General features: G+C 32.8%; 10 protein-coding genes and 1 long non-coding RNA gene across 17 annotated transcripts; 8 read left to right on the plus strand and 3 right to left on the minus strand.

The window, feature by feature from the left end:
* Window positions 1-5008: 5008 nt before the first annotated feature.
* Window positions 5009-5515, plus strand: LOC123881631 (zinc finger protein ZAT11-like). Its single transcript, XM_045930352.1, has one exon. The coding sequence runs from the start codon at window positions 5009-5011 to the stop codon at window positions 5513-5515; it is 507 nt and encodes a 168-aa protein (XP_045786308.1).
* A 9864-nt stretch (window positions 5516-15379) lies between these two features.
* LOC123881632 (dof zinc finger protein DOF3.4-like) lies at window positions 15380-16844 on the plus strand. Its single transcript, XM_045930353.1, has one exon. The coding sequence runs from the start codon at window positions 15909-15911 to the stop codon at window positions 16623-16625; it is 717 nt and encodes a 238-aa protein (XP_045786309.1). The 5' UTR covers window positions 15380-15908; the 3' UTR covers window positions 16626-16844.
* A 6207-nt stretch (window positions 16845-23051) lies between these two features.
* Window positions 23052-24578, plus strand: LOC123881633 (dof zinc finger protein DOF3.4-like). Its single transcript, XM_045930354.1, has one exon. The coding sequence runs from the start codon at window positions 23600-23602 to the stop codon at window positions 24344-24346; it is 747 nt and encodes a 248-aa protein (XP_045786310.1). The 5' UTR covers window positions 23052-23599; the 3' UTR covers window positions 24347-24578.
* A 1434-nt stretch (window positions 24579-26012) lies between these two features.
* LOC123881634 (GDSL esterase/lipase At2g23540) lies at window positions 26013-28591 on the minus strand. Its single transcript, XM_045930355.1, has 5 exons — window positions 28273-28591; window positions 27669-27799; window positions 27308-27556; window positions 26918-27173; window positions 26013-26456 (listed from the first exon to the last, which is right to left on the minus strand). Exons 1-5 carry the CDS (start codon window positions 28538-28540, stop codon window positions 26233-26235), a joined length of 1128 nt encoding a protein of 375 aa, XP_045786311.1. The 5' UTR covers window positions 28541-28591; the 3' UTR covers window positions 26013-26232.
* A 16866-nt stretch (window positions 28592-45457) lies between these two features.
* Window positions 45458-51534, minus strand: LOC123881635 (protease 2). The gene is made up of 11 exons (XM_045930357.1): window positions 51089-51534; window positions 50345-50523; window positions 50021-50243; window positions 49552-49693; window positions 49273-49473; window positions 48938-49069; window positions 48705-48833; window positions 47367-47779; window positions 46999-47215; window positions 46705-46895; window positions 45458-46055 (listed from the first exon to the last, which is right to left on the minus strand). Exons 1-11 carry the CDS (start codon window positions 51439-51441, stop codon window positions 45878-45880), a joined length of 2358 nt encoding a protein of 785 aa, XP_045786313.1. The 5' UTR covers window positions 51442-51534; the 3' UTR covers window positions 45458-45877.
* A 10658-nt stretch (window positions 51535-62192) lies between these two features.
* LOC123881636 lies at window positions 62193-66331 on the plus strand. Of its 2 annotated transcripts, XM_045930358.1 has the most exons (3): window positions 62193-62720; window positions 62892-62961; window positions 63076-66331. In XM_045930358.1, the coding sequence occupies exon 3, from the start codon at window positions 63166-63168 to the stop codon at window positions 65977-65979; it is 2814 nt and encodes a 937-aa protein (XP_045786314.1). In that variant the 5' UTR covers window positions 62193-62720; window positions 62892-62961; window positions 63076-63165; the 3' UTR covers window positions 65980-66331. The 2 variants fall into 2 exon arrangements, with proteins under 2 accessions (XP_045786314.1, XP_045786315.1); XM_045930359.1 differs by lacking the exon at window positions 62892-62961 and having other exon boundaries at window positions 62283-62720.
* Window positions 66332-67834: 1503 nt separating this feature from the next.
* Window positions 67835-75139, minus strand: LOC123881637 (extra-large guanine nucleotide-binding protein 1-like). Its single transcript, XM_045930360.1, has 8 exons — window positions 72838-75139; window positions 72272-72409; window positions 72045-72149; window positions 71762-71953; window positions 70988-71162; window positions 70304-70545; window positions 69734-69897; window positions 67835-68737 (listed from the first exon to the last, which is right to left on the minus strand). Exons 1-8 carry the CDS (start codon window positions 73777-73779, stop codon window positions 68143-68145), a joined length of 2553 nt encoding a protein of 850 aa, XP_045786316.1. The 5' UTR covers window positions 73780-75139; the 3' UTR covers window positions 67835-68142.
* A 3523-nt stretch (window positions 75140-78662) lies between these two features.
* On the plus strand, window positions 78663-104274 carry LOC123881638. Its single transcript, XM_045930361.1, is given in 37 exon segments — window positions 78663-79190; window positions 79303-79399; window positions 79817-82017; window positions 83606-83720; window positions 84500-85375; window positions 85540-85813; window positions 85885-86321; window positions 87072-87195; window positions 87280-87404; window positions 87925-88571; window positions 88667-88784; window positions 88873-88989; window positions 89215-89306; window positions 89758-89912; window positions 90375-90430; window positions 90727-90940; window positions 92902-93321; window positions 93397-93674; window positions 93798-93883; window positions 93971-94057; window positions 94193-94454; window positions 94537-94935; window positions 95020-95116; window positions 95955-96274; window positions 96726-96842; window positions 96968-97135; window positions 97269-97391; window positions 98600-98689; window positions 98792-98898; window positions 98969-99117; window positions 100294-100376; window positions 100471-100566; window positions 100678-100800; window positions 102341-102424; window positions 103007-103150; window positions 103626-103830; window positions 103833-104274. Coding segments are annotated over 37 exon segments (9408 nt in total). The 5' UTR covers window positions 78663-78909; the 3' UTR covers window positions 103874-104274.
* A 1876-nt stretch (window positions 104275-106150) lies between these two features.
* On the plus strand, window positions 106151-106630 carry LOC123881639. The gene has a single exon (XM_045930362.1). It carries the CDS (start codon window positions 106157-106159, stop codon window positions 106478-106480), a length of 324 nt encoding a protein of 107 aa, XP_045786318.1. The 5' UTR covers window positions 106151-106156; the 3' UTR covers window positions 106481-106630.
* A 12074-nt stretch (window positions 106631-118704) lies between these two features.
* LOC123881640 lies at window positions 118705-121436 on the plus strand. 6 transcript variants are annotated; one of them, XR_006799550.1, is made up of 5 exons: window positions 118705-119070; window positions 119636-119750; window positions 119860-119884; window positions 120184-121020; window positions 121190-121436. It is a non-coding gene; the product is annotated as an uncharacterized LOC123881640 (long non-coding RNA). The 6 variants fall into 6 exon arrangements; XR_006799547.1 differs by having other exon boundaries at window positions 119860-121020; XR_006799551.1 differs by lacking the exon at window positions 119860-119884.
* Window positions 121437-124460: 3024 nt separating this feature from the next.
* On the plus strand, window positions 124461-129924 carry LOC123881641 (wall-associated receptor kinase-like 14). The gene is made up of 4 exons (XM_045930364.1): window positions 124461-124673; window positions 124992-125754; window positions 128163-128237; window positions 128408-129924. The coding sequence occupies exons 2-4, from the start codon at window positions 124995-124997 to the stop codon at window positions 129667-129669; spliced, it is 2097 nt and encodes a 698-aa protein (XP_045786320.1). The 5' UTR covers window positions 124461-124673; window positions 124992-124994; the 3' UTR covers window positions 129670-129924.
* The last annotated feature ends 14255 nt before the right edge of the window (window positions 129925-144179 follow it).

Raw genomic sequence — 144179 nt, forward strand, 5'->3', positions numbered from 1 at the left:
TATCAGTATATAAAAAATGGTCCTGAACAATAATTATTTCTATTTTTGTTAAATTACACATTTAGTCCCTAAATTATTTTGTGATTTCACTTTAGGCTTATAAATAATTTTTTTTCCTTTTCTGCAACATTTTTTTGGTACTAATTAGGGGCCAAACGCTCAAGAAGAGGAAAAAAGAAAACTAGAAAAATCAAAAATCAACTATTAGGATAGAGATAATCCTAGAAAAATCAGAAACTAATAACAATTTTTTTTTTTTTTAATAAAACTGTGCATAGGCATCACATTCACATGATAACTATCACATCTCAACTATGTTAGTACCTCATAATCATCACATATCATTTGTAGCACCCTAATCTATTCTATTACTTTACTAATATATTAAAATCGATCACCACAAAAGTTACTAATTTATCTTATTACTTTTAACCATGTTGTAAGTTTTATATCCTTCATTGTAATTTCACTTAAAAAATATATAGAAAGAATATAAGATAAATACACAAAAAATAGAATAGTATAAGATAAATAAATAAAAAAAGATGATATGCTTAAAAATAGAAATAAAACGAATTATAGATTGGAACAAAACGGAACAAACTATTAATAATAATAAAATAAAGTTATTATAAAAAATATATAATAAAGTTAATTAAGGAGCTTCTATGGTACATCTATCAAATTTCAATGTACTGGTACATTAGATCAAATAACTACTAAATTAACGATTATTTTATGTATCAAAATACTATTTGTCGATTATTGTATTTCATAAATGATGATTTCATAAGAAAAAAACACGAGTTCATTGTTTTATAAGCATTATGCTAACATTTTTACATTTTTCCATAAAATAATTCAATAATAACTATTATGAGTGATAAAAAATTCAAAAAATATAAAATTTTAGGTTTTTACAATTTTGATAAATAGTATTTAGTTATTATAATATTTTAAATAATAGAAAAATGATTTCTTTCGAAAAAATATTCATTTATCTAGTAATTTAGTGATCTATTGTACCGGTACATTGAAATTTGATAGGTGTATCATAGAATTTCCCTAAAAGTATATACGGGACCATTATTTTATGACTAATAAATAAAAGATAGATAAGTAATTGTCATTGATAATTATAGTCAAATTTATTCATTTAATAAAGTTTTTACAAGTAATAACATGATAATTTCACCTATATTTTAACGAGAGTGAGATCCGTTGACACCAGGTGTCAAACTTTTGATTGACACCAAATCTTAACCGTTCAAATCAATTGATCCGACGATTTAAAATATTTCAAGGGTTATGCTAACCGGTGCCCCCGGGGCGCTGGTTAAGGAAACCAAAAAATGAAATTTTTAAATTAAAAATAATACTTTTTAGACTTTCGAGACATTGACTGCACAAAGTTCAATGTTATATTACTATATTTACTTCCTTAAACGGTGCTCGGGGGCACGGGCACTATTTAACATTTTTCATATTTCAAATATCAAATTATAATTAATTAAAACATATCACGTGACTCTTATTTTGGATTTGGCACACTTTACATCTCTCTAATGGAAGCAGCACGCCGTCAATTGGTGTTGAATGCTGGACAAGATTGCAACACAGCATCATCCTCGTGAGAGCACTGCTTCCTCTTACTATGAAAATCAGAGATTGTTTCTTAATGTAAACGTTTAAAGCAATGTGAGATGATTAAGTGTCTAAATCCCTAAAGAATGAGTTTATATAAGATCTCAAATTGCAATCAAGTTCCTGAATCAATTGATTTAATTTATTCTACAAACTCCAATGCTAAATTACTATTTTTGCATCCTTAAACAGTGTCCCGGGGGCACTGTTTAGCATTTTCCTTATTTGGGTCATGCTAACCGGTGCCCCCGGGGCACCGGTTAAGGAAACCATAAAAAGAAAGTTTTGAAAAGAAAAGAATACTTTTTAAATTTTTGAGGAGTTGACTGCACAAACTCCAATGCTAAATTACTATTTTTGCATCCTTAAACAGTGTCCCGGGAGCACTGTTTAGCATTTTCCTTATTTTTCATAAAATTTTAGTCTTATTTTAAAATAGACGCTTGACCACAAATTGATAGGAGTAAAAGTTAACAAATTTCAAAGCATATGTGAGGAATTCTAGTATAGGCACAAGCTCAAATGAAAAATATTTGGGTACACACACATGATTAAAAAATTTTAAATATAAAATAAATTTGTCACATCATCTAACATCATTTCATTGTCATTTCTATTAATTTTTTAAAAAAATTGTGTGTGCTTAAATATAAAATATTTAGGCTTGTGTCAATTGAAGAATACCTCAGCATATGTTGTGTCTAACTAATGGCATAATGAAAGAAGGCTGGTGCCTAACGGAGAAGAAAAGAGGAAAGAAGAAACAAAGAAGATACGACTTGGGAGTATATGATCATGTATATGAAAGTATATGATCATGTATATGAAAGTATATGATCACGTATATGAAAGAAGACTCGTCCGTATCAGTAAATCAAAACGTCGAATCTAAGCTCTTCTCATGTCTCCTCTTCACACTTTCAAACTCATGGTAACTGAAACAATCATGAAATATTTTGAAACACAAAACTTGATCATTATTCATTTTGTTTGTCTAACTTCGTTGAAATCAAAGGTTATATTTTTAATTTTATTTGAGATTTTAATTTTTTTTCTTACTTTTTATGTCGATTTAGGGTTTCTAAGGTTTTCCTTTTGTGTTTGTTTCGTGATTCTCTCATCTCTGGTTGCATATTTTATGGGTCTAAACTCCAAATTTTTGGTTTGTTAGTGTTTATTAATTTTTTTTTATGTCTAGCCATAAATGATGTTTTGTGTTTGATCCAATACATCACACACTCCTAATAATTTATTAAAGGAAAATGTTAAACCTTGTTTTCGGTGACTAATATATGGATTTTGATCCTCTTCAATTTTCTCTTATGTTTTTTCTCATTTTTCTTAATTTAATGGTTGGTAAATTTACGGAGGATCCAAATCCCTTGATTTATTTTGTTTGTATTGGTAGTGTTATTACATGTGCATGATAAAACGATACATTTTTCAAGAGATGAGTTGAATTATATTGTTCTAATAAAAGGAAAAACAAAGATTGAACTTCGATACATGGATAATCCAATCTAGTGACCAAACACCATATGGAAAGACAGGAGAACCCAATATAAGTACGGGACCTCGATTGGGTGCAGCCAGCACCCTTGACTGCATGTGCAGTCAGTGAATTTAAAACTGTTGGATCCTAATCGGACGGCTTGTAATTAAAGATCAAAATTATTATATTTAAATTACATTTAAATCTGAACCGTTTAATTTCAATCAGACGACTGTGATGCACTAAGTGCATCACAGATTCACAGTAACTGCACTATATCCCAAGTCCATAAGTATGCCTATGGGATGTAGAGCTAATTGTATCTCAGTTAATTAAACTAATTTTACTTGTCGGGTAGTTATGCATAATTATCTCAAAGGTAAATGCATGCAATCTATCTGGCTATGAAATGCAGCCAAGCACTACAAAACAAAACCAGATTATCCCCTGACTATTTGGAAAACTTAAAAAAATAGTAAAATAAGAAAAATGTTAAATAGTATCCGCAATAATGATTAGAAAACAAGTATAGACATAATAGTAATATAATTTTGAAAGTCGCGTGTTGGTTCATTGGCTCACACGGATTGGGCATGGCTCATTAATGAAAAACTGAATAATGATTGGGCCAGACTAGTCAGACCCATAATAATCTGGCTCATTGGATTGGGTCGAGCCGGCCCATTTGACAACTCTAGGTACGAAATTTTCTCATCCCACCCACTCACTTTCTCCTCTACCCACCTAGCAATTCGGAAAACGTTTTCCGAATTTTTTATAGTGTAAATTTTACACTAGGAAAACAGTTCGGAACGTATTTTCCGAATTTTTTTGCGCACTAAGGAAGTAGGCGAGAAAGTGAGTGGGTGGGATAAGAAAATTTCTCTAGATACACTGCTGATGTGGATAATTATGATAGGTGCACAAATAATATTCTATATACAAAAACTAACAAACACTATTTATGATCAATCTATCATAATTGTTTGTTCAACAATGTACGGCACAAATCTAAATCATAATTGTTATCATAGACTATTTATGGTTAAAATACATGTTTTATTTATTGAATCTAAAAATTGATTTCTCACTTTACTAAAAATAATTAGGAGTAGATCAAGACATTGATCTCAAATGATTAACAAGTTTAAGCTAAGATAAATTATTCAAGAGAACCCAAATTCAATTCTATATGATAACAATTTTTAACTAAACACAAAAGGTTAAAGTATCAGAATGTGTGTGAGATTTATTTCCAACTTACACAAATAATATATCAAAATAAATCTCTTAAAAATGAACTCCATTAAGGCATTAACATTTTACATTTGAATTTGAAAATAATTTTAAAATATTGATAATGTGACACATTCCTACAAATTATATGATCAAAGTGGATATTAATTTAATCTGCTAGTATTCTTTAAATATTAGCTAGCTAGTATTATCCAACATGCAATTAACAAAGTCTGCTAGTATTCATTATTATATAAACATACTCGTCAGAGAGATATATAGTTCAACAAGTTACAACCCGTTATAACCATTGCTTTCCGAGTTTCCACATATTAGTTTGACACATTCATGAATAATAAGAAGAAAAAAAAAGCCTCCAACAATTGGTTTATTTTTGTGTAAAAAAAGACAATTGGTTTATTTAAATAACTAAAGTCAAAGTCCATGAGTTTATCCCTAATGGCCTATAAATACCCATCTCTATATCCTAATGTTAACTACTTACTTACCAATAACATCTTAATCACAATATACTTTTGAGTATTTCACTTCGTTCCATTATTACATTGTAATATTAATATATTAATTCTTTTTTCCTTTTGCACAAAGAATATATTATTTCTTAATTTCGTAGCCATGAAAAGACAGAGAGATGAAAGAGTAGGGAACATAGATTTGGCAAATTGTGTAATTCTACTCTCTCATCCCAAAGAAGCCAAACATAAGAAACATTTTGGTCCTGTTGATTTTGAGTGCACCACATGCAACCGCAAGTTCTCTTCGTTTCAAGCACTTGGTGGTCATAGGGCTAGTCACAAGAAACCCAAACTAGAAAGCACAAAACTCAAATTACAGTCCCAAACTTTGGGTTTGATGAATAAGCCTAAAATTCATGGGTGCTACATTTGTGGTAAACAATTTTCAATTGGTCAAGCTTTGGGAGGACATATGAGAAGGCATAGAATTGCCATCAATAAAGGGTATTGTTTGGTGAAGAAAAATAAGGTTGTTGGAAAAGTCCCAATATTAAAAAGATCGAATAGTAAGAGGATTATGTGTTTGGACTTGAACTTAACACCTTTGCAAAATGACTTGAAGTTATTGTTTGGAAATATGGCACCTAAAGTTGATTCGTTTGTCTGAATGACAACGACATTTATACTGTATTTAGTATCATGGTGATTAGTTGGATAAAATGACAACGACATTTGCATAAACTATATATTAAATTTGGTTTTTATAAAATTATGAAAGTTCATTGTGATTTTGCAAAACTTAAGCACTAATAATTTAGTCACATTTAATATCTATTTGTAATCATTTACAAGTCATTGATTAGATTAATTCTACTAATTTGTTTTGTAGTTTGAATGTGTATTCTTTCAATTCATTAATGTAAAATTGATGTACTTATTATTTTTGTAAATTTATCTATATGGACAAAAGATTTATTTAATGTTCTGAATAATAGCTAACACACTCATTGTCTATACATTGGTTAATGATGTACTAGAGAGGGATTCTGATCTTCTTTGGGCAGACTTAAATGATTTTGATGGCGAGGTTTGAGACGGTTACGGTGGATGTAAAGATTATATACATTGAATCATGGTGGGGAGAAGTACTTGCAAGACATGTTAGTACTCCAACGCTCAAATCAGTATGTGATCAAGAGAGAGTGAAGTGGAAAGTGATTGAAATGTGTACCTTGGCGCCAATGATTACTTATATATAGAGACAGTATGTGCTAGCTGACAACAACTAGCATTGGAGAGGATGACGGCTTTCGAAATGGATCTAACTGTCCTTGAAGCATGTGGTGTGCGTTTCAGCTGCAAGTGGCGTACACTAACTACTATGTTTGTTACCATTGGTGTGTAGGAGAAGCCTCCGATAAGGAATGTTACTAGACTGGATCTGGAGTATTTGGGTTGCGTGCTTTGGGTCTTGCCAAAGTTCGAAACAGTTTTCCCCATTAAAAGCAATTAAAATTTCCCTAAACTATACTCACATCCATCAATTCAGTCCCTTAATTAACTTTTCTGTTAAATCACTTATTTCCTAAAACCCTAAAAATAAAACTACCTTTTCTCCTTCCATTCAACCTTCGACGAAAACTTCCAAGGACTCACCGCCAACAAACTTGCTCGCCACCAACCACTATACTCTCCGGCAATGGCCGTTTTGCTTGCAACTAAAATCTCTCATCACCGCTTATGAATTAATGAATTATGGTTTAAATTGTGGTTAAGTTGGTTTTTTGTTTGTTTAAGTTGAATGCACTAGTTTAAGTAGTTTTATGCTTTTTCTACTGGTTTTAAGCTTTGTTTTTTTGTGATGGGTTTGTTTTTGCTCTGTCCTGTTTGTTTTGTGGTGTTAGGTTTATAGGTGTAACATACAAGTGGTGTTGGATTGTGTTTTTTGTTTGTAAGATTTTTTTCATTTTCCTGTTATTCAATTCGGTGGTACTACTATACTGCTAGACTAGAGGCGTTTTTCTTCTTTGTGACCGGTGCACTGATTGTAGTTTTTTTTTCCATGGATAGAATAAAATTGATACCCAAAAAAAAAAATTAAATTTCAGTTTGTCATAGCATATTTTAATTTTGATTAAACCTTGAAATTGAATGAAAAATTTCTTATTACTATGCTTCCAAAATTTAATTGATTATATATTGTAGGACTTTAATTTCATCCTAAGCTCTTACCAAAAAAAAAACTCTAAGCTTGACTCGTACCCATTTTTTTAGACTTATGAATGATATATACAACTTGACTAAAAAGTAGGGGCAAAAAATCATAACATGAAATTACTCAATATTTTTTAGTGTTATATATCTCATTTTACATGCGCACACGCGCCTGTACACGCATGCGCACACACTCACACAATATTTTTTAGAGTTTTATTGATTTCTTTTTTTGATTACTACTAATTACTCTTATTTCCATATGCTATGGATGCTATGGAGTCACAGTTCCATTCAACCAAAATCAAAAGGGTTAAATATGTTTTTGATCCCTATAGTTTTCCAGAATTTTCATTTTAGCACCTGAATATTTTTTTCACACTTTTTAGTCCCTGAAATTTTTCCCATCAAGGTTTTTTGTCCCTACTTTTAATCTAACTATTGTATACTTTCATATTTTTGAATGATTTTTTATATTCATATTTATAATATTATAAGAACATCTCCGATAAAAACTTTAGATTTTTTTAGCATAAGATGAATTATTTATGCGCAAAAAACTAAAAAATTCATATTTAATTCATCTCTTGTTAAAAAAAATTAAACTTTTGTAAAAGAGATTCATATAATGTACTAAACATGAGCGCAGAAAAAAAAATTTAAAATTTCGAATGATATGCACGAGTTGAATGAAAAGTAGGGACTAAAAACCTTGACGAGAGAAACTTTAGGGACTAAAAAGTGTGAAAAAATCTTCAGGGACTAAAACGAAAATTCTGAAAAACTATAGGGACCAAAAACATATTTAACCCAAATCAAAATATACCCATATATTAATTGGGTATACATGGCTATATTTCCATATTCCATATTTTATGGCATATTCTATCGATAATTAGGTATACCGGTACAAATGAACCCTTAGTACACACCTTGTGGTTGGTTTCTACCCATGACTTCATGCTCGTGATGTCGAACCCTTGAATCCTTGTGGCTCTGTTTATGATTATTGCATAACCATGCATTCATGAAATTTCTTTACTTTGGTTTTTAAGGAACTTACGATTCTCTTTGCAAATGTCATAGGTTTTGTGATCATGGATATTGGAAGGAGAAACACTAAGAAGTATAGTTTCAAATTTCTCGATCTAAAAGAGTTGAAAGAGCTCACATCTCTAGTGGTTGGTCCTATAAAGTTCAAAGACCGCTATGGAAAGATTTTGACTATTCTCAAAACCACGATTGAAGATGAGCTTCTCAATACCTTGGTCCGGTTTTATGACCCTGTCTACTGATGTTTCATGTTTCCTAACTATCAACTCATGCCAACCTTGGAAGAATATGCATATCTTGTGGGTATTCCAATATCAGACAATGTTCCTTTTAGTGGTTTCGAGGAGATTCCTAACTCACAAGTCATTGCAACATTGATTCACTTGAAGAAATCTGATGTGGATGCTAACCTGGTTGTAAATGGGGGTATTCAAGCAATGACCGCAGAATTTCTGATTAAAAAAGCATCTTCTTTTGCAAAATTGGGTAGCATGGATGCCTTTGAGGCAATCTTGGCCTTACTCGTCTATGGATTGGTCTTATTTCCTAACATTGAACAACTTTGTTGATGTTAATGCCATTAGGATCTTCTTGATTGGAAACCCTGCGCCCACTTTGTGGGGTGACACTTATTTCTCTATCCATCGTAGAACTTCAAAGGGTGATGGGACTATTGTCTGTTGTATACCTTTATTGTACAAGTGGTTTATTTCGCACTTTCCACAGTCTCATATCTTCAAGGAAAACAAGGGGTGTCTGAAATGGTCTCGAAGGATTGTGTCTCTCTCTCAAGCAGATTTAACTTGGTATAATTCAGCTTACGATATTGGAGTGATCATCGACAGTTGTGGATAATTCTCTAATGTGCCTCTCATTGGTACACAAGGAGCAATCAACTACAATCCGACGATTATATACAACTTGACTCATACCCACTTTTTTGGACTTGTGAATGATATATACAACTTGACTGAAAAGCATGGACAAAAATTCATAACAGAAAATCACTCAATATTTTTTAATGATATATATCTCCTTTTACACACGCACGCACGTGCGCATGCACGCGCGCACGCAGTCACTCATACACACTGTGACATTTAGAGTCTTATTGATTTATTTTTTTTAATTACTACTAAATCTTACTCTTATTTCCATATTCTATGGAGTGACGGCTGCATTGAACCAAAACCAACAATTACATTTATAACTTACCAAAAAAACAACTACATTTATAAATATCCAACATCTAAACAATAATTTGGAGTGCATAACATTAACATCCATTATACCAATTAAATAATTTAATAAAAAAAAGTTAAATATGTTTTTGGTCTTATAGTTTTCCAAAATTTTCATTTTAGTTTCTGGAGATTTTTTTCACACTTTTTAGTTCCTGGAGTTTTTTTGGTCAATTATTTTAGTCCATACTTTTCATTCAACTCGTACCTACCATTTTAAAAAAAATTTATGCGGGCATGTTAGTACATTATATGAATCTCTGTTACAAAAGTTTAAATTTTTTTAACAAAAAATGAATTAAATATGAATTTTTTAGTTTTTTGCACATAAAAATTCATTAATAATTCATCTTATGTTAAAAAATTCTAAATGTTTATCGGGGATATTCTTATAATATTATAAACATGAATACAAAAAATCATTCAAAAATGTGAAAGTATACACGAGTTGAATGAAAAGTAGAGACTAAAAACATTGACCGGAAAAACTTCAGGGACTAAAAAGTGTGAAAAAAATCTTCAGGGACTAAAATGAAAATTCTAAAAAACTACAGGGACCAAAAACATATTTAACCCTAAAAAAAATAGTTGAAGGATTTTTTTTTATCTTTTTAAAAATTAATTTGATACTAAGACAACTCTTCTTTTTCTAGAGATATGCATTGAATGATGAGAACCCCACATACCCAATTCTAAGCACAACCATAAAAAGTGTCTAACTCAAGAGTATTTCGATAAAATGACGTGGATTTTTTTTAATTTAATCAAAGTGTACAACAAATTAATGACTTTTTTTTTGGTACAATGGGGAAAAAAAGAAAAAAACAAAAAGGAAAGAAACAACTATCTATAAAAACAAGTCCCACTTGCATCAGCAAGAAGGAGTAAATTTAATCCAACAGGTGGACTGGCTATGATGGACAAGACTTCGTTGTTACGAGCTTCAAGCTTAGCTAGGTAGTCTGCACAAGCATTACCCTCTCTCAAAGTGTGGGAAATTCTGACTCTCCAATCTCTGGCTATGATGTCCTTGATAGTAAGGATAATAGCTGCATAGTGATGCCACTTGTCAACAGGTTCGGTAATCAATTTGATAGCAGTCGCGAAGTCGGAATAACACCGCAAGTCTTTGATGTTTAGCTCCCAAGCTAGGAGTACACCATGGTAAAGAGCCATGAGTTCGGCATGCAAGATGTTAGAAAAACCAATGTTCCCCGAGAAGCCATGGACCCAAGCTCCATCTGAGTTACGAATTAAACCCCCAAATCCGGAGGCACCCGGGTTGCCGATGCTGCTCTCATCTACATTCAAGATCATGTCGGTGCTGCCAAGAGCATTCCACTTCACTAACGTTGTTGTTGTCACCATCTGTTGAGTAAGGAAACAAACTCTAAGCAAAATGGCGAAATTCTCAATTTGCAATCTAAGGGAGAATTGCGAAACATTTGACTTGTTCACTACTATTTAGCACGCCACATTTTCACACTGTATTATTATTCTCCGACTAATGATAGTCAGCCCCCACAAGGTCAAATCTTTTTATTTAATTATTAACACTTTTTTATAGCACAATTTTTTAATTAATAAACCATAAAATTGCCAACGAATCTCTTCTGCTAATAATAATTTTTTGGGGAAAATAAAATAATAATATTTTGAGAGTAATAAGATTTGTTGTCACTCATTTAGGGTGCGTTTGGCCAGACTTATTTACGGTTTAAAAGTTGCTTTTGGAATAATGTTAAAAATAAAGTTAAAGTCGTTTGGTAATTTTATTTTATTTTGCATCTTAAAGCTATTTTTAAGTTAAAAGTTGTTTGGTAAAATATTTTTATAAAACTTTGATTTTATTTTTTTTTTATACAAAAGGGGCATAAGCCCAAGGGAAGAAACTAAGCAGAGATGACTCTAGGCGTAGTAACCCCCATTACATCCATAAGCAACAAACTACTCAAATTAGCCGGACATTATTCATAAACTAAAACTTTGATTTTATTATGAAGGATTTTATATATATATATGAGTCAGGATCCGTTGACACCAACTAGTTTGACACCAAATGTTACACCTCTCAATAACGTTTTAACCGATATAAATTTTATAAAATCCACCGTTGGATTGAAAGTTTACATCATATAGATCATTTGTGTAAAATTTCAGACAAATCCAAAATCATTTGATATGCTATTGAGACACATAAAGATTAACGGCATTTAAAAAAATACAAAAACCGTTAATTTTGATGTATCTCAATAACATATCAAATGATTTTGGATTTATTTGAAATTTTACACAAATGATTTATATGATGTAAACTTTCAATCCAACGGTGGATTTTATAAAATTTATATCGGTTAAAACGTTATTGAGAGGTGTAACATTTTGTGTCAAACTAGTTGGTGTCAACGGATCCTGACTCTATATATATATATATATATATATCAAATTTTGTCAAAAAAAAAAATAAAATAAATATGTCAAATTTTATTTTTGATCGATCTATTTAAAAAATTTCAGAAAGTCTTGGTCTCCAAATGTCTTATGTCATGTGAGAAAATAATTTTGTGGAAGAAATTCTTATCAACATGGATATAAAAATTCTTTTAAAAATGTAAAGACAACACATAAATTAATTTAAAAACAGAGACCAAAAGTTATGATAGAAAATATTTGGAACCAAATATAAATAATAAATATGCTAAAACATAAATAAATTCTTTTTCTTAAATAATAAACTCGTAAAATCAATATTCACTATTAATAAATTTATTATTACAAACAACTTAATTTCTGTGATTTACTCAACAAAGTCATATATTTAGACATGGAGGTAGTGTTTTCATTTTTATCTTGGAGATACAATGGAGTATCATGATAAAAAAAATTAAAAGATAAAAGATAAGAAGTCTAAAATTATTTAAGGACCTGTGTCAAAAAAAAATTATTTAACGACCACCACTTCAAGTTTAATTTATAAAGTGATGCAAACTAAAAAAATAAAAAATAAAGTGATGTACAAAAATGGTAGAAATTGGTTGAGCAGTGGAAGAAAGCAGGAGAAATGAAGAAAAAATAATGTGAACTCGATGATACTGTAGTTGAAGTATAAAAAAATACTGAAATAATATAAAAGATATGAAAAAAATGTTGTCTGCGAGGTTCGATGAGGCCAATATGAAAATTAAGTTCCGTGAAGTAGTTTTAAAGTAACTTTCAACTCCTTTTGTCTAAAGCTCCTTCTATTCAGTTTTTTTTTCATTTCAAAATAAGTTTTTTTTTAATTAAGTACTTAGTTTATATTGCGTTTGTTCTACCTTCTACTTAAAAATATAAAAAAGTAGAAAAAAAGTCCGGCCAAACGATACCGTAATGAGGGTTACTACCCCTACTATAATGTCACTAAGATAGTATTATGTGATAATGTGTAATTAGATCTAATTTATGGAAAATTCTATGGTGCGATCCTTATTTGGACCGTTAAGATGGAGTTCTAATCTGACCAATGAAGATGCACTGTTGTTGACTCACTTTGAATTATATGGAAACCACTTATATGGTACTTGCCATGTACTTTTATATCTATTAATATTTCAACCAAATCCCTACCATATTAAAAGGGTGGATTCTAGGGTGAGGGCTCAATTAAGTCCCTCACTGGTGTACCACTCTAAATAGCAAATTATAACCGTTGGATTAAATAAATTCACATATTTGAGTATACAACACATTGCACTGAATCTTTTTTCCTTCTTTTATCTTCTCTACTTATTCTTAGTTTCATCCCACTAGGCCACTACGACAACAACATTAACTCCCAGGGAGAAACATCAGGACGGTTCTAATTGTTCCATGGCAGCACTAAGATATGTTCTCCAAAGAATTCAAGTATCACAACTCTTCATTCCCTTTTTGACCTATCACACGTCTAACCATGATACATTTGGACATTGAGAAAATGTATTTTAATTTCAAAATCAAACACATCTAGAAAAGTTTATTTGAGAAAACCACAATAACTACTATATAACTGGAAAATTCTAAGTTATTATAATAAATAGGAGTGAATTTTTTTTTCCTCTCACAATAATAATATGGGTATTTCAAAAAAACTTGCAATGTAGTAGAGTACTTTTCCATTCTAATACTTGAATGGTGATATGCTTTTGGGGCCTTGCAAATCGCCATGGAATTGAAACATGACATTAAATGCAAGATTACTTGGTTTCTAGGCGACAGATGAACATGGTGAAAAGGCAACGGTTTAAAATCTGAATATTTACATTATCAAAAAAAAAAAAATCTGAATATTTTGAGAAATAATTTGTATCCAATGTGCCAATGTAAAATGAAATAATATAGGCTTCTTTAATCCAATGGTTAAGATGAGTGGTATACCGGTGAGGGACTTAATTGAGCCCTCACCCTAGAATTCACCAAAATTACTCAAATGTTTAAATTGTTTTAAATTTTAATTGTGATTATAAATCAATTAAAACAAAATTACAACTAAAATTAAAACAAAACAACAAAGTCACAAAATCAAAACTTACCTGCATACATCACACCAGAAGCTCAACACAAATCAAATCAATAGGAAATTAAATCAAACACTTAAATTCACAAATCATCTTACCCTTAAATCCGATAGGAAATTAAATCAATAGGAAATTAAATCAAAGCTTCTACTGAATCTGATTCAGTAAACATCTTACCCTCTGGCTCATTCACACGAATAATGTATATTTTTGAACCGGTTGTTTCGGTAGTAGGACACAATTTGCTTCTAAATCAATTAATAGGAAATCATTAGTGACCGGTGTGATGGTTAAATCAATTAGAAGCTTTGATTTAATAACACAATGTCAACATATAAATTCACAAATCAAATAAAACCCTAAATATTCAATTGAATGAATCTTACTTAACTATCTTCCAATCCAAATCAAATTCTATTGATTAACTAATTTCAAAAACCTAAATACCAATTTATGAAACCAAATCATGAAAAAATTGGATGAATCTTCAAGTTCAACGAATCTGAATGTTAAAGGTTGAACGAAGCTTGAGATATTGAAGACAGATTTAGACTATAATCTTTCAGGTAAGCTATAATCTTTGCATTCCTCTTTGATTCCATTTTATTACCAATTTCTTGCTGTTTCACATTTGAATTTTCTCCTTTTCAACTATATTGATGAAGAAATTAGGGTTCATCTTTGATCTGCATCAGTTTATGTTTCTTTGTTTTGCTGGTGTGGTTAAGTTGATTTTGATATTTTTTTTTTTTGTTTACAATGAGCTGGAGATCGAATTCAGAACCTCTAACATACTACACAAATCCCTCACCACTAGACCAAATCTAGTGGCTAAATCTAGTGGCTTTGATGGTGTTTTGGTTATAACAAGTGTGTGCTTTGGCATTGATGTGTAACTATCTAACATTATCCACCTTTAAAATTAAATGTAAATTTACAAAAAAAAAAAAAAAAAATTTAAAATGTAAATATTAATTAAAACAAAAATTCAAATAATAAATTTATACTATGAAATTTACATGTATAAATTTGAAATTGAATAGTACAAACATTATATATATTCCCTCCGACCTTAATTATAAGCAAATATTATTTTTTAGATATATTGAATAACTAATGTATTGAATAACTAATGTATTTAGTCTAGACCAGATACATTAGTTATTCAATGTATCCAAAAAGTGACATTTACTTACTATTAAGGCCGAACGAAATATATCATAGTTTAATCTTGAAATTGAACTGTATCAAAAAAAAACACACAATGAATGTATCCAAAAAAAAAAACACAAAAAGAAGGTATTAGTACGGTAGTTATTAGAGTGAATACCAAATTTAAGAAAAAATAAATCTCCTTTCATCCTAAAATATAAGCAAAAATGAGTCAAACAAAATTAATGTATTTGATTCAAACATTCATTTTTGTTGACCAATTTTTACTTATATTTTGAGGCGGGGAGTAGAGTAGTGGTATTAAGAACATGATTACTACTCCTAGTACTAATTTATGGAGGTTGGAGACCCTAGTGAGAATAAAAAATTGATTGGAAGAGAGAATTGAGGTCCTGTGCAGAAGGCGCAGCCCTATAAGGCGACTGAAAGTGAAATGTCGTGCTTAACAGAACCACTGTACTGTAGCCTGAGCCTGTACTAAAGCTGAACGAATCCACTCTGTCTAATATAAGACTCAGAATATGTCTCTATTTTCACCATACATGATACAATATTCTCTCTCTGTCTCGTCTTGTCTCTTTCAAATTCATTCATTTCCCACACACTCTTTCACTTCTTCCCCATAAAATAAAACCCACCACACTCATAACATATATTCCCACACATCACTCATTACACTTCTTATTCCATAACAATTCATTCTACCTTTTAGTGACGCAGCTTCTTGTCCGTCCGTCTGCTTAGTAGTTATTTTAATTATAATTTGTGTGGTAATTTATTCATTCTTCAACAAAAACTTGTTTGTTTTCAAACTCTCAGCAACTAACTTCTTCAAAACTAAACAATGCCATCTTCAGACTCCGGTGAGAGCCGCCGATCAACCAAACCACAAAACCGTCCAGGTCCAGGAGCACCTGCACCTGAGCAAGAGAATCTACCATGTCCTCGTTGTGATTCAACCAACACTAAATTCTGTTACTACAACAACTACAACTACTCTCAGCCACGCTATTTCTGTAAAGGTTGTCGCCGCTACTGGACTCAAGGAGGTACTCTCCGTGACATCCCCGTCGGCGGAGGTAACCGCAAAAACGCCAAGCGCTCCAGAACTCAGCACATTGCGGTGACTTCCTCTTCTTCTTCGTCAGCCGTAACTTCTGCACCGGAGCACCGCCACTATCAATCAATGACACCCATCTCCGCCGTACAAGGAGGTTCTTTTCCGTACGGTGGAAATGTTGACGATGAAGGAAAACAGAACACGAGTGTTTCTGGGAGCTTCACTTCATTGCTGAACAACAGCAACACTCAAGGGAACTTTCTTGCTTTAGGTGGATTTGGATTTGGGCTTGGACAAGGGCTTGAAGAAATGAGCTTTGGAATTGGGAGATCCGGTTGGGGTTTTCCAGGAATGGTGGCTGGATCAAACATTGGTGGTGTGCCAGTTGTGCCTTCAAACTCATGGCAGTTAGAAGGTGGTGAAGGTGGTTTTGTTGGTGGTGATTACTATTTCTCTTGGCCTGGACTTGCAATTTCAACACCAGTAAATGGACTCAAATGAAACTCTAATTTTTCTTGGATCTTTAATTTTTATGTTTTAGTTTAAGTTTAGGCATTTTTTTCTTTCTGATATGGCGTGTAACTGAATTTGGGTATAATTAATCATCATATAGTAGTACTGCTAAGACTTCTTATTTTGTTTTGTTGGGGTCTCTTGAAATCCTCTAACTCCTCTTGTCATGTGTATGTTTACTGGTTTAATTAATTAATGGTGTTTTATGACTAATTAAGATGTGTGATTGATTTCTATTTGGTGTCTTTGGCTTACATTACATTTTACCTGTGTTGCGCGTTAGTCTTTCTAGTTAACCACACTTGAAAGTTGAAACTGGATTAGGATCTCCCAGTACAGTAAAGATAGTTAAACCACGAAAATCAAAGATAAAATAAAGAAGGGGAAAAAATAGTTAAACCACACCTATCAAAGGAAATAAGTACTTTTTCTTGTCTTAAATATAAATTGGGTTTTGCTAACGAATACTCCGGAACAGGGATGGATCCACATTATGGTGAATTGTGGCCATGGCCAAGGTTTTAAATTGCGGACCGCATCACCTGATGCGGCCGCAATATTGCGGATGCAGTAGGCACTGCAACCGCATCGGACCGCAATTGCGGTGTGAACTCAAATCACACGTGATGCCGCAACGCAACCGCAACGCAACAGCATTTCACCGCAACACAACGGAGTTTTGACTGCAACGGCCGCAACGGTTCAATCCGATATTCCTTTTCGTAAAAATTCAGAGAATCTCACCTTTATTTTTTCCTTTATGTCCTTTCATTTTAGAGTTTCTGTCTTCTTATGTCTCGATGACTTAAAAATGAATTAAAATTTATATAGAATTATAAGTAAAAGATATATAAGGAATTACAATAATTATAGTATTTTTTCTGTGTTTGTGCGGATAAAAAATTATTTCACGTCGCAACGGCCGCAATTACATCGCAGTGTCCGCATTAGCCGCAATCGCAATACCTGCAACCGCAACCGCATCCACGACCGCAACCGCAATTTAAAACCTTGGCCATGGCCACACCAAAATTTCCATTACTTAGATTTTTCTTACTTGTATGTAGGCAAAATTACATCAAGGATCCTTTATCTTATTTATTTGTAACACTTTGGTCCTTTATCTTTTATTTGTAACATATAGGTCCTTTATTTTGTATATTTGTAACATTTCGGTCCTTTTTTTCATTTTTTATTAAAAAAAATACTGATGTGGCTTGCCACATCAGATAATTCTATTTATTTTTTTGACAAAAAGATAATTCTATGTTTTCAAAATCTATTTTTATTAAAAAAAATTAAGAAATTAAAAAAAAATATATGAAGATCTTCATCATCTTCATCATGTTCTTTTGAATCTTCATCTCTAATTTTCAAAGTATTTCCTTTCCTCTCCATTTAATATAGATCTATGTGTTATGTTCTTCTAAACTAAAAAATCTCCAAATTATCATTAAACCTATAAATGATTTGTCAACAAATTTGGGATTTTTAAGAAAAAAAATTCTGGAAATTAATTCCATAAATTTTCAAAAGAAAACAGAGCAACCCTTGCTCAATCATCTTGCTTCTACATGTATATCATAGCACTTCCAGATCTAAATGCCCTAAAAAATACTAATGTTTGAAGTCAATTTCCAATCTTAACAATTTTTAGGGTTAATGATATATTTAGGGATTTTTGAGTTTAGAAGAACATAATATATAGATCTATATTATATGGAGGTGTATTGAGATTCTTATTTTTTTATATAAGGAAGAATATGAAGATTTGAAGATATGAAGAAATTGATGAAAATGATGAAGATCTTCATCTTTTTCTGAAATTTTTTTATTTTTTTAATAGAAATATTTTTTTAAAATAAAAATATCTGATGTGGCAAGCCACGTCAACATTTTTTTAATAAAAAATGAGGAAAAATGACCGAAATGTTACAAATATACAAGATAAAGGACTTATATGTTACAAATAAAAGATAAAGAACCAAAGTGTTACAAATAAATAAGATAAAGGACTACCGGTGTAATTTTGCCTTGTATGTATATTTGTAATACATTGTGGCAGAATGTGGCCATGGCCACACCTGGTTTATACTATTACTTCTATTGTAATACAGTAAAACTTAGATTTTTCTTTTCCTTTAAATTTTTCACGCCTATTGATTTTTCACAAATATTTTGTTTGAATTTTGGAATTCCAAATGTGATTTTGGTTGTCCAAGTTCTAAAATCCGAACTAAGAGATTGTCGGGTGTTCATAATCACAGCCCCTTGGTCAGTGACCTTTTTTTATTGGTCTCAAAGAAGGTATTGCCTCTTATCCGGTAAATCACTTGTGTTGCTCTAAATCTATAAATATTCTCCTTCATTTTTACTTTTTATCATTCATTCTCCTCTACTCTCTTCTCCAAACTATCTGTCCTTTTCTCCCAACTAACTTTTTGTCAATTCTTTTCTCTCGACTATCTACTCTTGTCAACGAGAGATTGTTGAGACATGATGATTGAAAATGTTAAGATTGATCCAACGAAACCTCATGAATTTCCTTACAACTATAACACAAATGAGGTTTTCTCTGTGGTGGGTGATTATTCCGCCACATTTATGGTTGGTTGTGAACAAGAGGGTTTGAATTGCTCTTGTTTGCACCCAAAAATGGAAAGTTGGATTGCCTCATAGTTTATTCCTAGAAAGAGATGTCAGCGGCAGACTCTAGACAATCTTGTTTCGCCATAATTTTATGTAAATTATATTTTATTAATTTTCATGTAATTTTTTCGTCTAATGTTTGATGTAATTTTACAATTTTATATAGCTGACTAAATGATTTTTTTTAAAAAAATATATAATGTAATTGTTGGCTACTTAAGGCGCCAATAAATTTATAGTAGATATGAAGTTGTTGGCGGTTTAAGTCGCCATGAAGTTTAGACAGATTTTATCACCATTTGTGGGCGATTTTAGCTGTCAGAAAATGCAAAACTGAGTCAGAAACTTGTTGGTGACTTTAGCCGCCAAAAAGTGGTCGTCCGTTCTATTTCATACTTGTTGGCAGTTTTGACCGCCTAGAAACTTACCAACGAAATTTTTTTTTGACGGATTTTGGCCGTCAGCTGCCAGCCAATAAGTTATACAGTTGTTGACCGCTTTTGGTTGTTCTTGATGGCTTTTAACCCCAAAAATTTGATGTTTTCTTGTTGTGCTTATCCACCGACAGCTCTAATGGTAAATGTAACTGAGATACTCAACTTTTTTATGGTGAATAATAAATTCATGGCGAGGAATACATTCTTGGTATTTAGCAATGTTGATGCAAGCTGCTATGAAATTGAAATCGTGTTGGTCTTAAAATGTCAATGGTAATTCACATTTAAGATAATTTGGAGATCTTGTTCTAAATTTTAAAAAATTAGACACAATATTGCTACTCTTTGGAAGCAGATTATAGTAGAGAATTTGCAGTTTGACTCATGACAATATATTTTTATGTTCTCACGATGCGTTTAGAGTGTGTCTATGTATAGAAAAACTCATGTTATTATCTTTGGTAAAAGAAATAACTTTCACAATGTATCAAAGATGTTGTACTGGTCTGGTGGCTGAACTCTTTCAAATGCATTTATGTGTGTTCAAATAGGTTTCAAACCTAGTACCCTTGTTTAACACAAAATAATACAAATGCTAGATTAAAAAGAACATTATGACAAATTTTTATCATTACAATATTATATCCCATTTAATTAACTTTCCAATTTTTCTTTTATATTAGAATTTGAGAGTTGAGGTTTGCACTATACTTATAAAGGCTATCTATGTCATATCTCTAGCCAATGTGGGACTTCTAACACACCCCCTCACGTCCAGAACTGAATAAGCTGAAACGTGAAATCAACAACAACGGGTGGCCCAAATATGAGAGGTCTCCACAACAAACAACAAATGGATCTAGGATAGGCCCTGATACCATATTAGAATTTGTGAGGCTTATACTCAACCACAAAAGTTAGCTTGAGAGTTGATGTTTGCACTACACTTATAAAGGCTATCTATGTCATATCTCTAGCCAATGTGAAACTTCTAACACTTGAGCTCTGAAATTTGAGGTTTTTTCTAAACGGCAAAATATATTATATATTCAGAAATAGTAAGGAGTATAATGAGAGGTACTAGTCCAATACAAAGGAGAAAGTACAAGTACCTAGTACTCTAAACTAGATACATACAAATACAATCATTTAAGAATACAATCTAAGAGTCCTTTAACCATTCATAAAATAAGTAAGGAATCACATTTTTCTATGCAAAATCCACTCCCAAGACTTCTTTGAATTACCTCCATTAATGCCTCAAAATTTTGGTTTCTATGCAAAATTTGAGGCCTTATATTATAGTTGAACTTAAGTACCGTCTTATAATGAATGATTCAGTTAAATATTTTACGCATTTCAATACATAATTTAAATTATTACTCCCTTCGGTCCTTATTATAAGGAACACTTTGAAAAAATCACACAGACCAATAAAGCACATTTAACATAGTTATTTTCATTTAATACTCTTATAAATTTTAATTTATTCCATGTATACCCTTATTTAATTACTCTTTATTCAACTAATTTACTTATTTTTAAATTCTCTCTCATAATAAATAAGGGCATAAGTGTAATTGAACATTTAAAACATTTGAAAATTGGTCAAAGTTTCTTATAAAAAGGACCAAATTTTTTACCCTAAGTGTTTCTTATAAAAAGGACCGGAGGGAGTATTATTTTTAATTATATATTAGTAAAAATTATACAAAATACCACCATAGTATATGTTAATTGAAATAGATAAAAGGATGCAGCCAGCCAGCCACAACAAAATGTGTTGATGACAGATACAGTTTGGAAAATAAAAAGGAAACATGTGCAATGCAATTAATTGTGTAACAGTGTAAGATAAATTAAGGAAGTATATAAACAACAAAAACAAAAATACAAAGTAATTAAAGATTCCAAAGTTGTCTAAGAATCACAGTTGATATGTATCTCTTGTCTCAATCAAGTAGCTGCTTGGGGATGATTATGTTAGCAGCTTCAGTTGGATGGATATATATGGATCCCAAAACTAAACACATGCTTGTACTTATCATTGCATATATTTGAAGTTGGCCCTACATGGAATTATCCCAGCAAATTGCGCCCCATTTCCATAGCATGCTCCGAAATTAGAGGGGTGACCCAACTCATTATTCTGTCCCCCCTGCCCCCACTTACTCCCCATGCTAATCCTCTGCAATTACAAATTGAATTGAAAATCACACCGGAGAGGATTCTTCTTTTCTTACTTTGCATTGCATTTGTAGCCCCCACTCGATCAATCTAACTATAACAATCACAGTTCTAATTGATGATATGTGCTCTGTATTTGAAATATAATCTAACTATAAACTTTGAACCACGACATTGGGTGTGAAATATAATGCATAACAATCACACTCGATGTCGTCGCTCACCCTGCACGGCTGCACTACTATAGGGGCCGGACCTATTAATGACATGAGGTCTCGATAAAAATCTGTGCAGTATTAAAACTATTTTAAGATCTAAATTACTGTAACGTAGATTCCCACAAACACATAATAAAAATACTAGCGGCCAGGCAAGCGCGTTATGCGCCTGCCTGTGTCTAACTTATGTCGAAAAAAAAAATATGTCTTATGTTATTGTGAGTTTGTTAATAAAAGATTTTTGTTGCTACTAAAAAAATCAAGGGTGTTGTTAGTATTATTGTTAAGTGTTATTTCAAATGATAGTGAAAGGCAAAATGAATCAAATAAAAAGTCAGCCCAAACTTCCATATCCCTTTATATATTGTTATAGATAATAAAAACTGTAATTATTGTAATTTCTTATGTATATTTTCTTCAAAATGTTCATCTAGATTCTAATTTTCTATCTGGTGCGATCTATTGCAGCCAAAACGTTGTTGCATTGCAGAAAAATACTATTACGTTATGGTTTCATTGCGACATCACGTGTGATTTAAGTTCGCACCGCAATTATGGTTCTATGCGGTTGCAATTAATCAATTTTCCTATTTTGTATTGTTTCCGTTGTTGGTTTGTCTTGGTTCATTGGTATGTACTACGTATAATTCAATTGAATTAGTTATTCAAAGTTAGGTTTGGAATACTTGGTGGTACAGTAACTAAACAATGACATTTCATATGATTTTTTTTTGTTTGTATTATTAGTAGTGTATTCTTACATGTGCATAAAACGATACATTTTTCAAGAGATAAGTTTGAATTATGTTGGTCTAATTAGAGAAAAAAAAATAGAGTAAGGTGAGAAAAGACTAGAATGTGACATTATGCATCCATAGTTGTTTAGAATAAAAACAAAGATCGAACTTCAATGTATGTGTATGGATAATAATCTGATTAGCCAAAAACCCTACGGTCTATAACCTCCCTCTGTTAAAGCAGATTGTATGAAGATAAGACAGGAGAATCGAATATATGCATAAAAAATGAAATTGATTGGTAGAGAGATTTGTGAGGTGTTGTGCAGATAGCGCAGCCCTATGAGCCGACTAAAATACAGTATCGTGCTTAACAACAGAACACAGAACACATACTACTGACACTGTGCTGTAGTCTAGTCTGTACTAAAGCTGAAGGAACCCACTCTGTCTGTCTGATATAAGACTCAGAATATGTCTCTATTTTCACCATACATGATACAATATTCTCTCTGACTCTCTCTCTCTCTCTCTCTTTGTCTCGTCTCATTCATATCCCACACATTACTCTTTCACTTGTGTGTTTCCCATAAAACCCACCCACCACACTTAAAACTATAGTCCTATACACAACACTCATCACACTTCATAACTTAACATTTTTCTTCAACAAAAAACTTGTTTGTTTTCTCATTTCTCTTAGTAGTAACTAATAACTTGTTCAAAACTAAACAATGCCATCTTCGGATTCCGGTGAGAGCCGTCGATCAACCCAACCACAAAACCGTCCAGGTCCGGGAGCACCTGGACCTGAGAAAGAGAATCTACCATGTCCTCGTTGTGATTCAACCAACACTAAGTTCTGTTACTATAACAACTATAACTACTCTCAGCCACGCCATTTCTGTAAGGGTTGTCGCCGCTACTGGACTCAGGGAGGTACTCTCCGTGACATTCCAGTCGGCGGAGGTACCCGGAAAAATGCCAAGCGCTCCCGAACTCAGCACAATGCGGTGACCTCCTCTTCTTCCTGCTCTGTGGTTAGTTCAGCACCGGAGCACCACCACCAGTATCAATCAATGACACCCATCTCCGCCGTACACGGTGGCACTATGCCATTCTGTGGTAGTAGTGTTGTTGAGGGTGATGGAAAACAGAACATGAGTGTTTCTGGGAGCTTCACTTCATTGCTGAACAACAGCAATACTCAACAAGGGAACTCTGGAGGATTGCTTGCTTTAGGTGGATTTGGGCTTGGGCTTGGACAGGGGCTTGATGAAATGGGCTTTGGGATTGGTGGGGGGAGGACTGGTTGGGGTTTTCCAGGAATGGTGGATGGATCAAACATTGGTGGTGTGCCTGTTGTGTCTTCAAACTTATGGCAGTTAGAAGGTGGTGAAGGTGGTTTTGTTGGTGGTGGTGATCATTATTTCTCATGGCCTGGACTTGCAATTTCAACACCAGTAAATGGACTCAAATGAAACTCATTCTAATTTTTTGTTTTTGTTTCAATGGAAGGTGCTGTTAGTTTAAAAGTTTAGTCTTTTTTTCTTCTTCTTTCTGGTATGGCGTGCAATGGAATTTGGGTATAATCATAGTAGTACAACTAAGACTTTTTTTGTTTTGTTTTGTTTTGTTTGAGTCTCTTGAAATCCTCTTGTCATGTGTATGTTTACTGGATGGATTAATTAATTAATGGTGTTTTATGACTGATTAAGCTGTGTGATTGATTCTATATAGCACACGTGTTCTGGTATCGGACACCAAGACAAATAACGCTTATAATTACATTGAATTATGTTTTTTTTTTTATAATTATTATCGATGTTATGTGTCAGTATTTGTGTTTTGTGTTTTGTTCGATGTTTGTGTTTAATTTTGTGTATGTATCTGTGTTTTATATATATATAACTTCACTTGAAATTGGATTAGGATCCCAGTAAAGATGATGCAGTTATATATGGTTAAACTAATCCTATTAGAGGTTGAATAAAATGGCTCAATATATTTTGTTGTTTGTAAGCTAAAATTTCAAATTAAAGTTTAGTGAGTGCTGTTTGTCTCATGCTCTAAAATACTAATTTCTATTTTTGGTGGCACTTTTCTTTGATTGTCAAAGAGAGTAATGATAATGTGATCTTGTGGGATACTTCCTCATTACAGCAAGTTGTATATGTTCCAACCAACTTTGTGCAAAGTTTTCTTTTTTGACTGGCCTTTGTAATAGTAATAGTTAGGTAACCAAATATTTGTTGTGGGCCTGGAAGAACGTTGATGACTTAGAAGCTGTACTAGTATAATAATAGCTCACATTTATATTATTTTCCTCGTGACATGCATTAGACATTTAGACCACATGATTTGTTTTTGAGAGGTACTACTATTAATGTGTGCCCAATGTTCGCATTGGATGATGAATTCATTTTACATGCCTTTAGATGTATGTAACTTGAGAGATATAGATGTGATCAGAAATGAGAAATATAGATAAAACAAAGTATTTGATCTAAAATATGAAGTTCAAATATCATGATTGTTTAGATACAAAATTGAATGTTTTTTGGGAGAAGTTTTGTGGACTAAGCTATACTAAAAAAAACTTAGTATAGGTTAGTTCCGTCGGAGTTCAACGTTCTCAATTATCCACTCTTAGATTCTAAACATGACATTGAAATCCTGCGGAATTAAGCTATACTAAGCTTTATTTCATTGACAATTTAACTACTTATATAAGTTAAGTATGAAAAACTGCATTGTTTTACAAAATAGAGAAATGGTATAATCAAAAATAGTTTCTAGATTTTCCTTTGCACAGTGTTGTTTTCCTTTGGATAAGGGAAGCTCATCTGGGGTTGAGCTGTGGAATGGCTCTGCCTCTTATGCATTGTTATTTGGTGTGGTGGAAATTGGGCCATTTTAGTCCGTAACAAATACTAGTTGGATAGAGAACAAACAGTTCAAATTTTAATGTCAGATTTTATAGTTTTTAAGGAACAAACCAAAATACATTTCACTCTATACTCGTTAGTTAGTTTAGTGGTGATTGGCGCTGAACTTGGTAGGGAGGATTGCGGTTCGATCCTCCACAACTTGGTTTGATGCCAGAATTGACCCCGAACCAAATTCAAATAGTGGTGAAAAAAAAACCAAAAATAAAATAAAATGGAAAACTTACATATGTATAATTTGTTAATTAAAGTAAATAAAAGGATGTAGCTACAACAAAAGGTGTTGATGCACATACACACTTTAGTATACAATACAATTAAGTAACAAAATAAAATAGAAGGAAATCGTATGCATGCAATTGTGTAAAACAAATTGAGGAAGTATATAGAAACAAAACAAAAATAAATTGAAAGATTAATTAAAGATCCCTCAGTTGTCTAAGATTGACAGGAGATATGTATCTCTTGTCTCCATCAAGTAGCTGCTTGGCTATGATTATGTTAGAAGCCTCACTTGGATGGTATGGATCCCAAAACACATGCTTGTATCTATCATTGCATATACTTGAAGTTGGTCCACATGGAATTATCCCAGCAAATTGCCCTCCATTTCCACAGCATGCTTTACTTGATGTTGTGAATCCTACAAAAATATTTAATAGATTATATAAATGATTATGTATAAGTTATTTTTATAAATAAAGATAAAATCAAATTGTTTTTATATAATTAGTTATAAGCTGATTTCATAAGCTATTCTAGAGAACTTATGAAAATAAGTTGAAAACAGTTGTAGATATGTTATTAGATGTTTCTAAACAATCTTACAAAAACTCATGTCATTAGGTAAAATCAAATAAGTCGGTCTAAAACAGATACAAACCAAAATTCAATTGTGCAGTTAATCTAACGACTAAGAATATTATTCTCTTTAGCCATTGAACCCAGCGACGTCCAATATTTGGCTGGATTAGTGGCTTGAAGAATATTTTCAACAGATTAATCCGACCACATATTTGAATCATAATTTAAATGAAGATAATATATAGCATAGATCATGCAAAAAAAAAAAAAAGGAAATGAAATGAAATATTTGGTATTTACCATATTTATCATAATTTTTAATGAGTTCCATGACTAAATCATAGACATTTGCAAGGACAAATGTGGCTCCAGGGAGATTATCATTTAGCTCAGCAAGCATATCCTTCAATCGACCATTGTATTGAATTGCAAGTTTATTAGCTAAATCCACACATTCATCTTCATTCAATTGATTGATAGTCTTTTGGTAAGGTATACATCCTATTGGACCAACATTGCCTATCACAAACTTTCTAGCATCCAATTTGTAAAGTCTCTATCATTCAAACATAAAATAAAATATGGTCATTAATTGTTTTGGTCGGGGTCTCAACTCGGATTCAAACATTTTTATGTTCAATCAGAGTCAAATTTAAATTAAGAATGAGATAAGATAATTAAGATGTATACCGTGAGTTGGGCCCTGAAATGATTAATCATATCGTCTACGAAAGCATCTGGGCTCTGAGAAATTCTTGCTCCAACGGAAAGAACCGGGAGAAGATAATTGTTGAGAAAATCATTGGCTCCAACAGTGATGGAGAAAATTGATTCCTTCATTATGAAATCTCTTGCTTTGGATGCACCAAGAAGTTTGTCAATTTGTTTTCTTGTTATGGTGAAGTAATCTATTTGAACATCCATTCCTATCCTATTCACCTGAGAAATTATAATAATTAGGTTTAAGTATATGACATGAAACAATTATATTTTTTTTAATATACATAATTAATGATTAAGAAATAGTAATAGGGGAGTTTGAAATACTAACAAATATTCTTCCAGTTGCATTAAGAATTCCTCCTCCTCCTGAAGCATAATTAACTCCATAGAGTATTGATTTTCCAGTTGCATTTGGAGCTAAAAATGGGACAGCATAGTTTGGTTGTCCCAATTCCTCTCCTGAAAAGTTAAAAAATAAATAAAAAACCAATATATTAAGAAAAATAGGGAAAAAAAAAGTTTAGTACTCATACATTACATCATTCTTCTTCTTTTGTTGGGAAAAGAAGAAAATATATAGAGTTTAGTCTTTATAATATTTTACATCATTCCTTCTTTTTCTTCCGTTAATCCAACCAAATCTTGAGGATTAGGGTTCGATGCAGTCAAAATATATTGACTGCAGTGCAGTCGGTCACATGTAAACCGTCTGATCAAGATCATAAAGTTCAAATTTTAAGATCAGATTTTATAAATTCTGATCTTAATTAATCTAAATCGTCTAATCTTTAATTAGACGGTCCAGATTCCGCACATAATCCAAATCTTGGTTATTAGACGAATAGATTGATGTAACATTTGATCGCGGATAGAAGGAAAACAAAAATACAAAATTATTTGTACCCAAAAGAAGAAAAAGAAAACAAAATTACCTACTAGATCACCAATGGTTCTTCCATTGGTGTAACGGCCAGTAGGGTTTCCTCCGGAAGCTTTAAAATCGATTCCATTAGGAGGAATGTTTGCCTTAGAAAGAGTTGAAAGATAGTTATTGTTTCCTGCATCCACCAAAGAGTCTCCAAAGATGAAAGAAGCTCCTAAGCCATTTTTTTGAGCTACAATATTTCCATAAAAGCTCATATTCACAAGCAAAAATAGAAGGACCAACATGTTATAACACTTCAATGCCATAGTTTTCATGCTCCACAAAACATCACCTAATGAAGCACTTAAGTAATATTTAGTACAAGGTGTTTATAAATTATTTTTTCCTTTCCTTCACAAGAGAAAACTTGTAATAATGTTTTAATTAAGTTAGATTTGGTTTGACCGGTTTTATAATAAAAAATTATAATTATGGGTGTACAAGTTGAACACGAATTTTCATATGGTAGGTTATCAACATTGTTCAGATTTCTCACCGTGCTATGGCATTGGTAAGCTATTTGAGACATTGCTTTTACAGTAAGCTAATTATGTGATTCAACGTAATATGTGGCTTAGTTTTACTCCTGCATATATTATTAAATTTCACACTTGAATTGTGCGCCATTTTTTAAAGAAATAATAACTGGGTTAATTCTAATTTTATAATGGTAAAATAATTGGGTTAATTTTAATGGTAAAATTGTTAAGCAACGTTAAAAGATTTTAGTCCACTTAAGCATGTTGTCAGATGTTCGATTTTTATCTAGTGCGTGTGGAGAAAATTTAGCTAGTGTGCCACACAAGTTTCTCGATGGAAATTAGTCACCGCTATTGCATTTTTGATCCCCCACTTTATTAAACTCACGAAGATAGTCCCTCTATTTTAAAATCGAACTTTTTGGTCCTCAATTTTTTTGTCATTCTATTTTTACATTTGTTGCAATTTTGGTCTTAAGCTCTTTCTTTCTACCCTAAAAGTGGTGACTTTGGATGCCAGAAAATGTGAATTTTTGTCTCAAATGTAATATTTTATTTTTTGATTCAATGTTTGAGACAATAAATCACCTTTTAAGAGCCAAAAATCACAATTTTTAGAGAAAAAAACATGGGTTGAAACCAAAATTGCAACAAATATAAAAATAGAGGAACCAAAAAGTTTGATTTTAAAATATGAAAACTACTTTTGTGAGTTTGATAAAATAGAAAACTAAAAGTGCAATTAAGGGAAAAAAAATTTAACTCAAGACATTAGCTAGCTAAACATATTAATAAAAAAAAATTATCTTAAAATTTGTCCGTTCATTACTTTAACAATATATAAAAAGTTGGCTTCTTCAAAAGAAAAAACAGTATAAAAAGTTACATTTACAATATTAATTTTATCTTTATGTTATGAATAATATGTAATGAATGTCCATTATTGTGTAGGTTTTCTTGTTCCCTAATTGTGTCCTATAAATAGGACCCCTTTGTTACTATGTAATACACACCTTAAATAGAACAATACAATAGTCTATTCTCTCTTCTCTTTCTCTCCTTCATCTCTTCTTCTCTATTATTGTTATTCTCTAGGAATAGTTCATAACACGTTATCAGCACGATAGTCTCTCCCCTTTCAAGAAAGGTATAGCAACAAAGGGAAGTGACAATTTTATTTTATGTATGATTTTTTTTATTCTATTTTTTCAGATAATTTTGTCTTCTTGTTTTTTATATTGATTCACAAACCTTCGATCCAGAAGTATCGTGGTGAAATTTTTGAAATATGAATCCTGAAGATTCATAGTGTGATAAAATTTTAAAATATGAATCCTGAAGATTCATATTATGATGAAATTTTAAAATATGAATCCTGAAGATTCATGGTGTGATAAATTTTAAAATATGAATCCTGAAGATTCATAGTATGATGAAATTTTAAAATATGAATCCTGAAGATTCATAGATATAAGTAAAATGAACATCAATCCCTGAAGGATTGGATAAATAACTGATTGAATATATATTTGATCCGTTATACAGTTCTTAAACAATTTTAAAATCAATTTGTATTACCCACGAATTCCTGAAGAATTCATTACGGATACATCTTTGAAGGATTGTGCAATTAGATATATTATAATATAACGAAGAATATGGATTATTCTTATGAGGATTGCATAAAGGATTATTCTTACATTATAACAATATTATATAGTTCCTGAAGAACTTAAAAGAAAAATCAAATTATTTCCTAAGAATTCGAGAAGAATTCAATATACATATCCATGGGATAGCTTTATCGATTTTTATAAAAATTTTGCAATCTACAAATTTCATTGGATTTATTTATTTATTGTTATATTGTACAAAACATAAAAATAAAAAAAAATTAAAAAAAAAATGCATATCATACGCAAATTTTGCATGTATCATATTGAAAAGTATAAACAAATTATTTTTCATACTTTACCTATTCTATGCATATGCCAATTTTTTTTTCAATAACTTACTAATTAATATACGTTACATTATAATTATTATTATAGGTTACATTATAATTATTATTAATTTCATTATGTTACTATTTAATTTGCATTATAAAATTTTATGTTACATTATATTAATATTAATAAAGATAATTGGAATTTTTTATTTGACTGTGTTTATTATGTTTATCTAATTATTTGCTTAATTTTATTTGATGATAGTATCAATGAGAAATGAATGAAAAATCATTCCCAGAAGTGAATGAAGTCCGACCCACTGATGTTATTCCATTCACAGAAGTGAATGTAGCAACACACGATTATCATGGACAAAATTGTGGTTATGGTCGTGGTAATAGTCATGGCCCCGGAAAAAAGTGGAAAAATTAGCAAAACTATTGAAAATATATGTGACATTAGCTAGTTCCCAAAGAACAAGAAAAGAAAAAGGGAAAACCTTAATATTGAAGCATCTTTGAATGATTGCTCAAAGAATAAAATTTTCTTGAAGAAATTATGAAGATTATTGTGATCATTATATGAAGATCACTTGTGATATAGTTCTTGAAAAACTAAAGCTTTAATATTAGAGCATCTTTGATGGATTGCTCAAAGAATGTGCATTTTCTTAACCAATATTATGAATATTATTGGTATAATTTTTTAAGAACAAATAATTTAACCATTCATGAAAGATTGTAAAATTGTGAATTTCTCTAGCCATTATGAATAGAGATTTGTTGTTGAGTTCCTGAAGAACTAATTTTTTTTTACAACATGATTAAAGTCCACATGATCTATTTGATCTTAGTATAAATTGGACCAAAATTAAAAGAACGATTATGTATGTCTCTTGAATATGCTCCTGAAGTAGCAAACTTATGAAAATAATTTCAAAAATATTTGGTTAATCATATTTTAGATTGGTACAATTTCAATAATTATCAATTGAAATGTGAAAGTTTTTACATGATAATTCGACTTTATTTCTCGATGCACAACTTAGTAAGATCTCTATCTATCTATTTTATATTTTACTATGAGGTAGACGATTATTATTCCCTATGAAATATATGCCTAAGAAAAAAGTTACATTTAGCTTTTTATACATTAAACTTTGAATTTATTTTATGGTGATTATGTTTTCTTAAGCTTTGAATACAATTATTTTCTTAATTACTTATAATTATAATTCGGTTACAGTTTGTAAATATAAACTGGTTTTTAATTATTCTGTTACTTATTTAAATCAATTTATTGATTTTAAATTATTAGATAAAAAAAATATATATAAAAATAAAAAAAATTAACTGTTACTGTTTTATAATTCTGCTGAAATCCACATAAACATAATTGTTAGCATGAAAATATTCATTGATATTACTATTTATGAAAAATTAAATTTTATATATATATTTTTTTTTTGGAAGGAATTAACTTCTATATTTAGTAGTACAAAAATTATTGAAGGTTCCAGAAGAGCCAATGCATTGTTATATCGAGAAATAAAGTTACGCTTTGCCAATATATTGTATATTTTTAAGTCTTAAAGATTTTTTTATGTTTGAAGGATATTCGCATAAATGAATATCCTATTGAAACAAGAAATGGATGAGATCTTGTATCTCTATACATTACGAGACATATTATCAACATTTGCCTCTAGTTTGGGGTATATTTATATATATTTGTGCAATTGAAGCACATGTTCTTGTAAACCAGAAGTTTACAAATCATAATAAGTTTGTAATTGGCAAGATCAGTTGGGTCATCTCTGATCTATTATGATGCGAAAAGTTTCTATGGATATGTATTGAATGGCCAGAAGTTCATTCAATCTAATATTTTTTGTGTATTACTAGCTCGCAAAGAAAATTGATAAATTAAGAAAACGAGCGTCTCTTATTTTTTAGAATATATATAAGGTGATATTTGTAAATCAATACACCGATCATGTGGACCGATTAGATTTCTAAAATTTGAATTGATGCATCAACCAAATGGTCACATGTATGTTTGTTATAAACTCACAACCAGAAGTTTGTGAGATTATTTTTAAGAGATCATTTTATATATATTATTCTAGAAAGTATTTGATAAATATCATATGTTAATTGAAATTTATACCAAACATCTTATGAAATATGTTCATACAAACAAAAAAATAATTGACCTGAAGATCCATTCTAAGTTATAGTTTGGAACATTCAAACATGTATGTTGAGATATTGAATAGCATCATGCCAACAAATTATTATATACATAAGCTCTCCCCTAATTTATTTGAATTTTAGTTTATAAACATATTTTCCCATATAAACATTTTTGGATGTGTTGGGTACGTTTCAATTGCTCCAATATAATGCATTTAAATGGGTAGTAAAAGGATATTGGGAAAATAATTTTTATATGAATCTCCAAAGTGAGCCAATAATTGGAGATTTTTTTACAGCTTTATGGGCTGATTATCAATTGGTGAATTAGTTTTCCCAATATTAGGGGGAGATAATAAGCAGCTAAAAATATGAACTAGAAGTTCAATTGAAATGTTTTGAAATAAATTAATAATTGTTATTTTGATCCTCTTAGAAATCAATATGAACCAGAAGTTCAAAAGATAACTCATTTGCAAAGTTTATGAAATCAATCAACAGCTGCTAATGCTCCAATAAAAATGAATGTCCCTGTTGGACAATCTAATATTGCAAATGATTCCTAACCACGTGTGAAGCATGGTAAGCAAATCAGTTCCAAAGATAAAAATCCTCAAATAAGAAAAGGAGCTAAAAACAAAGATGACCCGAGTGAGGATATGAAAATAGTATTTGACATAATTAATTTTCCAGTTCCAGAAGAACTTACCAGGTACCTGTAATTTACGAAAATATAGAGATCTCGACAAACTATGTCATGAATGGAATACGATGGAACCGAGATGAAGTCAACGTTGACAATATTTTTGCACATAATAAAGCGCTATATATGTGATAAATGACAATGAGGATCATAAATCAAAGTCTATTAAGGATTATAGACAATGAAATGATTGACTAAATAAGATAGACGCAATTGATACAAAATTAAACTAGCTTTGCAAAGCGAAATGTTTTTGGACCAGTAGTCCATTTCATCTGCAGATGGAGATAAATCGATATGAATAAGTTTTCAAGAGAAAAATAATAAAAACAAAATGTTTAGAGTTTGAATTGTTTATCAAGTATATTGATAAATGTCAATCATTAATTTTCAAGAAGCATATTCACCTGAAGTGAATTCAAAAAATTAATTAAGTTGAGTAGCATCTGAAATACTCAATTCATGTGAAATATGTGTTTTAACGTATTTTACTGGCTCACTTGATAATGATGATCCCTGAAGGATTTAGTTATATTTGACAATAAATTATTTATATCCGAGGCTTATATTAATGATAAAATATCATCTAGACTCCCGAAAAGCTTATGAGATATATTCTCATTTAAATTTATAATTTAAATAAGATTATATAGCAAAAGTATTAAAACAGTTTGACATTGACAAATCTAATTTGTTGTATACTAAAAATGGTTGCAATGTCATTTGATGTGTCATGCCTCAAGAAAATGATGAACAATTTGAATTGGTCCTGAAGTACCATATCTTAATTCAATTAAGCTCACTAATATATTTGCTATAATTTCGTAGTATTTTATTTTTGCCTATTCATCCAACCCAAATATATTGAAGTAAAGCAAAACATAGAATTATTTATACTTTAAAGAAACAACAATATCATCCAATCATGTGAAGATTTTAGCACTACATCAAGCAAACTGAGAAGATGTTTTTGTTGAGGATTGTAATTCAACACATACAAGAAATTCGTTGTTTTATTACAAAATGATGGTTCCTGCAACAACTCAACATGAAGATAATATCAGACGCAATGCTAATTTAGAGAAGAGTATAATAAAGAAGATATGACAGAATTTTCTACAGAGTCAACTTTTAGTAAAACTTTGGAGCAGCTAGTACAGAAGATTATTTGATTTTTCATCTCATGTATAATAATTGTCTTTATGAGGGGGAGATATAAATATGTTCTGCACTCTTTTTCCCTTCACCGTGGTTTTGTCCCACTGGGTTTTCCTGGTAAGGTTTTTAATGAGGCAGTTCACACACAAATGATGATGTACTCTTTTTCCTTCACTAGAGTTTTTTTTTAGAGAAAGAATATCCTTCATGGACATTCAAGGGGGAGTATTATGAATAATATGTAATGAATGTCCATTATTGTGTAGGTTTTCTTGTCCCCTAATTGTGTCCTATAAATAGGACCCCTTTGTTACTATGTAATACACACCTTGAATAGAACAATACAATAGTCTATTCTCTCTTCTCTTTCTCTCCTTCATCTCTTCTTCTCTATTCTTGTTATTCTCTAGGAATAGTTCATAACACTTTAATTATTTTTTTAGTATATTTGACAAGTTTCTAAGAATACTGTAGCATACTCAAATTTTAAATGTGTTTTTTATGGAAAAAAAAATTACGATAACATACTCGACCGACCGGTAATAAAAAAAATTGGGAAGTTGGATCTTGCTAAGAACACATGTTAAGAATCAAAAAACAAAAATATTTCTTTAAAGTTTGTGCAATTAGGAGTATATCTTAAGGCATTTGTTAGTTTTTCTCATTCAATAATAATGTGTTATGAAATTTATTAGACTTGTTACATGAAGTTATAGAACAGTTCATCTGTTTTCAACAACTCGGAAGAAATGCTTGTATATTTTCTGTACCCGTTTAGTCAAAAGGGGCTTCAACTAATTTTTTTATTTTATTTTTTTATGTTTGTAAGGAACTTTATTTTGGTATCCTTTTGTTTTCTAGTAGTTTAAAGTGTAGAAGTATCTTATATATTTAACAAATTTTTTAAAACTAGTACATGATGAACTAATATTTAAAAAATATTTAAACTTTTAACGACGAGATATATTATTTTTCAGAAGGACTCTCTCCGTCCTAATTCTTAAATTATATGGAAAGAAAAATCAATTTATTTATTTCAAATTATAAGAGAGAAAAATCAACATTTTTTATTTCAAAAAGTATTTTTATATATTCTTGTCAAATTAAATATAAATTGCATCATATCAACGTTGAGAACCCTAAACTTCTAGTCAACGGTGATAATGTTCATCATCGTCTTCAAAATTTTAAACAATTTTTAAGCACTGATCGTTTTATCGTAAACCACATGTGATATTTCCCCAGCCAAGCAATTTACATAGTTTTCCTGCGAACAAATTGATAACAACAGTTTCATGGGGTAGGTTGTGCACCCCACTCAAATCAGCAATGAAAAGTTTGTTTGACTGGGCTCATATACGTACCCACCCTTAATGATTAGTCCAAACTGTAGTAGCAAAGCAACTTGCGAGGCCCAAAAAAAAGCATAAACAGGAGGGATGGCTTCTCTTCCCCTCCCCCCAAATTCCATTTTTACTCTTGAATAAAAAATTTGGAATCGTTTTCAGAAATTTTTCTAATTCAAATTTGGGGAATATTCGAAAAACACATTCCGGAATTTTTATTTAAGGCAAAAAAAAAAATCAAAAAATGCATTTCAAAGTTTTTCGCAAGGGCAAAAAAGGAAATTTCGGGGGAGAAATGATATGTGAAAATGGTGCTTCTGGGCTACTAAAGGAAGGACAACAAGCGGTACTTTTACCTCTCCTTCCTCCACTATCTGTAAGAAAGTTGACTGGAAATCAGGGTCGGCCCAAGGGTAAGGCTACTAAAGCCCTAGCTTTAGGCCTCCAACAAAAAGGCTCTATATACATACAAAATGCTTCAAATACACACAAAAAAAGGCCTCATACAGTAAAATTTGGTTTAGGCCTCACTTAATTTTGAAGATTATTGGGCCGACCCTTCTGAAAACTAAGCTGGTTAAGATTCAGTAGTCTTGTACTTGTTGTTGCCGTAGCAAGTTGGTGTTTTTGTTTTTGTGTTGACGGTCAGATTCATTAGTTGTGTCTTATGAGATAGATTGGTTCGCTTTTAGTCTGTCTCTAGTTTGTCCAGTTGTGTTTTGTATACCACTTTTATGTAAGATGATTAAGATTGTACTACCCTTTCGAGATTGTCATTACACTTTTGTGTGGTTGCTGGTTAAGTTTTTGCCCCCCACACCCATATTGTTATACCTTTTTTTTATTTAATGTATTGTTGTTTGCTTAAAAAATAGAAGTTTTCTTTTCCGATCCCCTGCCTTTCTTTTATACCCCCAAAAATCTCATTTTGTCCCTTGCAGTTTGAAAAAATTTTGCCAACAAACTTCGGTTTTTACGAACCGAAATTTTTAAACATGGAAAAAAAATCGGTTTATATAAACCAAACTTTATGTGGAAAAAAAAATTTACCCCCCAAAAAGAAGAAAGATTTATGTGAAAATTCGTATAGAGCTAACTGTGGTAAATTTAGTATATCTCTCTGAATATAAGTCGTATATTAAGACAAAATTTTTAATATCCGGCAAGAAGAATTCACTTTATGATGGCCCAATGTGGTGAACGAATAAAAGAATACCATAAAATTTATATGCAATAAAACAAACAAATAGACGATCACGTTTGTGTCTATCAATTTGTTATAAATAAATTAAAGGTGGTTAACTTCACATAACGTCGTAAACAAAACACTATCACTGATTGATTGTAAACTAAGCACATGCAACATCATCTTTGAAATTTTGTAATTTTTTCTTTGTTTTGATCGATCCTCCGTTTGCAAGGGTTGACCAAAATGTAGTTGAAGCAATACATTAAATAATAATAATAATAATAATATAGTTTTATAAAAAATCCATAATAGAGCAAGATTACAATCCACTTGACAATTCTTTTTTTAGTTATGTGGACTACATTTCGTTTATCACATCCAAAATGTGAATAAAAAAACAAAATTATTGATATGGCTTAATAAACAAATTCCTCAAGCACAAGATGCTGACACACGTACAGTGATGTTTGCTAATTTAATGATATGATTTTTTTTTATTGCGAAATTTAGTGGGGTATATTCTTAGGTTGAGAATTGAGATATATAGTGTTATAGGAAGAATGTGTTAGGATGATCACTTGTATTGTTGTAGAGTTCAATTGTTATGTGTAATTGTGTTTTAGTTGATAGCTTGGGCCTCAAGCAAGGCTGGCCTGCAGCTTGGCCTGCAGCAGCTTGCCTGCGCGCTCGCGTGCTTAGCCTGACTATGGGCTTACCTTGCCTAAGCCAAAAGCTGTTTTGTGTGTTTGGGACTTTGCCTATATATAGCCTTGTATTGTTGTTAGTGATCAATGAGAAGTACAATTTTACTTCAACAATTGGTATCAGTATACCTTTTGAATCGATCCAAACCTCCTCTTTGTGCAATAACCGTAGTTAGTTACACAAAGACCAAAAGAACAAAAGTCAGTTAGTCAGTTACAACAAACTTTTCCATTCTCCTTTTCAAGAAAGCTTCGATTCTAGCTTCCATGGCTGATTCAAGCAACTATATGCAACCTTCTATACCAAGATTTGATGGCTTCTATGATCATTGGGCCATGCTTATGGAAAATTTGTTACGTTCTAAAGAATATTGGGATTTGATCGAGAATGGTGTGATTGTAGCACCTGCAAATGCAACGCAGGAGCAATTGAAATCATCTGAAGAAAGTAGATTGAAAGATCTGAAGGCAAAGAATTATCTGTTTCAAGCAATCGATCGCACGATTCTTGAAACCATCCTTTCTAGAGATACAGCTAAGGATATTTGGGATTCCATGCGATTGAAGTATCAAGGATCATCAAAAGTGAAGAGAGCTCAGCTGCAAGCTCTGAGAAAAGAATATGAATCTCTGAATATGAAGATTGGTGAGTCAATTGATGACTATTTCTCACGCACCCTAACCATTGTTAACAAGATGAAGATGCACGGTGAACCTATGACTCAAGGTACCGTAGTTGAGAAAATCTTGCGTTCTTTAACTTCAAGATTCAACTATGTAGCTTGTTCAATTGAGGAATCAAACGATGTCACTACTTGGACTGTGGATCAATTGCAAAACAGTCTGCTTGTTCATGAACATAGAATGAAAGGTCAAAGAGATGAAGAGCAAGTCTTGAAAGTGGGTAACAATGGTGGTAGAGGGAGAGGGCGTGGAGGAAGAGATGGTGGTAGAGGGAGAGGATGTGGCAGAGGTAGATTCAACAAAGAAAATGTTGAATGCTACAAATGTCACAAGTTAGGCCATTTTCAATCTGAATGTCCAAGCTGGGATGAAGATAATGCAAACTATGCAGAGTTTGAATTTGATGAGGCTGGAGAAATCTTGCTTATGGCTCAAGGTACTAAAGATTTTGAAAGCAACAATGAAAGTAAGTATGAAATTTGGTTTCTAGATTCAGGATGTAGCAATCATATGGTAGGAAATAAGGATTGGTTGTTTGACTATGATGATAGTTTTAAAGATTCAGTGAAATTAAGAGATGATTCCAAAATGGCTGTAGTTGGAAAAGGGAATTTGAAGTTGTACATTGCAGGGTATGTTCAAATTCTCACAAATGTGTACTATCTCCCTGGCTTGAAGAACAATTTGTTGAGCATAGGTCAACTACAGCAGAAAAATCTCACAATAGTGTTCAAGAATGACACTTGCAAGGTGTACCATGAAGAAAAGGGATTGATTATGTTCACTCACATGTCAATGAATAGAATGTACATAATCAAAGCACCAGTGTTGATTCCAAATTGTTACAAAGCAACCCAATCCAATGATGCTCAGCTTTGGCATCAAAGATATGGACACTTGAGTTTCAAAGGAATCAACATCTTGGCCCAGAAGAAAATGGTACAAGGCCTACCATATGTGAAGGAACCAGGTCAAAAGTGTGACAGCTGCATGAAGGGAAAGCAACAGAGAGAATCCATGCCAAAGAAAACACTCTGGAGAGCTAGTGAGAAATTGCAGCTGGTACACTCTGATATATGTGGCCCTATCAATCCTGAATCTAATGGCAAGAAAAGATATTTCATCACCTTTATTGATGATCTAAGCAGAAAGACATGGACTTACTTCTTGAGTGAAAAGTCTGAAGCATTCATTGCCTTTCAGAAGTTCAAGGCTATGGTGGAGAATGCGACTAAACTCAAGATACAATGCTTGAGAACTAACAGAGGTGGTGAGTATACATCTACTGCATTTAATGAATATTGTGATGTTCAAGGGATCAGAAGACAACTTACAGCTGCCTATACACCTCAACAGAATGGTGTTTCTGAGAGGAAGAATAGGACTATTATGAATATGGTGAGATGCATGTTGTCAGAAAAGAATGTACCAAAGAATTTTTGGCCTGAAGCAGTCAACTGGTCAGTCCACATACTCAATAGATGCCCTACTTTTGCAGTAAAAGATGTTACACCAGAAGAGGCTTGGAGTGGAATCAAACCCTCAGTAAGTCACTTTAAAGTTTTTGGTTCCATTGCCTATGTTCATGTACCAGATAATCTGAGGAAAAAGCTTGATGACAAAAGCATTGTCTGCATTCACTTAGGCATAAGTGATGAATCCAAGACCTATAAGCTGTATGATCCTTTGAAAAGAAAGATAGTTGTGAGCAAAGATGTAAGATTTGATGAGACAAAACAATGGAATTGGGAAAGTAAGGAAGTTGAAGCAATTAAGGGAAGAGAAGTAATCCCCGACACAAATGCTTGTTCAACAAGCAAACACAGTGAAGAAGGGAATGAAGGTTATGATGATCACAATGAACTCTTGAATGGGGATAATAATGATCAAGGAGAGCACAATGATGTGAGTGATCAAATTGTTCCAGATTCAGAGAGTAGTGATGAAGAAGATAACCCTCCCTTGGATAAAAGAGTTTCAAAAAGACCAGGATACCTTGATGATTTTGTTACATATGATGTTGAGATGCACAATCTTGCTATTTTCACTCCTAGCACTGATCCCATTTCTTATAAAGAGGCCTGCAAGCATGATATTTGGAGAAAAGCAATAGATGCTGAAATTTCAGCTATTGAAAGCAATGATACTTGGGAATTGACTGCATTACCAGCTGGTGTAAAGAAGATTGGAGTGAAATGGATATACAAGACCAAGTACAATGAACAGGGCAAGATTGAAAAATATAAAGCAAGGTTGGTTGCAAAAGGCTATTCTCAGCAGCAAGGCATTGACTACAATGAAGTGTTTGCACCTGTTGCAAGGTGGGACACTATCAGAACTATTCTTGCTATAGCTGCTTTGAAAAACTGATATGTGTTTCAGCTTGATGTGAAGAGTGCTTTTCTGCATGGAGAACTCAATGAGGAAGTGTATGTAGATCAGCCTCTAGGGTATCAAAAAGAAAATAAGCAACTGGTGTACAGACTGAAGAAGTCTTTGTATGGATTGAAACAAGCACCTAGAGCTTGGTACAGCAAGATAGAAGCTTACTTTAATCATGAAGGATTTGAAAAATGTCCTCATGAGCATACCCTATTTGTCAAGAGTGAAACAGATGGAAGAATTATAGTAGTGAGTTTGTATGTTGATGACTTGATCTTCACAGGCAATGATGAGAAATTGTTTGTTGAGTTCAAGAGTTCTATGGAAAGAAATTTTGCAATGACAGATTTAGGGAAGATGAGGTACTTCCTTGGTGTGGAAATAAAGCAAGATGGTAATGGAATATTTTTGTATCAACAAAAATATGCAGTTGAAATCTTGCAGAGATTTGGGATGAGTGATTGTAATAGTGTGAACAATCCAATTGTGCCTGGTAGCAAGCTTCAGAAAGATGAGACAGGACAAGCCAGCAATTCAACTTTATACAAGCAAATGGTAGGGTGCTTGATGTACTTGCTTGCAACCAGACCTGATCTAGCTTTTTATGTATGCTTAGTGGCAAGATATATGGAAAGACCAACTGAAATCCATATGGCTGCTGTGAAAAGAATACTCAGATACTTGAAGGGAACAACTAGCTATGGCTTGTGGTATGAAAGAGGTAAAGGAGATGAGCTGGTTGGGTGGTCTGATTCTGATTATGCTGGTGACATTGATGACAGAAGAAGCACATCTGGCTATGTGTTTATGATTGGCACTAAGGCTGTATCATGGTCTTCCAAGAAACAACCAATTGTGACATTATCTACAACTGAAGCTGAATTTATAGCTGCAGCTGGTAGTGCATGTCAAGGAGTTTGGTTATCTAGAATTCTGACTGCTATTGATGCAAGGAAAGGGAACTGCATCACCATTTACTGTGACAATAGCTCATCAATCAAGCTATCTAAAAATCCTGTGATGCATGGAAGAAGTAAGCATATAGATGTGAGATTCCACTTCTTAAGAGACTTGACTAAGGAAGGTATAATTCAGCTGGTTCACTGCTCATCCTTTGAGCAAGTAGCAGACATAATGACCAAGCCATTGAGTTTTGACAGCTTCAGCAGAAATAGAGATAAGTTGGGCTTGTGCACTTTGGAGTTGATAAATTGATTGGAAATGATGTTCAATTTAGGGGAGCAATTGTTAGGATGATCATTTGTATTGTTGTAGAGTTCAATTGTTATGTGTAATTGTGTTTTAGTTGATAGCTTAGGCCTCAAGCAAGGCTGGCCTGCAGCTTGGCCTGCAGCAGCTTGCCTGCGCGCGCGCGTGCTTAGCCTGACTATGGGCTTGCCTTGCCTAAGCCAAAAGCTGTTTTGTATGTTTGGGACTTTGCCTATATATAGGCTTGTATTGTTGTTAGTGATCAATGAGAAGTACAGTTTTACTTCAACAGAATGTATGTTTAGGTTGAAAATTGAGAATATTTTTTGGTGTTATATTTGTTGGAGAAATTTACCTTGTTGCGGCGAATCTGCGTTGTTATTAGGAACCTGCCGATGTTACAAAGCTCCTGATGTTGTTATAAGGAACCTGCAAGCAAGATTATTGTTGCTCTGCTTCTTGTGTCTATGAAACAAACCTGCAAAGAAAGAATAAAAAACAAGAAGAACAATATTTGATCTGAGACGTGCTGAACGCACTGTCCTCAAGGATTTATCCGCGGTTAAAGGCAAACCCCCCAGGATTTAACAGACCCTTCTCAATGAGGTAACAGAACTGGCAAGAATGAATTTGTAACAGGTTGATGTTTAACTCAGAGACACAATATGTGAGGGAAGGAAATAATAGAACTGGTTTTTAAGAGAATGATTGAACTTGGTTTTACGCATCAGTGTTTTTTCTGTTTTTATTCTCACTTATATGTGTATATATATATACATGGTCAAGTATAATTGGAACGTTGTAGTCTCCTAGAATTGTGGCAAAGAATCAGATTAGCAGTTCCTACTCATCAGAAAATATATTAACGTTCCTTGACCATGTAAAACAACACATGTATAGTATTTCTTTTGAAATATATATAATTATTATTATAATGAAAACTATAATAATAATAATAATAATAATAATAACACAACAATATTTTTTGTATTGCGAAATTGAGATATAGTGATCAATTATGCTGAATTATTAGGGTTAATTAATTTTTTTTTTGTTTACAGTGAAGTCGGGGGTCAAAATCAAGAGTTGTAGTATACTATTCAAACTTCTCATCACTAGCCCAACTTTAGTGGCTTTGGGTTAATTATATTTTTTATTTGTATAAAATTAGCGATTTTTTATTTTCATCTCTATAAAATATCAAATGTTTTGTCCCCGTGAGCTTAATTCAGTTGGTAGGGACATCGCACTATATGTGCAAGAGCTTGGTTTCGAACCCGGAACATTTCACTTACCTTTAAGGTGGATTTTCTAATCAGTAGACTATTTGACAAAAAAAAAATCAAATGTTTTTAACTCTTCAAAATTTTTTTTTTTTTTTAGTTTCTAATTGATGAAAAAAATTGTGATGTCTGCTAATTTAATATAACATGATCAATGTGGTTCCTTTCAATTAACATACAAATATTTATAGAAAAATGTTGTTTCTCACAAATAACAATGCCGTGAAAAATTAACGAGTGTGTATTTTTCAAAAACTTAATAACAACCTGCCATGTTTTCTGGAAAAGAAAAAAAAAAAGGAGTTTAAAGTTTGTCTCATCTTTTATAAAAACAACACATATGCATTCGTGAATATCGTGATCGTACAATTCGTGTTATACAAACAATGCTGATATTTATATGATGAGATGTAATTTGATATTTTTTATTTATTTATAGGCGAAATCATAAACCATTAAAAATTTACACACATAAAATGGAGGGATAGGAGATCGAACTCCAGTCATGACGTCCGACACTTGCAATATCAACATTTCTAGTTGAATTAGAATTTGTGGACGTAATTTGACATATAATTATCTATATATATTATAAAAGTTTAATTAATTTGTAGGTTCTGAATTCATTTGTGACATGGTAGAATAATATAATTGAATTAAACTAACTGATATGACTAAATGAATTTTTTTTTTTGAACATCAAAAGTATATTATATATAGGATGGGTAAGAAAGTAGAAGTAGTACTACATCCACATTTTGGGATCCACATTTTGGGATTAAGTACAAGGGGTACTAGACCCAAGCCACAAAAGAAAATCAATTAGACTAAATGAAATATTGTCATTAGTTAATTGAATTAGAGTTTAGATAGTGTCCGAGTATTCTTTACACTTTATTAAATAAAAAAAACTGATTATATAATTTCTAATAATTTTTTTACATTCTGTCAAAAAAAAAAAATTACATCATTTAGTGTTTTAACTAGTATCCTAGGTACTATTAGTTACTTCCTCCGTTCCAAAATGTAAGTCACTTTGGACAAATTACACAAATTAAGAAATGTAATTTATGTTATATGGAAAAAAGACATTATGAGTTAATTTACAAAATAGTCCTTCATTAATGGTATATGAAAGATAAATTGAAAAATTGAAAGAAGAGAGAGTAATAAATAATTAAGAGTACAATAGAAAAACTAGCATTAAATGCTTCATTGGTAATATAAAGCGACTTATAATTTGGAACGGAGGGAGTAACAATTTTCTTAAATTAATGATTATTTTTTTCTTATAAAGGATAACAATCATTGTTTGTCCTCATCCACTAAGTTGTGTTTCACAAAAGGAACTGTTGGGTGGGATTTTAATAATGGTGCTTTTCCATTCAGCAGTTGACAAATCACTAACCTCTGCTTTGCTATTGGAAAGAAACAAAATTGTTGGATTGGTGTGAATTGGACATGTACATAAACGCCAACTCCTAGTATAAGGATTTGTGTGGCAAAAATGGATGAAAGAAAAATACTTTCTTTAATGATAAATGGAAAGTAGAAGATGGATAGAAATAGTTGCTTTTGTTTGTTGGTGTTTTGTTGCCACCAGATTCATGAGGGGCCACTCCCCATTATTATCTTAGTTTCTGACTTTTGTCGTTATAATAAATTGCATTTGCTATGTGTGAAATTTTGCCATTTGAATGATTTATTTGTACAAGATAATTTGAGTGCATTTGTTAGGTACTTGAATTGTGTGTTTGGTTTGGTCTCATTGTAGAGAGTAGACAAAATAATTTTGACATGTTTGGTGATGTCAATTGGAATTAATTTTAGCATGAAGCTATAATTTGTATCTTTTAACTCCAAAACGTGATTTTTTAACAGTCAAATATACTGTTTAATTTACGTGAATGAATTCAAACAAAGATCATTTCACAAGACAGTAACATTTACATATTATGAACCTCAATTTCTTACACAACAAAGCGACCAAGGTTAACGTCAAAAAAAAAAAAAAAAAAGTGACCAAGGTCTGGTCGCCGAGTATGACAAACTAGCAAGGGCAATTTGTGCCAATTCTGTTGGTTGTTTTAGCACAGTGCACACTTAGGTTAGATCATCCATGACCTAAGTAGGTTTGAGGGCTACAAAGGTACAACCAATTATAAAAAGAACATTGGATAGTAACCATTTCCCATGCAGAGCACTTGATTTGATTGGATCTTTTGTTCATCTTCATCCAGAAGTGCAATCTTAATTTTACCAGATTGCCATAGGGAGACATCTCACAAATATCAACGGCATTCAAATTGAGCAAATTATCAGTTTGCATATCTAGGATTCCACCGTCTTAATGAGAAACGCAACTTCTAATGCTGATTCCTTGGACTGCAAGTAACGGTTTTCCTCCACTATATCTGTGGTCAAATTCAGCAATATTGGTCGTTTTGGGTCATAAATTGAAAGATCGCGAACTCTAGCTACCCACTTTGCTGCTTCCCACACCCCAAATCTGAGTCACGAAAAGAAAAATGTCAAAAGCAAAGTCCATCCGTAAAGCACGACCTGTTAGTCTAATTTTTGCCTAATCACGTAAAGACCATTAATGTACTGAACAATCTCTGAACGGCAATAGGCAGCTTCGGATATACTTGGATGGGGGGGGGGGGGGGGGGATATATGATAGCAAAGGGGAGGAGTGGAAAATGTGATTTTCACTTAATTGACACATTCAACCATTTTCTCTTCCGCTTCTTGCCCTTTCCTTCACAACTGCCAAAAATGCTTTGATTTTTTTTTTATGGGGCATGTATTGGTTAGCATGTCAAGAGGCTTAAGAGTCTGCATTATATAAAATCAAAGGCTTAGAGAAGGCATCTACTCTGAGCAAATGCCTAAATTCAATCTCAAGTTGTTGTTTTTCAAACAATCTAAAACTTAAAATGGCAAAAGCTTCTCATCGCACATTTGAAGAGCACAGAAGTTCATACACAACTCTCGCAAACTCTACGATCATTTATCTCAAAAAGAAAGCTAGACATACTTGGTTGCCATTTTATCATCAGCACTCACACAACACTCTTACTTCTACTGCACAGATCAACCATGTTGGAAACCATGTAAAACATGCCAGGAAGATGCGCAAAACGTCAAGAACTTACCGTGTATTGAAAGATGAGGATACTAATACAGCTGGATAAAGAACATCCTTTTGAACATTGTCATATGGAGAATATTCTCGAATTGCGAGAAAATCATCGAGGTCCCCCGGGTAGCCAAACTCTTCATAATCATCGGCTACAAGTGGTAAGATGGGATACAAAAGAGTGTTGGTTGGATCTAAAAATGGAACCTGCGGCAAAAACCATACAAAAGAAGAAAATATGAGTAAATAAACACATTTAAACAGAGCCTGAGAAAAGCAATCTCAAAAGCAGGCACACAGTCAGGGAAACCTTTAAGACTGCAGCACGAAATAAATCTGGAGAACGATTAACAGCTGCAGCAACCAAAAGACCTCCAGCACTATATCCCCAAGCAGCCAATTTGTTTTCATTCACAATATCTTTTTCTATAAGAAACTTGGCACAAGAGATATAGTCATTGATTGAATTATGTTTTTTTGTTCGTCTCCCATCATGATGCCATTTCTTGCCATAACCACCTCCACCTCTGAAACAGGACACCCAAACTATCTTAGATAAGAGATCAACTAAGAAATCAAGTACATAATATTATATATATATATAAATACAGCAAAGAAATAATATCATAGGAAGAAATATGAATTGAGTACATGGACACCAAATACTGTGAAGCCTACCTAACATCAGCATAGGCTATGACCCAACCACGGTCCAGGAGGCTTTTAAATTCACTGCGCCACCGTTTGTCGAGTAACTCACCATAAGCTCCATGCCCAAGTAATATTCCAGGTTTTTCATCTTTTGGATTATTGTCACGTGCAAAAACAATAGTCAATGGAATTGGAACTCCATCAAATGAAGGTACAAAATATTGTTCACAGGCATAAAACTCAGATAGGTCATTCCATAAGTGGTCATCTTCCAAATTGGCATTCACAGGACAGGAATATTTTGCATTTGAGGATTCCACGCTTGCGCTTGCCGAATTTGTACCATATAATATCCTTGTTCTGTCATGAAGCATATTTTGCTGTTGAATGATGTTCCACTTACAGGTTGCTAGGTCATAATCAACCACAGCATCAGGCATCTGCAATAAAATTATGGTGACCATCAGCAGCGGACCTAGGGGTGGGCTGAGGTGGGCCATGGCCCACCCCCACCCCCAAAAAATAATTTTTTTTTATATGTAGGGTATTAATTTAAATGTATTATTAATGATTTTAAGTCACCCGGTATATATATATATATATGTACAAATATTAATTTAGAGTATATTATTGATGATTATAAGTAATTCGGTACACATATTAGTTCAAGTATTAGTGTAAATGTTACTTCATAATTAATTGAATTTATAATAATAGATAAAATTAGCAGTTGAACTAACATATATAAATATGAAATGACATAAAAAAATATGTTTAATTAATATTAAATTTTTCAAGTCCCATATTTTCACATTTGTTGCAATTTTATTCCTATCTCAATATTTTTTTATTACTTTTTTGCTGTAAAATTAGCGAATTTTAATGGGAAAAAATTGTGAATTTTGGTCTCAAAATTGATATTTCATCTTTAGATTCAATGTTGGAGACAATAAATCACCTTTATAGCCAAAAATCACAATTTTTAGAGTAAAAATATAGTTTGTTGGTACCAAAATTGTAACATGTGAAAATAGAGGAGCAAAAAATTCAATTTGAAAATAGATTGACTATTTTTCGGCCCACCCACGATATTTTTTCTGGTTCCGCCACTGGTGACCATACTGGGATTTGATGATGGGATATTTCATCCAGATTGAGGCTGAACAAAAATGAAATCTGAAGACCAGTGTTTGAAAGTAAGCATCTCATAATCATGTGATTCATGTCTATGCATTTATGTCCAGTATACTGACAAAACTCATAAAATTCAGTTTTTTTTGGAGACTCAAACTAATCTGGAACTGATGATAATAAAAATTGACTCTAAATGTTCACCAAAATAAAAAGAAGGAATCATTCACATACCACAGGAGATGATATTATAAAGCGCATGACAGGTGAGAAAAAGTCATAATTTGGCCCAGGTGAAATTTGACAGACATGTTTTGGAAGAGATAAGTACTGAAGGTCAAGCTTCCTCAATTTAACTGGCCCCTGTCACAAGCACAAGGTGGACTAAGCAACAGTTAGATGTTTAATCACAATTACATCTTGAACTTGTATGTATGAGTATGTTATAGCAAATTCTCTTTGATTACCTTCCCGAAGGGCAATGGCAGTCCAACTGAACAAAGTTGAAAATTTCGATTTTCCCTCACAATGAGTGCCAAGTATTTATCACTAAAATCAACATCCTCAATAACCAAATCAGGGTCATTGACAATTATCTCCTGCAGTTTATGAGGTGTAATATAACATGTAAGGTAAAGCTGACTGTCACAGACAAGTAAACTGGAAAAAAAAACCAAAAGCAAATGATTGTAATAACAACATATATCTCAATGTCTCAAGTAAATATATGTTTTACATTTAATGCAAAAGATTAATAAAAATGAAAGAAGAAAACAATAGAAAAAGCGGTGCTCTAAACTACCTCCCATTTTCTTGGATTTGAATGAGTTTCCTCTGGACTACAAAGAAGATAATGATAATCAACCGATTGCCCACCTTTGGGAGCATCTGTAAATAAATAAAGATAACCTCGGTGATGTTCAATTACGCAGTGAGCTATAGCATCACACTCCCAAACAAGTTTCAAGCCAGACAATGGATCGGCTGCATTAATTAGAAAGACCTAAAAAATGGTTACAATTATTGTATAATAGATGAAGGATCTTGACTTGATGGAGTTTTTACAATATACATCTTTTACCTTTGATGATGTGGGGGATAATGTATTCACAGTCACAAATTTGAAGTCTTTTGTGTGCCTTATACTAATGTGAACATTTTCATCTGATTCTTCCAAAAGCAAAACATCTTCATCAGTTGATCCAATAAGACTGTAATAGATCCTGCAGCAACACATGGTGGGATGAGATCAAGAAAATTTACCTGGATTCAAAACCTAATGATCATTAAAAAGATAATTAACTAAAGGGAACACTGAGTAAAATGAAATGGAATGGAGAAACATTAGATTCCATTGTTTGAATTCAAGTATTCAAAATACAATCAAATGGAATGGAGCTTGATGGAAAGCATTCCATTTGAACCCATGTCATCCAATACCCCACCATCCCCCTTTCAATTTGGGAATACCAGATGGAACGATACTCATTTCCATTTCATCGTGAAAATATCAAAACAATAGAATAGTAACTCTATCTCGTTCCACTCACCGGTATGGTCTCATTTTCTGATCTGTTACAACATAAAGCAATGCCTGGCCATCTTTAGCCCAAGCCAAATTTGAAACTCGATCTGCTTGAGGCTTACTGCACAAGGAACCCGAATTCAAATTTCTCACAGATAACTTGAAGTAGCCGTTGTCTTTATCATACATAGTATATGCAAGAAATTGATGGTTTGGCGAAACCTCAGAAAGTTCCTCATAAGCATAACCTAACAAATGTTCATGTAAAAGAATTTTCAGTGTTTCCCTGACAACTCCATCTAACCTAAACAAAATCACGTGAAAACCGCATTGCATTAAAATCCATTACCTCCAAATCTCTCTGCCTCTTGATTATAGTCAACCAGCTTCTGCTCAATTGTCTTCCCTGTTGTAAAATCAAATCCGGCAGGAGGATATTTATGTGATATGAAATCGTCGTTCAAGCTAGCCAATCTTCTGCAAAGCACAGGGTAAGGTTTTCCTTCTTCAACACGACGATAATACAACCTAACCAAACACAAAAACAACCATCACGAAGTGAACAAAAGCTAACAAGTTTTGCAAAACAAGATGGCCATATTGAATAACAGTAATGTTATTGAAAATCAAGGTTAATCATGTTTAGATGATCAATAAGTTGTGACACCTAATATGGCCTTGCTTCGATAAACAAATTTAATTTGCAGCTTATAGCATAAGCGCTTATGTATAATCTACTTCTACGACTACAACAAAAGATAAAAATACTAAATTGTTTTGTATAAGCTATAAGTTGTTTTTATAAGCTATCTTGGAGAGCTTATGAAAATAAGCTGAAAACAGCTTATGAATTATTTTTATAAGTTCTCTCAAACAGTCTCACAAGTGCGTGCTCAGATAAGCGAATCCAAACACAAACTGCAATCACAAAGCGAAGAAGAGATAAACAACTTAATTTGCAGTTTATTTAGAGCATAATTGTTGATCATGATAAGCGCTAATGTACTATCTAGCTGTAATAACAAAAGATAAAATAAGTATTAAATTGTTTGCAGTTTATGATTGAATAAGAAGAAGAAGAAGAAGAAGAAACCAAGGGCCCCAGCGAAGAGGAGGAGTGGAAAGTTCAAACGGAATTCGTGAAGCCATTTCAAAGTGAAGCTTATTGAGAATACGTTCTGAATCAGACATTACAGCTTCAGTATACTTCTCCTCTTGTTCCATGTAAACATCCATATGCCGCATAGCTACCTTATCGTTGAGATTCGCCATCCAGCTGTAAGGATCTTCCCATGTTACTTCATGGAAGCTGAAGTTCTCAGGCTTCTTTGGAGCTTTTGGAGGGGTTGCTGTAGGTAACGGTGGTGGCTTCTTCGCCGCCTTGTAGTGGCGGAGTAGAAGGTATTTGCGGCGGGTGACGGCGGGGAAACGAAATAGAAAGCGCATAACGACGGAGGGTATATTGGTTGGGTTGAGGAAAGAAAGGGTTTAAGCGCAGTAGAACCCAGGTGGCGTTCGTTTAAAATGGTTTAGGACTATGTTGCATTTTTTTTTTTTACTTTTTCCTATAATTGGACTTTATTACATTTTATTCATATTAATTTTTCAAAAAATATATTAGAGATTAAATTTAAAGTAAATGGATCAACTTAAAAACTAATTTATACTAGTAAATCAGGGACTTAATTGATAATAATGGATTAAATATAAAAATTAATCTTATAAAAACTAGTCAATGTATAAAATTTTAAAAATTTAATAGAGTTAATTACTTTTAAATTACACATGAGTGGTTGTGATACTGATATGTCATTATTAGACCAACAATGTATGAAAATTAATTTTATAAGAACTAGTCAATGTGTAAAAACTAGAGTTGTCAAATGGGCTGCCCCGGCCCAACTCGACGCGGTGGGCCAGACTATATATGGGCTAGTCCGGCCTGGCTTGATTATAATTGTGCTACACATTTATGAGCCAGCCCTTATGGGTCATGTGGGCTAATGGGCCGACCCGGTCAGTTTCATTTTATTTTTCCCATTTATTTGATTTTTTTTACATGATTTTGATGTATTAGTTTTTCATAATTATCAATTTTATTGAGATATAATTGTATGCAAGTGTTGCTTCAAAAAAAAATTGTATGCAAGTGCAAATAATTTTTACATCGGTACTAAATATCAATTAAACTCAAGTTTGATTTTTATAAAAGAAATTAAATCAAATTAATAAATTATAAACTTAATTTTTTAAAAACATTTAGGTAAATATCACCTTTTTTATTATGCTTACACATTTAACTATATTTTTTATAATAACTTTTCAATTAGATGATAATTTTTATGTTTTTAATTGATATTATTTTTACAAAAATAACTTAATTTTTTCGTTAATGGCCTGGCCCGAAGCCCAATGGGCTAGCTCAGCCCAACCCAATTTCCATTTGGGCTGCATGGCTTGGGCCAAAAAGGCCGATTTGATTTGCGCTAGGTTTTTTTGAAGCCGATCCGCCCAAGCCGTGGGCTAATGGGTCGGCTCATTTGCCCGGCCTATTTTTTATAGCTCTAATAAAAACTATTCTTATAAGAACTATTCCCTCTATTCTAATTTATAAGTGAAAAAAAATTGTTGGTCCTAAATTATAAGCAAAAATTATCAAATTTTATGTTTTTAATATTTACTTTTACTTATTATCATGAAATTAAATGCAATTTATTTACCATAAAAAATGCAAATTATAATTAATTTGCTCTTTCCTTTTTTTCATAATCAATGACCAATAAAAAAATATTTTATATCTTCTCTCAAAACTTTATTCTTTACAAAAGAATGTTCGTATAACATTTCATTCATAACCAAATCATGTAGGTACATCAATAAATATATTGGAGTTAGCTAGAGATGAGAAATTCTATCATAGACACAATCACAAATGAATTTAATTTAGGCACACTCACAACAATGGATAAAAATTAAAGAAAAAATAATTAAAGTGGTATTGATTGATGTGACCATTTTTTTTTTCTTTTAATTTATGTGTGTGTGCCTAAATTTGTGTCTATATGTGTTATGTCTATGCAAGAATATCTAGCTAGAGATATGATTACCCTTGCAAGTGCACCTCATTTGTTTATCTCTTATTGAACTCAACATTAGAGTTTTTGAAGTTTACATAAAAGACACGATGACATTCTTCTATAACATCACCAAACTCAATTACATTGTTCCCACACTTATTAAAAACAGTCAACTACTCTTTTCAAATTAGGGACGAAATCCACTCGTTATAGGTGCAATTCTCGAACCGAAGTCAGAGCATGAAGGACTCCCAAAGCTTCCATGATGTCTACACTGCACATAAACGACCTTCATTGTCACGGCCACACATACCAAAATCCGACCTAATTCGGTGATTAAAAATGAAACATCAATATTACATTTATACCTCCCCGTTTCAAATTTTTGCCATTGTATATTATATCACTTTTGTAATTGTATTTGAAAAGTAATATTATAATGAAAAACAAATAGTAACTCTTATTATATACTCTCTGCTTGTCGATACACAATTTTGATCATTAATATCTTTAGTTGTGTATTATTAAAAATTATGAAAATTTGATATTTTGATAGTACACATCGAGACAAATCTAACAAGATCGCATAAGCTAATATTTATCTTTATACATTAGTAAAAAAATATGGTCAAAGTAGCTTGTATGAATATTGCACACAGTCAAATTGTGACAATAATTTTGAGACAGAAGGAGTAATGTAATACTTTTTTTTGAAGAAGCTAAATTAGCATCAGAGGGAGTAATGTAATACTAATTTACATTGCGGTATATTGTGGAATATTTACTCAGAAATTGAGTTGGGTTGGACCTGCACCTATAATAGGAGGTCCAATGTGCCCAAAAGACGAGCCCACATTGTTTCTATCAATCAACGAGATAAGTCGATGTACTAAGTCATGTAGAAATAGATAAGTCCTTAACAATAAGACACATGGGGACACGTCGAAGGGGCGGAGCGGAGCTAACCGCCCCTCGCCTATTTGCGGAATTATAGTGTTACATGTTAGTTGGAGGCTTATATATATAGGACCATAGCGTCGTTAGGTCGGATTAGAGCTGATTAGGTGTTAATCTAAAACGGTGTTTGCAACAACATTATTAGAATAAGCGTTTTAATTGATTAGTGATTAAATAAAGTTAAATTGTCAATATTTAATTAACTAATCACTTGGTATGAACTTAAATATGTGCGTGTATTAGGATGATCTATTTCGGAATAACAAAAACTCAAATTAGTCATATATGTTATGTCCTTCAATATACCACACACAAGCAAAATTATCTCCTCTCTCCATCTAAAGAGAATTCATGATATTAAAAATGGGGGCTGCTAACTTAGACCCAGTTGGGTCTAAGTTAGCAAGGTGCACCTTTTCAGTTGGACAAAAATACCCATTCTTTTTAATTAATTAACCAAATTACCATCAATGGACGCGGATCCAGTGTCGCGCGCGTACCGCAGGACCATGGTTACAAACCGTTGATTTCCATCAGACAGCCAAGATCTGATCTCATCAAGACTGTCTGATCAATCAGACAGCCCAGATCATCCGAATCCATCAGATTCCAGCGCGTGCACCACACTGGATTACACCCTGGAGAGAAGAATCTACTTTTTAAAAGCAGGACACGTGTCGCTGTCTGATCGGCTGGGCGTGATTTTTTTCCATTTAATACTTTGAACTCAATTATTTCGTTGTAAATTAATTTTTTTTTTTATACCAAAATTCATAATTTTTTTTTTCTACAAATAGAGACTTGGTTCGTTTGATTTGGACACAGAAAAAAAAACCCAATTTTTCACTACCTTAATCTCATTTTTCACTACCTTACATCAACTCACTGAAACCATTCTACCAGCAAAATGGTTTCAGATTACAACTCTCTGAAACCATTGTACCAGATAAATGGTTTCAGAAGCAAACACAATTAATAAATTACTCACTGAAACCATTCTACCAGTAAAATGGTTTCAGAATACAACTATGTGCAACCATTCTACAAGCTAAATGGTTTCAGAAGCAAATAACTAATAATCAACTTACTGAAATCATTCTACCAGCAAAATGGTTTCAGATTACAACTCTCTGAAACCATTGTACCAGATAAATGGTTTCAGAAGCAAACACAATTAATAAATTACTCATTGAAACCATTCTACCAGTAAAATGGTTTCAGAATACAACTATGTGCAACCATTCTACCAGTAAAATGGTTTCAGAAGCAAACACTAGTTTTTAATTACCGTTTTATCTCATTTAATTAACTAAAAATAGTTTCAGGTCTCCAAAAATTTCATAAAATATACCAAAAGTTCCAGAATATTATCTACTATTTTTCTGGTATAATGGTTTCAGTGAGTTGGTTGAGTGGTGCGTGTTAAATTACAACACACAAGTAACGTATTTAGTAGACAAAAAATGAGATTAAGGTAGTGAAAAATTGCATTTTTTTTCGGTGTCCAAATCAAACGAACCAAGTCTCTATTTGTAGAAAAAAAAAATTATGAATTTTGGTATAAAAAATAAAAAATAAAAAATTAATTTACAACGAAGTAATTGAGTTCAAAGTATTAAATGAACAAAAATCACGTCCAGCCAACCATTGTGTGACACGTGTCCTACTTTTAAAAAGCAAATTTTTCTCTCTCCAGGGAGTAATCCAGTGTGGCGCACGCGCTGGAATCTGATGGATCAGGATGATCTGGGCTGTCGGATTGATCAGACAGTCTTGATGAGATCAGATCTTGGCTGTCTGATGGAAATCAACGGTCTGTAACCATGGTCCTTCGGTACGCGCGCGACACTGGATCCGCGTCAATTGATGGGTATTTTGGTTAATTAATTAAAAAGAATGGGTATTTTGGTCCAATTGAAAAGGTGCACCTTGCTAACTTAGACCTAACTAGGGTCTAAGTTAGAAAACCCCATTAAAAATATCATTAAGGAAGAACCACGAGTCAACAAATACATGTTGTTTCTCTCTAAAATTATGTAGTTCAAGATCACTACTAAAAACTTTTCTTCACTCCATGAATATGGATCAATATGTGATTCTTTAAAAAAAAAATTTGACTCAAAGTGATTCTTTAATCCTATGCATGCTTTATATGATCATTTAGTTTCCGCTCTAAAATATGATCGTAGTTATATATATCTTGAGGATGTATGTGTAATCTAATTAGTCGTTCCTTATGGATTTAATTCCAATGCATATCACCATTAAACTTGTAAACAAAACCGTTAAGCACACAAGATGCTGACATTGGAGTTTGCTAATTTTATTATTATCTTTAATAAAAAAACCCGATCAATTGCTTTCTCACAAATTAAAATACACAGTAGATTGAAGATTACGGTGGTTGATTATTGTTGATCTCTGTTTGAATGTATTTGTTCCTCTATTTAAAAGCCATTTTCAAATCGTTGTAGTTCATTTTGGAATGGGTGAAATATAAGTATTGAATCCAACAATAAATAAATGCAAGTAACTTTCAAACTGTCTTAATGTCTTGATCAAAGATTCGTTTTTATTTTTTTTTTATTTTCTATATTTTAGCTTTAGGGGCTGCGGGTATAGATTCTTTCTAATAACTTAGAATGAAGTATTTTGATTGAATTTTGAAACTTAAAGCAACAACTTTGGCTTGGAGCCAAAAACAAAAGCAAAATCCACTAGAAAATGGGCTTTTTTCATATGCCAAAGAAATAACTAAAATTTTATAAAATAGTAGTTATGAAACAAATGATATATCAAATAATACATGTGATGCGTATGAATAAACATTTGTTGGGAGGACTCAACCCCTTAAATGAATCTCAGTTACCTCAAGAGGATTAATTTCTGTAGTTGCGCGCGGATGATACCTTTGGTTTACCAAAAAAAAAATAATACATTGCAATTTACAACCTTCACAAAAAGCCTAGTTTCATTTTTTTTTGTCAAGTAGCCTAATAGCTAGAAATATTGCCTATGTTATATAATCTGATGGTATTTTGGATTTTAAAGATATACGACAGCATTGGTAACACACTTTTAAATACATTTTTTAACATGTTTTTCTTCTATTAATTAGAAATTCAAATAAATTACATTAATTTTTGTTTTTGACATAAAATGCTTATATATAAGACTAGAGAGAGTATATTAATTAATTAATAGATACTCCTTTTGTTCATTTTTAATTGTCATTTGAGAATCGTGTAACACTATTCATATAATCAAGTACTTTATTTGTAATTTTTTATTAATATATAAAAATAAATATTAGTATATAAGATGTTGTTCTATTTGTCCCGACAAATATTTTCAAAATATAAAATGTTCATAATTGTTTATAGCAGATAATTAAATATAGGCTTAATTAGTAAAATGGTCATTTAAAGACATTTTTGGTTTCAGATTGGTCCTTAAAGAAAAAAAGTCTGAATAGATTGATACGATTATGAGTTCCCTAAGCATGTGGAAGGAAACTTATAAGAAAATGCACAAAAAAATATTTGGATGAAGATGCTTGAGCCCAACTTGAAGCCCATTTCACATGATAAGAAGCATCTTTGGGCTAATGTATGGTCTAATAATATTGGACTAAATAGAAAACAATTAAGTCCAATTTTCTTTATTTTTATTGTAATTTTCGTTTTTGGTATTTGGAGGGTTTTTAGATGACCTTTAGTTGCTCCCTAGGCTCTCTATATGCTTCCTAGTGGTGCACTAAGTCATTATAGTGGCCAGTGGGAATTTATAAGCATGTTAGTGTGAATTTTCTAAGTCCTATGGTGAATGTATGGTAGTGGACAATAAATCCTACTATGTAAGGATATGCTATAAATAGGACTATCATGTACTTTTCAAAGAACTTGGAATATAACCTAATTTGAGAGAGTTTCTCTTGTGAGAACTTTTGTTTTGTTCTTGTGATAAGAACATTGTTCTTGAGATAAGAACTTTATAGTGTTGGTTCTGCCGGCAGGTCGCGGTTAGGGTCGCACTTTCTTTGATAACTTTGGTTCTACCGGCAGGTCGCGGTTAGGGTCAAGTTTCTTTATATCTTGATAACTTTGGTTCTACCGGCAGGTCGCGGTTAGGGTCAAGTTCCTTTATATCTTGATAACTTTGGTTCTACCGGCAGGTCGCGGTTAGGGTCAAGTTCCTCTTTTACCTGTTTTCAAGACGATCCTAAACAGTCGCTTATCAGTTGGTATCAGAGCTTCGGCTCTTGAAATCAGGTTTTATCTATCCTTTTTTTTTCTTGTTAAAAAAAAAAGAGTTGAAAAAAAAATATGGAGGAAGAAAAGCATGTCTCCATGAAACATTTGGAGAAGTTATTATTTCAAGAATTTCAAAAGCTTCATGAAAAGTTTGATCGTATAGAGAGGAATTATAGAAACAATTATAAAAAAAGAGGAGGAGAAAAGGAGATAGAAGATAGAAAAATGAAAAGTGAGGGACAAACAAAAAAACATATTGCAAATTTTGATGTATTTTGGGGTAACTTCCAAAATAAAGAGATTGGTAGAGAGAAAAGAAAACAAGAGAGCAAGGAGAAACTTGAAAGTGAAGTGAAGGGAGAAGAGATTATTGAAAAAGAAATTGAGAACATTTTTGTGGCTATCGAAAATGTCACCATTCCTAAGAGTGGGAAAGAAAAAGAAGAGATTATTGAAAAAGAAATTGATAGCGTTTTTGTGGCTACCGAAAATGTCATCATTCCTTTTAATAATGTTTATTTTACTTCTTGTACTCTGGAGTTTTTATCTTAGGGAGAAGTTAGTGAAGAAGATAGAAATCTTACTTTTGAGAGAAGTAAAGAAAAGGAAGTAGAGAAGATGGAAAATTGTGAGAGAAAATATAATGATGTTATAGAAGTGGAGGAGAAAGAAAATATTGAGAGAAAAGAAGAAAAGAAACATGAATGTGAAGCGAAGGAAATGTATGAGAGAAAAATAAATGAGGAGGTTGAAAAAGATGTCAACTTTGAGAAGATTGAAGAAGAAAAATTCAACTTGCAAAAAGAAAGGGAATATCCAAAAGAGAGAATTTTTTTTACTAATCCTTTAGTTATTTATGCAGGTTTGGATTTGAGGACAAATCTTCTTGAAGAGGGAGAGAATGATACGATTATGAGTTCCCTAAGCATGTGGAAGGAAACTTATAAGAAAATGCACAAAAAAATATTTGGATGAAGATGCTTGAGCCTAACTTGAAGCCCATTTCACATGATAAGAAGCATCTTTGGGCTAATGTATGGTTTAATAATATTGGACTAAATAGAAAACAATTAAGTCCAATTTTCTTTATTTTTATTGTAATTTTCGTTTTTGGTATTTGGAGGGTTTTTAGATGACCTTTAGTTGCTCCCTAGGCTCTCTATATGCTTCCTAGTGGTGCACTAAGTCATTATAGTGGCCAGTGGGAATTTATAAGCATGTTAGTGGGAATTTTCTAAGTCCTATGGTGAATGTATGGTAGTGGACAATAAATCCTACTATGTAAGGATATGCTATAAATAGGACTATCATGTACTTTTCAAAGAACTTGGAATATAATCTAATTTGAGAGAGTTTCTCTTGTGAGAACTTTTGTTTTGTTCTTGTGATAAGAACATTGTTCTTGAGATAAGAACTTTATAGTGTTGGTTCTGCCGGCAGGTCGCGGTTAGGGTCGCACTTTCTTTGATAACTTTGGTTCTACCGGCAGGTCGCGGTTAGGGTCAAGTTCCTTTATATCTTGATAACTTTGGTTCTACCGGCAGGTCGCGGTTAGGGTCAAGTTCCTTTATATCTTGATAACTTTGGTTCTACCGGCAGGTCGCGGTTAGGGTCAAGTTCCTCTTTTACCTGTTTTCAAGACGATCCTAAACAGTCGCTTATCAGTTGGTATCAGAGCTTCGGCTCTTGAAATCAGGTTTTATCTATCCTTTTTTTTTCTTGTTAAAAAAAAAAGAGTTGAAAAAAAAATATGGAGGAAGAAAAGCATGTCTCCATGAAACATTTGGAGAAGTTATTATTTCAAGAATTTCAAAAGCTTCATGAAAAGTTTGATCGTATAGAGAGGAATTATAGAAACAATTATAAAAAAAGAGGAGGAGAAAAGGAGATAGAAGATAGAAAAATGAAAAGTGAGGGACAAACAAAAAAACATATTGCAAATTTTGATGTATTTTGGGGTAACTTCCAAAATAAAGAGATTGGTAGAGAGAAAAGAAAACAAGAGAGCAAGGAGAAACTTGAAAGTGAAGTGAAGGGAGAAGAGATTATTGAAAAAGAAATTGAGAACATTTTTGTGGCTATCGAAAATGTCACCATTCCTAAGAGTGGGAAAGAAAAAGAAGAGATTATTGAAAAAGAAATTGATAGCGTTTTTGTGGCTACCGAAAATGTCATCATTCCTTTTAATAATGTTTATTTTACTTCTTGTACTCTGGAGTTTTTATCTTAGGGAGAAGTTAGTGAAGAAGATAGAAATCTTACTTTTGAGAGAAGTAAAGCAAAGGAAGTAGAGAAGATGGAAAATTGTGAGAGAAAATATAATGATGTTATAGAAGTGGAGGAGAAAGAAAATATTGAGAGAAAAGAAGAAAAGAAACATGAATGTGAAGCGAAGGAAATGTATGAGAGAAAAATAAATGAGGAGGTTGAAAAAGATGTCAACTTTGAGAAGATTGAAGAAGAAAAATTCAACTTGCAAAAAGAAAGGGAATATCCAAAAGAGAGAATTTTTTTTACTAATCCTTTAGTTATTTATGCAGGTTTGGATTTGAGGACAAATCTTCTTGAAGAGGGAGAGAATGATACGATTATGAGTTCCCTAAGCATGTGGAAGGAAACTTATAAGAAAATGCACAAAAAAATATTTGGATGAAGATGCTTGAGCCCAACTTGAAGCCCATTTCACATGATAAGAAGCATCTTTGGGCTAATGTATGGTTTAATAATATTGGACTAAATAGAAAACAATTAAGTCCAATTTTCTTTATTTTTATTGTAATTTTCGTTTTTGGTATTTGGAGGGTTTTTAGATGACCTTTAGTTGCTCCCTAGGCTCTCTATATGCTTCCTAGTGGTGCACTAAGTCATTATAGTGGCCAGTGGGAATTTATAAGCATGTTAGTGGGAATTTTCTAAGTCCTATGGTGAATGTATGGTAGTGGACAATAAATCCTACTATGTAAGGATATGCTATAAATAGGACTATCATGTACTTTTCAAAGAACTTGGAATATAATCTAATTTGAGAGAGTTTCTCTTGTGAGAACTTTTGTTTTGTTCTTGTGATAAGAACATTGTTCTTGAGATAAGAACTTTATAGTGTTGGTTCTGCCGGCAGGTCGCGGTTAGGGTCGCACTTTCTTTGATAACTTTGGTTCTACCGGCAGGTCGCGGTTAGGGTCAAGTTCCTTTATATCTTGATAACTTTGGTTCTACCGGCAGGTCGCGGTTAGGGTCAAGTTCCTTTATATCTTGATAACTTTGGTTCTACCGGCAGGTCGCGGTTAGGGTCAAGTTCCTCTTTTACCTGTTTTCAAGACGATCCTAAACAGTCGCTTATCATAGATCCTTAAAGAAAAAAAGTCCGAATATGTCCCTTAAAGAAAAAAAAGGTCCCAATAGGTCCTTAAAGACATATCTGTTAATCAGTTTGGTCCTAAAAAAAGTCCAAATAAGTCTAAACTGATTAACGAATATGTCTTTAAGACCTATTCAGACATTTTTTTTCTTTAAGAGACCAATGTAAAACCAAAAATATTTTTAAAAAATCATTTTATTAATTAAGCCTTAAATATATTAGTGATCAAAGTTTTTTTTTTGGCTAATATTAAAAACAAACTTTTCCTTATAATTGTGAATTGTGGCTCGAGGGAGTATTCCACGTTATGTAACTAACTTCCAATTTATTGGTTGTCAAAAAAAAAAAAACTAACTTCCAATTTATGGCTTAATAAAAATAATTCTTAACCAAATTTATTATCAAACTCAAAATTTAGCTCATTTTCTTGATAATCTAGACTTAAAAAAACAAAAAAAAACTTAATTGGTGGCATTTGTTTTGTAGGATTTGGACTTTGGAAGTTGGACTTTGCGGTTTGCCAAGTTGTGCAGCAATACATCAGCTTTTTACAAGCCAGCTTATTATTTGACTTTAAGTCATGACCTCAGCTTGTGGGTCCCACCACAAACATACATGTACTACAAGGAAACAAAAATTCTTAAAAAATGTATCAAAAAAATCACAATTCCATTTTAATAACACTACCAAATTTGGTTTTTGTGAGAGTCAATGTCTTTCCCTTCTTCCTAGATGATGTTAATCTCACCATCGTTTTTCCAGATATCAGAGATTGTGGTTCAACAAAGAAAGAGAGAGAAAGAATAGATTTTTTTTTTTTTTTTTTTCTGAATTGAAATTTTTCTCCTTTTTCTTTTCTCTCCTTTTCTTTCTTCTTTTTCCTTTGTTTGTTTGGATTTTAAATTTAACAACAAAAACAAATTCGTACAGTGAAGATATCATTCATTCATACATACCGGTGTGTCTTTGTTGTGGGGCTCTTTGCTTTAATTATGCTGCAGCTAACTAGAGAGAGAAACAAGAGAGAGAAAGAGACTGAAGATGGTTTTTCTTCTCCTTTGATTGCTTTTCTTCATTGAGGTTTGATTTCTATTATACTAGTTTGATTCTTATTCATACCCATTTCTCAAAATTCTTTCTTTTTCTTCTTCTTGGTTGAATTTCATGAAACTTGGTGTGCTATGTAAATTTTGGGATCTGGGCTCTAGGGTTTGAATTTTAAGGGTTTGACTTTCTTTCTTTTGAAATTAGGTATTGAAAATTTATTATGGGTGCTGGAGAAAATAATAAAAATTTAAGCTTTTTGTTCCCCCTTGTTGAGGTGAGTAACTGTCTTTTGTATTGTTTGTTGTTGTGTTCAAGATTCTAGATTTATTATGTTTTAGCTTCTTTTGATTTTGTGTGAATCTTAATGTTTGTTGTTTATTTGTTGCAGATTGATGGATTATAAACCCTTTTTGTGTTTCTGTGCTGTTTGAAGTGCCTAAATAAAGCTTGCTTTGTGTGATTATAAGTGGAAGCTATAATGCATCTCTCACTGTGGAAGCCCATTTCTCACTGTGCTTCTATGTTCTTGGACAAGAAGAGTAGAAGGAAAGGTGAACCCGCGGCTGACATAAAACGAAACCCGTCGATGCTTCGGAAGCTGCAGGAAAACAAGCTGAGGGAAGCTCTTGAAGAAGCTTCAGAAGATGGAGTACTGTCGAAATCGCAAGACATGGAACCTGACACTGTTGGGAACCAGGATGAGAGTCTTGGGAGATCCAGATCGCTGGCCAGGTTGAACGCGCAGCGTGAGTTCCTTCGTGCTACTTCCCTTGCAGCTGAACGCACGTTTGACTCCGAGGAAGAAATTCTCAGCCTCGAAGAAGCATTTTCCATGTTCCTCACAATGTATCCCAAATATCTATCTTCAGAGAAAGTTGATCAATTGAGGTCTGATGAATATTCTCATTTGCCGCCCAAGGTATGCCTTGATTATTGTGGATTTGGTCTCTTCTCTTTTATTCAGACCATTCACTATTGGGAGTCTTGTACATTTAGTTTGTCGGAGATAACTGCAAATTTAAGTAATCATGCACTTTATGGTGGTGCTGAGAGAGGAACTGTTGAGCATGATATAAAGGCCAGAATTATGGATTATCTGAATATTCCTGAGAGTGAATATGGCCTTGTTTTTACTGTTAGCAGAGGCTCAGCTTTTAAATTGCTGGCTGAATCATACCCTTTCCAGACGAACAAAAAACTGTTAACCATGTTCGACCATGACAGCCAATCTGTTAATTGGATGGCTCAGTGTGCGAGGAGTAAAGGTGCCAAAGTGCACAGTGCATGGTTTAAATGGCCTACTCTCAAGCTTTGCTCTACTGATTTGAGAAAACAGATTTCCAATAAGAAAAAGAGGAAGAAGGATTCAGCTACTGGTCTTTTTGTGTTCCCAGTTCAGTCCAGAGTAACTGGGGCTAAGTATTCGTACCAGTGGATGGCCTTGGCACAGCAGAACAACTGGCATGTCTTGCTTGATGCTGGGTCATTGGGCCCTAAGGACATGGATTCACTTGGCTTGTCCCTTTTCAGGCCTGATTTCATAATTACATCATTTTACAGGGTATTTGGGTATGATCCCACAGGTTTTGGTTGTCTTCTGATCAAGAAATCTGTGATGGCAAGCCTTCAAAATCAGTCTGGGAGCACCGGCTCAGGAATGGTGAAGATTACCCCCGAGTTTCCAGTGTATTTGAGTGATTCTGTAGATGGTTTGGATAGATTGGTTGGGACTGAAAACCATGACGTCCATGAGGTTGGTGATAAGACTTTTGAACCTCGCCAGGGACCACAATTGCCTGCCTTCTCTGGTGCATACACATCTGCGCAAGTCAGAGATGTATTTGAGACTGAAATGGATCATGACAGCTCTGAAAGAGATGGAACTAGCACTATATTTGAAGAGACTGAGAGTATATCAGTTGGAGAAGTGATAAAGAGCCCTGTCTTCAGTGAGGATGAGTCATCTGACAACTCATTTTGGATAGATTTGGGTCAGAGTCCAATGGGATCAGACCATGCAGGTCAATCAAATAAACAGAAGATTGCTTCTCCCCTGCCATCATTCTGGTTCAATGGGAGGAAGAACCAGAAGCAAAATTCTCCAAAACCATCTTCCAAGATGTATGGCAGTCCTATGTATGATGACAGAGAGGTTAACCTAGGTTCTCATGATGATCACCGTGTTCTATCATTTGATGCTGCTGTCCTAATGTCACAAGAACTAGACCGTGTGAAAGAGGTCCCTGAAGAAGAGTATGTTGAAGAAGGTCATCACTATTCGACGAATGGAAATGGATCAGATCATCGACATGTCAGTGAAATAATGGAAGAACCTGGAACCAGTGAAGCAGTTCAGAATGGATCCATTGCTGTGAGAGGATCTTGGATTAATAATTCAAATTCTCTTGCTCGGCATCAAAGCTTGGAGAATGGCTCTACCTCTGAAATATGTTCTGATATAAAAGAGAGTGCTATAAGAAGGGAAACTGAAGGTGAATTTAGGTTGTTGGGTCGGAGAGAAGGGAATCGTTTTGATGGTAGCAGGCTAATTGGTTTGGAAGATGATGAACACATTGGTAGAGGAAGAAGAGTGTCATTTAGCATGGAAGACAATCGTAAAGAGCACCTAAGAGAGACCTTGGAGACGGGAGACATATCTGCAACTAGCTTAGATGATGAAGAGGTCAGCAGTGACGGAGAATATGGCGATGGACAGGATTTGGGAAGGAGGGATCCTGAGATAGTGTGTCGAAATATTGATCATGTTGATATGCTTGGTCTCAATAAAACTACACTTAGACTTCGGTTTTTGATAAACTGGCTTGTTACTTCACTACTGCAACTGAAGTTACCTGTATCTGATGATGAAAAAGTAAACCTTGTTCACATCTATGGCCCAAAAATAAAATATGAAAGAGGTGCAGCTGTGGCTTTCAACCTCAGGGACAAAAGTCGGGGGTTAATCAATCCTGAAATTGTTCAAAAGCTGGCCGAAAAAGAGGGAATCTCTCTTGGTATTGGCATTCTTAGTCATATAAAGATTCTTGATAGCTCAAGACAGCAACGCATAGCCCTGAATCTTGAAGATACAACACTTTGCAGGCCCATGGAGGGTGGTCGGCGAGATGGAAAAGGTAGCTATGTAAGGCTTGAAGTTGTCACAGCTTCATTGGGATTTCTGACTAATTTTGAGGATGTATATAAATTGTGGGCGTTCGTGGCAAAGTTTCTTAATCCAGCTTTTATCATAGAAGGGGGTCTTCCTACTGTTCAAGAAGACTCTGAGACGTAAGATGGCAAAGTCGCAGGTGATTTTATTCAATTTTGGAAACTGAACATGAAATATTATTTGTGAGATGTTTCTAAAGGCTGCAGCAGCAAAAAAGCTGCAGGAAGACTGGATTGGTGGTAGTTTTGTATGCTGCTGGATATACAAGGGTTGATTTGTTAGTTTTATGTTTCTTGTTGCTTACATTTTTTCATTTTCCTCTACTGTTTTTTGAGCTGCTTGTAGAGTTGGCATTAGAGATTTGTTACAATATTGGGAAGTCATGGTGTACTTTGAACTTGAAGCAAAGATTGTATGAATAGAACTAGTAGTTCTACTTATGCATATAAAAAAGGATTTCCAACTTTTGTAAAAAGGTAGTGTTCGTTTTCATGCTATAGTTTATACATTCAGTGGTGGATGTTTTCTTTGTTGACTTCAATTTTGTGCCTAAATAGTAAATATTACTAGTGACTAAAACTTGACTGAAATGTGACCAGAATCTGATTCATAGCAGACTCAATGTGCCTCCCTTTCTTAGTCTGAACTGAAATATTGGGTTTGCCTTTATATTTGTTCCTGCTAGTTAAACTTGCTTGTACAATATTGAGTAAACTATTACTAATAATAGTAGAAAATAAATGACTAATTCAGTTTAATAATTATTTAATCAATAATATATGCTACCCTACCACAGTACTGGTCGGAAGGGCAGGGTAGACTAGAGTAGTGCTATCCCCATGTTAAGCATTTTGCTTTAAACGAATTGTAACACAATCATTGTTGGGCCAACCCCACTATGTTTTGTTTCACAAAGGAACTATTATTGTAGGGGATTTTATTATGTTTTGTCCATTATGCTGTTGACTAATCACTGAGCTATATGCTTTTCTAATGTAAAGTAACAAGATGTCAGCTTTTGCATGAATTGGGCGTGCACTGAGATGCCAATTAGGAGATCATAATTATGCATATGAAACTGCAATTTGGGCAGTAAGATTTTATGAAGTTTGTTGAATACTACTTATTTTGGTCACATGCCAATATCCATGATTTGGAGATCATGAATGTGGCCATACTCTTTGATGGAACCATCATGCATTTAGGTAAAAAAAATTCCACCTCTGATATAGTTCGAACGTATTCAAAAACTTATATAGAATTATTTTCAAAAAACATGAGATCTTTTAAAAACTTATGCATTTATTAGAAAGCTAATCTCACTGATTCAACTATGACCAAACAAGTTTCAAGCTAGAGAATGTATAAACTGCATTTATTAGAAAGAACTTACAAATACTATGCAGTAGGAAGTACTTATCTTAACTTGATGGAGTTTTTCCGTGTTCAAAGTTTGAAACTCGATCTACTTGAGACTTATTGTGCAAGGAACCAAATTCAAATTCCACACAGATAACTTGAAGCAACTATTATCTTTGTCATACATAATGTATGCAAGAAACTCATGGTTGGGCGTAATCTCATAAAGTTCATCATAAATAATAAGCAATCCAATGTAAACAATACTTAGTGAGAAAGAATAACATTGCATTAAAATGCATTACCTCCAAATCTCTCTGCCTTTTGTGATTATAGTCAACCAACTCAATTGTCTTTCCTGTAGTAAAATCAAAGTTGGCGGGAGAATACTCTTATGCGATATTATGGGAGGAAGAAATAACAACTTACTATCTGCAAGCATCTTATTTTATTTTCAATTAATATATGATATTACTTATATTATTATTTTTATTACTACATCTTTTACTTTTAAAATTTATAAAAAATAATATAATTTGATTGATCGAATATCAGTTGGGGAAAAAAATCTTAAATGGATTATAGTTCATCAAATTAATTTCTACAACCACGCACGAGATTATGTGATTTAAAGAAAGTCTATTTGCAACTATTGTAAGTTGAAGGCATAGCTTACACAACAAAATATAAGCATTGATATATTACATTACAGTGCGAAAAAAATGAATTTGAGCACTACACCTTGATCTCTGTGGCACAAGGTGTGCCACCAAAGAGTGTCAAGGGCATATTACAACTCTATAGCCAGTGGAAGAAGGAATGTGATTCTGTGTCACTACTCCTAGTTGAGACTATATGTACATGAACCGAATCCGAGTCACACACATGTATGACTTACAAGTTTACAACACTAGCTTGAACTAGCAATCAATGAGAGAATGAACTCGCCTCAATGCTATGCATCGAGTCATCACTTAGGCTGAAGTTTGGTTTCTCATTGTTCCACTTTAAAATCTCCTTTCCATATTTAAGTGCTGCATCAACACTATCAGGTTCCAGCCCCTTCACTAAGGACACATACAAGTTTTGCCCTGTTAGAGATGAATAAAGCCTTTTAAACTTAACTGCTATGTAATGGGAAGCAAGCTGACTTAGGGAGGGGTTATTGTTAATGCCACTGCTGTTGTTTCTGCTGGGCCGATTATGGCTAAGTACTGGATGAAAATCAGAGAACCAGTCACACTGAGTCAGTGGAGCATGTTCTATTTTCTCCTCAAACTCGTCCATTTTGTTTAATATCAACAGGAAGTCCATTTGCTCAAAAGTTGGGTGAGTAACAATGGTTTCGAAAAGTTTCCTGCTCAATATCATCTTGTTTGTGAGACGACCATTTCCATCGGTAGAAAACTGATTATAGTCACTCAAGGAAACACAGAAGATGACCAATCCAACATCCTCAAACATTTCTAGCCACTTGCAATTATCTCCTAGCCCTCTTGCATGTATTGTAATTAGCTCATACCTGTGAATCAACCAAAGAGATCAGAGATACATGTCAGAAACAGTTTATAGCAGCTCGTCTAAAGGTCCCCCCTCCTCCCAAAAAAACATGTATTTACACAAAGGCATAGTTTCTAAACATGAATTTTTCTCATTTGACTCAAGCTCATGAAAATCAGAGATTAAACTGCACACCAGTCTAGGTAATGCCAATCCATCTCCAGTACTCATTCTATCGTGCCTAATATTACACCATCTATCTCCAATTGAAAAGATTTTCTTAGGTAAAAAGAATTATCTGTATAGAATTCTTGTGTTATGTATTTTGTAGCTCAGTTAAGCATAAAGTTATGTATTTCGAGTCCATGCGCTTCACTGGAAGGAACCTCCATTATATCTGGCAAACACAAGAACATTTTTTTTTTGAAGAAGCTAAATTAGCCCACCCAAATTGGCGCCAGAGAGAATCGAACATCAAACCTCAAGAGGAGCACACTCCCAGGTCTCAAGGCAAACACAAGAACATATTAAACCTGAGCTACAAATAATTTTCTATTTAAAATTGGATCATCACTATGGACTTCTATCGATTTGTCCTTATTAAAGTTGGAGGTTTGGGATTTCATAGAAATACTTAAAAACTCTGCCGTAGCGCTGTCTTTGCTGTTCTCTGGTGTCTTTGGTTGGAAAGGAATGCTAGAATTTTCAAGGGCACTTTTGTCATCTCACGAAAATTTTTAGGAATTCTGCTCATGGAATGTCAAGATGTGTTTATTTGTTAGACATGCGAAGAGATTGGCATGCCTTTTAATCCGTGTCTTAGTTTCTAGAATTTTTATCAACATCATAGGCACCTTACTAAAGTCCCTACAGTTGGGAACACTCATGTCTTATATTTTCCTTACACGTTACCGCGTTTGGTATTTTCCTATATGTTGTTGTTTCACAAGAGCAAATATATACAGCAATTGGACCAATCAGGTTCTTGGGCAGAGCTATCCCAAATAATTTTTCTTACCTAGCCAAAGAATCAAGTAGATCAGCAGTGTCGCCAGTTTCCTCAGGAGCTGATTGAGGAAATGAAAACTCTACACTAGCCAGCCCATTGGATGAAGTAACTCCTTCAGCATAAAGGATATCTAAATCTGAGGGTTCATAATCAGTCCTCAGTATCTGAACAGCCTAAACAAATAAATATCATGTTAGATTCTCAAAGCCACTGACCTAGTAATATTTTTCAAGAGAAAAAACAAATAGAAATTTTACATGCAAGAAAATAAGGGCACAACATGGTACAAATATTTGAACAAATAATTCTAAACTAATGAAGCTTAATACTCAACAGATGCATATAAGGTAGCCTGAAGTTTATACAGTTTGACAAATTAGTTCATATATTGTATTTCATACATGTACTAACTACACCTGCAGACCCTTCTCCTCACATTTTCTTCTTATGTGCAAAGGAATGACAAATAAATATATCAGTGCACAGTTCATGGTCATATGAAATTTAGTCAACAAGAATATATACACATATTAAACTGTTGATAAAATATAAACTCGAAATAAAAGAATGATCCTATACCCGCTCTAAGAAATAACTGGCAACACTGGGTAGCATTTCAATTTCATTTCTTCTTTCATAGGTGGCCTTAATGGCTGAATCATTCCATAACTCCTCAATCAATGGAGCATATTCACGAGTAGCGGCTGGAAAGATAGCATCAAGCTTGCCTGAAACCATTGTTTTCAGCAGCCAATCAGAGAATGCTTTCAGTCTTGTGCCAATGGAGTAAATTGTCTTGTCGCCATGTTTTGGACTGGTTCCTGTACCAAAATGGTAGTACTAGACAGTCAACATTTTATTTTTCTTTGGGAAGAATGCATATCAATATAACACTTTCTGCTATGTAAATAAAATTGAGAAGTATAAGTATATTTTATTCACCATTTTTCAAGTCCTTGTAACAAATATATCTAATTTCAGTACAAACTAAAACTCACATTTAAATAACTAAAGCTAAATAATGATGAGAAAAACCAAAATGTAGAAAATGTGCAATCACATTGATGTAGAACACAAAAACTAATTTACATAGCATCCTGTGACTCTGATTTACTATCCAGTTGTCATCATTCATGACAACAATAAAAGCCTTTTCCCACTAGATTGATGTTCCCAAATATTGAGACAAAAAACTTGTGTTTCATATCATAAAGATTATCATATCTAGTGGAGTTGGAAAGGGGGGAAACATTAAACTCAAACCTGTAGTATGAAGTAATGATTGACTTTTCTTTAAATTCCCTAGACTTTCTTCTTCAAAACGCTCACGACCCTCAAGGAGTATTCCAAGATAGGCATAGACATTGATCTGAATGGTCAACTTTATATTTCCACGTTCATCTTCTGAGAATGGGGTGCTTTTGTAAAGAATCTTGGCCTGACAAAAGTATATACAGTTCTATAAACATGTTGCTTTCTTTAGCATTTACTAACAATAAACATGCTAACAAAGAAGAGCACAGCATAGATAGATATTGACAGCAACACTCAATTATTTTGCAAGGGAGGAAAGTGGAGGCTAAAAGTTTATTTGAAAAGTTTCAGATTTCAGAAGCCAGGTCATGTATCATATGCAGTAGCACATTGATAAGTCTTAAATAACTCGAAAACAGCTTAATAGATTGAAGTCAACTATGCTTCTTCAAGTGCATGCATATAATCATGTAATATATGCAACTATGAAGTCAGTTAAAGAAGGCTAACATGATTGTGCAACCAATCCAATATTGAAATACACATGATTATGTATCCACATAATATTATGATGACTGCTGATGACTGATTAGATCATACTCCTTACAAACAACTGATTAGTCCTAGAAGCTTTCCCCGCCTTAGCTTGTTTAAGTGACATAAAAATTATAGTTTTGATGAACATAAGCTTTCCAACATATATTGTCCAATGCAATTTTTCCAAGAATAAAACTATAAGCAGACAAAAATAGCAAAACCAATTATTACCAAATAAAATATCACCTGCTTAAAAATAGTGCTTGTCCCAGAACCACTATAACCAACTAAGAGGAGCTTGTGAACTATTCCATTTCCATGTTCGATGTAATCAGGAGCCGTTCTAGTAACCACATTGCAGGATAGAAATCCACATGAAGTTGAATATCTAGATGGAACTGGCAGTGAAAGGAAGGCACATACAAGCTTCGTTCCAGCCTATCAAGTAAAACAAAACAAATGTGTGTGTAATATTGCAGAATTGGATATAGTAAATCAAGAGACGAATTTCCAGAAAACAAAATTTTACCTTTCCCCATATATAACCTCTGGTATTTTTTTGTCCCTCTTCTTGGTATGAACCATCTTCATTGACCCAAAAATGTGGGTTACCGGCACACTGAACTCCCGCCAACTGCCCAACCAAAACAACATCCTTCAATTTCAATTTTTTTTGCTTAAACAACAAAAGAACATTAATAATTAAGACAAAGCCTTTCATTTTCTATTTGTATTTGCATATATTGAATTTTCAACCTGCAACATTCGAAGTTCTACTTTCGTTATTTCCCGGCCATTGATGAAAACCTGAGTATTTCCATTACTAGCATCCTGTTTGATGGGTCCTCCAACATTCAGATGAGGACTAATAATACTACAAGGCTTCTGTCCTTCCTAAAAAAACACAGCACCCCAAGTCAAACTCAATTTCAAGCATCACATAAATAAGTTTGAATAAACAGCTTAATTAAGTGCTTATAACATAAAAACTTTTCATATGAGTACCTATTGTATAAGCTATTTGTATAACAAAATGTAAAATAAAGTTAAACTAGTTTCATTTATGCTATTTTTCATAAGCTATCTTAGAGAGTCTATGGAAATAAGGTGCAAACGGCATAAGAACAAGACATAAGTTGTTTTCATAACCTTGTTTCAAAAAATAAAATAAATAAGTTGTTTTCATAACCTCTCTCAAACAGTCTCACAAGTATTTATGTCGGGCGATAAGCTCAAATAATTCAATATAAATTCAAATAGCCCTAAATACTAATAATGCATAGAGAAAACTATTAGTAAAACAGAGAAAGAAAGAAATCTACCTTCCCCCAAAAACCAGATACTTTATCATACCAATAATGCCCTGGCTTCAACTTGTTAGGAGGATTAGAACAATTTTGCAATGTAACCAATTCCTCAAATGAAAGAGGATTTCCATTAACACAAACACAATCAGGAGGAAGCTGATTAACTTCACAAAATCTTTCAGCTTTCATCACTTGTCGAACCTCCAATCGATTAAGCAATCTCTTAAGCAACCTAGAACACTTCCCCAAACTACCCCTTTTCGACTCGTTAATTGGATACCCAATACAACCAACGCATTTTCTACCTTCTGGCATTGATCCCATAGCTCTCAACACACAATTCCCACAAAACTTAGCATCACATACAAGACACCTTTCTTTCTCCGTTAACCTGTTACCTTTCAAACACCGGTAACATGAACCTTTCTTCCCCTTTCTAATGGTTTCTCTCTTAACCGGCTCCACCGGTTTGCAGTTGTAGTTTTCAGAATCAGAATCATCAGGTTCGTTGTTGTTTTTCGAGAATGATGCGTAATCTGAACTCAACGTTGAATCGTTGAAATCGAAACTTTCTTTTTCGAAATTTGAATTCCTCATTGTTGAAGAATCACGTGAATGTTTACTACTCAACTCGCATGATGATGATTCTGAAACACCGTTGCTCTCACAAGCTCCATCTTCGAATGCGATCACTGACGTCGGAGACACCGTTGTTCTACCAGAAACGTTGCTCCGGTCAAATGCCATCGCCAAAGACGACGAACTTGTCGATTTCAGCTCCGACAGTGGTTGTGAAACCGGTAATGACGGAGTGTCGGAGGAAGAAAGTTCTGTAACCACCGCGGAAACTGGAATTCCGTCGACGGTTATCGGTACTGCACGGGGAAGATCGTATCCCGGCGGAGGTCCGGTGTACTCCGCCGCAATTGAGTACTGCATTCCTTTAACGGCGGTCATCGCAGCCTTAATTTGTGGCGGATTCAAAAATTGAAAATGAAATGCATGAAAAGTGAAAGTTCAGTTCAAGTTTGGTACCAAAATGAAGAAATTGGATTTTCAAAATAAAGTTTTGTTTTTATTTTAGTTTTTTTTTCTTCTTTCTAAAAGAAGAATAAAGAAGACAGTGAAGAAAGAAAAAGCAAATTTGATTTCAACTAAGAAGAAAGGTTTTGGAGTGTGATGCTAGTATCTTCAAATTTTAAACTAGAGAAAATGGGAGGGAATGGAAATGAAGGAGTTTCCATAACAAGTAAAAGAAGCATTAACAATGTGAATTATGTAGCTTGGAAATGAAGGTTATAAAAAACAAAAAAAGTGTACTGGCAAGAGAATCTTTTCTTTCTTTTTATGTTTATGTGTTTTGTGTGTTGTATAGTTTTGAAGAGAATAAGTAGGGCCAGAGTAGAAATAAGTGGTCGCCTTGAGCACGATTAAAGATGAATGATTGTTCAATCCTCCGCAACTGCAATCAGAGGGATTTGATGTCAGAACTGACCCACAAACCAAATTAAATCAATGGTGAAAGATGAACGATAGCTTATAGCCAAGTTTATACTTCACATAGAGCACTCAAAATCTCATGTGATATTGGTTTGAATTGTGTGTTTTGGATAGTGTAATTGGTATTGGTTACGAGTTTGGAGTTCTAGTTGTGTAGGACGAGGAACTGAGAAAGGACCACCACCACAGGACACAGCAGCGTTTGAGCAAGAAGGAAAGGAAGTGACACACTGACACACATGAATGATCATAATGGCAGAATCCCATCCCCACGGGCTTTGCATGAAGTTTATCAATGGTGTGCCTGTCAAGCTGGGTGGTACACTGAACTTCAGCCCCACTAGTCAGCAACAACAATAAGACCCCACCCCCACAAACAAAATAAATTTCTTTAATGCCACAACTTATTATTTCTTTAAATTTAATTCTTCTCATGAAAATTGGTGTTGATTCAAATGCATTGCATTGCATTTGCATGGAGTACTAATTATCTGAATCATTATTATTTTGGCTTATACACTAGTACTACTACTACTATCATCGAATGAAGAAATTCTTTGCTATCTATGAGCCAATGAGTACTCACTTTAATTCTTGAAAGTGACATGCATGAATTTATAGTCCATAAATTGAACATATATAAACTTTTTGTAAGTGAGAATTTGTATGAATTTTAAGGTTTTAATGCTAATTCTCCTTCCCATTTTACGTGTCACGAAGTAAATCCATACATAAACAAAATTATGATTTTAAATGGATCACATAGGTCAATGGATGACATGTGAGCAAATGCTCGTAGCTCTTAAACCTTTTCTCCTCCTCCTCTTCTAACACTAGCCGTCACAATTTTTTCTCTTCTTCTTGATCTACTAGAGAGAGGTGATTTAGAGTCAATTTAGGCCTAAAATCACCCTCCAAATCGTTTTTCTTTCTATTTTAATTAGGAGAGTGGTTATTAGAACTTGAAATAGAAAAAAAATAACATGAAATTGAAAAAACAAGAACCAGTACAAATAATTTCTCATAGCAATTGAATCTTGAGTTTCTATTACATTATGTGAGCAATGATATATATGAAACTTAAAATAGACATGAAATACAAATAAGAAGAAAAAATAGAATTTGAAATAAGGGGAGACGAATCAACAAACTTGATGGTGGCGGTGGAAAAGATGAATAACGATGACGATTGATGAAGATAGAAATTAGGTTTTAGAGTGAGGGGTTTTATAAGAGGAAGAGGAATCATCGTGAGAATTTTTTCCAGCTACAAGCCTCACAGAAGAAGAAACACTTTTCGACCGTTGGGGCTATTGTTATAATAACATATACAGCTAGGGGTGTGCAAAAAATCCAAGTAACCTTAACCAAATCACTAACCAAACCATATCCAAAATTAATAACCAAATCCATTTTAAAAAAAAACCACACCAATCCAATACAAAAAAACCAATTCTAAACCATATCCAATTTTTTATAATTGGTTTAAAATTGGTTTTTAAATTGAGGCCCAATAAGGAAAAAGCCCAATAGTTTCTTTTTTAAAAAAAAACAAATTTTCCAAATTCAATTAATTATATAATTTAATAAATAAATAATTAATAAGGTGGTGGAGGAATTGGTCAACGCGACGGTCAACGCCGGACCACCGGCGGCCGGTACGACGGAGCTCCGGCGACGGATGGCGGTGGATGGCGATTTTCCGGTGACCTCCGGCGAACTTCCGGCGACCGGCGCGGTGGTTGGTGGCGGCGCTCCGGCAGGCGGCCACCGTCAACCACCCTTTAATATTTAATTATTTTTTATTTAACAAAATTTATTTATTTTAAAAATAATTATAAAAAACAGATTTTTGATGGTTTTATTTTTTAAAAAAATCTATATTTTAATTATTTTGGGCTTAAAAAAATCTGTTTTGTTGGACTTAGTTTGAAATATGTTTGGGCTTAGAAAAAAAACTTTTATGAATTGATTATAAACCAATAATTCATAAAATTATAGAAAAATTATGTTTTTTTTTATAAACAATAATTATTAAATATGTTCTTTTAATTAATTAAACAAAAAAAAATTGGCTTAATTATTGTAAAAAAAAAAAGTTTAAATATATAGGAATTAAAAGTTATAATAATGCATTTTTAAAAAAAATAAAAAATAAAATAAAATTTAAGATGAATCGGTTATAAATAAGCAACCTATTTTTTATTATAAACCGGTTATAAATTGGTTTCCAACCGATTATAAACCATATCCAAATTAGTTTTACAAAATAACTAATTTTTCATTAAAATGGTTTTGGTTCTAAACCAAAACCATAAATATGGTTTGGTGTGGTGTGGTTTTTAAACCATGCACACCCCTATATACAGCAGCGAAGCCGAAAGAAAGATGAGGTTTGGTATTTTCAAGAAAGCTCTTTCATCGCCAAAATCTGATGAGGACCTTTCGCACAATTTTCCCTATTTTGCTGATCTACCTCGAGCTGAATTTAATGTTAAGCGCCCCACGACCTATGCAATTTCGACTAACTATGTTAGTCCATCCGACATTGCGTCTGAATCCGCGTACTTTTACAGAGAACCTATATATTTGTTCTCTGACTCGGAGGAGGAGGATGAGTGTTGGGATGAAGTGTATTGGGATGAAGATTATAACATAATTACATGCAGCTCTTATTCTACTAACAGACGCATCAATTTCCTTTAATCCATCAACGACAATCAAGTTCAATGTGTGAGCATTGCATCTCATATGCAAGTACTCTCCATTAAACAAAGTACGACCATTCCAAACACGCATACCTCTATTTAAATATGAGATAGCCAAGTAATTGGCACTTGTATTGTCAACAGTAACACAACAAATAGACTTAATACCCCAATCCTTCATGCAATTTTCTAAGTTTATGCATATGGTTTCACCTTTCTGGTCAGCAATTAAACCAAAGCTCAATATCCTCTTCTTCAAATCCCACTCATCATCAATATAATGAGCTGTAACAACCATATAATTCGTATTTTGAATCGATGTCCAAGTATAAGTGGTTAGTGACACCATTTGTTTATTCACAAACAATATAGATTTCAATTTTTCTTTCTCTTCAAAATACAATCTCAAACAATCTCTAGCAACAGAGACGCAAGAAGGAATTTTAAACCTAGGTTGAGCTTCACTCATGAACATCTTAAACCCTTCATTTTCAACATATTTAAAAGGAAGCTCATCAATAATTACCATCTTTGCAAGTGCTATTCTAGTTCGCTCTTGATTAAAATCAACAAGTTTCAAACTAACACTATTAGGATCATTTTTTCCAATAGCTATAGTCTTTTGTCTTTTATCAACTTCCCTAATTGGGTTTTTGGGGCACACTTTTGAATGTTTAATCATGTTAGAGGTTCCATGACTAGAACTATTTGCTCATATTGTTTTCCACAATACTTACATTTAGCCTTATCTTTAATCCTATCAAGTTTATAATACCATAACTATTATACTTACATGGCACCACTAGGCACTTGACATGTCATATCAGTGTCACCGTTTTTAAAGCTATATAGTATATACCAATGCATAGTGAAGGATTACCAACATCCACAAGCTGTTCTTTTGTTGTACTTAATTAAATCTCACTTATATGCATATCACTCATTTATATTTTTCTAACAATAATACTTAATAAATACTCAATTATTCAATCGAGCACCTCTTGAAAAATTTTAAACGAGTTCTGTCAATAATTGTAAATCTCACCAATAACTCTACATCATTATAAATGAGTCACATAAAAAATATACTGTATTTTAATGAGGAGAGAGTAATTATTGTAGAAGCCGTAATTATTAGGTACTCAATTTTATTTTCCTTCATTTGGGTTACCTAATAGGTAACGATTGTTAAAAAATAGAAACTTCTCATTGAAGATGGTCTAGGATGACCAACAATAAAATATTTTATGAATTTATTTGAAATTTGATAATATTAAAGATTAAAATGATACAATTTTATAATTTCAAATATAAAATTGAAGTTTTTCTTCGTCCTTCAAATCGCAACTTATCCAAATTTCATAATCAAAATATGAAAATAGGGAGTGTTTTTGCAATCCAAATTCTAAAATTCGAACAAATCGTGTGTTTGAAGAAACACAGCGACAAAAAGAAACTACCTAATATATGAGTATAGTTGCTCTTCCCCGATCGAATTTTCCCATATTCTTTTATTCATCAAAAGATATCTTTCGATAATGCAAATAATGAAATTCTATTAAAAAAAATATCTTTCTAATAATATCTTTCCAAAGTGAATAATACAAGAAGAGAAGAGCAACCATGGTAGTATTCCAATTTCCAATTGGGTTTGGATGCTATCCTCCTAATAAGCCAAAACTAGGGCCTAGTAGCACTGCCACGCGTTCGGCTCTCTCTCCACGTGACCCATATCTTTCTTAACCCTTTCCCGCCGATTCACAGTAACAATCACACAGCGCCAAACAAAATCCAGTTACTCTTCTTTCAAACTCATCTTCTTCATCGCAAACCCTACAATCACTCCATCCATGAAACTACAACCACACTAACCATCACAATGCTCTTCAATACTATAATCCGACGGAAACTACTGTCTCTACTTCATCCATGGCTGTTAGAAGAACCACAACTCGATCTCGAATTAGGGTTTTTCAACTCTTTCGCCGTCGTTACCAATCTCCGCTTCAACATCGTTGTTCTCAACAAACTCTTTCACTCTCCTCCTTTATTGTTCGTCAAGAACCTCACCGTTGAACGCCTTGTTGTTCGATTTTCCTCCTGGTCCTCGCCGGCATTCAATTTCGAATTTCACGGCGTTCGTGTCGTGCTATCATTAGAGTAAAGCTTTCTACTCCTTCTTCTTCATCATCTTTTTCTACTTATTTATTGTGATTTGAATCAGTTTAATGTTTATCGTTTCGTTAACTGATACGGTCGTTTGGTTCTGAAGGAAACCGGAAGAGGAGAAATGTGTGAGGCGGTTGCGGACACCGAAGTATGATTATTTGGATGATTTCAGAAAGAAACTTTCGGTACTTGATCCTGAGGTAATGAATATTACTACTACATTAGACTCTAAATTTACTGATAGATTATATCGGTTGCCATAACGAGTATTAGTAGGCTCCAATGCAATTGTATTATATGATAGACTTTGTATATTTTAGTCCAATTTTCGAGCTGATGATAATGTGGGTTCTCTGCAACCCTTCGTAGTTCTGTCACTGTGATGCTGGGTCGGACTCTATTAATGAAGTTACTATTTATTGAAAAAAAGACTGGTACTAATTTGAATACTTTATGGGAATCATATACCTTTAGTCAAATGAATTTGACTCCAAAGAGAGATACATGTGAGCTTGTGTTTTTTGTTTTCTTTTTAGCTTTACCATGCAGAATCAATTTATTAAATATCATATCAATACGGTCATGGTGATTACTATTAAATTCTGTGTGGATTTTAGGGCTGTTCGTTGCATCAAATTTTGGAGACGGTCTTATTTGCTGTGCATGAGAAGAAAGGCTTTAAGTCATCTTTTCTGAATTTAATTCTGAAAAATTGTCATCTGGAGGCACATCACATTCATGTGGAGGTTCAATTCCCCATCTTAAATGGCGAGTTTGTGTGTTTTGGGGAAATGAAGGAGTTCAGTGCAAGGTCCAAGTATCTGGATAAAAAATGTCTTTTAAGAGGTTTCGCCAGTACAATTTTTGTTCCGATTAAAGAGAGCTCTTTCATATTAGATGGCACTGGGTTCAAGGTTGGATTAAATGGAAAGAATCACACAGATCGTATTTTGCTTTCATCTGATATAAAGATTTTCATTAAATTCAGAGATCTTGAGCTGGTAGATTGTACACTCTGTTTTCCCGAACTCATATGTGCATTCTCTCCAGATGATATTTCTCTATGTCTACTTTTTGACAAACTGCTATCTGATAAGTTCAATCAAGCTAGAAGTGGTAGAGAGTTATGGAGAATAGCTTCCAGCAGAATTGGCCATGCGAGTTTAACCCCTAGATTTTCATTCCAAAGGTTAGTTGGTGTTATAGGTCAATGGACACACTATGTCAAAGCTTATGAGAAAATCTTACTGCTAACCGGATATTCTACTAGAAACATATGGAAAAAGTCTATTTCTAAGATGTCTCGTAACAAACTGAGTTCTGCTAAACACCATTGGGAGTTGATATCTGACATTGAGAAAAAGTTACCCGTGGAAAGCATATCACTTGCAAGGAGAATAGCTCGTCATAGAGCAGCATTGAAAGTTCCATTTGATTGTCATGAAGAATGTGCATCCAGAAGTAATTTTTTCCGTCCTTTTTTTTTTCTAGTTGCACTTATATGGGAAATGATCTCAAAGGTGATTAATTGTTTAGGGGCATTATTTTTCTGGGGGAAAACAGTGCAAGATCAAGAAATTGATGGATGCTGTTTGGGAAGTCTTATCAAAGATCCTTGTCAAAGGTGTTGTTTTGTGCTGAACTTTGGCAAAATCATAATTACAGTTTCCCAAATCAATAATATTCAACCATCAGTGTGTGAAACGTTACAATCGCATACTAGGATTGCATACTCGGATTTTCTTTCAATATACTTTTGCATAGATGCTTTGTTATTAGTATCTGTAAAAGATATTCTTGAGCAGAGGGTCTTCCTATCATGCGGGAAAATGAAGGTTGATCTTGCACCTTTGGCAATGTCAGCAGAAGAAAGTACATCGAGTATGCTTAGTTACACTAAAGGAAAGGGAAAAGGAGGCAGTCATGATATGAAATCACTTATGTGGGTTGAACCTGCAAAAAGGTTTCTCCTTTCAGAAACTAACACCATTCAAGCTGAAGACTCTTTTGATTCTCATATTGAAAGCTTTATGGGAAATTTGTTAGTGAGTTGGAAAGAAATTTGCAGCAATTTTAATCAATGTGAGATTCAATATTCTCAAAATCCACGCCTGCTCTGTAAATTTGAGATATCTTCCTCATATTCAGACCATAATAATCCGGATTATGTGTTTTGCGAATGTGGTTTATTGGTAGGGAAGTTAAATTTGATTTTTAGTCATTCTTCAGTATCATCAGTGTCTCTAATTCTTAGTCAAATACAACATGCTGTTTACAGGGAGGACATGAAGGAAATTTCTAAGTCAGATTTGTTGGATAAAACAGAAAATGGCTGGGTTAAAAAGTATGAATATTTTTCCCAAAAAATGATTTTGGCCATCCTTCAAAAGCTTCCAGAGAGAGACATTCATTTTGGAGTGTATATTGATGGTCCTTCAGTGAGATTTTCACACAGCTTGGAGGCCAATATCAGTGGTCAAGACACTAATGACACTAGCAGTCAGGATAATTTTGACCTCATTTTTGATTTCCATGAGATTGAAGTGGTTGTTGGATCACCACCATCTTTAATTGGTATGACCTTATTGACAGGTCAATTAGGGCTTGGTGATGCCAAAACAGAGTGTATTACATTGGAACCTCGGGTGATAGAAATTCCAAAACCCAACAATGATAAGTATGCATCCGTTGGAAAGGTTTCAATTGGTTCTTACCTTCATCTGAATGGCTTAAATGCTTGTTTGGAGACGTCAACAGGTGACCATCAGATTCAAGTTTTAATATTGAAGCCAATCACTGTCCAGATGTTATGCATCAGGTAGGATGTTGACTAAAGGCTGATACTTGGTTTTTCATTATCCATTTCTGCCAATTTATGTTTATACGGGTTGCAGAAAATATTTTATTTAATTTTAGTGGTGACAAAATGGTTGTATAAATATGCAATTAGGGTAACAACTGTTTACCAATCCACACCTAGAAAGTAGGGGAGACAGTCTCGTTAATGATAACAGAGAGATCGTAGGATTTTCCCAAAAATTTGGAAAAGAAAGGCAATGTTTGAAGTTTGTATGGTGAGAGTATCAGATAAAAGGAAAGAAAGATTAGCGAGGAGTTATGAGAGTATGAAATTCTGTATTTCTAGATGATTGTTATCATAATGCAATTGAGAGTACATAGAACTGTTTACAGAGAGGCCTGATTGCCTTCTTAAACTAATCCGCAAGCTATACTATTTTACACGCTACATGGATTACAAGAGCACAAATGAAGAAATTACACTACAATACACACCTTCATATTTCTGACAGTCATCAACTTGAAGGAGTTGACTCCAATACATTCCTTAACATTGTCAATCCTCCTCCCCAAGTCCAAAGCTTGAGATTCCCGCATATATAAGGTAGAAATTGAGTAACACAATTGAAGTCCCTTGTCAGTTTGCTTATGGACAACAGGTTACTGTTGAGTTTGGGAGCATTTTTATATTCATACACGGGGAGGCGTGTTGACCTTTCTCTATATGTTTTTCTTCTATGGAGTTTCCTTTTCTCATTTCTGCAGACATTGGACAGCTTTGTTTTCGGGTTGAGCCTACTAGGCTTAATGCTTCTTTTATTTAGTTTATTTAATTAGGATCTCAAATCTTTTTCTATTAATGTCACATCTCCCATTCCCTACTTTTCTCTATTGAATTTCTCTTGTATGTGTATGGGCATGTATCAAAAGGAGCCCATAAATCATGTTGCATATCCAATTTTAAAATTGATAATTCCAACTATCATATAGTTTGTTTAAACCCGGACAATTAATATGATTAATGGTAATGGTATGTTGAAGATTCATAGACTTGGCACAGCTATTTTCTCTACTTTTCATGTAATAGAACTAGACCAGAACTCATGTAAAAGGATTAAATCTTTATTTATAGGGCTCCCGATGAATCCGTATCAAGGTGATACTGAACAAAGATGAAAAACTTAGAACACAGTACAAACTCTATTACTCTAGGTAGTTCAGAGACCTACTCTAAAACAATCAAGATTTACCAATCTCCCTCTAAAGTGCACTATTACCCCTTCTATCTCTACAGTAATTAACTCATCCTTTGCTGATGCTACATATTGTTGCTTTTAGTAACATACTACAGCTCTACTTCTCTAAACTAACTCTTGATCTATCTGACTTTCTTACGGAGGTATATTAGCAATATCTCCCCCTCCCCCCTACTAAAGTTTCACCTTGATGAAATTCAGGGTATAAGAGAGTCATAGAATAATGGGGGTGAGAAAGTTTGGGGCTCTCCTTTGTCCTTTCTACCCATAATTGAAAAACGCGTTGTTTCTTAAGCTTCTGCATTGCTTTGATTGAGATTGTGATTTTTTATGGTTGGTTTGAAATTGCAGGGATTATATTTATTCCTTGAGCACAAAAATGTCCGCCTTTTCAGCTGCTTTGGATATAACTGCTGGAGGATTCACTGTTTTGTCGTTTTTGGATGAGGTGTATATGATCTATAAGGTGATATTTTTTTTTATCCCTTGATAAGTCAAATGATATTTATTTTTTGTTGCCAATTGTTATGTCAATTTATAGTTATTGTTTTCTCATATGGTATTTATGAATAAAAGCATTATTGCAAAGTATTAGCATCCATGTTGCATACAACACTGCTTATTTACCTAGTAATGTTAAAGTGACACTCAGTTTTTTCTTAGCTGCCACTCTAACTGACTTAGCTGGTAGATAGATTATTAAGATCGCCTTAGGGTTCTGTGTTGGGTTTCTAGTATGTACATTGCACTTCAGTTTTACAAGATACAGTTTCTCAAAAGAAGTTCATCGTTCTCTCTCTCTCTCTCTCTCTCTCTCTCTCATATTCCTCTCGGCCTTCTATTCCATTTTCTGCTGGTTTCTGTAGAAAGGTTTTTTATACCCCCACACCTGATCCCCCACAATTTTTTTTAAATTTTACATTTTACCCGTTCCCACTTTTAACTATCTCATTTCTAGATTTTTCACCCCGACTTCTCCAATTATCCGGAATAAGTGGGTTTTTTGGAACAAAATATATGTTTGGAAAACTCAAATTATTTAGCATAAATGGATGTGTTGGTAAAGGAGGCAAAAGCAGTGTTTAATGCCAAGTTTGTAGCAAGCTTGGACAGGATTCTTCTACATGTTAATTCCCCGTCCCCCGCATGTGCAATAACTTGTTCCATAAATGCAGTTCTGTTTTAGTTTAGGTATATGTTACCAGCCCCAGGTCACGACTAAACAAACTTTTTCCTTAATGACAGGCAATTGCAAATATTTCTTCTGTGGTTTCTTATCTGTTTAGCAGCTTTGAAGATGGTGATTTCATACATCCTGAAATTATGAAATGGGAAGCATTTTTTGCAGTAACTGATAGCAATGAGGCAATTATACCTGTGGGTTTACAGACAAATGACATATTCCCGTTTTTTATTGATGGGACCTGCAGGCTCAATTCGTTGGATGTTATTCTTCATAATTCTAGGACAAGTGATAATCTGGATTATAATACCAGAAAGTTTGACTTTTTAACCGATAATGGAAAGGCTGTGGAAACGTTACCTGACTGTGGAATTTGGATTTCTATTCCGCAGGCAATTACAGTAATATCTTGTGATGAAGCAAAAGTGGATCTCCTCATTGATTTATCTGGAATCATGTTTTCTGTTTTTGAATACAAGAATTTGATAGGAAACAACCATGAAAATATTTTACTTCAAAATTTGTTGGTACGATCTGTTAATTGTATACATGAAATATCACTTTCTGGTTGCACATTTACTTTATGCTTGGGTCTCGTTCAAAAAACATCATCTTCAGGAAATGGGATCAAAACATTTGGTAGTTCTACTTCTAGTTCTGAAGGTAGTACATCTCACTTGGTACAGGAAGCCAATTTGTCTGTCTTTGAAAGGTCTAATAACCAATCTTCTCTCATTGTTAAAAAAATGGCCCCTCCTACAAATATCAGTATGCAAGCTTCAACAAGTCACTGGTTAGTAATGAATGTTGCAGTATATAATATTTTCATCGGAAGATGCTCACTGAAAAGCGATCTACTTCGAGCACATAAAGTGAACAAGCTTCTGTCTTTTGTTTCTATTGGTGGAGAGTTTAATATGATATTCTGGGAGATCCAGGTAATAATTTGAGAAGCTAGCGACGGCATAAAAATCACAGATATGTTTGTGTATTTTTGAGCCTTTTGTCACAAATTGAAACTCAAGGGTTTTACCTGTTAATAATAGCATCTCAGGGTTTAAAATATATCTTACTGTACTGAGTTATTAATATTGCTGCGCAGGGTGGACTCATTGTTCTTGAAACATCGTCTTTGCCAATGGCCATTGATAACTATTCTTTATATCTATATTATATCGGCAATCTCACTTCTGTCGCACAGCAACATAATGGAGGCATCAATTTGGTTGAAGATGGCAAGGAGAGCTATAATCTTGATATTGAGATTGATCAAGGGACTGTTGGCACATCTCAACAAGCTGAAAGTGGATTGCCAGATGCATTTGACTTATCTTTGTCTCACTTTGCTCTTGTTTTAGCACTTGAAAATGAATCTGGTAATTAAACTATTTGCTAGTTTTGAAGTGTAACTTGAAATATTTGTTAAATAAGTAATTCATTACTGTAGGTGGTATCCAAGAAATTCTACTGGAGGTTGACATCCGTCTGCAATTTGAAGTGGGAACTACTGGGATGAAATGGACAGTTGAGCTTTCTCGTTTATCAATCCTCTCACAAGTTATCCATGGGCGAGTGGATGAAGAAATGATAATTCCTCATTTTTCTTCTGTGACATCAAAAGATTTGTCATCTCACCTTGCATCAGCAGATCCTTTTTCAGGATTTCAGAACTTAGGTGAATTGAACTCAGATAGTGATGCAAGTTGTTCAAAAGAACCTCCTACTCCTGTTCAATTGCGTCGTCAGAATCATATTTTAAAAGATTTAAGAGCTTCCATGTCACTAGAGAAGCCAGATAATGGTTCTTTGCATTTTTTTGGGTATTGGTTTGGTATTGGTTCTCTTGCAGGTTTCGATATGACACTTTCTGTATATGAAATCCAGGTGAACTTTCTTAATTTTTTTTAATTTATTGTAATGTTTGGTTATTAGTTGTTCCTGCTGCTGCTCTCCTCTAATAATGTTGAATCTGTTAAGAAGTCTCATATCGGATGTGAGTTGGCTTGGACAAGAGTTTATAAGTAAGAGGCAATCCTCACCTTATAAGCCGGTTTTGTAAGGTTGAGTTAAGCCCAACACCCAATTTTAAGAGAATCAAATATTGCCTTGCATTGAAGGGTTGCGGGTTCGAATCCTAGTCAAGACAAAATTGTATTATTTTGGTTCAAAAAAAAAAAAAACTTGGCAGTCTTGTGTTATTAATTTTTCTTTTACTGGTACTAAAACTATATATTACATTTTGTTGAAGTTACAGATTTAAACAAATTAAGAAGAAATATGATTATGGTGTAACTTGAAACAAAAGACTCAATAAATAGAGAATTTAGGAAATAAATTATTATAATAACAAAGTAATATGTAAACTAGTTCCAGATAATCTAAGATACTACAACATAAGAAACTGATCCTAGGAGATATAAACTAAGATACTCTAACGTAACCTCAAAATATTTAAAATAACCAAGTAATATTTAAACTAGTTCTAGATAATCTAAGATACTTCAACATAAGAAACTGATCCATCCTAGGAGATATAAACTAAGATACTCTAACGTAACATCAAAATATTTAAAATACTTTCTCATTTTCTAACACATTTGTTCGGACTTTTGTTTCATTTTACCGATATGCTAGACGATTTTGTCAATGACCTCCTCATTTTCTGGGATATCCAGTCAGAATACAACAGAAGTATCGGAGAGAAATCATCGTTCTAGCAGCCAAGTTGACAATAGTTTTGAAGCAATCATTCCTGATGGTACTCAAACTCAATTACTCAATTACATTTGTTTGTAACCTTTTGGGAAATAACTGTTATAATTAGTAACGGGATATTGTGTAGGGGCAATTGTTGCTATTCAAGATGCAAACCAGCATATGTATTTTACAGTTGAGGGTGAAGAAAATTCTTTCAGTATAGGTGGTGCCATTCATTACTCTCTTGCAGGAGAAAGGGCTCTTTTCAGGGTATGTAAGTATGTACCATATCCTGCATTTTTTTTTTCTTATTTTGTGTCCAATAATTGGCTCTTCCTTTTTTTTTTTTTGTTTTTTGATATCCTTTTAATTGCTGCATAATTTGCACATCTCTCCCCTTTTAGTAATCAATTCTTGATGTTCTAGTCAAACTCTTGATTATCTGTTATTTTAAAAACAAAGTAGTAATTATTTTAGGGTCTTAGCAGCACTGGGGTTTACAGTTCTACATCACTGTAATATTTCATTTGTCACATATCAAATCTATAGTGCTGCTTGTGTGTTTGGCATGACTTGATGTTCAAGATGTGGATATGATTTGAAATTTGTGTTCTATGAATTCATCTAGTTTGATTTAGTAGATGCTGTGCCAAAACTTCAGTTGTTGGTTCTTTCCCTTGAAATAATATTTCCATCATCTTAATTCTATCTGATGGATATACTGGCCATTTTTAGTTTATATGATGTCATATGTGTATGTAGCAATTTATCAACAAAGGCATTTCTGCAGGTCAAACACTGCCTCCAAAAGGGATGGAGGTCTACAGTTTTATGCTTTTCCTTGATATCATTGTTTGCTAAGAATGATATGGGTGTACCATTGAGATTGAATTATCGACCAGGATCATGTTTTGTTGACATCTCGTGTACTAATGATGGAGAATGTGCACTTTGGAGAGTTTATCCTCCTGACGCTGAAAGTTATGAAGGAGTAACTGACTCAGAGGCTTTCAATCAATCGGTGAAGAGAACTTTCTTCCTCGAGAACAAAATGAATAACTCTGCTATTGCTTTCGTTGATGGTGCTCTGGAGTTTGTCAGGAAGCCTGGGAGTCCAATTAAGTTCAAAGTTTTTAATGATCTTTCTGTTACTTCTGAGACTGCTAGGTACCCTAGAATGGCTCTGCAAACTTGTTTGAACACTGATGCAGAAAGTATATCTTCGCTGGGCGGAAAACTTCCTTGTATTGCTATTAAAATTGAGAAAATTTCCTTGAATATTGTTCATGAACTTTCTGATACTGAAGATCTCTTCCCTCTCATCTGCTTATTCCTCAACAATACACAACTTACTGTACAAAGATTGGCAACAAAATCTAGGGTCATAAGCACTTCAAGTGCATCAATAAATTATTTTGATGCTCAAAGAAACTTATGGTTATTCTACATTCTCATTTAAATTATTAACTTCCTTTTTACCATTCACATTTTATTTGAACTACATTCATAATATTTAATATTTTGAATTTCAGGGGAGAACTTCTCCATCCTGTTGAAATTAGCATTTTTTACCGATCTAATGTTCAGGCCGAACTTTTAGAATATGCATCTCATGCAGTGCCTGCCAATTTCTTCTGCAGAATAAAAGAGGTTTTTAAAGTTACATCTGATTTTGTGCTTCTTTGCTTTATTTAGACATATATTGCCATTTTCTGAAATTTGTGGATCATCTGGGCAGTTGGACATATCACTAAATGAAAATGCGTTGGATGTGCTTCTCTTCATGGTTGGGGAGTTGAAACTATCCGGTCCTTATTCACTACAAAGCTCTGTGATTCTGGCTAATTTCTGCAAGGTTGTCAATCTAGTGCATCTATATTATTCTTACCATTAGAAAGAGACGAGAAATTAATTGATGTTCCTTAATCTCCATTTTTGCTAACCACATTTTTTGTTTGAGCTTCTCTTTGGTCTAACGTTTCTCTGCTTTAAGTGTAGCATGCTATATTTTTAAGCACCGATGAGTTAATGGTATAATTGGTGTCAATTGGACCAACTAATTATAATTGCTGGTTGGCAGGTGGAGAATCAGTCAGGGTTGAATCTTCTTTTTCACTTTGATCAGCAACGAGTAACAATACCCCGAAAACAGTCTGCCTCCATTTTATTAAGGTTTGCAGTTGTTATTTTGCCCATGTACATGACACATAATTGAATATCGAACAAATATATTTTTGGGCCTTGTTCTTATACTAGAGAGTGTAAACTTTCTGGCAAAGAAAATAACGATTATTTCCACAGTAATTTAATGTCCATTTTCATACATCATGCACGTGCCTTCCCGAATCCTGATTGATAGTGAATAATTTTTCACAATCATTTGGTTGTAAGTTTGAGTGTTTGATGCAAGATCTTGATTTTTGCTTCATCTTAGTTGATCTTTTATTTCATAGTAGGATCTTGATAAACTTGTCCTATTTTGTGTTTCACTGATCATATAACTCCAGCTCTCTGACGAGTTATTGCTCATTCATGTGGTTATCAGAGATCACCATTTTAATGGCTAATGTTGAATACAGTCTTTTCCTTCTATGATTTTTTATTTGTGTCTATTATGTGACAGGAGGCTCCGTGATTTCAAAAGTAAAGATTCAGACGCTGCAATATCTGTTTCTATCCAACTTGCTGATTTTGGTTCCTTTGCAACTTCTCCTATTCATCTCTTACTTCCACAAACACAGACTCTTGCTTGGAGAACCCAAATTTTGTCAAGAGAAGGTCGTAACTACTTTCTTTCCATGCATTATTTTTTTTTGTCTCCTGGTCTGTGCAACCTGAAATTCCCTTGATGCTCTAAATTTTAAATATTTAAGATAGTTTTGTTACTATGGCTCCTTGTCAAAGTTATTATTTTTGTTTTCTTTTCCTCCTTCCTAATGTTGTTTCTAGCCTCCAAGGTATAGGAATGAATTGTAGTTCTTAAATTAGTACAATAACTTCAGTGAAATATTAGTATTGACACTGTATCTTCTTGAACCATATGTCACATTCAATAGAAGTGCGAATATCTGATCTTGAAGAAGAATGATTGGTAAAAAAGATATTTCATATTCATCCATTACTATGCAGTTTCTTAACCATGGCATGGGAAACTGAGTGGTTAAATATGTTGCATCTTCAGATTATTCAATTGTGAAGGCTGTCCTTATCAAGTTATCATATTCACTGTTCATTTAACAGGTTCAAGAACTTCCCCTGGGCCAATGCTTGTGATTAACATTTCTAGAAATTCAGAGGTATCTGCAAATGTCATTGTTATAAACAGATAATTCCTTTCCGTTTATAGCATATTCTTTTTGAAAATTTGACAGTGGGTTAAGACAGGACTATATACGATTAAAATGTAAATACTGCAAGAAATAAAGTATTATGATAAGTAATTATATATAATGTTATAAATTAATGAAAGTAAAAATAATTATACATGCCTCTGTGTGAGTGTTGGTACAATTTAACTTAAATTATTTAAGTCATAGAAATAGGCTGCCTCATCTCCATGTATAAGCCATGTGTTTTTGTTGGCATAAATCAGGTTGGTTTGTCGCTTGTGGTGTCTCCGTTGATTCAAATACATAATGAAACAGCTTTTTCAATGGAACTTCAATTCCAGCGACCTGCTCCATCGGATGATGAGTGTGCATCTGTGTTGTTAAAACCAGGAGATTCTATAGATGATTCTATGGCTATATTTGATGCAATAAATTTCTCTGGGGGAGTAAAGAGGGCTTTAATGTCTTTAAGTGTTGGTATAAACTTTCACCTGCTTATCCTTTTATTGACTGCTATTCCTTTTCATTTTGCACTGCACTGATTTTGTTTATTCTCTACTATTCATGTGCACCCTTGTCAGATTTAGATGTTATACTGTTTCATATCATTGTGGTTTACTTCGTGAAAGATGAGTGATTTCTGTCTGTATTAATAACATTGCAGATTTTCATGTTTGCCATTCAAATGACCTTAATAGTTAATACTATTTCAATGTTATTCCTAGTTTATAAGGATGCAATTTTACCAGATATTACAGAAACGATGCAAGGGGCATATTGTTAGGATCCAGAAAATTGAAACGGAAGAAAGAAAAAAGAATCAAAAGATTAGGAAGTCTAAGTGAAAGCTGAAGAAAATGGGGATTAGAATTGACCCCAAGGGTTCCTCCTCCATAGGATTTCTCCTTTCACAGCACTATATCAATGTACAAATGACCCTCTCTATCCTTCTGTCCCTATTTGAGGGATGACAATGTGTAAAGTCTGGGCTGGGTACTATAGTATTCATCCTCATGCCCGTAGCTGAGAAAAATATCCGCAGTCAGATTTGTATCCGCGCTTGTAGCAACTTCAGTATCCGTACCTGCACTTTTTGTATAGCAAATCAATAAATTCCAAAATAGCGATCATGGATACTCATTAAAAAATCTTTAAAATTGAAGCAAAAAAATTAAAACTAAATTATTTAACTAACTCTATCGTACTCAACTATCTAGAGGGAACGTAAGCCATTGTTACCAATCCACTATATAGCTTCTCCTTGATGAAGTGTCGGTCTATTTAAATGCGTTTTGTCTCGTCACATTGAACCGAATTATGAGCAATATTGATAGCCGATTTGTTATCACAAAACAATTAAACAACTTCATAAGGCCTTCATACTTTATCTTCAAGTCATTTGGCACCATATTCATCTACAATAACTCACATATCCCTTGTGCCACAACTTTAAACTCTGCATCAACACTTGATTGAGCTACAACACTTTGCTTCTTACTTCTCCAAGCAACAATATTTCCGCACAAGAATGTGCAATAGTCTGAGGTGGATCTGCTGCCACTCACCGAACCTCCATTTTCTGCATCAGTATAAGCATCCATACCCAGACTTCTACCTCTCTTGAACAAGAGCCCTCTCTTCGGAGTGACATTGAGATATTGCAGGAAACGATCTACAACCCATAAGTGTTTGGCCCTTGGATCATGCATGAACTGACTCACAACGCTAACAACATATGCCAAGTCTGGTCTTGTATGGGCCAGGTATATCAACTTACCCACAGTCTCTGATATTGAATTTTGTCAACCTTAGCACTTTCGTCTTTGGTGCTCATTTTGTGATTTTGTTCAATAGGGACGCTTGCAGGTTTGCATCCAAGTTAGTCTGTTTCTTGCAAAAGATCAAGCGCATACTTCCTTTGAGATAAAAAAAAATCTTGTTTTAAATATCTTCTATGGTAATTGCTACATTAGTGTTGGCTCACTAGCCTTTGTATTCACTACTTCTGATACAGGTGATGACGGTACTGAATCCTGCAAAATAGAGGCCAAAAGAGGAACATGAACAGACATAGGAGAGTTAGAGGGTAAAAGGGGAACATGAGCACAAACAAGTGACTTAGATGTAGAAACAGGTGACTCTGGAACAGGAAGAACACGAGCAACAACATATGACCCTGGAAGACAAGGACCAAGCTGGAGAAACCCACCTCACCTCAGTCTTTATCTTCAAACCAAAATCCATCGAATCCCACAAACCAAAACCCACCTCAATTTTAAACAATAAAAACCAAGCCCGCAATCACAATCACAATTTTAAACAATTACACAACCTATTTTTCTCTGTATCAATATTTTTTGTTCTGTTTTGTTTTTTGAAGTCTGTTGAATCAACTGACCTTTATCCTGAGTTGATTTGGTTTAATGGTTAATTTTCAGGTAACTTCTTATTTGCATTTAGACCTAATATGACCGAGGAATTTGGTAACTATGAAACTTCTCTTTCACTGGAATGGTCAGATTATATTAAAGGCGGGAAAGCTGTCCGTCTATCTGGAATATTTGAAAAATTAAACTACAGAGTTCGGAAAGCATTATTTGTAAAGTCAGTTAAATGTTCCTTTAGCACAGTTCATTGCAAACTCAAGTCTGAGGGTTTATGTGTTGCCGATATGCATTTTCTCATTCAAACAATTGCTAGAGATGTCCCTGTTGCACAACCTGAAAAGTATGCCACTCTGTTAAAAAATGAGAGTTCAAAAGTTTCATTGCTAGAGCAGAAGGAAATATATCTCCTTCCTACCGTACGGATGACAAACTTATTGCATTCCGACATAGATGTCCTTTTAAGTGAAACAGGTAAAGAAATGCATGTTTTAGCGCATATATTTCTTTTTACATTACACTAACTTTTAATTTTTGATTTCGGTTAAGATAAGCTGAATCTGGTTGAATATGAGAAAATTGGGAAGCAGGCAACGATATCATGTGGTTCAACAGCTGATTTTTATGCCAATCCAGCAGTTATATACTTCACTGTTACTTTAACTTCATCTAATTTAAGTTCGAAGCCAGTAAATAGTAGAGATTGTGTGAAGAAGTTACTGAAGCAGAACACTGAAGCCCAACATCTTGATATAAATTTGGACTTTGATGGAGGAAAGCTTTTTGCAACCTTGAGATTGTACCGGGGAAACAGGGGCATGCTGGAGGTTATTATGTCTGCCTTTGTTTTCATTGAGTAGATCTGACATTTAGTTGTGAAGTTCTAATTTCTATATCATGCTTTTGTTTAGTTACTCTAATATCATGTGAATCTGTGGAATTGCTTGCAGGTTGTTGTTTTTACATCCTATTCCTTGAAGAATGAAGCAGACTTTCCGATTTATGTTCTTGCAACTAAAAGGTGGCCTCTATCCAGGTGATTTCTACATTTCTTGTCAGTTAATAGGCACATTAATGTTGTCTTTGCCCATTTCTGAAATATTGGTTGGCTCTCCATATGCAGAATTGAATTAGAAAATTTAAAGTCAAACATTCCTTCAGAGCTAGGATTATGCTTGCTTCCAAAGTCAACCAGATCATGGTTCTTGAAGTAAGATTAGTTATTGTTCTTGACTTATTTGTTTAATCTGTCCAATTTGTGGTTTCTTGTAATGATACCTAAATTTACATTAGTTATCATGTTATGCATTATTCTACAGTTTCTTATCTTCTTCCATATTTCCAGATCTGAAAGAGTGCAACTGAAATTGCTGGAGGACCATACATCTGAGGCACTGCTAGACTTGGGTTCACTATCAGGCCTTACAGAAATTAGCTTTAAAAAAGAAGAAGCATCTGGGATTAAATCTGTAACGAAGCTTGGAGTGTCTATTGGTCCTTCTTTAGGAGAGATTGTTGTGCCATCACAAACGGTGACTTTGGTTCCACGATATGTTATTTGTAATGAATCAGACCAATGCATTACTGTCCGCCAATACGATATTCAGGTATGTATTACGTACATAATAGTTTAAGAGAGCTTGTGCATATTTTTGTGTGTAATATATACTAATTTAGCTGTCTGTGAAGGATGATGTGGCAGGTGTCATCTCCATTGACAGCAAACAGAGAACGTCAATGCCGCTGAAGGAAGGATTTAGCAAGATAAGAGAGTTCAGTGTATTTGAGCGGTTAATCAGAAAACACAGAATTGACAGTGACAACTCCTTGTTATATATTCAGATTCAAACAAACGAGCCTGGATTGGGATGGTCTGGACCAGTGTGTCTAGCTTCACTGGGACATTTTTTCCTGAAATTCAGAAAAGAAGCTACAGCATCAGACAACAAAATGACACAATTTGCAGCTGTTCATGTGGTAGAAGAAGGTTCTACTTTTGTTTTGAGTTTCTACAAGCCACCAAATTTGAGTCTGCCTTATCGAATTCAAAATTGCTTGCAAAGCGTATCAATAACTTACTATCAAAAGGTATATACCAATTCTTTGTGTTGGATTTTTATTCAATCGTTTTCTTTTATTCCCAGCCCCTCACATCATTTGTGAAATTTCCAGGGTTCATTAGAGCCGGAGGTTCTTGGGCCTGCTGGCTGTGCTGATTATGTCTGGGATGATTTAACTCTTCCTCGTAGACTGGTTGTCCGCATCAATGGTGAACATTTGAATCTTGTCTGCCTTCATTACAACGGTCTAACATATTTAGTGTGCTGGCTTGAGGGGGGGTTTAGTCCCATGTTGTTTAGAGATATGGATTTTGTAGTGTTTAGATGGCTTGGGCCATTCTAATGAGTTAGGTCTTAAGTCCAAATTCTAAGAATTGAGCACTCTACAAACCTTATTAATCACTTTAGAATGTCTAGTTGCCAGGGATAGGAGTGGCCATAATTGAGGGAAAAAAATGTCTGTTGGAGGTGTTGAGCGATTACACAGTAAGATAGGCACAATGAAGGTGCTTGAGGCTATAAGGCACAATGAAGGTGCTTGAGGCTATAATTAAAGCAGTACAAGGTGACGACTATGAAGGTGGCTAGGGTTTTGATGCGAAAGCATAGCCTTTCAGACCGATCTGATACCTAGTTGGAAGAGAATGATGGAGAAAAAATTGAATATTGTTTGACAATATGAATGTACAAACCCCAAAAATTCTTATATAAAGTAATCCTCATAAGTGACGATAATCAAGAAAAAAAGGAAACAAATGAAGGAATAATATGTTCTATTGTAACTCTTAAAATTTGGGTTGGGCCTCACTCAACCCTAATAAATGTAGTTATGTGAGTTATGATTCCGTTATCTTGAGCTTCATAAGGCAATCTATATATATATATATATATATATATATATATATATATATATATATATAAACAAAGACTCTTACAAGTTATATTTCTCTCTGGTTTGTCATTTTCTTACACTTTCAATCTAATGGAATTTTATTATTTGGATAAATAATCATCTCATCGTAAAAGCGCTGTTTATTTCTGTTGTAGATAGTCTTCAATTACGAGAGATTAAGTTGGATAAGGTGAGAGCATGGACACCATTTTATAAACTTGGGCAACAAAGAGTTTTGGCCACACGTTTGATTTCAGACAAAAGATCAAGAGATCGGAAGGCGAGTTTCAGTGAGCCTGATGGCTTTGAAATGACAAAAGTGGGATATGAAATATATGCTGAAGGACCAACCCGAGTTTTGCGAATTTGTGAGATCACTGATAGTTTCAAGAGAGATACAGTTCTTGATTTGCGGGCAAAAATTCAACTGAGAGTTTCTCAGCTTGCGGTTCACATACTTGAACATGTAACACAGGTATTCTAGCTTTTGTTAAGTCTTGACCACCAAAGTCTAATATCTGTTGATTTTTATTGAAGTTGAACTTTCCATGGTTATAATTTATGCTTGCTAATGTGTGTACTGTGTGGACTTGAATAAAACTAATTTTGGAACAAAAGACATTCCCTGCTCCATCAGATCTCACCGGGCATTTCTCAGTTTGTAGTAATAAAAATTGATAGGGGAATTTCACATATATCTGTAATCAAATATGATATTGTATCAGTGGCTCAATTTCAAACACCTCCCTGGGAGGTATAGTGTCATAAAATATGTTGCCTGGGGAAAATGGGAGTGACTTTTTCTGTTCTACATGATGTTTTAGTGTTAAATTCTTAGTTAAGCATATAAGGTATGATAAATTATTCTCCAATTTTTCATCTCCAGTTTTTGTTTTCTATTGTAATTGTGATGCTTCTATCTGAAGCAGGAAGATGAAAATGAGCGCAAAGATTTTACACCAATTGTAGTCGTGAAGCTTGGGAATCTTCACTTGATTACTGTTTCTGATAATAAGCAGAAATATAACCAGTTCAGTATACAGGTAACATGTATAGCTCAACTGCATGACTGACTGATACTATTCATTTCAGCATTTTTTATACCCAGTCTGAGGAAAATAATACATTTAAGGACTTTATTGATCACATTTATTTGTTATTGATATAGTACATTAACTTGGAGCTTAAGAGGAATGGAGCTCCTTTTGCATCAATGCTTCGCAGACATCAATCGGATTTCAATGACCCAAATGATAGTGTACTGAAGGTTGTTTTTGTTATACTTGCGTCCAGTTCAAATGTGAAACAATTTAGATACTCGTCAATTTTTCTTCAGGTAAAGTTGGACGTTGGGTTTTTCTAATATTATTCAATTTTAGTGACCATATATTTCAACAAGGAATGGATTTAACAGCTCATTATATGAATTGGTGGTACTCTTATATGACTTGACACTTTGTTTTGTGTAGCCAATTGATTTGAACCTTGACGAGGAGACATTAATGAAACTTGCTTCGTTTTGGAGAACATCTCTCAGTGACTCAGAGAGTCAGCGGATTTACTTTGATCATTTTGAAATCCATCCGATAAAGGTTTCCTTCCATAATTTGTTTTTCCTCTAACTTTGAGTACTTTCCATTAATTACTATACTCGAATATTATAGAGAAATAGTCTGTGGTTTAATTTCTTGAGACAACTCTCACCATATGTATACATGAACACGTACAGTCTTATACCATAGTACCCTGTGGTTGTAGGGATTAGTATACTAAATTGAATAAAAAGCCAATCATCTAAATATTGTAGGTGTCTAACTTTGATAAGATAATGATATCTATCTCTTACAATTCGGGCTAGGTTTAACGTAACCCCCCAAAACTAGGTTATAAAGTGAGTGATGTCTCCCATTATAAACACTTCATTAAGCCATATCACGTGCAATGTGGAACTCTCATATACACCCCTCCTCACACCCAAGACCGGACATCTAGAGTGTTTTTTTTTATAAGCCCGGACATCTAGAGTGTGACCATGGTGGTTTGAAAACGGGAGATACATTTTCCAGCCATATCTCATCAAATGTGGGATTCTCAACCACTTACATTATCTAGAACACGTGATGACACTATTACTTAGAACAGTCAATACTACTTCAATCCAATATGAGATAGGACAGACATTTGAAAGAGGACGACTCGTGCAAGTTCAAGTAAGTTGCAATTTTTCCTTAATGTGACCCCATTTTGTTGCGAGAACTACTTCTCCATATTCTTTAGTAAACCTTACAATACCTGAGTTAACACAGGCTATAGAGTTAACACTAGGATTCCCTAAATCAAGGGATTAGGCTAGATAACTACTTCTCCATGTCCTTTAGTAAACCTTCCATTTTGATGCCCTAAATCAAGGGATTAGGATATTTTCTTATGGCTAGAGTTAACACTAGGATTCCCTTATGCGCACTATTAAGTTGATATACGCATAGTATAAAGTGGATGTGTTATGCCAAGGCTCTCGTTTTTCTCCCGAAAATTTTAGGATAAAGGAATGGTGTCCTGTTCTAAAACAAGGAAAACCTCTATACTGAAGGAACACTTAAAGAGGACTTACATTTACCTCAATCCGAAGAAACTAGTGACTAATCACATATTTGACCCTATTTTATTTCGCTCGACCAATCCCTTGGGAGATCCAAACTTGAAAATAAGATCAGTGGCATGGAATTAGATCCTAAGTCTAATTCTATGAATATTCAACAATATCCAATAACTAATTCAGAGTTTGTCCTGAATTTTGTAGATCATTGCTAATTTTATTCCCGGGGAATCACAGTCAACTTATAGCTCAGCGCAGGAGGCTCTAAGATCCTTAATTCACAGCGTGGTTAAGGTTTGTTTAGTATACTTCACTGTTCTCATGTACTTATTTATTTATTTATTTATTTATTTATTTATTTATTTATTCATGTTAAATTCTCATCTTTCTCTGTAGGTACCTTCCATAAAAAATATGGTGGTAGAACTGAATGGGGTTCTTATAACCCATGCTCTGATTACAATCCGTGAATTATTTATTAAATGTGCACAGCACTATTCATGGTAAGCCTACAATATATTTTCTTTTGAATTTTGTATCAGAATTATGCCTGAGTTTGAAGTGCTTGTCCAGGTATGCTATGAGGGCCATATATATTGCTAAAGGAAGCCCCTTGCTTCCCCCAGATTTTGTTTCTATTTTTGATGACCTGGCTTCATCATCTCTTGATGTCTTCTTTGATCCGTCACATGGGTTAGCAAATCTTCCTGGGTTAACTTTAGGTATATGATGTTCTCTATCAATATCCTCTTTGCGTTCACTTTTATTTGTAGTACTTTGTGTGTGGAACTCAGAAATGGATTCGTAATTTTTGGAGAGATGATTAAAACAGAGAAGGGGGAAAAAAGAACGAATACCTTTGTAATGTTTTTGCTGAATGAGAAAAAACATTGGCATAAAATAAACCGTGTCAACTACACAACAGGGTCTCTTTATATCAACGTAAACAATAAATAAAATGATTACAGAATGCTCTATCCCAATTTACACATATAATATGTCTATCTTACAAAATAAGTTATAAGTACACTAATTGTAATCTTATTTTCATCACTCACCCTTGAGGGGGAATTATCGGTAGGGTTTGAGATGAAGGACCTTGGGCAACTCAAGTATTTCTTAGGAACTGAGGCGGCCTACTAAAAACAAGGCGTTTTCATCTCTCTGAAGAGGCAGGTTTAGTAAGTGATAGAAATTCACTTCGTGCTATTGCACATTCCTGTGTGGAAACTTGTGGCTTGGAGAAGTAGGAAGCAAAGTGCAGTGGCTCGATCAAGCGCTAAGGCTGAATTTAGAGATATGATACAAGGAATTTGTGAGCTAATGTAGATGAAGTTTGTACTGAGTAATTTGATGATACAATTTGAAGGACCTATGAAGTTGTTTTGTGGCATCACATTGACTATCAGTATTGTCATAATCATGTTCAGCATGAAAAAACAAAACACTTAGAAATAGACAACTTGTATTCCTTCTGGGCATCAACTTACAAATGTGTTAAGAAAGGGGTTTCCAACAAAACGATTGAGCCAACTTACTTACAAGCAGGGCATGATATGTATATATATATATATATATATATATATATATATATATATATATATATATATATATAATATTGAGAAGGAATGTTGTAAATATCATATATTCTGTGGTTATGTCTATTTAAGCATATAGGCATCTTTAGTCTATTCACTTTTGAAATAAAATTCCATTTTTTTCCCAATTCTATATTTTATTTGTAATGATATTTCCTTGAACTGGGTGTCTGTAGACTGGGCTGAATAGATAGATAATTTCTGTCTGCTATGTGCAGCAGACAGATAGTTACTACTTCAACTGTTCCCGATACAATGTATGGACAGAACTCATTTTTTGTTTACTTTGGTGTTGATCAGGTACTTTCAAATTGATAAGTAAATGTATCAAAGGAGAAGGTGTTTCAGGGACAAAACGCTACTTTGGTGATCTGGGGAAAACTGTAGGTTCTTAATTCCTTGTTGTCTACATTCCATTGAATTAAATAGTTGATTGTGGAGCATCAGGATATTAATCAATTTGTGATGGGTCTGCAGTTGAAATCAGCAGGTTCCAATATAGCTTTTGCAGCTGTAGCAGAGATATCAGACTCTATTCTGAGAGGCGCAGAAGCAAATGGTTTTGACGGATTGGTACAGAAATAGCACCTTTTGTTTTGTATTTTTAAATTTGGTTGGGACTTGCTCTCTGTTGCATTGATTGTTATTTGTTTTATTTGCATTTTGACAAATTTGATTTTCAAGGTGATTGGATTTCACCAAGGCATTCTTAAATTGGCTATGGAGCCATCGGTTCTGGGAACTGCTTTGATGGAAGGTGGTCCTGATAGAAAGATATTGCTTGATCGAAGTCCGGGAGTTGACGAGGTATTGATATTGAATAATCTCGTTGCATCTACAGTATTTTAAGATTGAATTTAAATTATGTTGAAAATCTCTGTATTTTTCTCCCTTGGATTGTTTGTTTTTACTGAAGAGTATCTCTTGTTCATTTTTTTTTCTTTCAAAAAAAACTTATTTCAGACTTATTTTCAGGGTGTATGGAGTGTATGCTTGTATTAGACATACAGATAGAGAAAAAAGACGAAGGGATTAGAAAGTTTTGTTTAGTTGCAATATAATTAACCTTTAGAACATTAGTTAAAAATCTATTTGAAGAAGGGGTATAGTTATATGTCACACTGCAGTTCCAGAAGAATCAGCACTAGAGCTGGTAGAGGCAGTGACAGAGATTGGGTCATGGCAGAACACGGCTGTGGGACTTTCAGTCCTTTTGCAGAGGCGAACTGCAGTGGGCGGCAGCTTAGTGTAGGTCGCTGCTGTGGATCACAATTCTGCAGCGAAGCGGGATCACTTTTTCCGGCAAAACATGCAAGTTCATGCAATAAATGTAGTCAAACACATGATTTTAAGTAGGTCCCAAAGGCTGGTAAAAGATCGTAAGACGACTTGTAAGATCCTACTGAAGGGCAAAATTGTAATTCTAGACACACACACACACAAGCATAAAAATTATAATACATGAACAAAATATTAGATAGTTATTTAAGTTTATATTGCATTATTAAATATAATTGTATAAGATGATTTAAATAATATTAAAAAAAAAAAAGAGTGCTAGGAACACCATTTATCATAAATCATACCTAACTAACAATGGACCATTTAAATCTAAAATTCTTCTTAACGATTTGCCTATAATTTTGCATGATCTTCCTCTATTAGGAAATTGATAGAGATGCAAATATCCCCTAATATATTTTCAACAAGCTTATTGTAGTTTGCTTCTGTTAATCAGTGTAATCAGTCTACTCTTTTGTACTTTCTGTTGTAATTTTGTTAATGATTTACTAGTACCCTAGAATATCGAAGAGTTAGTAACTGCTATTTAGTTGTAATGTTAAGAAGTCCCACATCGCTTGACAAGGGTTTATAAGTAAGAGGCAATTGTCACCTTTCAAACCGGTTTTGTAGGGTTGAGTTAGATTAAACTCTCAATTCTAAGATGGTATTAGAGACTCTCCAAGACCCATTGGGCCACCCGCTATCGGGCCACCCACCAATTATATCCACGCACCAAGCCCAATAGTGTTGCGCGTGAGGGGTGTGTTAAGAAGTCCCACATCGGATGTGAGTTGGCCTGGACAAGGGTTTATAAGAGGTAATCCTCACCTTACAAGCCGGTTTTGTAGGGTTGAGTTAGACCCAACGCTCAATTCTAAGAGGAACATTCTGAAATATCCTTTCAATGTTACTATTTATTGATTATGTTAATGACTTCAGTTTGTAAGACATTTTGATACATATCTGTATCACAAAAGAAATCTATTCCTTAAGTTATTTCATTTAATTTTTGAAATTCTCAATGAGGTCCACAGTAACTAATTAGACGTGTGACCTGCTGCAGTTATACATTGAAGGATATATCCAAGCCATGCTGGATACTGTTTATAGACAAGAATATCTTAGAGTCAGAGTTATTGACAATCAGGTAATAGTTGAACTGTGTCCATATAGATAGTGAAGTATACATTCGAGATTTTTTAAAGCTTGAAATTTATGTGGAAAAACTGTGTTTTCATGCCTTGGGAGAACACCAGCACATTCTTTGGAATGAAAGTTCAAGCACAATACCAGCACATGTGCATGGTATAATTGTGTTTGATTTTAACATGGGAAAGCTTAGAAATTGGGAAATCATTGTGCAACGTATATTAAACTATGTCTGAAGGATGTAAGGAATGAGTCGGTTGGGGGAAGGAAAAAGGCTAACAATTTGCTTAATTTTTTGTTTATTATTATTATTTTTTAATTTTAATTGCATAAGTATCACATTGTTTTCACTTTATTTTCTGCTTTCAATAGTTTGTACAAAAAATAGCTTGATATATTTTGGACACAAGTGAAAACAGTGGTATTCTTTGTAATTTATTATTTTTTTAGTTTTCCCGTAGAGGGCATATCCTCTTTCTTAGTAATTCTCTACTTTCTTAATGGATTTCTTTTCTTATTTAAGAAAAAATTATGTAATCCATATATACTGTATGGTGTGATTGAGTCTTGCAATGTTTAGGTTATCCTGAAGAACCTACCACCAAATCATTCTCTTATCAATGACATCACGGATCGTGTTAAGGAGTTCCTTGTGAGTAAGGCATTGCTAAAAGGAGATCCCTCAACTATTTCCCACCCTTTACGCCGTCTTCGGGGAGAAACTGTAAGTTCTATTCTATTGAGCATGGCTCTGTTATCATTCTATTGTATTTTTTTTTTTAATAAAATAAAAAGTTTAGGTGAGTTGGGTTTTGAGAGTCTTTTCTTCACTTTTAAATATCTATTTTTCTACTTATCATATTTTATTCACTTTTCTAACATTTCATGATTATGAATTTATGATGGCTGACCTACGTCCAATTTAAAGCATCATGTTCTCTTTTTATGTGTTTATGTATTGAAGATCTTGTGCTAACTTCCCAAACTAATACTTTGCATTCTTGGAACGAATTAATTAGTTTGGAGGTGCTTCAAAATGTTACCCGTGATTTTACAGTTAAATTTTAATCCATATTTGTGTGCTTGACTTGTTTCTGAAAAGGGTAATTTGTATGCTTCTTTCTGTATACAATCAATGGTCTTTAAGTAATCTTCCCAGTCATGTATGAAGACATTGATTCAGGATCTCTATGTGGCAGGAATGGAGAATAGGACCAACATTGTTGACATTGTGCGAACATCTTTTTGTTAGCTTTGCAATACGCATACTTCGAAAGCAGGCTAACAAGTTCGTTTTGAGCATTAAGCCGCCAGAAAAGCAGTCAGAGGTTGGTAGCCATGCAGATGAACCTGCAAACTCTATTAGTCAAAAACTGCAGAAAGTAAATTTCTTTCAAAAATGGGGCATCGCCAAATTTATCTTGTCTGGTTTGTTGGCGTACCTTGATGGCCGTTTATGTCGTAGAATTCCCAATCCTGTAGTTCGGAGAGTAGTTAGTGGTTTTATGTTAAGTTATATTGATCAATATGATAAAAAATAAATCTGTTCAAAATATGTTCGCAAAAGGCAAAAGGATATGACGGATGAAGTCCGCGTTTGTGCCTTGACATGCTGAAACAAGCTCATCTTGTGCATGAGAATCTCAGTGACTTACTTGCAGTGTCACGTTCAACTTCTATTATATTTTTTTATTACATGGTGGCATGCATGTTCATATGAAATAAGCCTATTTTTCTGTTGTATATATCACGAGATCTCACTAGTTGCTGGTCGGGTAATACATTTTAACCCTTTCCCTTATTTTGTATTTTCCTGTTCTTATCTTCAAGCTTTTGCATTCTTACATATATATCACTTGTCCCTAAACTTTACGCAATCAAAACTATTCCCCCATGGGTCTTTAACTCTAGAGAAACATCTCTACGAGATGATTTTTATCTATTTACCCTCAGTACCTCTATTTGAAAATAGACTTTTGGAAGATATAATTTTTTGTTATGTTAGCTTACAAGAGTAAACTTTGGTATTGTTTATATCTACCTAAAGTTAACTTCTGGTCTGTTTATGCCTTTCAAAATGTAAATATGGTGTTCTGAATTTTTACTTTTGGAAGGCAATATAATAGTAGTATTTAGAGGCGAAGTCTACTATGCACAACTTGTTTAAGTCTTGCCCCGTGCAAGACCATTTTCCACCGTTAGATCTAAGATTCCATCAAACATAATAATACGCCATTCATACTAAATCTACTCTTTTTTTCTTCTTCCTCCTCCATATGGTGGGCATAACACCGCGGACTACCACCGGTAAACCCAAATTTAAGTCCACTTCCATATGGTGGGCATAACACCGCGGACTACCACCGGTAAACCCAAATTTAAGTCCACTGACCACTACTATATTCCAATCCCTCTCTCTTCGTCTTTCTGTCTCTTCCAATTTCACTCTCCCACTCTTCTTTTTCACAATAGCAATGCAGGTTTGTTTCTCAGTTATGGAAAGACCAATTTTTTATTTTACCATTCATTATACTTCAATCTCATCCTTGATCCTTACACTCAACTAATTGTCCGTAATACGTATGTTCTTCAAATAAATAATATTCACATTTGGCATAGGCTTGGAAAACGATGATAAAAAAACAAGTAAAAAATGATTCAAAGATAAAAGAGAAACAAAAATAAAAGATAAAATATTCCGAACAGGTAATAAATAAATAAATAAATGCTGGTGAATCTCATAAAAATAAAAAATTGTAGAAAGCTCAATTAGAAAGAGTTGCAACAGTGACGATATGTTCATGGCGGCGACGCTGCGAGTTTGTGGTCGGTGCTGTTGGGTCAGACGAATGGAGGAAGAGGCAAATAGAGGTTGGTGCTGAGGTCGCCGTCGAGATGGTGATATGGTTGGTGGGTGGACGGTGTTCGGAGCAGATCTGGTGTATAGAGGAATTTGGAGAGAGATAATGATAAGGATTAATTAAGTACGGTAGGTGTACCACAATCTTTTGTGGATCTCTTTAATCCAATGGTAAAAATATGTTGTGCATCATACAAGACCTACCTTGCTTATGCATGTTAGAAAAAGCCGTATTTAGAAGTTAACTTCCAAATAAATAAACTGTCTCAAAGTTATATTTTGGAGTACCAACAGTTTCAAAATCTTGAAGTTAATGTCACTACTCTACTGTGAAAGGTAAATAATTCAGCTCCTGCTAAATTGATGATGGATAAAATAGCTTTCCTTTTCACTGAACAGAATTTTAAACCTTGAACTTCAGCTGGAATGCATGTAAAAAGAGGGTGGTGGAAAACCCTACTAATTAGATAGAAGTGAAAAGAAACATTTGTTAAGTTAATTTTTTGCCCTCATGTCAGGGTAAGAGATCCATTGGACTGAATTCTTTATTTCTTCTAATAACATAGTACATCTGCCACCAAATATCCTAAGTGAAATGTCTATTGCCACGAAGAGGAAAATTGATACGTGTCATCATGCAAGTTTGACACCACACTTCTTAGCAGAACCAACAGAATCTGTTTGCATCATTCGCCACGTGCTCTTTGTCCCTTCTGCCTGTATTTTTGGCTCAGCGGTTCACAAATTAATAATAATGTAAAGAAGATTAATTATTACACCGTCTCTAGTATATATCACAAGTGAACCTCTTCTCCTTTGTTATGTTCGTGCTAGCTCCTATGGTATAGACTACTATAACAATATAAGAGAATGGCTTTTACGGTTTCTAGATCTGAATCAACTTTGACTTCAGAGAGGGAGAAGGAGATTATTGATAAAAATCATACAGACATAAGGGAGAACATTAAGGACTCTGCAAGAGTTGGTGATGGCATCTCAAGCCAGCTCCACCTAAAATCCCCTTCTCAAACATTGGACAAACATGTTGTCCTTAGGCGCATCAAGCAACGCAAGTCCTATAACAAAGCCAAAAATGCTTTTGAAGCTCTTCTAGGCACTTTGAAAAGAGAGTCAAACTCTGGACAAGAACACAAGTGGCTCCAACACGTCGATGACACTTTCTCTTCTCCTTGACAGAAAGATTGAACCATGCATGCATATTATGATATGACCCGCGCACCTTGATTTGATGCATGACTTGGCCTTAAATAACTTTTTTGTTTTTTGTTCTTGTATTATGCAATTGTGAATAGTATGTTTAACTATGTACGATCTTTGAATACAACGTGCTTTCAGTTGGATTAAGTTTTTTTAATTTATTTTTTGTTGTTTTAATCGAACTTGTATGAATTAATCATTATTTCAATTGTAAAAACCAGGTTGAAATTTTAAATAATTTTCAAGATTGGTTATATGATGGACCGGTTATGAAATTGGTTCATATTAGAAGTATCATTAAAATGACCTAAAGATTTAGTCAAAAAAAATTAAAATGACCTAAAGATATTTAATTGTTAATCAATATGTATATCATTTCATAAAAAAATGTACGTATCTCACTCTAGGAGCTGCTATCTGGTTGAGTAAAAAAAAAAAAAAATTCCAACATATTTAAGTATTTGTCCCTTGCTCATTTTATGTGTAGAGTGCTTCGTATAAATTAGCTGGTGACTTGAGAGATTCATCCATCCAAATCCAATGGAACGTAGTGGAATATTAAGCTCTCCTTTCTAAGTTTACAAGTGTTAGAACTACAGCTCGTAGATAGAAGATAAAAGAGATGATAAAGCGTAAATAATGAAACACGACGTTTTGGGTTATAACTATAAGGTTCAACCAAGTATACCAAGATAGTTTTTCTTTAGTGAATAAAACATAGGACGAATGGGGAGTACTAGTATTAGAGAAGGAAGTATAGGATGTTTGAAGGACATTTATCTCAAAAAGTTATGGGGATGAGATTCATTTTATCTTATAGTACTCCCTCCGTCCTAAAATATAAGCAAAAAGTGGTCAACTAAAGTGGATGTATTTGGTTAAAAATTTAGTCCAAATATATCCACTTTGGTTGACCACTTTTTGCTTATATTTTGGGATGTCGACTAAGTTGCCAAGTATTTCGGATCCACTTTGGTCAAAGGCGTAACATAAATCGGTCCCTTTAAAATTATCATGTTTGGCTTGGAGAATGTTTCAAAATAAAATAGAAACAAAAGATATATAATTTGTTCAAAAGAGGGACTTTGGGTCAAGTTTCATCTATTTTTTGAGTGTTATGTGTTTTCATGTATTTAGTTCGCTATGTGCCAATGGTTCGGAATATTTTTTGAGCAGTTTGAAGGATTGGTAGGCAGTGGAAAAGCTTTTTCAAAGTGGGTCGGAGTGAGTGATATGGTTTGCTTGTGTTTGGAGTATTTGAAAATCAATGAACAAGAAAATTTTCAATAATAAGGAAAATAACTTAGAAAAGATGGTGTTGGTTGTGAAGATTTACTCTTGCAATTGGTTGCATATTAAATCAAAGAGGTTTATCAATGCTAGGGTGTGTCTGAGCAATATTGTGTCTTAAAATATCAGGGCAGTTATGGTTGTCACCGTGTTGCATCATCATCTTAGTATAATTTGGTTTTGAACTCTAATGTTATATTTTATAGGCTTAAATATAAAAATGGTCCCTGCAATTACGGCTTGTTTTGATTTTAGCCCATGCAAAAAAAAAAAGTTTGATTTTAATGCTGCAAAATATCAAAACTTTTAAAAAGGTCCTTGAGGTGAATTTTTGGCTGACATGTCAAGTAATTGATGATTTGGCAGACGTTGACAATGATTTTTGATGACGTGAAAAATAACATGTCAGATTTCAAAAAAAAAACAAAATAAATTGAAAAATAGAAATAAACAGTTAATATACTTAACAAAAAAAGTTAATATATTAGATTTAAAAATATATTATATTTTTGTTTCAAAAAAAATTATATTTTAATTTTTTTTTTATCAAAATAGAAGAAAGAAATCACAAAGAAGAAACACGCAAAGAAGGAAGTGCAAAAATTAGGGTTCTTGAATCAAAGCTACGATTGAAGGACAAATCACACAAAGAAGAAATTAAAAAAGATATCAAGTAGCAAAGGTGTTGTGTGTGGGTGTCAGATACTCATGGTGATGTACAAAGCCAAAACAGTAGAAAACGAAATTATGAACACGAAATTGAGGAAGATGAATAAAAACAAATAGTAGAAGAAGTTACGAAGAAGAACTCTACAATTTGAAGAAGAATGAACATAAACTCTTTCTTAATTACCCTAAATTTAAATTTCAATTAAACCATTACCATCAAAATAAAATTAACCCATCTGCGGTTTGAAGAAGATGAACGGAAACTGTGTTTTTTTATTCATTGCGTGATTTTTTTCTTCTATTTTAATAACTTTTTTTTTAAAATCTAATATGTTAACTTTTTTTTGTAAGTGTATTAACTTTCTATTTCTATTTTTCAATTTATTTATTTTTTATTTTTAAAATCTGACATGCTATTTTCTATTTTTTTATTTTTAAATGAAAATGACATGTTAATTCCACGTCAAAAATCCTAGTGAGCATCTGTCAAATCATCAATTACTTGACATCTCAGCTAAAAATTCACTTCAATGACTTTTTTAAATGTTTTGGTATTTTGCAGGGACTAAAATAAAAAATTTTACTTTTGTCAAAAAAAAAAATATCAAACTTTTTTTTTGCAGGGACCGTTTTCATATTTAAGCCTATATTTTATGAAGTCTACCGTGTTGCATCATTAGACACCTCAACATTTTTATTATAAAAAACTTATTAAGGACCATTTTAAATTTTTTTGAAAATTGCAAGGGTATAATTTTTTTTTATTGGGATCAAAATTAGTCATAAGTAAGTCTGACAAAAAATTACTCCGACACATTTTCAAGTTTTGTGAACAGGGACTAAAATCAAATAAAAGACCAAAATGATTTTGTCTTCATAATTTTACATTAAATTATTAATCAGTTGCTTCTAGCTTTACATCCATGTCGTGACCCGGATTTGAACCCGGAATCTCACAATTATATGTGAGTTTAATTTTAGTGGATTACCACTTCATCTAAGATAAAAAAAAATAAAAAATAAGCTGCTCTTCATTATAAATATCTCAAATTTTATTTTAAGTTAATTAAAAAAGTTTAAAGAAATGGTTGTACTTCAAATATTTTCTGTCATAACTTTTGGTCCCAGCTTCTAAGTCAACTCATATCTACTATTCAGAATTTTGAATTATTTCCGCGGTCAGGTATAGTACATTATAGAAATCTCTCTTGCAAAAGTTTGATTTTTAATTAAATATGAATTTTTAAGTTTTTGGCGCTTAAAAGTTCATATTTAATGCATCTTATGTTAAAAAATTCTAAATTTTTGTGGAAGATATTCTTATAATATTATAAACATAAATACAAAAAGTCATTCACAAATATGAGTGTATACATAAGTTGACTTAAAAGAAAGGATACAAAATTTTGTCAGAAAACATTTTTTTGACGCATGACAGAAAACTTTTAGGGAATCAAAATTTGTTGAAATATTTTATAGGAACGAAAAATGAAATTTGTGATATTTAAATGAGAAAAAATCCCATTTTTTTGTTCCAAATTATAAGGGAAAAAATGATTTTCAAGAATGTTTTTCCCTGTTCTCATAAAATTAAATTCAAATTGCATTTAATTTTTTATCTCTCTCCTTTTCTCATTAACAACAACCAATAAAAATTGTTTTTACATCTTCCTATGCAACTTATTCCATGCATGGAAAACTCACAATAAGTGTAATTTTTTTATTTTCTCTTATAATTTGGGACGGATGAAGTATACTAGAATAAGGTGATTTGACTTGAGTGGTTAATAAGTTTCATTAAATGATATTATTCGGGCGATTCAATTTACGAGTAAAACAATTATTTGTCAAATTTTACTTACCTCGCAACCAAAATACTAAGAATTATCAAATTCTTGTTTGAAAGTTAGAGAGTCAACACAAAAGGAAAAAAAAACAATATTCCAAAAACATGTTATTTATTGCGTTTGACCAACAAATTCTTTTTTATTTTAGTATTAAAAATAATTATTGACGTCATTAATTAGTTTTGAAATGCAGTTACAAAAGTTACGTAGCAGAGAAACGTTCACATTACCAACAATGAATTGGTCCAAGTGGTAAGAGTCTTGGTCCCGTTAAGCATGTGGTCAGAGGTTCGATTCCTAGCTCATGCATATGGAGAAAATTCGATTGGGATGGGAGAGCCCACCATGTGTGCCCCCAGGGACGGAGCCATGTACATGGCTGTGCGGGCAGGAGCCCCCACTTCAATTTTAATTTGCATGTACTAGTAATATGTATATGTGCCTATCAATGCATAGTTTAAAATACTTTTCTTTTTGGAAAAAGATGCATATATTACAACAACGAATGACATAGTATGTCTTCACAATAATGCATGTATATGTTTTTCTTTTATATAGTATCATTTCTTTAAGAGCAAACCATCATTTTAGTCTTTGGATGTGTAACTCGCTGTTATATTGATCCTTAAATATATTGAAATTGTAAATACATCCATAGTATCTCTTTTATTAGTAATGTTATGGACTAAAATGACCAATGTAAAATACATTTGAGTGCTAAGTTGACTACCTAAAATCAGATTTGAAGATCAAAATGATTAATAAAAGAGACACTTGTGAACCTAATTGCAATTTTGATACATTCTAGGACAAATGTGACAGCGAGATACACTTTCAAGGACTAAAATGGTGGTTTGTCCTTTCTTTAAACAAGACTTGTTTAATATTTAATAATTACTCATATTTAAGTTGATTTTTGGCAAACTTTATTTGTTATGTATGTACTCATACATATTGTGCTCCAATGATGCAAAATTATGCAACTCATAGAAAAAAGTCAATATTAAATTGATGATACGATACCTTAAATAAAGTATATTTCGATTTTTTTTATACTCACTCTGTCATGATCACGGTTTCTCTAATGATAAGAGAAAAAAATAGGTACGAGCTCTTAGCATATAAAACTCCTTTAGATACCCCTATTAGAGATGCTCTAAGTGAGATTTGTTAAGAAATTTTAAAAGGATATAAAAGAGATTTTTTTATAAAGAAAAAATGATAGATTCAATATATGCATTGAAAATGATAGTATATTATTAATATTATATTTTTGTTTACCTAAATGTTGCTCCCACTATTCAAAGTTTCTGGCTCCGTCACTAATGCAGTTACAAAAGTTATGTAGCAGATAAACGTTCACATTACCAACAATGAATGGGTCCAAGTGGTAAGACTCTTGGTCCCCTTAAGCATGTGGTCAGGGATTCGATTCCTGACTCATGCATATGGAGAAAATTCGATTGGGATGGGAGAACCCACTATGTGTGCCCCATAGATTATCTGGCGGAGATTAGTCATCGCTAACATCGGTGAAAACTTCGTACCAATATCATGATAACAAATAAAAAAAGAGAAACATTCATATTTTTTACTATACCTGACAACCAAAATAAGAATTATCAAATTCTTCTCTTGAAAGTCAGAGAGTCAACACAGAAGAAAAAAAAACAAGATTCCAAAAACATGTTATTTAGTGTGTTTGACCAACAAATTATTTTTTATTTTAGTATTAAAAAACATTATTGACGTCATTAATTAGCTTTGAAATGCAGTTACAAAAGTCACGTAGTAGAGAAACGTTTACATTTTTTGCTATAAAAAGGATAAGAAGAAAGATTGCTTGTCATAGTAGTGTGTTGAAGGAGAAGAAATTTGAGCAACATATCTTGCTTGCATTGTCACACTTCTCGCTAGCTAGCACAAGTAAACTCTCTCGCCGCTTTATTTTCTTTTCAAGTTTTCTCTCTTATAATCTTTTTGTTGAAAATTCTTAAAAAAAAATTCTTTTTGTTGAAAATATAGATCTGAGATCATGAATTGGTAATCTACCACAATTTTCCTTTTAGAATATTACATCATTGTTTAAATTGTTACTGTGTTGTGAACCTTTTATATATATATTATTGTAAAACATTGATTCTGTCAAAATTACAGTTGTGATACTGTTGTTGAAACCTCAAAAAATTTATATTCCAGTAAATAGATTAAAACCATGATTATAGTCCAATTCTTATGATCAATTATTATGTTAATCAGGATAATTAGTATTACTTAATCTCTCTTACCTATCTCTTTAGCATGACATTGTTAGGTCTAGAAAAAAGAAGAATGATTATAGGTAGATATTCAATCATGCACTCATATCTGAATTTCTCTTTTGTGTGTGTTTTGTTATTGAATAAATTGATTAATTGGATTTGATAATTTAATTTTCAGTGTCGGTGATTGCAAGAGAGATTATGCACCCGTGTGCAGCGTGCAAGAATCTACGTCGAAGGTGCGACTCATCCTGCGACTTAGCTCCGTACTTTCCACCGGACAACCCGCAACGTTTTGAAGTTGTACACAAAATGTTTGGAAGGTGCAATGTGGCCAAGATCTTGCGAGAAGTAGATGCTACACAACGTGAAAACACAGTTAATTCATTGGTGTATCAGGCTCAGGCTCGTTTAATGGACCCTGTTAACGGCTATTTGAATTATGTTCACAATACTGACAATCGATTGAAGGAAGTTCAACAAGAAATTCATAATGTGAAGAATGAACTTATCAAATACCTCAGTCCTGAGGTCATTCAAAGTGTGATTAAAAATCCTAATTGTTTCGGATTTGAGCCTAACAACAATCAAAACCCAACTGCTCAGTTGACGGCTGCTCAACACCAACAGTTAGAAATATTGCGACAAAAAATTTAGAGGTCCGGCAGGGTTCAACCGCGTTGATGGTGATGAGTTTGGGCAACATATGGAAGCTAATGTTCCCGATCTCAACGGTGTAACTCTTTTTCGTGCTCTTATCATTCCCCATGTGTGAATTTGTTGTCATTGTAACAACCACCACATCAACAAGAATAGTCAGAGAAACATATTGATAGTTGTTTTGTAATATTTACCGTTGAAGTTTCCTAATTTTAGTGAATTATTATCTGGCTTAAAAATTTATGAGATTTTTGTTTTTTGAAAATCTACAACCAACATCCAACATTGTATTTCCATGCAATTTTAATTTTTAAATAATTTTTTTTCTTTCTCCTCATATCGTACCAATATTGACTCTAATTGTTTTCTTGAACACTTAATAAGAAGGAGTATTATTCTACTCAAAATTTGATTGATGACATATTTCGATATTACACACACAAACACACTCATTGTGGTTAGGTTGATTTGGTGCTTGATATTGCACAAGCTAATGAATGCACTTTCTAGGTGTAGTACTCTTTATTAATTTTCTTGCATATGACAATAATTTCTTAGTTTTTACTTGTGACTAAGTCATAAAATCAATTCTTGTAAAAAAAAAGGTTATAAACCAAATCAATTTGAAATAAACTAATTATTTGGTTGAACCTTAATATGACATTTTAATTATTTGAACAATTTGATCCATGTTTTATTCTAATTTGAATCGTTATTTAAAGCAGTTGAATCCATAATTTGGATGTTTCATCAATATGATGCTTGCCAGATTCACTTCTTTTTTTTTTTTGTTGACAAAACCAGATTCACATTTTTAAAATGTTTCTTTGTGACATTTTTAGTTTTGGTACGAAAATAGAACTTGATGATAACATGAGACTAGGGCAATAACATGGCTTCTGCAAACAATGATTTGAAGTCTTTTACAAACGTTATTATAAGTTATAACATGCTCACATGAATATTTAATTTTGTTCATTCATGGAACACTAGTTGAAATAAATAATGATTCATGAATCACTTAATATTATAATTCAATTCAATAGAGTTATTAAAATGTATGCTTTTACAAATGGTAACTTTCTTTAGCACTAATTTCATATTTCCAATGATTTGACTATAATTATTATCACTATCCTAAAACAAACAATTATAAAGATGAGACATATGTTACCCTTGAAGAATTGTAGATGATTTATCCAACGACTAATAAGAATTATTCACATGAGTAAATTTACAAATGGTATCCACAAGTTAACTTTTACTTCGCACGCTAATTATAGCACCTCATATCGATTTATCTAGAATATCGATAGAAGCATACATAACTGAATCGGGAAACATTAATTTTCATTACATAAATATCAAATACATGAATAGGATTACAATCATCCACTGAATGAATACATGATTGAGCTAACTACGGAACATAAAGTAACTGAATCTTATGCAATGATAAGATTAACATGATGTCAGCTCCATATCGTAATCCACGTATCCGAATCTTCATACTTGTTTACCACGATATCTCGATCAACATGCTTATCTGAAGAAAAAAAATTGATAATCGTGGGTGAGACTACTAATTATCTTGTTTGTTTTAACCTTCGAAGGATACTCTGAGGTGAGCCGGTCTCAGAGGCCTGACATATCCATCGTCGATGATTATACGCATCGGCACAGCATGAAGCTCGGAATCGTAACATGATTGGATTCCTCGAATCCCATAATGTGGTACATAAGTAACCACCATGATTAACCGATTTTCTTAACTTAACTTAATTATCCTGATTGTTATCCTGCCCTTGAATTTCCTTCTAGGGTATTTCTAAACTGTCCTGGTTCGTGATACTTAATTTCCTGAAGTGTGTTTGACGCTATAAACATAGTATATTAATATATTGTCTATGGAAAGGTTACATAATGAATAAAGATTTAAAACAAGCGGCAAAGTTTGAAAAGTGGTAAATTTGCAGTACTGTTTTGCTCTGCTCGCTTAGCAAGAACACAGTTCAGTATTCTATTTTGCATTTTCTATATAAATTCAATAAATTGCCATTTAGAAACCTTATTCATCATATCATAGTCATTAACCATTATCCAACATTTACATTAGAGGTGGACTTGGGGATTTAACCCACCTCACACACACTAATTTCCTAATTACTTAATGTTATCATGCAATTGTGATAATTTTGGGGTAAAGCCTAATTTCTAACTTAAGCTAATATTATCATACATATTTTATGGGCAACTAAAAGTGCTAAGCTACTCTAAAAGTTGAGCTTCTTAAGGGAACCCACCTAAAAGACGTTTGAACAATACTGCCAACTCTATTAGAGTTCGCCGAAACGCATAACTTGCAACTGAGATGCTTTATACCCTAGAGCAGAATTTTCTGCATAATTATGCATCAGATGTCCAATTTCAAAAATACCTATAGACCTCATTTCTGGTCCAAAAATTATGAAACCAGTACCACAACAACTGTAACTGAGTTAATGAAGAATGGACTACTCCATATTTCCATATGAAAACTTTCATATGGAATTTCTACTCCAAATAAATTTTAACATAACATAAAATATCGTTTTACATGAGAATTCACATAAAATAATTTTCTATAAAATATCTTTTTATAATTTTCACATGTAATTAAAAAACCAAATAAATTCACATCTGTTAATGGAAATTTATCTAAAAATAAATTCTACAAGCAAACATAACAAATGCTACTAAAAGTAAAATAAAATGCTCATTGCCATTTAAAAAAAATTCTTTAATAAGAATAATGTTAGATTACGTACATTTGATTTATTAAGACCTCATTCGAAGTGATTTTTGGTTTTCTATTTTGAACATTTTATAAAAAGTATCTAGTTTTAAGTTTCGAGATTCAGTTTTAGATCTCAATTTTGTGTTGGGTTTCGATTTTTTTTAAAATTAAATAATTCTCTTTATTTCATCTCACTATTCATCCACTATAAAAATTATTAAAATACAAAATCAGTTCCTATAAAATCATGTCTTTATATTACTAAAAATCATATATATTTTCTCAAAAAAAAATCTTCATTAAAAAAATAAGGAAACAATTGATGACTTAATCAATATAGATTGGTTGAAGCATAAATTAGACTATTATCTCCATCCTAAATCTTTGATCTTTTTAAGTATGAACACTTATATTAAGATTACTAAATTTAGATAGATTTATACCGTACAATTTTCCTCAATTCACTTAATGAAGGAATCCATGATTTATTAGTTTTTGTAAGGGTAGAAAATGAAAAATATTATTAATTTAATAATTGTGTCTTGATTTTCTAAAAAAACCAAGTTTTAGGACAAAACTAAAATGCTAAAAAGATCAAAGATCAGGGACGAAGAGAGTGATTGACTTTGTGAAGAATATACTTTGATTTACATCCCGAAAATTATTTAGACCATATTGACTCATATGGACCGTTTGATTTTTAAAAGGTAAGGATTAACCCTTCACTCTGACCGTGTGCCTTTTATCTGCCCACTAAGTTGAATATTGACGAAAAACAATAAGTATGCAGAACAATTGATTGATATCTTGATGATGGGACTGCCATAGGGGATTTAAGGGAAGTGGCTAAACCACTTGATATCATTTAAGAGACATGCCTGCGATTAGGCCTTGATTTGAATATCCATAAAACCGAGATCTTTTGGCCTTCGTGTGATTGTAATAAACTTCGTGAGGGATTATTCCCTTCAGACATTGAGAGGCCAATGTTGAAATTACTTGGAGGAGTTGTTAGTTGAGATAGATGTTTTATCGTGGGGGTAACTATGAAGAGAGCTGTTAGTGTTGTTGAGTTAACATATCTTTTTACTCAGTTAAGAGACCCACAAAGTACCTTCTTTTACTCTGATTATGCATGGACTTCGCCAAACTTTTTTTTCGGCTTAAGGACGTGCCAACTAATTCACATGGAGGAAGGAACTATATATGTTGTTTGATAAAGAGTTACGAGGTGCGGTTGAAGACATTGTGGTTGGAGGACCTTCAATGGAGGGTGGCTTCTTTATCTATTAGGGTTGAATGGTTGTGTTTGTACTCAGCACAGAGGCTGCTTCATAAGCTTTTGTAGCTTCCAAAGGCCTAGTCTTGGGCATTGCAGAATCATATATTGAGAACACTAAGAGTATGTGGTATGAACTCTGATTTTGACTTTACAATTTTGCTGGAAAAGGAATTGTCCCCCCTAAAGCCTAACATGCTTTGACAAGTGCCTTTTTAGTACATTTATGACAAGAAAGTCAACCTTAACATGACGCAGTGAAGTACATTCTCAGAACAATCTGTTTTATCATTCACTAACGTTCATCCAAGTATACACTTGAGATCAATTTTGTATAGTGCAGGATTAATTTTAAAAGGGGTCACAATTCAAACCCCCCCTTTCTTGTGACTATTTCTTCCACTTCAGTCCTTTGTGACATATTTAAGTGTGCGAGTGTATCTGTGAAGTAAGAAGCGTTTGTGGACTTCTTGACTAACCCACAAGAAAGGAGATCGACGTGTAGATATTCTGGTGTATGGTTGGGTAGGAGGAAAACATGCATGTGTGGTCTTAATTAGAGTTTTTCCACTTGTGAGATTAAGTACTGGGATTTTACTGTGGGATAAGTAGCCCTTAAAGTTGCTTCAAACAAAGTGACCAAACACGAGAAAACATATTCTGACATTCAACATGTTTTTATACCATTTGTGTTTGACACTTTTGGTTTCCTACCCGATACCATGAATATTTTGAAAAGAGTTCAAATGATCATGCATAACAATGTTGTTTCTCTTAAGTTTATGAACGTTGTTTTTCAGTATAAAAAAAAGTGGCTTATTATTTATTACTATTCATTCATGTGTAATTATTTTAAAAGAAATAACATTGTTATACGGGCCATTTGAATTTATTTTTTGACAAACAACAAATCATATTATTTCATTAATCAATAAAGTAGTAATACAATGAGGTAATATCTCAAAGATATTGCGACTAGACCAAGATATGGCCGCCCTAGCAAGCGTATGAGCAACCATATTTGCTTGTCGCTTAACAAACTTAACCACAAAGTTTTGATTTGACATCATAATATTTTGAATGTTACAAATAATAGAACTAAACTCCGAAGAACCGGTGCGTAAATTCTGAATTGTGTAAACTACACTTTTCGCAAAATTATGTTAAACTACACCCACTACCACAATTTTGACTTACAATAGCACTAATTTAATAGCACTTTTATAGAAGTGCTATTAAAGATCTCACTCAAATGGTTATAATAGCACTTTACTATAAAAGTGCTATTGTAGATAATAAAATAAATTTATCAAAAAACTTTTATAGCACTTTTGGTACAAGCGCTATAATACATATACCTTAGATAGCACTTTCCAAAAGCGCTATTATTCTTAGCACTTTCCAGTGAAAAAACACACTATGCTTCAAAAAAAATAAACTAAATATTTCACGCATCGTTCTTAAAATCGCAGATCTAACTTCATTCCTTAACAAAACCTGAATCCTCCATATCGTTCCATCGCTCTCCACTCTCAGATCTCAATCTCGTTGAACCTCCATCTCCTTCGTTTTGGGCCAACACTCTCATATTTCAACACCGCTTCACCACCGCACAAGATAGCCGTCGTTCTCCACTTCTCTGAGATTGTTCAGATTTTATGAGCCCATTACATATTTGTGCACATCTTTGTTCCGCCGCGAACCAGCTAGTTGCGTCGTGCCGTTGTCCCGCCATGAATCGCGTCTTTCACTCTCCTCTACGCGCGACTCTCCTTCAAGGAACAGTAAGTTCTTCTTCAGTCTCCACTGTGATTTCGTTCTTCTCCACTACAATATGAACCTGTTCTTCACTGTGATTTGTCTTTACTTTCCAGCTATTTAACTCAATTGGATTGATTTTTCTCCATATTGAATTGTTGTTGGATTGATTTTTTTCTTGACTCCACTGTGGAACTGATGTTTTGCTTGACTTGAATTATGTAAACAAGGTATTTGTTGAAATGTTACAACACAGTGTGTTTGGTTATGTTGGTTTAAGTTGAACATGTTTCTAATGATTTTAACATGCTTATAAGTAGATAGTATTTGTTGATAATACACCATTTCTTGTTTGGATGAGTAAAATTTAATATGAACAGAGCTTGCCTTTAAGGTGTTTAAAAGATTGATTTAATATGCATTTAGTATGATTTAGATTGCATGGCTGGAATTGTGACCTTGGCAAGATGGGAAACATCTAGTCTAGCTTGTTATAATAATAATAGTGGAATGGTGGAAATTGGGCACTAGTTTGGTATTGTTAGATAGGCTAACTGGAATGTAATGTGCAATGTGTTTATGTTTATGTAGTGGCTATGACTAAGTGGTGTTCTTGGATGTGATTATGTATTAGTCAAAAATGACAATGTTATATCACTATGACTGATGCAAGGGAACTTTCAATTTCAAGCCTGGACATGTACAGGTGAGTGGCCAACATTTTGATTGGTTTTATTTGTTAATTTGATTGATGATGATTGTTAACATTAGTCAGTATTTTGATTGATGACTGTATTGTGCTGGCATATATTAAGGGACGAAATTTGAACAACAATCAAGGTAATTTTAATTGTGTTTGTCACTATTGTACTTAACTTTAGTCTATGAGTATGAACTCAAAATATAGGAAAATTTAGAAATTGGAAATCTACTAAACCAGACACTGGTCAAGATAAACCAAACACCATCTTCAAATCCACTTTCTCTTGTTGGTGCAAAAGTTTCCTACATTGAAAGCTTAGTCTATGAGTATGAACTCAAAATATAGGAAACTTTTATGCAAAATCAACCACTAAGTCTCATTTTTTATACTTTGTTTATTTGTGTAGGATACATGACGATGATTTGTTGCTGGGCAGGTTTATGGTTTGTTTTCAGCATAGTGCATTTGTCTGCGTGCTGCTTTTTGTGCTTGGCTGAAGCGATATTTGCTGTTATTGATTTTGCTCTATGAGGGGTTGTTCTTGTGGACGAGTGCATTTGTGTAATTGATGCAAATGGATGGTAAGCTGGTTTGTTTCAATTTCTCACACTGATTTCTAGTTTTCATGAATTTTTCTTTGCATTGTTCTTATCTTTTTTGAGCTTTTTATGTCACATACTTCAGGAACTGTTTGATAATTTTGGGGGATCAAAATGTTTTATGAACATTATTAACAACTTATACATCTTTTTATTTATACGCAGTTTGTGTTTTACTATTATAACCCACATGAGATCAAAGTTCAAAGCAACTGATACATTATTAGCCTCTAGTTCATGTATTCAAATGAATAGCCTCTAGGTCCCCTTGACTTAAACATATATGGTCAATAACTGTGTTCAGGTTCACCTCTATTATTGGAATTGGGTGATTTTATGATTTTGTTCATTTTTCTGCATTTAGGTATCAATCATAGGAAAAGGGATATTATGTTTTAATTTGTATGGATAAGTTGGCATAGTTGATCATGATATTAGTAGTCAAGCTTGTTTCTTGTATATGCATGTCCTTATTGATGTATTATTCCATGTCCAAATTCTTTTGACTTGATCTCTGTTGAGAATTGGCGTATGATGTGCTAGTGAATGAGTAAATTGATCTGCAGTCACGAGAGAATCACAAATTGTAGATGTTACACATTGGTAGAGTTAAAGAATGATATTGCTCCTGATCTTAAAGAAGATGACATCTCATTTTGCACCCTGATTTTGAGGTTCCTTAATTACTTTTACTCTGACAACTTCTCATGTGTCACAATAATTTTTATCTTATTGTGTGGAGTTTATGTAAATATAAATTATAGAACTTTTGGACTATTGGCTCAAAATTATGAAATGTAGCTGCTGCTAAACTTTTCCATTCTCTTCTTTTTAATTTTTCAGGGACTTCTTGAAAACATGAAAGATGCTTGCTTGGTTTGGCAATTGGCAGAGGATTTGCTTAGGTTGATTGGTTTGTCTTGTTATAATTAGTGTCATGAACATCATCTAGGGGATTAGGATAATTAGTTTGTTTTTGTCTTGGACACAAAATTGTCATGCTTCTTTGTTTGTTTTGTGAAGGATGGGAGACTCATGTAATTTGATAGTACTTATTGGCCTTCTTTGTGCCTTTTTATATCTTTATTAATATAGTTTTTGCCTTTTGACCTTTGTATTATTTGCTCCTATGTTTTAAGTTTCAAATTAAGCTTCAGGTCAAAAATACAATTTAAGTTCCATTGTTGGAAAGACAGACCTGTTGAAAAAAAATATTGCAGCTTGTAAAAAAGAAAAGACATACAATAGCGCTTTTGTGATGAAGCGCTATTAAAGGTGGGGTAAACGATAGCACTTTTGTACACAAGTGCTATTGAAACTGAAACCTATGATAGCACTTTTATGAAAAGCGCTATTAAAGCGTGTTGCCAAAACAGATCTACTATAGCGCTTTAGAGTAGAAAGCGCTATTAAAGATTGATCATACAATAGCACTTTAAAAAGTGCTATAATAGCTACAGACCTACAATAGCACCAGCTTCAATAGCACTTAAAAGTGCTATTAAAGCTAAAAAAAAGTGCTATAGTAGCCCTTTTTTGTAGTAGTGACCACTTGGAGTATTATTTTATCTATTTTGTGACCTAAGGGGAAGGCACAAAAAATGGTTGTTAGTTGGTGTCCCCATACACCTCATATCCCACGTACTCCATTCATCATCTTGTGTTTCTGGTCATGCATAATTTATTATTGGCTGAGTACCATCACCATCACTAACATATTCCCACCATATATATTTTAGTTAAAGTAATTTGGCTTGGACTTTTCCCTTTGTAATAGTACAATCCCTTTTCGTGATAATTCCTATTTGACTTTTATCGTCCACAAGTAGAGTGAGATATTCTCAGAACAATAGTGGCTCCCAAAATAGAGTTGTTATATATACATATATTCCAGAGCAGATAATTTCCTTAAAAAAAATATAGCAAACAATTAGTTGGAATGTTTTGTGTTTTAAAACATCAATTGATGAGTACTTGGTATTTTTTGTGTTTTAAGTAAGAAACGTAGAAGTAAACCAAGTCTTAATCAGACTTGTAAAGGTCGAATATTCCTTGTACTATTTATTAAAGCGAATATAAGGAGTACTTTTTTTAACAATATAGTATAAGGAGTATTTAAACCTTATACAAAGGTTAAATTACACTTTTTGATACAAACATTGGAGCAATTAACCCAATTACAAAAAGAAAACATATTCACGGATTCACCGAAGTTGTAAACTCAAATTTAGATGTGTTCAATACTCTCTATCTCTCTTGTTTCTAATATTTAATCTTTTATTATTATTATTATTTTTATTGAAAAAGATAATATTTAACCTTTAATTTTGAAAGGTTAAGATTCTATTGGATCTCTCTTTTCACCGAAGATCTAGTCCATGATCTGCATAGAGTGTTTGGACATTATTCATGTGGAAAAAGAAGGAAGAAAACAATCTAATTAAAGTTGTGATCGGAGACAGACAAAATAAAAAGAAAAGAGAAAAAAGAAAAAAGAAACGCTACTTTATGTTCCAGTTGCAAGACCACTAGTCCCAGCAACAACAGAAGTAGCTTCTTAGAAAAATTCCTCAATTTCTCACTAAACTTAATTATATTTCTTAATTTTGTTTTCCAGTGAACAAAGAAACGTTAATTTAGTTTCACTTTTCTTTCTAACTACTATTACATGACAATAATAATTTTGATTCACTACAATAATATTATAATTTCTTTAATAGACGAAATAATAATGATAATCTTCCGTAAAATAATAATAATAATAATAATAATGATAATCATTGAAAATTTACGCACAAATAGAAGATATCAGATTCAATTCAAACTAATAGTTGTTTTAATGCTTTGAAAAAAAAAGATTTATTTTCTTTGAAGAAGCTAAATTAACCCATCTAAATTGGCATCAGAGAGAATCGAACCTCATACCTCAAGAGGAGCATACTCTTAGATCCCATGCCAATACCAATGCACCAACCCAAGCGGGTTGCTTTGAATAAAAAAGATTGCATACTACTTGTTAAATATGATTTGTTTTAGAGAAAGAATTAAGATGTTGTTATAAGGATGGTAACTTTTGAATACTACAATTTTTCATACAGCAGTAACCGTAAGGTCAAAAAGTGAATTGGAATTTTTATAAATCCAATATTGACGCATCAATCTCCACATTATAAAATAAGGTTGACATTACAAAATGGAACGGTTTTTGTCTATTTTTTATCTCTAATTATTGCGCTAAATTGTGCTAAAGAGTTGCAATTGGGTGACATGGATGGATTTTTAGCTTGATTTCAAGAATGTTGTAGGTGTGGTTTTTCTCAATTTAGAAATTCTCATGTTGAGTTTATTAGAATTTAAACCATTACAATTGTTCATTCTCTTGTAAATGCGGTCACTTGTTTTTATCGATGTACGTGTACCCATGTATCTGCAATATTGTTATTGTTATAGATAGATAGATAAAGCTCTTTAAGTTTTTAATGTAAAAATAAAATAAATTAAATGCAACATTATAATGAACAAAATTACTTGACGTAGTGACAAACATATAAAAACAGGTGCTATTGCGACTCCAATAAAGCTCTTCCCGTCTTCCAAAATCTAGTGAAAACCTGACGGGTTGTTCGTGTGGAGAATCTCTCTCGTGACCGTCAGCGAACACTAAAAAAAAGTAATAGTAATAATTTATAGGTTGATCCGTAAGGCCTAGACACTTATTTTATAGCCAATATCTCTAACCATTTTACTCAAATAAACTTCTATAAAACTTTAGTCAAAATATAAGTAAAACTCATTTATATAGTTAATGTAGCATCTAATTTAACGAAGGGAGTATGTTAAAAGATCTTCATATCTTAAATATATTTTAAGGAAAATGTTAACATGTGCACCAAAAGCACGTGTTAAGGAAGCAAAAGTAGAAATAATATATTGAAATTTGTGCATTTAACTTTTTAAACATTAAATTTTTTTCTAACATTAAATACAATTTTCTATATTTAAAATTTTAACATGTGCCCTTGATGCATATGTTAACATGAATTTTTTTTATCTCAAAAGATTAATCTTGCAATTAGCGTGCATAAGATATTTTGATTTATATAACATATAGACTATAGTATGTAGGCCCTTGTCCGTCGGCTACTACACTTTTTTACTATATCTTTTGTTTTCAAGTGACCATTCAATTTAGTTTCACAACTCACTTTTCTTTCTAACTAATACATGGTGGTGACAATAATAATTAGTTCTTGTTTTTACACTGCCACTGCCAAGCCCATTAATTTCTCAACTTTGTTGCAGGCAGAGCCTGGAACTTAAATTAAAGGTATGCATAGTACTACATATTCACCTCATAATCACAATTCACAACAATACCATGATTTATTTATCATTTTTCATATTAGTAATAAATACAATATCATAATTGAAATTTCTAGTAGTTTCTTGGCTCTGTTGAGAGCATTTATTGAAATTAAATACACATCTCCCCCAACTGCATCAATAACGATCTTTAATTTCTCACTAACTCTAAAACTCCATAGTCAACAAATATATTAAATACTATCTTCTTCTAATTTCCTCAATTAATAAGATCAAAACTCTCTTTTCCTATTTTTAACTTCAGTTTCAATATTTGTATCAGGAAATGTTCTATCATCACAAGTCAAATCTTTCTATCATCATCATCATCATCACAATCTTTGTAACGGTAATAACTGCTGATCAAAATAAACGTAACTGCAATAGAAGATGCGGAAAACAATTTGTAAAGTATCCATTCGGATTCTCTGATGATTGTGAAATCAAACTAAACTGCAACAGCAGCAACAAAGAACTCAAAATTGGTGAATTAAAAGTTCAAGAAGTGAATTCTGATAGCATATTCATATCTTTACCAGCAAAATGCAACCGTAGCACTAGTTTCATAGACCCACTTTTCGGTAAAAATTTCGCTCCAACATGGAACAATACGTTCCTTGTACAGAAATGTAATTCAAATCTTAGTGGTTGTGTTATTCCAACTTCAAGTTTCATTGGATCAAACATAGATGTTGAAGGTTGTGATGATAAAACAAGAAGTGATAACATCACTTGCTTTTCGCAATTGCAGCGTCAAAGAACGCGCGAGCACGAGGATGTTCTTACTGTTAATGATTGGAATAGAAATGGATGCAAATTCTTGTTTTCTGCTATTGCTGTTGATACCAGTAAAATCAAAGAGGTACCAATTCAGTTTCAGGTGGTTGAGTTGGGGTGGTGGCTTCAACTTGAAGGGACTTGTGGATGTTCTAATGATTCTAGTTGTACTGTGGTTCATCTTCACGGAGATAAACAGGGTTTCCGGTGTCGTTGCCACGAAGGTTTCGTCGGAGATGGATTTGTCAAAGGTTCTGGTTGCCGGAGAGGTTAGTCCACTCATTTATTTATTTACCCCATCCGTCTCAAAAAGATTGTCATCTAAGGTTGTTTCACACATATTAAGAAATGTAATGAAGTTGTTAAAAGAAATAACATTTTTACTAAATTACCCCTATAAATTATAGGTTTGTTTCCTAGGGAATAATGCATATAGTAATTATTACGGGTACAATTGGAAAGTATTACATTGAAAAGTGAGAATGACAATTATTTTGAGACAAAATTTTATTCCTAAAATGACAATTATTTTGAGACGGAGGAAGTATTTATTATTCTATCTCCCATAAACTTAGCTCAATTATTTTATTTTATCTTTTACTATAAAAATAGTTTATGTAAGTTTATACATAAGCACTTATCATGATGATATACTATTTAATAATATGATGATAAAACAAGCCAAAACAAATTATAAAATAAAGTCAAAATGCTTGCATTTCATTTGCATTTTCCTTGTTAGTTATTCTGCTTTATAGTTATGAAAATAAGCTAATGCGCATGTCATAAGTTGTTTTTATAAGCTCTTTCAAATATTCTCGCAACTACTTAGGTCGATAGATGAGTTCAAATAAGTCAATTTAAATAGACCTTGATAATAATAATAATCGTCATTGTATTATAATTATAATAATATATTTTATCCTATACATAAAGAGATGGAACTTGACTCGTCACAATAGGATGTTGTAATCGATATGGGTCGTCCAACTTTAAATCAAGGACTGAGATTGTTAAGCCACTATGTTTGGTCTAGTGGTGAGAGATTTTGGTAGTATGCAAGAGGTCCTAGGTTTGATCCTCTTTAGCTCCATCGTAACCAAACGATTGAGATTGTTTTGCGTGTGAAATCTAGACCCTCCGGTTTTGAATCAATAGTTGAGATTGGCTATAGCATGAAACTACATGATTTTTCATCCATTTTTTTTTCTCTATCATTTAAACTATTTACTTACAATTTTTCATTCTTTACTCAATCAAGAAAAATTAAATAATTACATAAAATTTTGTAACATTCATCATCTTTATAAAAAATTGTACATACACCATCATGTTAGTGCTGTTTGCACGCTAGACTAACAAAGATATTGACAATGATGGCGGCTATAACGGATGGTAATCCGTAATTGTTGAACAAAGACAAATTGATGTTTGACTTGTGGTTTCTGGTTTGATGCTTTATTCTCTGCCCAAAACCAGGTTCATTAGAATATAGAATATAATCATAATAATAATACTATAATAGTGTGCGTATTAGAATCTTAGGTTTGAGATTTTCAAGTGGGGGAATCTTTTAAAGATAACTATGTTCTTTATCAAGTCCATAATGATGAGACTTTATTTGTTGGGGACAAGGGTGGTATATTCATTTGAGCATAAGTTTCACTATTTTGATGTAGAAATTGGTTACTGAGATTAGATTAATTATCCATAATCTTGCAGAGGATTTTAGAAACATGGTGATTAATGTTCATTGCTTGGTTGGAACATTGTTTTGTATAATCTTGTTTTAAAAATTGAATGGTAACTTGTGGAAGAAAGAATCCTTCAAAAGTCAACATGTCTAGTAGCCTATTTGGATTATTTATAAATCAGTGTTAGGTATAAGCACATGGCTGGTCTAATTGATTTTTTATTCATTCCATTATAAGTGGTCAAAGGGTAGAGATTGGTGAATGTTGATAGATATATTCACCATGTGAGGGATTAGAAAATGAATACCTGATATTGACATGTAATTTGAATTTCAGGATGATTCCCTACAATTAGAAGAAGAAAAAAAGTGGTTACATGCATTATAGTGGATCTCGGATATTGATTTAAGATCAATCAGCTCGCATTTATCTTTATGATTATCTTTATATAATTTTTACCGTTGATCTGAGATTGGACTGCCAAAACCTATAAATGTGCATGCACTTACTGCGTGGAATCTAAATCCGTCATTACTGACACGTGTTGCTTATCATTTTATGTTTTTCCTCTAACAATAGAAATTGAGTGTGATACAAGTTCTTGATATAGGAACATTACTAGATACAGCAGATTCAACTGCAAATTATTCAGTAGATATGGGATCTAAGTTCATTGACTTTGTTGATCATATATGAATAATTTTCAAACAATATACTCCCTCTAGTCATTAATATAAGGAAAAATTTACTTTTTAGATTCATCGAATGATTGATGTATCTGGTCTAAAAAGTAAACTTTTTCTTATATTAAATACCGGAGGTAGTAGTAACATTTTATTTTGGTGGTAATCATCTACATCATATGGTTACTGCAGTATTACTAACTAGTTAGTATTTGATTTTTCCTTGGAGAAGTAAGCTTTTATGTGCTAGATATTTGCAACTTTTCTAATCCATTTTTTCTTTTGTCTCCTTTTCATCAGTTTCTCAATGCAGACCTTCAACATTTGGGTCTAGCAAATGTGGAAAAGCACTCAGAATTGGTATACTTATTGGAGGTACAATCTCACCAACTTTTCTAAATTATAGGACTAATTTGTTTGTCTTTTTTTCTTTGATTATGTCTCTTATCCTATTCCTATTCTCCTTGTTACAACACTCTTTATCTCTTTCACAAAAATAATCCACGTAGAATTTTGACCAATGCTACATGATTAATTTTTTGCAGTGATCTTAGTTGGAGCCTCCGTGACGGCTGCTCTGGCTACACTATGCTACTTCGCCAAGCGCCGTTCCACGTGGCTGACAAAACAATTGACGGTAAAGCGCCTATTAAGAGAAGCTGCAGGCAACTACATTGTTCCTCTCTACCCTTACAAAGAAATAGAAAGAGCCACAAATTTTTTCTCAGAGAAACACAGGCTAGGAACCGGTGCTTACGGCACGGTTTATGCAGGAAACCTTCACAATGATGAATTGGTTGCTATAAAAAAGATCAGGTATAGAGACACCAATAGTGTTGACCAAGTCATGAATGAGATCAAGCTTCTTTCTTCGGTTAGTCACCCGAATTTAGTTCGACTCTTAGGCTGCTGCATAGAAAAAGGAGAGCATATACTTGTTTATGAGTATATGGCAAATGGAACATTATCTCAACATTTACAAAGAGAAAGAGGTGGAACACTTCCTTGGACAATAAGACTCACCATTGCCTCTGAAACTGCTAATGCTATAGCATTTCTCCACTCTTCAAATCCTCCAATTTATCATAGAGACATAAAATCTAGTAACATACTTTTGGACTTTAGCTTTCAATCGAAAGTAGCCGATTTCGGACTTTCTAGGCTAGGTATGACAGAAACATCGCATATCTCAACTGCGCCACAAGGGACACCGGGTTATGTTGATCCACAATACCACCAAAACTTTCACCTTTCTGATAAAAGTGATGTATATAGTTTCGGAGTTGTTTTGGTAGAGATAATAACGGCAATGAAAGTGGTTGATTTCGGTAGACCTCAGAGTGAGATTAATTTAGCAGCACTTGCTGTTGAAAAAATTAGGAAAGGTCGTATCGAAGATATCATAGATCCTTTCCTTGATCTAAATAGGGATGCTTGGACACTCTATTCTGTTAACAAGGTAGCCGAGCTTGCATTTAGATGCCTTGCTTTTCATAGCGAAGCGAGACCTAGTATGATTGAAGTGGCCGAGGAGCTAGATCATATCAGACGCAGTGGATGGGCGACGATGGAGGAAACTATATGCATGGGCTCATCAGTTGGATCCACTTGTTCATCGCCTCGTAATAATGGAAATGAGAATTTAGTTTCGAGGAATGAGATATCGATTGTTCCACAAAAGACTAATAGTTTTTTGCATTCAATAGAGGAGGTGAAGGATAGTTCCCCTGTATCTATGCATGGTACTTGGTCAAGTAGACCTAGCTCACCTTCAGCAAACAGCTTATTGGGAAATGTTGTTCAGTGAAATGAACTTATTTACTTGTGAATCACAAAGCTAGGCATTTTAACAGTTTTCTTTTATCTTTTGCGGTTACTCCTATAAGCTATAGCTATTTTGTGTGTGTAATGGCATTAGAATTGTATAGGAAGTAAATTGTGAAAAGTAAATAATTAATATTTGAAAAATAAGCTGGAAACTAATAACATCTGAGAGCTGAGACTATAATTATCTTGTTTGTAATTTGGTTAGTGAAGGAAGGTTTCTTGATAGAGTTTACTGGCAAATGTGTCTTAATAACTTCCATAATATAGAGATGGGAAAATTAATTCAAACACAAAAGAGATGGGGAAATTTTATCAATTAAGAAATTTAGCTAAGTGCAACTTATCTTATCACAAAAACATGGTCATTGTCAATAGTGTCTTTGTTTGAGCTACCAAACATACATCATATTTAATATTCTCTCTCGATCATTTTATAAGAAACAATTGATTTTTTAGATTCAGTGAACTATTTCTTATAAAAAGGACCGGAGATAGTATTTTGCAATTTAAGCTTGTTATGTAAACCTCTACATGTCATTTCAATAATTCAAAAATGACAAAAAATCAATGTGCCAACTTTTTGGTCTTTGTCCTTAGTCCTTACCACTAAAAGTTGGCCTAGCATTTTCCTTAGTCCTTATCATTGTGCCAACTATTAACAGTATGAATAAGACCACAACACTAAGGAGGCCAACAAGACATCTTTGTCTATTGGGAAGCTTCTGAGCCTGACTTTATACCAAGGTCATAATTGATGCAGGTTGTTTTTCAAATGGTTTCACTAGTTGGGAAATGGTTTACTGTAACTAATCAGGTACTATAGTATGATACCATCAAACTTGTTTTAATCTAGTGATAATTAGAAAAGACACAAGATAAGAGATATGACTGTATAATATTGTCTATTCTAAATCTAAAGTGAAAACTACTGCGGCAAATCCTGGTCCCAAATCACTATCGTATGTTAATCTACAAATCTCGTTAGAATTCAAGTAATCGTCTAACTCTCTCCAAATTTCACATTTCCTACACCAATAAAAGGGTCTTTGGTCGTTGTTAAAAAGTACATTTTATAATTCTAGTAAAATTTTATAGTTAGCCTTATCGAACCCTCATTTACATCGGTGTTAGAATATTTGCAGGTATGTGGAGTCGCAACACCGTCGTCATCCATCCACTCCGGATCAGGAATCAAATCCTTCAAAAAAAAAAAAAATGAGGATATGTGGCTAGCACAACATAGAGTTGGGGAATCACTGTACCAGTACGTGCCGGTCATGGCATGGTATAAGTGTTGTCATAATCTAATATAATATCAGTACATTATATTGAGACATATACATGACACTACGAGAGAGTGAATAGAATAATTGAACTAGCTAGATAGTGTTGGAATATTTTATAATATTCCAATAATATTATGTGGGCAAATATCTTTATATATAATTATATTAGCTATTTATCAATTAGGAACCTTAATTGATTAAGTGATCAAATAAAGTAAAAGGCTAATTAGATTTCTATTTAGAATTAATTAATTAAATGGATATGGGCTCAATATGAGTGGATGTCAGGATGGCCCATTTCGGAATAATGGGAACCCTAATTGGCCATCACACTATATATAGGCTATGGTCCCCAATATACCGGACACACTGCATATTGACTCTTCTCCCCATCAGAAGAGTCCTAAAGGCATAAGGAGTCCTGGTTGAGGAAGAACCACAAGCCAACGGATGCTCGTCGTCCGTCTCCCTCTCTTTGTGTTTCAGGATTACAACGATTAGTTCATCTAATGGATTCGTCATCCAGGTATTCCTATTACTATGATCTTTGATAAATCAACATGTCGTAGATCCTGTTTTATATACATGCTTGTGTTTATTTGGCTTCCGCACTAAAGTAAGATTATAGATTTAATCTTTGTTATTAAGAGCATGTATATGATTAAATTATTAAATTAATTCTAACAAGTGGTATCAGAGCAGGTCTTCATGTTGTTTTATTGGGATTTAAGATTTATGCTTGGTTTTTGTTTTGCGCCTAAATTGGGTTTAATGTTCCCCTCTGGATTAGCGCATGAACCCTAATTTGAATTTGGTAATATGAAGTGTCATTGACCTTTTTATTTGGGCGATCATATTTATTGGTTATTCATACCTAGATTTATATGAAGTGACTTTTCCTTGATTGTTTATTTTCAATTCTATCTAGACCAAGTTGCTTCATCGTAAAAAGATTTTTCTGGTAAATTGCTTTATCAATTCGTCTTCGGTTTTTTATGCCTATTGCCATGATAATGAAAATATTAATTTCAAATAGTTTGGAGTGAATTTCATTATGAACACAATTTTGGGTCATCGATTCTAGTTCTTTATGGTTATATTGGCTCAAATAAAGTGATAATATATATTAATTGTCACCTTGTGAAGTTTTGTTTATTTTTTATAACTTTTGGTTTTTTTGTTCAATATGCCATTTGGTTTTCGGCAATTTTTGAGCAAATATGAATCGATGGATTTATTTAGTGTTAAATTTTAAGGGATTATAATTATTTGGTATTTACTATAATCCATGAATGAAGGTCAAAAATAAAGCTTTGAATGAAAAAGGTTGCATTTGAATTAAAGACTAAAGATTTTGAATTTGATCTTCATATTTGTTTGGTCTTTTAACATCAGATTTTAATTATTTGGTACTAATTAAAATCCAATACGTGAACTAGCATCAGAAAAATTTGGACGGTGATATGATAAATTAAGCTTAAATCATGAATATGAGGATTTTAAGTGATTTGCTTCTGAAATTAAAGGTGTAAAATCAAGTAATTTTACTTTGGCTTAGTTTTCAAGTATCATATCTTCTGGTTTTGGTTCACAAAGATCGGATGATGTACTTAAAAAAGTCTATTTTGAGAATTAAGGCATAGGAATATTTAATATATATATTTGGTTATTGTATATATTTTTTTGTAAAAGATTAATTGCCATTAAATAGCAATTATAAGGATTCTCAAAATATTTTGATACAATTTGGTATGTGTAGAAATTAAAGGTTGATTTTTTAAATTTTGGAAAAATATATATTCTATAATTATTTGTTTATTTATAGAATATAAAGTTTTGGTTTCCTTCTGTTTTGGAAAATACAAGTATAGAATTTCATTTATTTATTTAAAGAATCATTGAGTATATGTGAATCAATTGTAGCATGAATATTCTTTGGTATATATAAAGATTTAATTTTATTTTAAATTAAATATTTGGTTTGTAGCATGATTATGATGTTTAAGTTTATTGTTATTAAGCTTCTACAATAATTTCCTTTCATCATGCTCTTCGGATATATCTCATGTTAATTTAATTTGCTTGTGAGTTTGTTCTCATATTAAGGGATGTCAATTAATCTTATGATTATCAGGTGGCATCGTAAAGGAATACGGTCTACATTTTGTGGGTAGTACCTTGTAAATTTAAGACTTTTCCCATTTGATTTAATAAATTGTCAGGTGATTTTGAATGAGTTGGTTGAAACAACAAGTTGCAAAAGTAACCTCTGTTGCGTAGATTTGATTCAATTAGAATCACATAAGGATGTATAAAATTATTCATACAAACTATTTTGGTCTACCAAAAGGTAGACACAGTTCAACCGAATAATTACATGCATATATATTCAATTTATTAAATTGTCTAGTAATTTTGATTGAGTTTGTCGAAACAAAAGTTGCATAAAGCAACCTCCGGTGCGAAGACTATATTCAATTGAAATTATAAAAGATGTAGTATGAGATTATTCATGCGAGCTGTTACAGTCGGCCAAAAGGAAGACGTGCAGTTTGGCCGAATAATATACATACCTGTGATGGTAAATGTGTGGTAATTATTAAGTTTATCCATGTGGGTAATGGTTGGTGTCAAAGGCGCACATTATCTGATAGGACTTATTACCAACATTTGATCATTACGTTGAGAGTACCGCTTGCAGTTAATTCTTACAATCAAAGATTGAGGATTGATGGTGCGTTTGGTATCTTGTTTGTCTTATAATTTACAAATAAAGTTGAGCATGTCTCTATCATAATTTATTGATGTGCCTAATAAAGATGTGTTAGTGTAAATCCATATAAGTATTTAGAGGATTGCATTCACACTTATAACGGTAAACATGTGACGATTATAAGGATTTATTATTTTTTAATATTGATCGTCAGTGTTTGATCATTGTCATGAAATACCACTAGCAATTGATGTTATTTTTTAAGGGCTTGACATCAATGGTGCATTAGGTATTTTGGTGAGTAATTTTTTAGTTCTCTATAAATTAATATAGTTTATGTATCTGCAAAATCATGTTAGAATTTTAAATTATTAAAATTCTAGCGCTTAGAAATAAAGGAAGAACATTGTGTTCTTGGATCTAAACTTATGTCAAGATGGAGAAACTCAAATTCTCTCACTATTCGGTAACTTTAAAGTGAGACTCAAGTATAAAAGGCGAGTATACTCCGAATGACATAGGTCATGATCATAAAGTTTTGAACCCCAGAGACATTTGAGGTATTATTTAAGATGACACAATTTTTTGTCATATTTTCTCTGCTTAAATTAAAGTGCTTCTAAAGCAATAAAGCAAAAAATAAGCTCTCGTCGGAGAGATAATATTTCATTCGGATTATTAAGCAAAGAAAATCTCAAGAGCACATTAGGTAACTATTTAATCTTGATAAAGCGATATAATTTTGACAATCAAGTTACTTTGTCAAAAATTTAGCATATAGTGTTCTATTTGCACAATTAGTCTTATAACTATTAAAGTTAGAAATGATTCTTTAATAGAATCATTTCATAAAGTGTGCAATAAAGAAACAGTTGAAGCAAGAGAAAATAAAATAGTGTTCATTATGTAAATACCTCAAAGGATAAAGGCAAATAAAGAATAATAAGAAAATTTGATCTAAACTGACAAATTTCCAATGATGTTGAAAGACACATTAATCTGGCGGGGAAATAAGTCGGTGAAGATTGATGGTTTTTCAACTATTTGTTAGATTTTTGTTATTAAGTTATATTTGTATTTAAGACATAATTTGGTGAATCATCATGTGAATTAAGTTTTGTTTTAATGTTATAAATTCTTTATTATTATTTTAAACGAGAGATTCAATTTGTTTTTTAAATACAAATATTATTATAGTCAATTCAGTTATGACTTGTGACAATCTAAAATTGTTGAAAATTTTGAGAAATATAAACTTTGGTCCCATGTTAATGAACATTATGAGACGGAAATTGCAAAGTCTCTTGAAGATATTGAGTTTGGGGGAGAGATATGGTAAAAGAACAAAATTGAGTGGAGAAGAATTGGTTATAAATCAATTCATATAGTTACTATTTATATAGTGAATTTGGATCCTCATAAGGACATTATTGTTCTTTCTCTCAATTAAGTTAAGAGATTAATTCATGAAGATCAAACTCAATACCTTCAAGAATTAAAGTATGAAGTGTCATAAAAGTATTGACTGAAAAGAGAATTCATGTTCGTTTTGTTTTGAAAACTCTATTAGGGCAGTCACGACACTTATTACTTATTATGATTTTTTGGAGCTAAATAAGATGGATATCAAGATAGTGTTTCTTGATGGCAACATAAAGAAACACAATAAAGTGCAATCAGATGAAACTTTATGTCAATAGACACAAAGTAGATAATGTGCAAACAAAATAAATTCATTTATTTGTTAAGAAAGTTGTCTCATTATTGATACCACAAAAGTCTCATAAGGTGACTGTCTCATTTGGTTTTGAGATGTATATTATGGATAATTGTGGATTATACAGGTTCAGTGGGAGTATGTTTATATTCTAAATTTAATGTGTCGAATTTATTACATTTAGTCAATAATGATATATGATTATTGTGCAAAATCAAGAAATCACTAACAAAAGTTTAGTGACAAAAGATCTTGGGCACATCTCTTTTGTATTAGGCATTTTGATACTTAGAGATTATTCTCAATGTATCATTTGGGTATAACAAAAGAGTCGTATCAATAAAGTTGAAATTAAATTCGACATGAAAGTCAATAAACTAAGGAATTGCCTTAATTATAAAGGGAGACTATCTAGTCTCAATCATTGTTCAAAAGAAAAATCTGGAAATTTAGAAAATAAAGTATTTTCCTATATGCTTCAGCTTTGAGAAACTTATGTATGATCTTATTTATATGCATCCGGAAATAGCTTATATAATAAGATCATTTGGCAGATACTTGAGCAATTCATAATTTGAATTTGTTGAAAATAGGCAACCATAAGGATTGTTATAGAGAACAATAATTTGTGCTCACATATCGGAGATCTAACAATTTGGAGATCATTAGGATGTTCGACTTCGATCCTTTTAGAATGTCTATATTTAATGGACATTCTAACTCAAGAAATGACTATTGGTATTTATGTCACTTGGTTGCATAAAGTAAAAGGTTTTGAAAGACAAATTAAATTATATTGTGACATAAATTAGTCGGACAATGTTGTTGTTGAATGATAGAACATATAAAGATAAAGTTTATGCTAGCTGACTCACTAATCAAAGACGTGACACCTAAGGTCTTTCATATTATTTTTGTCACTAAGGATGTCTTGGATTAGTGGGAGTCTCTAATTTGTTATGTTCTAACTTTGGTATTGATAAAGATACATGTTTTGTTAAGGTTTTCTGCAGAAATAAAGTTTGAGGTTATTATTGTTATAACCGGTTATGTATCTTTGGTGCAAATATTGAATTTGTAAACTTCAGTTTGATCTCACTAAAGTTTTCAGTTGGACCAGTTGGAAATAGGCATGATTTAGAGATCACATTGCATGAAATTTCCATGCCACTCATCCATATCAGATCTATGTCGTCAAGTACATTGATGTGGTGGTCGTCGGGGTTTCGTCACGTTATACGTCAGTGACGACAGCCGCGGTGGTCCCATTATTGGTGTATGAGATGGATCAGATTGTAAGGTTGAAATCTAAAGATAAATAGCATTCGGATGCGCGCCTAAGGAACAATGATATAATTATAACAATATGTAGCCCAAGTGGGAGATTGTTGGAATATTTTATAATATTCCAATAATATTATGTGGGCAAATATCTTTATATATAATTATATTAGCTATTTATCAATTAGGAACCTTAATTGATTAAGTGATCAAATAAAGTAAAAGGCTAATTAGATTTCTATTTAGAATTAATTAATTAAATGGATATGGGCTCAATATGAGTGGATGTCAGGATGGCCCATTTCGGAATAATGGGAACCCTAATTGGCCATCACACTATATATAGGCTATGGTCCCCAATATACCGGACACACTGCATATTGACTCTTCTCCCCATCAGAAGAGTCCTAAAGGCATAAGGAGTCCTGGTTGAGGAAGAACCACAAGCCAACGGATGCTCGTCGTCCGTCTCCCTCTCTTTGTGTTTCAGGATTACAACGATTAGTTCATCTAATGGATTCGTCATCCAGGTATTCCTATTACTATGATCTTTGATAAATCAACATGTCGTAGATCCTGTTTTATATACATGCTTGTGTTTATTTGGCTTCCGCACTAAAGTAAGATTATAGATTTAATCTTTGTTATTAAGAGCATGTATATGATTAAATTATTAAATTAATTCTAACAGATAGTACAATTGAATCCAACAAACAGCTTATATATATCAAGAATTAATAAGAATAATTGAAATATAAAAATGTTTGAGCTAGAGCAAAAGAGAACCTCGACCAAAAAATGCTAAAGTAACTACTTATAAAGATGAAACTTACTTTTTCTAAATGTTTTTTTCTGAGGAGAATGAAATATTGAAATCCTCAAATTCTTGAAGTAGCCGCAGTTGTGGTACATTAAGTATGTGATAAATAATTAATTTTGATGGAGTTGTAAGATAGAGACACACACAGATAGAGAGAGACCATGATTTTTAGATTCCTTCGTACATGCTTTTTTTTATGGTTCAATAAATAAATAAATAAATAAATAACAAACTTCCCTGTTCTTGTGCTGAGTGTTACTAATATGCTTCAACTTGAAGCCTAAGTTTGGAATTTAAATTTTGTTAGTATATTTTATTCTTTATTATGCTTTTGCCTATTTTTTAATCCATGCTCCGTATATATGTCCCCTAGTGATTGAGGAAGAGAGACCCTGAGAGAGTGGGAGGCTGGCTGGTGGTGGACTGGTGAGTGACTGAACAAGGGAGGGACATCTGAAATATCATGGTCTCTCTATGAGAGGGATATGTAATTGAAAATTGAAATATGGATTTATTAAGCACTACTACTAGTATTAAAGAGTTGGTCCGGTAAGTAACTATAGTTCAGTTGGTAGGTGGAAAAATGCTGATTTTTAGGGATGTTAATTTAAACTTCAGATTTTTCGTTTAAAGTGTGTGAATCGAGCTATTAAACTAATCGACAATAAGAAAATTAGTTGGCATGTGGACTTTTTTATATTATTTTTTTGGGTAAATAGTGTTATACCCCCCTGCAAAATAGACGAGTTTTGCGTTACCCCTGCAAAATATTTTTTTGAGATTACCCCCTGCAATGTCAAGATTCTTTGCGTTACCCCCCTGGCTTAACAAGTGAGCATATGACATGGAAGAATCTTGACGTGGCATGACACGTGGAAATTAATTTATTTTTTATTTATTTTTAATTGCCAACTCATTAATTAATGTGGGTTTTTAATTAAAAAAATGAAAAAAAACCTTAAAAGTTGTTATATTTTTATGAATTTACTTAAAAGAAAGTTTTTTTTTTTTTTGACTAAAAGTTGTTATTATATATAAAAAAAATTCTTATATATATATATATATATATATATATATATATATATATATATATATATATATATATAATAACTAATAATAGAGTAACAAAAAAAAACGAAGATGAAAAAAAACTAATAATAATAATAGTAACAAAAAAACTAATAATAATAATAATAATAATAATAGAGTAACCAAAAAAAAAACTGCAATCACATATTTTAACTAATATAACCAAAAAAAAAAAACTGCAATCACATATTTTAACTAATAATAATATTAGTTATTATTAAAAATAAAAAAAAAGAAAAAAAAAATAAAAAAAAAATAAAATAAAATAAAAAATATTATTATTATTATTATTAGTTTTTTGGTTACTATTATTATTATTAGGTATTTTTCATCTTCGTTTTTTTTTTGTTACTCTATTATTAGTTATTATATATATATATATATATATATATAAGAATTTTTTTTATATATATAATAACAACTTTTAGTCAAAAAAAAAAAAAAAAAACTTTCTTTTAAGTAAGTTCATAAAAATATAACAACTTTTAAGTTTTTTTTTCATTTTTTTAATTAAAAACTCACATTAATTAATGAGTTGGCAATTAAAAATAAATAAAAAAATAAATTAATTTCCACGTGTCATGCCACGTCAAGATTCTTCCATGTCATATGCCCACTTGTTAAGCTAGGGGGGTAACGCAAAGAATCTTGACATTGCAGGGGGTAATCTCAAAAAAATATTTTGCAGGGGGTAACGCAAAACTCGCCTATTTTGCAGGGGGTATAACACTATTTACCCTATTTTTTTCTATTTATTTTCAATTTTTTTCTCTTTTCTTGTTCTCTTTTCATTTTTTTTCTCTATAGTCAATGAGACTGGCCTTCTAAGTTTTAGTGGTGTTCATGTACATGGGATCGGTCCAAGGGTTAGTCAGCCCAAGTAAGAGTTTTAGGTTCTTAAAAATATAAAAAATACTCCACATCAAGAAAAAAATGTTTTCATAGTAAGTTTATTAGTTCACATCAAGAATCTCAGAAGAAAAAAAAAAGATAAAGACCTCTAAAAAAGAAAAAAAATAATGCGAGACTTTGTATTCATGAATAACGAAAAATATTTTAGACTTTGTATTAAAAAAAGACTTTTATTTATTTTTGTTTGACACTTTTACATTTTCTCTGAGTAAGCAACAAAAACTCACTTTAAAGTTTGTTTTAGATTTATGATGCACGGGTATTCCATTTGAGGGAGAGTATCAGTACCAGGTACATACCCGTACCTTAATTTATGCCCATACACGTACATTAGTTTTTCTAAAAATATCGTACTTCATACCGGTACCCGTATTGGGTACCGATACCGTACTCGCACCTAGGCAACGACCCTCTTTAATGTTTGGTTAGCCCTATTTTCAATCAAGTAATAATTGAACTATAAGTGAGAAAATCAAGGTCTAAAATATATCTATAATATTTACCTTTGATATACCGTAATTTAGAAATTATCATTAGTCATCCTATTCTTAATTAACACTCAAGACTCAAGAGTGACTCACTCACTTTAGAGGACTCATATCCTTTATTTAGAAATTCAAATGTTGCAAATTTTAATTAAAGAAATTATGAAAGCACAAAATATATATTATAACGTTTGATTTTTTTTTTAATATTATATAAATAATACATAATTTATTTTTCATATTTTCATCGGTTAAATATGACTTTTAAAGTCATACATATCAATCACCAAGAAACCACCAACTAATATTACATGCATGACACCACCAAGCCAATATATGAATTTTATATTAAAAAATTAAAATTTTAATATTAATAAATCATACACAATTTTCTCATCATTTTTGTGTATTAAATATGACTCTCTTTAAGTCATGTATATCAATCACTTAAAACATTCACAATCAATTATTACATGCATAACATTATTAATATATATTAGAATTCATTCTCGTTATTTTTTCATGGAATGCATAATTATTTCTTTAATCTATGATTTCTTTTCATATTTTATTTTATATTTTTTTCCTGTGTTTCCTTTCATCTTTTTTGTATACAGTCATAAAAATAAAAGACAATGTGCAAACTTATAGAGTACATTACCACTACAAAAACAAAACAAAAAATATTTTATAACTATTTACAATACTATTAAAATAAAATTGTATTCATGCAATATTTATACATATTATATGTATTACTAAAATAATTATCCACATTCTTATGTATGAGTATGATCCTTTAAATACGGGGTCCTGGGCGGTCGCCCATCTCGAACTGTACTCAAGGACGCTTGATTACGAGTATTTACTATATACGTTTATTTTATCTTATATATATGTTAAACAATTTGTTTCATGTCTAAGGTGAATTTTATCCGAATCCAAGGTTGCGAGCGTATTAATTATATAATCAATTATATATATAATAATTTTTATGATTATATGTACTCATTTTACTCATTCTAAACATATACATGTTCATTACAGCTTCAACAAGCAAAACTTATTCGTTTTATACTTTATGCATATATTAATAAATCATTTATTATTACCAAAAAATAAATTAATATTTTTTGGGCTAAAAAATTTATTCAAATTGAATAAATTATTTATTAAATTGTGGGTTATAATATGATCAAATCTTTTCTTTATTATTTCTCAAATATATATACAAAAAATATTATAATTTTCTCAACCAAAAAGAGTCAAACAATGAAATGATTGAAATGAAAGAGTCAATGAATATGGTTGTTGAGGCACTACGAGAAGGAAATGAAATAATGAGAGAACGTCAAAAATATGATCTGCCTCCAATTTCTGATGAAGAAACATGGAATTTAATAGAGGGTTGCGGGTGTGAGGCAGCGTCATTGCCTGAGATATATTGTGCTGTCATGAACGATGTTAACAAACTTAGAATGATTCTCCAATGTCCACTTGAAGCACGCAAAGCTGTGATAATGCAACTAGTCTTTGGTTTATCTGATTAATCATCCTATAACGGTGTTATGATGTTTATGAATACTTTATTTGCATTTTAATATGTTTTTTAATATTTGGAATACTTGTTTGAACATTTACGAATATTTTGGAGGTTGTACGATGTACTTTGTTTGAATATTTTCTTCCGTGTTTTATTGAATTAAAGTTTTGGTTTTAATGTCTATGTAGTGAATTTCTTGGTGTGGTAGTGAGTTTTGTGTACGTGATATTTTTTTTCTTTGAAAAGTATGTGTTATTTGTTTTGATGTAATAATAAAGATGTATTAGTTTTAAAAATATGAGTGTTATAAGATTTTAAGGGTAAAAAAGTAAATTGCTTTTAAAATACCTCCCCTCCCCTCCCCTCCTCTCCCCTCTTTTGAACCAAACACATATGTAATTAAAAAATTTCCCTCCCCTCCCCTCCCCTTCCCTTCCCTTCCCTCCCCTCTATAAAAATACCTCACCTCCCCTCCCCCTATTTTGAACCAAACAGACCCTAAAGATAATGAACGGAAACAACAACGCCGGAGAAGACAACGACAGCGATAGAGAAATTGTAGATGACAGAATGATGAGCAGTATTATTGGGAACTGTTGCAGCTTGTCGAAGTGGTGGTGAGATCAATGAATTTAGCATTGTGAAATTAAGCGGAGAAGTACGAGATATTCGCTTGCATTTAAAAAAGAAAAAAATTAATTAACAATTATAAAAGAAGATTTGGTGTATTTTAATGTGGTCGTGCAGTTGTCGTGCAAGGAACTTGTCGTTCCATTTAGCACTGCTCTATTTTAAATAAACATGATTTATTGTATAAAAGATATCAATCATTTAAGTACATTTTTTATTTTTTATTGGTCAAATAGTCTAGTGGTTAGATTTTCACATTTTAATGTGAATAGGTGGCAATGTCGAGGTTCGAACCCCAACCCTACAATATATTACATACAATATTTTTGTCAACTAACCTATGCTCATAGGGTTTAAGTATATTATTTAACTCAATTTTTTTTTATTTGTTTGTATAAATTAGATATCTTCTCGTGATCAAAAGAAGGGTAAACTCTTTCTAAAATTTGAAAGTTATAGCATATCTGTCTATCTAAAATCTTCTCTATGATATTTGATTTAAAGAAAAACATTAATGACATGGGATGGCTCTCTCAGCAGCTTTTTCTCTGATGCACTATACAAACAATAATAAAACCACTATTATATTAAACCCTAACATGTTTCTTTCATAAAGGAACGATTCACGCGATTGGGTTTGAGTTTCTGTTGATGTCGGTTCTAAAGAAGATTTGCGATTGAGTTTTTGAAAAAGATGACCGCGATTGAATTTCTGAAGAAGATTTGTGATTGGGTTTCTGAAGAAAATGTCCTTTCTGAATATTTAAAGCCTTTGCGTTTCTGAAGAAGAAGATGTCGCGACTTTGTTAGGGTTCCATGATTTTCTTATGCGTTATGGATTTGATGGATAATCGTTGAAGAAGAAGAAGATGTCATGAGCGATTGGGTTTGTTAGGGTTCCATGATTAAGGAGATAATCATCGAAGAAGAAGATGCCCTTCTTTTGAGTCTCTAATTTTAATAGTTTCCGTGTTTCCTATTTTATGTGTATTGAGAGAGAGATATGTTGATTTTACCGATTTTAAAATATTGTTAATTATTATTTAATTATTTTATTGTTTTAATACTTTTAACACCTAATATTTAAATAAAAAAATTAATGACATGGAATATGATTTGTCCACATTGACACTGCCACGTTATCATATAGCTTGACACATCAGCAAAAAATTAACCAAATTAAGTAGGGTGATCAAAAGTTTAAATTTTTCAAAATAGGGGAATCAAAAAGTTTACGTTTAAAATAGAGATAAAAAGTTCAAGGTTTTCAAAATAAGGAGACCAAAATTGCATTAAAGCCATTTAAATTTATCAAATAACTTATGTATTTAATCCGTCTCAATTATTTGATAAACTTAAAAAATGATTTTTTTTTTTTTTAATAATCCTTCCGTCCCATTTTATAAGATCTCATTTGACTAAATGCATTATTCATATGTCTTATTTTGATCGTATTTTTCTAAAAGTATATAAATGTAAATATTATCATATAAGATCTTGTTTGATTTGTTTCGACGGTATTTTCAAAATATCAAACTTCTATAATTTTTATTAATTGATAATTAAAGATATTCGTAATCAAAGTTATGCATTGGTGTACGTGCAACTGATACAACCCAAAATTTTACTAGTATGACTTTTGATTAGTTTTAATTTTGGTGGGTTGGACTTTATTTTGTCCTTTTAATTTTCATTTAGAAACAATGCTAATAAGCTACTACTAGTACTCCTACTACTGTAAGTACATGAAAATTATCGTGTAAACCGAATGATAGTGAGCCACCAAACACGTGATTAGCAGTAACCAAAACATACCTATTGCCTACTAATCTACATTCTCAAATAATTAGTCTATTATAGTATCCATTCGAATGCATTATAAATGGAGTAAGTGGGTCTATTTTTGACTTTTTCCTCAGGTTTTTTTCTCCCACGCTTTATCCCTTTTTCTTGGACTATAACCCCAAAAACAACACTTTAATTTTTTTTGTTCACATTATTTTCAACTGTCTCA

The sequence above is a fragment of the Trifolium pratense genome, linkage group LG4 (genome assembly GCF_020283565.1).
Source record: "Trifolium pratense cultivar HEN17-A07 linkage group LG4, ARS_RC_1.1, whole genome shotgun sequence".
NCBI lineage: Eukaryota > Viridiplantae > Streptophyta > Magnoliopsida > Fabales > Fabaceae > Trifolium > Trifolium pratense.

What these genes read in the sequence shown, in the direction of transcription:
- LOC123881636 (XM_045930358.1), top strand. Translation starts at nt 63,166, where the DNA reads ATGCATCTCTCACTGTGGAAGCCCATTTCTCACTGTGCTTCTATGTTC.
- LOC123881639 (XM_045930362.1), top strand. Translation starts at nt 106,157, where the DNA reads ATGGCTTTTACGGTTTCTAGATCTGAATCAACTTTGACTTCAGAGAGG.
- LOC123881641 (XM_045930364.1), top strand. Translation starts at nt 124,995, where the DNA reads ATGTTCTATCATCACAAGTCAAATCTTTCTATCATCATCATCATCATC. An exon ending in AGGTTCTGGTTGCCGGAGAG is followed by an intron (nt 125,755 to 128,162) that starts GTTAGTCCACTC and finishes CCTTTTCATCAG; the next exon opens with TTTCTCAATGCAGACCTTCA. An exon ending in AATTGGTATACTTATTGGAG is followed by an intron (nt 128,238 to 128,407) that starts GTACAATCTCAC and finishes AATTTTTTGCAG; the next exon opens with TGATCTTAGTTGGAGCCTCC.
- LOC123881635 (XM_045930357.1), bottom strand. Translation starts at nt 51,441, where the DNA reads ATGCGCTTTCTATTTCGTTTCCCCGCCGTCACCCGCCGCAAATACCTT. An exon ending in AGAGGCAGAGAGATTTGGAG is followed by an intron (nt 50,244 to 50,344) that starts GTAATGGATTTT and finishes AACATTTGTTAG; the next exon opens with GTTATGCTTATGAGGAACTT. An exon ending in TTATAATATCATCTCCTGTG is followed by an intron (nt 47,780 to 48,704) that starts GTATGTGAATGA and finishes ATTTTATTGCAG; the next exon opens with ATGCCTGATGCTGTGGTTGA.
- LOC123881631 (XM_045930352.1), top strand. Translation starts at nt 5,009, where the DNA reads ATGAAAAGACAGAGAGATGAAAGAGTAGGGAACATAGATTTGGCAAAT.
- LOC123881632 (XM_045930353.1), top strand. Translation starts at nt 15,909, where the DNA reads ATGCCATCTTCAGACTCCGGTGAGAGCCGCCGATCAACCAAACCACAA.
- LOC123881637 (XM_045930360.1), bottom strand. Translation starts at nt 73,779, where the DNA reads ATGACCGCCGTTAAAGGAATGCAGTACTCAATTGCGGCGGAGTACACC. An exon ending in TAGAACTTCGAATGTTGCAG is followed by an intron (nt 72,150 to 72,271) that starts GTTGAAAATTCA and finishes TTGGTTGGGCAG; the next exon opens with TTGGCGGGAGTTCAGTGTGC. An exon ending in GAGGTTATATATGGGGAAAG is followed by an intron (nt 71,954 to 72,044) that starts GTAAAATTTTGT and finishes TTTACTTGATAG; the next exon opens with GCTGGAACGAAGCTTGTATG.
- LOC123881634 (XM_045930355.1), bottom strand. Translation starts at nt 28,540, where the DNA reads ATGAAAACTATGGCATTGAAGTGTTATAACATGTTGGTCCTTCTATTT. An exon ending in ATTTCAGGGCCCAACTCACG is followed by an intron (nt 27,174 to 27,307) that starts GTATACATCTTA and finishes TTTGAATGATAG; the next exon opens with AGACTTTACAAATTGGATGC. An exon ending in TAAAAATTATGATAAATATG is followed by an intron (nt 26,457 to 26,917) that starts GTAAATACCAAA and finishes ATATTTTTGTAG; the next exon opens with GATTCACAACATCAAGTAAA.
- LOC123881633 (XM_045930354.1), top strand. Translation starts at nt 23,600, where the DNA reads ATGCCATCTTCGGATTCCGGTGAGAGCCGTCGATCAACCCAACCACAA.